Here is a 136225-nt window from a genome sequence, read left to right on the forward strand (position 1 = left end):
TTAACTTCTTGTCCTGTTTCAGTCTGTTTTCTTATGAAGTACGTTAAAGAGGATGTTTACAAAAGTGCTGCAAATAAATTTGATAGAAATTAATCTTCACCTCCTTGTTAAAGACATGCAGCAGTTTCAGACAACAGATAGCAACCCTGCATGTTGCACACAGGATTGTTATTGGTCCCTCACTATCCAAGTGAGTTTTCCTAAGTACTGTGTATTCCAGAGTAACCCTGTGGTACATGTGCACACTACAGCCTGTGCTGTTACTTCACATAAGAGCTTTCAAAATCTAAACATAAGCAAGGTGGACAAATAAACGTGCATTGGGCAACATACTGAGTGCTACTTGATGCTGTTTGGACAACAGAAATTGCCAGAGAGACATGGATTGCTGGCTCACAGCAACATGACGTGAACAGTGGATTTATGTAGGAAGCCCTCAGAATGTGGTGTGTAATATAAGGCCTGTTAAATTCCAAAAATAATAAAGAGGGACAAAAATGTGCAAATGTCCATTTGATTTTTTTTTTTTGTGTGTGTGTGTGTCAGCGCTTTAATTTGGATTTATGTGTGTTGTTATAGTATTTTTTTATTATTATTATTGGAGTTTTGTTTTGTTTAGTGGTTTGGTTCCTGGAAAAATGTAATGATGATCATTTTGGGGTCAAGATGTTGAACCGACTCAACTGACTCACAAGCTCAACTGTTGATGTTGAGTCTGTGGAATTCTGAGGTAACATTTTCACCATAATGAAGGTCAAGGTGTCTGAGAGACAAAATATCAAGCTCAAGGAAGTCTGTTCCACGTCTTTTCCGCAGATGTCCAACTTCCCTCTTTCTGTCAACTGGACAGAGTCTCTAGGTACGTCCATTCATCAATGTCACCTCTAAAACCTCTCCTCTGAAGAATTCCTCACTGCTGTTGGCGCTCCAACGATCCCATCTTCCAGCTTCAGTAAATAAATAACAACAACAAAATGGCAACAAGAGGGTGACACCCGGCAGAACCCGCTGGACCATATGGGACCTGCCAGTCGTTGGCGTTTGGTGAGGCATGGAGGTCACAGATGGCTGCACATCCCCCGAGCTGCCCCACATTTTTCCGAGCTGCTGTCCTTTTAGGTCGACCCCATCACAAAAACACCCTTTTCCAGCTTAATTTTTTTTATTGTTGACACAGGCTCAGATGGGTAAAACACAATAGCAAATAATTAACCAAAGGGGGCTGAATTAAAGGAGGACTTATTACGAGCCGGCTGGTGGATGACTCACTTTGCATTAGGCTTTGAAGGCGGTCCCCTGTGGCCGGCGTTTGTGCGCTCCAGCATTAAAAGCCTGTGCATCTTGGCACCTTGCTCAATAGAAAGGCAGGCGGTTGATCTGTCTGCATTAGTGCTGAGCCTTTGTTCTCCCGAAGGGCTGTCAAATGGAGAGACAGCTCCCTGAGACATTTTATAGATACATCCCCCTCAAAGGCAGCTGAGCACCGGCAGGATGAACCGGGCTCAGGGAGTATTAGAGGAGCTGCAAGTATCCCATTCATCCTTTTATAAGCCTGGATGGATGTGACAAACAACTCAGGGCTCGCATGAGAGGATTTGAAGTTTAATTTCATTCTTCTTGTTATTGTCCTTTCTCACTTTTAAATTCTGTTATCCTCTCCTGGGCTTCCCAGCGTTCTGATTAAAAGCTTTCATGTGTGTCTTACAAGGTTACAGCAGACGAGGAAATTAATTCTGTACAACCCGGCAGAAAGGCTTTTAAATATCTGCAGACTGTCGCGGTGACGTGATTCTTTTTTCTCCTATTTTATGAATTTCACAAGTTCTGTTGTTCTCATCGTCGGTACATACCTCGAGTGACTTAGAAATTTGTATCCACTAGGAGGCAGATATGAGTCATCTGTGTGTAGCTTCCACCTGAAGGCAGAATATCTCCAAAAGTTGGCATTAGATTTTGGTGAAATTTAATTGTCCTTTTTGTCAGGGAAGAGTTGGTTAAATTTTGGTGGTGACATGAATCTGCCACAAAATGACTTTAAAATAATTTGCTTAAGGCCTCAAAAAGATGATCTGTGTGGGTGAAAATATTTCTGTATATAATTTAGCTTTCAGTGTTTGTTTCCACTGACAGATGTAGAAATGAAATGTTCTTTGCCTTTCTGTCAGATTGGCTTCATTTATCCTTGTAGCTCACGACGTTTACGCGAGACATGATGTCGTGCTCTAAAAGTATTAAATGTCCCTCACAAATATTATATATTTGCTATTTCTGGCTTTTGTTACCTCTGAAGTACACCAAACAACCTCAGAAAGGCAGAAAGATCATTTCAGAGCTCTGTAACATTTAATTGGATCATTTCTAACTTATAGTCACGAGGTACTTTGTTCGACCAGTAAAACTGTTTCTGATATTCCTTTTATCATACACATTTCAGGATCCACATATCAGTCAAACATGTATTATTCACTCATATCATGTTTGTATGTGTAGTTTATATTTCAGGCTAAAATGTTTTATTTTAAATGTAGTTATTTAAAAAAATGCTCATAAAATATTTGAAGTATTTTCTTGCACCTTTCTTTCTTAAAGATGCTTTTGTCTTGCATTGAACTGTTGCTGTGACTATGAATAGTTTTTAGGAAATTTGCATGTACTAGAGTTGATGTAGTTTGATTTTTAACCACAAATTGTGTTGGAGTTTTGCACATTTTTATCCCTAAAAATTTGTTTAGTCTTCTCCCATTTTGCTCAGGGTCACCACAACAGTACAAAAATGGATCCATGTGTTGATTTGGGCACAAAGTTTACGCGTATAACTTTTCTGGTGCAACTCCAGGCAAAGAAGAGGTTAAATCTTACACTGAAGAGTGCACAGGGCGCAGCCATTAAATCTCAGGAACAAATGTACGTAATTACTTTCTGCCCTCAGGACTTTTTGAATTTAGATAACATGAGGCAGAAAATGTCAGTTTGTATATGAATGTATGTAAAGACCTCAGAGGCTATCAGCCCTCCAGAACATGGACTCTGTTGTTTCTTGTGTGTGCAATAATCCTGTTGCTGCAGTCCCACACGGGGCTCTTCCTGGCCCCGGGTCCCAGTGGAGCTCAGGCGTTTCAGCTCTGTGGATGGTTACCTGGCAGCCGGCGCAGTGGGGAAGCTCTAAGTCCCTGAACCCAGCACTTAACCTCATAGCACTGATCCTCCTCAATGCTGCAGCTCCATCTGTGGTTGCAGTCACACTCCAACCTTACGTTACAGCCACTGTGGAGCCAAACCCCGAACTGGAACACTGTGCAGAACGTGTTTATCACCGATACCTCGGAAAACTTCACTCATCTCCAAAATCTGCTCTCCAGCTGGGAGGTCCAACCTTCAGGCTCAAAGCTTATAGTAAATCAAATCAGTTGTTATTGATTATTATGATTTACAGCTGTGCTCAAAAGTTTACATACCCTGGCAGAATTTTTTGTTTTTTTTGGCCATTTTTTCAGAGACTATGAATGATAACACAAAAACTTTTTTTCCCCCCTCATGGTTAGTGGCTGTGTGAAGCCATTTATTGTCAAACAACTGTGTTTCCTCTTTTTAAATCATAATGACAAAAGAAATGACCAAATGACCCTGATCAAAAGTTTACATCCCCCTGTTCTTCATACTGTATGTTAACCCCCCTTACAGCTTGGAGTCTTTTGTGGTCGTTTGTGGACGAGACTCTCTGATGATGAAGCTGCCACTGAATACGTCTTGGACTTTATTTACATCAATTACCAAGAAATACAAACAGACTAAAATTCTGCCAGGGTATATAAACAACTGTATAGGTAGTTAGTGCACTTTGCTTCCAAAACAGAAGGTTAATGGTTCAAGACCACCTGTGCCCATTCTGTGTAAAAATCAAACATCAGTACTTTGTAAGTGATTAAAGGGCCATTGCAGTTTGGTTTTCTGTCCTTTAGAGAAGACAAACTGACTGTCAAACCCTCACAAACAGGAAAATGCTGATTTTATTTCATTTATTGGTGTATTTATTTGTTGTGCTCTCTGGAGAATCACTTCATCCTCTTCTTCTAACTGCACATTTGTGTGACTCACAGCCATCTGTGAAAACCTTCCTTGAGTTTTGTTGCACGGTGCCAGTGCCAGCGGTGACATTCTCTGTCTGGTTTGACAACATTTTGCAATCTCTTTTTGAAAATGATTGAATTGGCTCTTTGTCTGGTTTTCCGTGGCTCTTGTTTAGATCTGATCCAGAATGTTGGAGTTGAGAAGAAGCCTAATTCTGTTCTTCATCAGTTGCTTGTTTTTGGATGTTCAGCACCCAAATCCCCGGACAGCTCCCCTCAGAGACAGACCTTTGAGTGGTGTCATGAGAAGCACTTCCAGCTTCTTTTTCCTTTCTTTCATTATGATTTAAGGTGGGGGTCAGGGAGGTTGGGTGGGAGTGTGTGTGTGTGTGTGGGGGGGGTCTGGCTGCTTGCTAGCAGCAACAGCTTTTTTTAATCCTTGCCTTGAGCGCTACTGTGCGCTGAGGGGAGCTATTACATGACAACAATTAAGAGTCTGGAGCTCGGCACCTGGTCCTCCGGCTCGCCGGCCTTCAGCGGCAGCTGACGGTACAGTTCCACCCACCAGGTGCTTCCTCTCCACTCACATTAGCTAGTCACTGCAGGGTTAATAAAGAGCCAGCAAAGCCCAGCTTCCACTGCTGCAGTTTAAAACTCCTTAAAACGGCGCTGAGTAATTAAGGCAGGGGCAGAGCGACGCTCCTTGGAATCCACGCCTGCCCCCCCCAATCTGCCTTGCAGTCCATTTATACAAAGAGCGGAGGATCATAATAGACCTTTTCATGGAGAGACAAAACAGACGGAGGCTGATTGAAATGAGACTGTACATATCTGCCGGGATGCTGTCGATGTGGAAGTATTCACAGAACACAGGCGGGCGAGCCAGCGGCACCTTTTGTTTGTGGCGATTACAATACCAACAGCCTCAGCACCCAAACCTGTAAATAAGAGTTTGTGATAAAAGTGTCAGGCTCCAAATCAATAGTCATTTGTAACCACGACCTGCGCGACTAAAGGAGATGTTTGCAGTGACATTTAATGAATGGCGGCAGTGTTCAGCGGGACACTAATGCTTCGACTCTTAAATCACCTCCCGTTGCTGTTTTGTTGCTGTTGATTTTCTTGTTGGTGCAGATAGTTTGACTCCTTTCAGCTCCATTCTTTTCACCCAGTCGAGGAAGATTCATCTTTGTTTGGAGTGCAGAATTTCTTTGTTTTTCACAGATTAAACATTTTGAACAAAGACGACATGAAAACAGTCATTCATTTATATGTTTTGCACAGCCAGTTAAAAAACATAAAATATACTGATGACACTCTGGTCTTCTGCAGGTGATTGTTGTTGATGTGTTTTGACAATTTTATCTTTCTTTACAGTCTATACTTAAAGTGCATCAGGTGGCAACAGAAGAGTTTTGGTGACATTAGACATTTCAGTATGTTCTGCCAGAAGCCACACCTCGAACTTTCCAGCTCCTCAGTTTGCATTGTCACATGGTCTACTGTGGAGGCCCAGAGGCAAGAAAGGTTCCTGCTTTCTAGCAAATCTGGGAAACTAAGTACTGACTATTTCATCGACATTTTTAATACACAATTGACAAATCTTCTGTTTCTGCACACCGTGGTTCATTAATCAGCCTTTGCTTACACAAGACCTTCCCTGTATTTTATCGCACCTTTGGTCAGTGGCTCAATGAGGTGTGTGTGTGTGTGTGGGGGGGGGGGGGGGGGTGCAACTTCCTCAATACCCCTTCTAGATCCGCCACTGGATAAATTTCATAAAATAAATGCATGAATGAGTGAAAGCTGTTTAATTTGCTCACAAACAAAGAAAAAGTGCAGTAAGAATCTCTGTGCTGCCTGACGCGATGTTTTGAGTCTGTTCTTTGAATGGAACATAATTCGGTTTGTGCCGTCCGGGACACATCAAAGCCCTCGGGCCAGGCTCCAGATTGAAGGAGGGAGGAGGGATGAGGAGACACACGATGCGCACACTTTAATCTTATTTATCCGGTGATGTGAGGACGGACCGTTGCAAATTCCATTTACAAGAGAAATAGTGATGCAAAAAGACTGAGCGTGTCTTCATACCACAGCCAACAAATTGGGATGCAAATTTGCAGCCATTCAACTTTGTAAAGTGGCATAATGGGATAATCCATAAATTATTAATCAATGCTGGAGCTGAAGCTGGCAGACGCCTGACATCAGCCAAAACCTGGTGCACAAACGTTTCTGCTGCTGTCAGTCATTACAGAATGTTTTTATAAAATTCTACAAATGACAGTTTTTTTTTCTCAACCTCAACCAAAAATCTTAGTTAATTATGTATTTGGACAGTGACAAGGTTTTTGTAGTTTTGCATCTGTTTGCCAAATCCTGGCTCAAGTCTCCCATGTGCCTTCTGGTAAACTGTGAGCTGATATGTCACATCTCTCTCTCTTTTTAAAAAAAGTTCTTCTGTGTTCTGCCATGAAGATGTGTGCGACATGCAAAGTTACACTGTGCATTTTCTCCAATCACAGCCATAGAATAGTGCCTTCAGAGTTGTCTGTGTGCCTTGGTGGCTTCCCTCACTTGTCTACTTCTTGTACAGTCACTCCTCCAGACAGTTTTACTGTTCAGTATCATAGTGTTTGTATTTTTTCATGATTGTTGGAAATGAAGTCCTGATTCTATGTTTTCACCTCCACCTCTTGGGTTTTTTTCCCCTGAAAAGAATAGCTGGTTTTTTCTTTTCTTTTATTTTATTTTCTTAAAGCCAAGTTCCACAAAGTGAACTTCTTCACGGTGGAATATTTTTAAAATATGTTTGTACCACGAACAGAAAAGAATCTCCGGGTTTCACTAACTGCTGCTACCTGGGGTCACGACCCCCGCGGCCACATTGTTGAGGAACACAGATTAGCACCGCTTGCAGTGACTCCAGTGGAACTTGAGCTCCGCTGCTTTTCACACCGCACGCTGTGTGAGCCGGCAGCCTTCCAGGTCACGTTGCCAGAAAGGGTTTGATTTTGTTGCTCATTCTGTCTTAGATTGAGGGTTTGAAGTCATTTTGTCCAAATGACCAAATATGACTTTCAGTTGTTTTTGTGATCAGCAAACCACTCGTCTTCCTGCTTCATTTCTTCTTCTTTTTTTTTAACTTTGCTCACAGTCGAGGTGGAATCACTAATGAGACTGAAGGCTGAAAACATCCCTTTGATATATCTTTACATCTTTAGAATCATTTCATTTGGAGTGAAATATCGCTTTAATCAAGACAAATGGTGTGCAGCTGCGGGAGACGCTATAGAATAAGAAATATATATAAAGGGATCTGTCACCACTCGTTGTTCCATCACAATTCCATCATATTTTATTGTAATAACCACTAAGTCATAATTACAGTATGCCACTTTATAATTTTTCAGTGAGGGTATCGAACCTGGAGACATTCAGGCAAAACTATCAGATATTATAGGTTATCAAATCATAATATACAGAATAATTTTACAGTCAGTAGAAGAACAAACAAGTGAACAATTCAACTTAAATTAAAGGTGTCATTTCCTTTGAATCTTGCTTTGTGCAGCTGGAGGGAAGCAGGATTATCCAGACCACAGTCTGACTGATATTTTTTTTGCAGTGGATCTGTAGCGGCCAGAACCGGGAGCAGCTGGTCAGTTAGCAGGCCACGTCAGCGTCAGGCCGCCTCACTGATAACGGGATTAGTTTAAGCTCGGGGTGGGGGGCACTCAATGCTCACTGCCCCTAAACCCAAACTTGAATCATAACTGCACACTGCCGAGGTGGCACAGAGTGTGTACAGCTGCTGCCTTGAAGCTGTAACTGGAGAAGCAACAAGTCTCTCCAGTCACACCCGCTCAAGCTTAAGAGCTGGGCTGAGTGTCTTGGTGGCTTCCCTCACTCAGTGGACATGAGGTCTGACTGGCTCACAGAAGATCTCTTCTTCATGTTGATCTGTCCTGATGACAGACTTCACTGGTTTTTGCTGAAGGAGGCGCTAATTTTTGTATCACCAATAACGGCACTTTTTTTGCTGAGACAGGAAAGCCCTGAAGTGAATGCACTGCTTCCTCCACACATGATTTCAGCCTAAAAGCTGGCGGCCCTCCTGCTGGGGGCTTGGGAGGATTGATCCACCACACGAGATGGACGTGTGGAAACCTGCAGAGTGTTTTATTGATTTCTAGGCGTGGAGGATGAGTTCATGATAACAAAAGGTCACCCATCCTTCATCCAAATCTTTCATAAGAACAGGTTCATCCAGTCGCCTCCTGAAACATAAAATGACAGCATCAAAGCCCATAAAAAAAGGAAAACTTCTCAAAAATCTTACATTCCAAAACCAAATTCTCTGTGGAAAAATGTCATCACACTGCAAAGCTAACGTCACCAATTTTACTTCGCAAAAGTATCTTCACTTCCCAAAGCTCTTTGTAAAACATCCTCACATACAAAAGATTCATGTTCAAAAAGTAAACTTGCTCTGCAGAAATGTCCTCACATTCCAAAGGTTTCACTTAACAAAAACATTCTTGTGTTCCAAAATTAGTATTTATGTCACCAAAATGGTCTCACATTTTTCCTCCTTTAAAAATTAATCTTCAAAGCTCACACTTCGCAAAATGTTCCCACTTGTTCTCACCTTAAAAATGCAGTTCATCCAGAAAGTATTCACAGCGCTTCACTCTTTCCAAATCTTATGTTACAAGCTTATTCCAAAATAAATTATTTTTTCCCTCAAAATTCTACACACAATACCCCATAATGACTATGTGATTTTATTTATTTATTTATTTGTTTATTTATTTTTTTGATTTTTGCAAATTTATTAAAAACTAAGAAAGCACGTGTCCATAAGTATTCACAGCCTTTGCTATGAAGCTCAAAATTGAGCTCAGGTACATCTTGTTTCCACGGATCATCCTTGAGATGTTTCTACAGCTTAATTGGAGTCCAGCTGGCGTAAATTCATTTGATTGGACATGATTTGGAAAGACACACACCTGTCTACATATAAGGTCCCACAGTTGACAGTCAGAGCACAAACCAAGCATGAAGTCAAAGGAACTGTCTGTAGACCTCTGAGACAGGATTGTCTTGAGGCACAAATCTGGGGAAGGGTACAGAAACATTTCTGCAGATTTTATGGTCCCAGTGAGCACAGTGGACTCCATCATCTGTAAATGAAAGAAGTTCAGATCCACCAGGACTCTTCCTAGAGCTGGCTGCCCGTCTAAATTAAGCGATTGGGGAAGAAGGACCTTAGTCAGGGAGGTGACCAAGAACCTGATGGTCACTCTGTCAGAGCTCCAGCATTCCTCTGTGGAGAGAGGAGAACCTTCCAGAAGGACAACTATCTCTGCAGCAATCCACCAATCAGGCCTGTATGGTAGAGTGGCCACATGGAAGCCACTCCTTAGTAAAAGGCACATGGCAGCCCACCTGGAGTTTGACAAAAGACACCTGAAGGACTCTCAGACCAGGAGAAAGAAAAATTCTCTGATTGAACTCTTTAGTATCATGTTTGGAGGAAACCAGGCACCATCCCTACAGTGAAGAATGGTGGTGGCAGCATCATGATGTGGGGATGTTTTTCAGCAGCAGGAACTGGGAGATCTTGATCTCAGACTGGGGCGACAGTTCATCTTTCAGCACAACAATGACCCTAAGCACACAGCCAAGATATCAAAGGAGTGGCTTCAGACAACTCTGTGAATGTCCTTGAGTGGCCCAGCCAGAGCCCAGACCTGAATCTGATTGAACATCTCTGGAGAGATCTGGAAATGTCTGTGCACCGATGCTCCCCATCCAACCTGATGGAGCTTGAGAGGTGCTGCTAAGAGGAATGGGCCAGACTGCCCAAAGATAGGTGCACCAAGCTTGTGGAATCATATTCAAGTAGACTTGAGGCTGGAATTGCTGCCAAAGGTCCATCAACAAAGTATTGTGCAAAGGCTTTGAATACTTATGGACCTGTGATTTATTAGTTGTTTTTCTATTATTATTTTTAATAAATATGCAAAAATAAAAATAAAAACTTTTCATGTTGTCATTATGGGGTGTTGTGAGGATGATTTTGAGGGAAAAAAAAAATCATTTACTCCACTTTGGAATAAGGCTATAACATGACAAAATGTGGAAAAAGTGAAGCGCTGTGAATACTTTCCAGATGCACTGTGTATTGCCCTCAGTTCCCTCAAATGTTGCTGTCCAAATGCTGAATGTGTGAAGAGTGAAACAGCACACACACATTCTGCTGCTAATGACTTCACACAGTCGATTTCCCATGAGTCACCGGACACGTGCAGCGGTGTGTCGCTCTGACATGTTCTTACACGTCATTCCAACATGCTGCTGAGTGGAAACTCAGACACAGATGTCCAAACACACAAATAAGTGAAACCATGCGAGACCACAAGCCTTTAGGAGAACGACTGTAAACATATCTCAGAACCGATACTCGCTCTAATTACAGCCAAATTGTGATTTTCATTCAAAGGAAATGATTTTTTTTAATTAGTTTTGATTGTCATGTAGGTGTGTTATTATGACCTCATGGGACACGTCCCTACACCACCCCACCCCAACCCATGACCTTTAATGTCCCTAAGGGGGCTTGGACCCCAGGTTGAGAACCAGAAATCTAAAATGAATAACTTACACATTTGTACAAAAAACCTAAAAGGTCATCCAAAAGTCTCCCCTCCAACAGGAAAAAAACAAATAAATAAAAATATACAATAAAAAAAACACACAAGTCCTTAGTGAGGTCGGGGTTTATTCAGCGTGCTCGTTAGTGTTTTCAGGCAGAAATTATGGTCCTGCCCGTAGACTCAGCGTGCACTGGAACACTGTGGACTGAAATGAAAATTAAATTTAACAATTCAGTTCAAGATCTGAGATCCAAAGCTTGTACATTCATTACGACCATTTTTACCAAAGTACTTAAGTATGTGCAGTATTAGTACCGTTACCAGTATTCATAGTACAAGCAGAACTATGTTGAGGAGCATTTGTAAGTGACATTAGTAATATTTGTAATATGAACAGTTGTGTTTTTAACAGCAGTAGCAGAAGTATTAGTACCACTGTTGGAGGTATGCCTCATATTTCTAGCAGTACTTATAATACATTAATATGTATTGTATTGTATTACACATACTGGAGTTGTTCGTGCACTTGGGTTCAGTGCAGAAGGTTCCCGGTTCAAACCCCACCCCTGCCACATTTCTTCATGTAATGTGAAGTTGTGTCAGGAAGGGCATCCGGTGTAAAACTTGTGCCAAATCAACTGTGGTGACCCCTGAGTAAAAACAAGGGAGCAGCCAAAGGGATTTACTTTACTTACTTGTAATACATTAGGAATACTAGCAGCTACATTAGTTATTCGATTGTTCATGACATTGACATTAATATTGGTTTTAAACCTAAGACTTTACAAAAAAAAAATTTATAATGGCATAAGTTCCCACTGGTACTTGTTCAAATGTTGTAGTAGCAGTAGTAGTACAAGCTGGAATTGTCATTCAAAGTACCTGCAGCATGATAAACATGGATTTGTTTGTAGTAGTACTAGCAGTAGTGGAAGCATTAGTATACAAGTTATTAGTTGTGCAAAGCGACAGGGATCTGTGGGACTGGAGCTGAGTGCCTCCAGGTGGTTCTGACATTACCCACAATCTCTGCTTTAATTTGGTAGATGGTATCGCCCTTATGAACTGGAAGAAAGGACTTGTCCCTCTTTGAGAAGGAAAGGATGAAAGCCTGGGTTGTAGCAGCTACAGAGGTACTGCAGTGTTCTCCGTGCCGGCAAAGGGGGTCGTTCCTAAAAGGATTCTGTGTCAGCAACCACAGCAGTCTGACTTCACGACCAAAAAAATCAACTGTCAACCGTGTCCTTGCTCTGTGAGTACTCATAAGAGGCACGTGTGAATATCTGATTCTTTGCAGACGACTTTTACATTTTGCAAAGTGTTTGATCCAGTTGATGAGGCTGTTCTCTGGGACATCATGAGACTTTACAGAATTCCCAAGAAGTTGCTGAATGTAGATCTGGGTACGCTTACTGAGCAAGGGCAGAAACTCTGCTTTTCACAGTCAGTACTGGTGTTCATCAGGGATGTGTTCTGGCTCCTACACTGTTCAGTTCTTGCATGGACTGGCTGTTGGGTTGAGGAGACCAGCTTATGTTCTTTTGTTGTCGAGGAAAGGTTAACTGACCTTGCTGTGATCTTTGTAGAATCAGTGGATATGCTGATTGCAATGTGAGTGATGAATCTGTGTGTCTGGGTTTGCAATTGTCCTGCAAAAAGACTTGGATCCAAGTTTTCAATAAGTTCCTGGACTCAGCCATCAGAAGAGTATCTGTAGATGGTGAAAGTGTCAAAGCTGTTGAGAGATTTACTTTTGTTGACGGTGATGTTTATGTCTACAGGGGTTCAGCCTGTGGTGATGACACACATCTGGGAAGATCTTATGGAGTCATGAGGTCAAAGGCCAGAGGTGTTTGGTGATGCTGATACCTTTGTAGGAGAATGAAGGTCCAAGTCTTTCGGGTCCTGGTGCTTCCTGTATTGTTATTAAGTTCTAATGTACCACATGTCAGTCCTGTTATGCAGATGACATAATAATAATGAACAGAACACTTTGTTAGCAGGTTGGATTGTGAGAGCGAGCTGCAGCAGGGGCTGCTGGGAGATTGACAGCTCTGGATGAAGGGGGGCAGTTAAGGTGAAGGGGGGCCACGAGGCAGCGCTGGGAGCTGCTGGTGTCGTGGAACGATGCCTGAGCCGCCAGCAGCGCTCCTTCACTTCACTGTCAGACACATGCTGACCCCTGTGCACGTGCACATGCTTGCTCTTTGTGCAATGTGTCAACATGCATCTGTCATGGACAACGGTGTTGGCGCCGACAGTTGGCTATTGTTGGAAAACAATCTCTGTCAGAAAGTGGCGCAGCCAAGTTAGCGCACAAACACACACCATCGTAAACACTTGTTATTAGCCAAAATACTAATGAAAGGCTCAGTCCCATTAAAGGCAGGTTCCTTAAAATGGCACAGTGTTTTCAAGATCTGCCGACAAGATGGGATAACTTTAAAATGCCCCATTTGTTTTTCTTTTGGCTTCTTTCATTATGGATTTTGGACAAGATTTACGCTGGATGCCCTTTGTGTAGACGAGCGGAACGGAGCACAGGTGGCCTTGAACCAAAGACCTTCTTGTTGAAAAGGTCCTGCATCATTTGCCCAAATGAGACCATATGAGGCCCGACTGAATGTTCAATGCTGTCCTCGCTTGTTTTGAACATACAAACTCAGGATTGGCTAGAAGCAGTCGGTCCTCACAGAAACTATTTTAAAACACAAAGATGCTGAAGGACACGTTTGTAAGGGTTCTCATCCTTGTGTTCCATGTTTAATTGTTGTTTCTTCTGTGCATCTGCAACATGAAATAAAAGTAATAAAGTTCAAGATAGTTTGACATCCATGCGTAAGAACGCTGAGGTAGTTGGATTGTTCATCAATATTTGTGCCTTTTTGAATGAATGAATTTGTCAGTCAAAAAAATTTACATCTTTATTTCAGCAATCCAGTCTGTGTTCTGGAGTCTGAAGGATTTTAATCACATATTTAGAATTTCCTCTGTGTTGTTGGTGTAGTTGCAGTCCTTAAAATCATAAAACAACAAAACCAACAACATGTCTGTCATCAATCTAACAGAATACAAATAAGAAGAAAAAATTTTTTGAAGCCAAACTAATTTCAGAAGTTTTTTCTTAGATAAACAAATAAACAAAATAAACTTGCAAATGTCTTTAAAAGTTGTTGACAAAATTTGTCCTATTACTGTTATTTGTTTTACTTTATAAAGCAAATTTTGTTTTCTTCCAATAAAAAAAAAGTGAAATGTACATAAGTGGACCACACAAGGAGAACTTTTACCAGGTAAAACATCTGAACCAGAGAGGTCATTCAGCCATTCATATGTTCACCTACATCTGTTTGTTCACAGGATTAGAGAAACGTAATAAACCAAATATTTCTAAACTGTGGGTGGGTGGGTGGGGGGGGGGGGGGGGCTTTTGGAATGGCGTAAGAAAAAGTACAACTGTGTGATTTTACATAGAACGTGAATGAGTGATGTTTGAGAAACTGTATCAAACAATTTTAAAACAAACTTTTTTACTGTTAAAACTTGTGAAATTTTTGTCACTATTAAAACTGAGATCAAAGTTGCCGATTGTTTTCAGGCTGAAATCAAAACTTTTCCAAGCTCGACGCCTGAGCACTGAATTTGTATGATTTTGTTTCTTTGTTCAGTGTGTTGTTTTTGTGTGTGTGTTGTCAATCCCTCGGATTCTGATTGATTGTGTGTTAATGAGCAGAATAAATTGGAGTTGTGCAGATACTGTTGGGGCTCCTGGGACCCGGTGAGGTCACGCTCCAGTGATGATGCTGACAGGAAGCTGTTGCGTTTATTCCCAGTGTGAAAGTCCTGATTGTTATCAACTCACAGAATCCACGTCGACTCTGCAGACTGAAAGCAGATTTTTTAAATTTAATTTTTAAGATGAAGTTTCTTTACAGGAGTCTGTCACAGCTCCAGTTGCAGAATTCAAATTGTTTACTCTAAACGCAACTTTTTTGTTTAAAATTTCTATGGTTTTTGTTGTTTGTTTGTTTTGTTTTTGTGGCTGAATTCATATAAAACCCTTTTCTGCAGGCTTGATCACAACCACTGTGACTGTGATCATCACTTTGACTCTCACAGAGCCACGCCCACTTCTAAACTATCAGCAATCCAGCAGGTGCAATAAACAGCAAAACAAAGTTTCTTTTTTTGACTGCTGCAGTGCATCAAAGTCCAACAGATGGGGAAGTGCTTGTCCTCATGATGTTATTTTAATTTGGTGAGTTACATGACAATTATTGTTTTTGAGTTATTGCATTAACCAGCAGCAGGGGATGGACACACAATTCATTCATTTATCTAGTCATTCACTATATTTTAGACCTTTCCAAAAGCTTTAGAAAATGTCAATGTTGAATAAGACACTAAATACACCTTTTTTATTTACAAAAACATTTTTTGGAATTTGGCAAAATTTGTTTGATTTTTCATACTTTCTTGTTACAACGTGAAGGACAATTATTACATTTTGACTTTACTGTTATTTTAAAATATTTTGACTTTACTGTTATTTTAAAATATCCATTGTATCTAAACTGACCACAAAAAGAACAAAGAATTGACAGGAATTTAAAAAGCTCAGTAAATAAACATCATTTTGTCTCGATGTAAAATCCTGATAAACTGAACTCCTCCTTACTTGATGATCACCACCTTTATGCAGGATTTTTTTTTTAGCTATCTTTTTCTGGATTTTAAACATTTTAAATAAATTTATTAATATTAAAAATGAGATCTGTGAAACAGACCCTATATTAAGTCTGTTAAACATTGTTGAGTTGTAGAAAAAAAAACTACTGTAACATGACTGTGCATCTGATTACAAAACAAAACAAAAAACAGCAGCGCTTCAAGGTCCTCCATTTTTCAGACCACAGCGACATCTAGCGGCAAAGACGAAAACACACTTTACAGATGTGGCTGCAATGAAAGTCTCATTTTAAATACTTTAACTGATCAGACCGAGCCGTTTATTAATGTTTTAGTTCAAACATAAAATTACAAAAAGGTTTGAAATAATAAAACTAAAACAAGTCACCACTGTCGGCCTATAAATAAAGAAAATCATATTTATTTATTTTATTAAAAAATACGCATTTATGTATTTAAAAATACTTAAAACATTCTTTAAAATACTGAACTGATCTTTGTGAAAGTTGGCGATAAAGCTTTAGTTTGGGGCAGCTCTGCACAAGGGAGTGCAGGCAAGAAATTAAAAATGACAAGAAAGACCATTTAACTATTTTCATGAAGTTCATTGAAAATGTTGATCTTATCCTAGAACGGAAAGCATTAAAATTCTACCCCCCCCCCCCCCCCAAAAAAAACAAACAAAAAAACAAAAGCCAGGGGACAGAGGTTTTTTTGTTTGTTTTACCTTTTTAACATCCCAAAACTGTGTAATTTGGCCAGTGTGTGTGTGCGTGTGCACGTGTACATAAATGTTCTCAGTTAAAATTCCACATGTATGTTTTTTTTTAAATCTACATTTATTTTTTAAATCTCTTCAGGTTGTTGCAGGTTGTTTTTATTTATGTAGCTAAATCGTTGTTATTATTTTAATATAATTTCTGACACCGTATAGATAATGATTAGGTTTTAATGTGGTTTATCATCTACATTATTGTTCTTTTTATGGAATATATATGTATAGATATGTGCAGTTTTTAGTGTTTTATCACTTACGTTGTAGATTTTATTTATTCAATTTAAAGAGGTTTCTTTTTAATGCGCCATTCTCTTATTATTTTTTTTTATTCTTTATTTATTGTGAATTTAAAGTTTGTTCAAAAGTTTTCAGTTACAACTGCGGACAGTAGTTGACCGCCAGGTGGCAGTATAAGACTAGGAATATCATCAAAGAGGGAAGCTGAGGTGGAACTGGGTACTGCGCATGCGCGGTTTTGTAACCAGAGTCCAAAGTTGTGCAACGAGCTTCCATGGTAAGTTTTTAACTTCGTAGGTTTCATTTGTTTGGGTAAAGAAAAAAAAAAGTTCCAGCCTGACACTTTCAGAGATTAAAGTGTTTTTAAAGAATGTAATTATGGATTTTTAACTATTTTTTCCCCTAAAGTGTCAAAAGTACGTTTTTCTTTCATTTAGTGCAAATATGAATCAAATTATAACATGAGCAAAATTTAAAACTTACATTCAGTTTTATATTTTTATTTCTGGTCTGACAGCTCAGTAAACCTTTGCAACACACAACTAAATACCAAATTTTCAATTTCACTTCTTGGTGCTCAAAATACTGTTAAAGATATCATATTTTTTTATGTTTTAGAATCTCTTTAGGGTCTCTTAAAGGTCCTTTTAAACAAAAGCCATTAAATGGCAACTAGCACCTATTTTGTCTGTAAAGATTTAGCAGCGAGATGGTGTTCTGTGGTCTCTGCTGAAAATTAAACAACACTCCCTCAGGGTGTTTTTAATTACAGACTTTCTGTTCTTTGTTTTTATTTGACAGGGCGGGGCTCACGTGCACTCAGTGTGCATGTGTTGTCCCACCCCCACACTTATAAAGAAAGTTGTGACCGCCCACGTAACCCTGTGCATTCAAGATGGCGAAGAGTCTCCACTTCCCAGAACCCCCACCGCCACCCCACCAAAAAAAAAAAAAAAAAAAAAGCTCAGAAACTTAAAACACCTTCAGATCCTAAAGTGGTCAAAAGGTGTCAACAGGAAGTCATGTGTTTTATTTTGTGACGCTGCAACATTAGTGTGACATCTGGTGTTAGTGAGTCATTGATGGCACCTTTAAAGTCTATATAATTGACATAATCCTTCCTTGGGGCCCATGTCCTTAGCTACATGCAGACTAGTGATGATAGCGGAGTGTCTCTGTCTCGTTATCTTGACTGGGCTCAGCGTGCTAGCTTATTGTGTGCTGCTCCACTGATAAAATTGTGATTATTTGGTGTGTACATGTATGTATCTTGTTTTGCATCTGACTATAAACTGTATGAATGTGATTTTGGAGCAGTTTGCACTCTGAGAGACGCGGTTGATCTGACGCCGTGAACTCGTGTGACGGCCTCTTTAATGTGACCGCTCGGTGAAAGGGGTTATTTTATTTATGTATTGTGGTTCTATGAAGCTCTTTGAAATGAATGAATGAAATGTCTCCAAGTGACTGAGTTCACTCAAATAAAATCACAATGACTGCAGATTAGGTTTTGGTGTCTGGATGCTTCAGAAGACTTGATTTATATTGTTAAACAAAAAGGAAAGGAAACATAATTTACTATTACAAATTCAGATAGTAATTATTAAATGTAATCATGTTAAAAACCTGTAGGTGTTTTCAGTTGAAGATTAAATAAAATGTGAAGAATGTGATTCTGGCTGTTTTGTTTTTTTTATTCTTTTTGTGAACCTCACTGTGGACAGATCCCCCCCCCCCCCCCCCCCCCACACACACACACACGCACGCACACAGTGTGCAGGGTCAAAGGTCAGACTGGTGTTTAGTTAACCATGGTGATCCTGTTAAAGATCTGAATAGACCACACACACACAGATACGCACACACAAAGAATAAAAAGAGTTTTGTTTAATCTGTAATTCATGCATGTTTCTTTTTAGAGCTCAAACACGACAGAATATTTCTAAAAAAAATACAAAAAAACTCAGGGTTTTGAAAGAATCAGAAGGTTTTTTTTTATTATTTAAAAATCTTTTAAAAATGATTAGTATTTTTAAATGACACTCATGTTATCTGTATATACATTATATATCCACAGCATGCAGTAGTAGTTATAATATTGTATATTCATTGTTTTTTTTTGTTTTTTTTATCAGCAGCAGATGTTTTACAATTTTGTATGCAAAACATATATTTATATGATGAAATATTCCAGATGAAATCATCTTACAATAAAATACAGCTACATATGGTGTTTTTTTTTTAAACATCATCTTTTTTAGTTCTGGGATAATTTAATAGTGCTTTAAAAACAGACAGAAGGAAAATCAGCCAGAAGCATAAAAAGAACAACAACAAAAACAATTTATGCAAATGTTTATTAGTATTATTATTGTAACAGTTATCATAATTAAGAAAATAAGAAAATTAAGACAACTTCATAAATAAATAAATTTAACAGATAGAGAAAATGAACAAATGACTTTCACAATGTGGCATTTTTCTTTCCAGAGTTCCGAAGGCTCATCCTTGCAGGTCCATGCGGTCCGGTTTGGCCCGGGTCAGGAGCTGCTGGGACGTCTGCAGGCGTTTGTAGAGGAGAGGCGGCTGCGGGCCCCCTTCATCATCACCTGTGTGGGCAGCGTCACCAAGGCAACGCTCCGTCTGGCCAACGCTACGGCAGAAAACGCAAACAAGGTGCCTGCAGCTGCCCGGCACCATTTGATGATGATGACTGAGACACATGGTTAATTTTTAATTAATAAGCCTCAGAGGGCGGGGCTTACACTGACAGGGATGAGCAGAGGGACGCTCAAGACCATAAATTTGATATTAATGGGTTTTGTTTTGTTTTTTGTTGTTTGTTTGTTTTATAGGTTTCCTTCAGTTTTTCTCATCTCTAATATTTTAATGAACACTTTTAAATTGTGATTTTATTAAATTAAGACTATAAACACTCATTTCTCATTCAGGAAGCACATTTTTATTAAAACTACAGTAAAGTTATTTTGATCAACTACTATCTTGCTTGTGTAGTTTATAATTTAATTGACAATAATTTTACAGGTTTTATAGTCAAAAGAAAAGTCTCCAAAATGTCTGTAAAATGATAATGAAAAAATTTGTATTATTCAGGTGGTTTTTATAAGCAATCAAAGTAATTTTTAAAATTATTTACTGATACTAAATGTCTGCTTCAGAAAACAAGTTAAAACCATTTTAAATGCTGCTGTTTGAAATGAATTAAAATGAGATCAACTTCCCTCCAGAAAAAATAAACTTAAACCAGATGAAATGGCTTCACTGTTGTTTTAACTCAGTTTCGTGCTGCGTCCTCGTGTAGCCACTTTAACAATTAGACAATTAAAGAAATTATGAATTATTCAGTGTGTAAAATAACCATAATATTCTGTGACATTTGATTGAATTCCAGCATTGCACCACCACAAAGTTGTGTGAGGAAGAAACCATAAAAGAAGGCAAAAATAATTTCTGCTCATGGCAGTTTTAAGGGATTCAGTTGTTCCTCCACAGCTGTTATAAGGAATTTATCTCTATTTTGGGGTCATGAGATAAATATGTGTGGATCCAGTAATGTTGACTTTTGTGTCAGGTGATCCACCTCAGCGGGCGCTTTGAGATTGTCTCGCTGGTCGGCACCCTGAACCCGCCTGCTCACCTCCACGCCAGCCTGTCGGACGCAGAGGGCAGGACGGTTGGCGGCCACGTTCTGGGAGACCTGGAGGTGTTCACCACAGCTGAGGTGGTCATCGGCGAGGCGTCGGACCTGCTGTTCACCAGACAGATGGACCAGCAGACAGGTTTCCCTGAGCTGGTGGTTCAGCTGAAGGAGTCCATCTGAAGGGTTTTGTTGAATTTACTCTTTACTTTTTTTTTTTTTATGAGATTAGAGTCCATAATGTGGCCAACGTGCAACAATTCCAACCCTTCCTTCATATCAGTTTTCAAATCAAAGTCTAAACCTGACTGTACTTCATGAGATAACAGTAAAATGTGCCCACAAAAATCTGCTTCTGCAATTACAGAGCTGTGAATAAATTTGCAAATGTTTCAAGTTTTACACATCTTATTTTATAAAAGAATTCCAATTAAAGTTTCTGACATTATGTCCTTTAAATCCACAGGGCAAGTAAGTTCTTACAGCTCCTCCCTCTTTCATTCGGGGCCGCCACAGTAGATCTCATATTGATTTTTGGCACATGTTTTACATCAGATACGTTGAGGCAGCTTCATGGCACAGGAGGTCTTGAACTGGAACCTTCTATTTTGGAAGTAAGCGCACAAACTGCTTGTCCATCACGCTGCCTGAAAACAGCTCTACAATATGACATAAATGAAAATATCAAAGCCAAAATCAGTCATTAGGAAACACAAACACTATGGTGCTGTACGGTGAATCTATCTGGAGTAGGCGCGTCTCTAAAACTGAATGCAAGAAGGAGGCTAGTGAGGGAAGCCACCAAAATGCCCAGACAAATCTGGGCATCTGGGCTTCTGTGAGTGTGGAGAAATTGTGCATCGTGCAACTTTTGTCTGTTGCATCACCAGTCAAAGATTGATGGTGAAACAGAGAAGGATTTAAATAAAACAGAAAAGGAAAGGGGGGGAGGTGGAGGTGGATAAAAGCATTAAATCTCAGCTCAAGCCATCCATGTGCCTTCTGGCAAACCTTAGCTGAAATTTTGCATCTCATTTTAAAGAAAATCTAAGTTCCATTCCACTGTCAATCTGCATAACTGGTGATGCAGTTTCTCCAATCACAGCCACAAAGGCCTGTAACTCATTCAGCATGAGTGTCTTGGTGGCTTTCCTCGCCAGTCTCTTTCTTACACAGTTAACCTAGTTTTTGAGCCCACACTGTTTGTATTTCTTATTTTTTGATGGAAATTAAGTCCAAGAAAGTGCAGATTTGTGTCAATCAAAGACTGACCAGTAGATCGAGAGCCTTTTGGCTCAGCTCCATTATCGTCACAGTACGTTAGAGCAAATACAACACCTTCCCTGCTGCACTGATTCTCCGGCCAATCTCACACTCCATTGTCCCCTCATTGTACAAGACCCCAAGGTACTTGAACTCCTACTTGGGGCAAGACCTCGTTCCCTACCCGGAGTAGGCAATCCATCGGTTTCCTGCTATTATTACGTCTGCCAAGGGCGTAATAAAATCATCAGTGTTTATTTATTCTGTTAGCTAAATTACGTCAAAACTGCTGTATAGATTTTGACAAAATTTTCACCACAGATAGATATTAGGCCACAGAAGACTTCACTGAATTCTGGAGGCGATCTGGATTCTGGATCAATATTTCACTTTATATAGGCTTTGAAGGATTACTTCAAAACTACTTCACGGATTCTCACCAAATTTTCACCACAGATATTAGACCACGGAAGACTTCACTGAATTCTGGAGCTGATCCAGGTCAGTCAGAAATCTCAGATTGCCGTTATTATTATTGTTCTGCTAACGGCGGCACATATAGTTATGAGCGTTGTTGTTTTTGACTTTGATATTTTTATTTATTTCATGTTTCAGAGATTTGTTGTCTCTCTGATTTTAAGGGACATGTTTTTGATATTCTAATAATATATTTATTTGTCTTTAATTGTCATCATTTTTTGTAATAACTCCAGAGTTGACACTTTAACAGCGCTGCACATTATGACATGTACTGTGTTTTCCCTGGAGACATATCTGGACCTGTGAGGGATGATTCTCCGTCTCTGTACCTCTAATGACCTTCTGTAATCAGAGCTGGACGTGTCCTAAACGGGTTGTGGTGCACGTGATGCCTCTGATCAGTGTGAAGGTGTTTGTCATCCCTTCCATTAAAGCTGGTCTTCAAAGCCTCCCCGCTGCATGGGGATGCTTTTGTTTCTCCGCCACCACGCAGCGTGGTGCCTGAAAAGCGTCGGCGGTCAGCCCCAGTGCCTCCTGGGAAGCCGTTTTACACATTTGTTTGTCACAAATTAGAGGCCAAGCGCAGCTGTCTGAAGTGGATGTTCTAGATTTGAAATGGAGCGTTTGATGTAAAAAAAAAAAAAGAAAAAAAAAAAGAGAAAATCCTCCTCTGTTCATTTATCAGCACCATCACACGCTCACTCTTTTATGCTCGTTTTATCTGAAACAAATCTGGTTCATCCTCCTTCCAAACTTGGCCAAAAAGAAGTTGAGGAGTGATGATTATTTCTTGGTGATTGTGGGCAGCGTTTGTGTTCGGCCTCCTGCTGCGAGGCAGCAGTTATATTTTACTACTTTAATTTCTGCACAGCTTCACTTCCATTATTCACACACAAGAGTTTGGCAGAAAGGAAAACTTGATGTTTCTGTTTAAAAAGCTGTCAAACATTTTCTTGAATTTCTTTTTCTGCTCTGAAATAGATCGTCGCCATGTCGAAGCATTAACCCAGAAACTGAAATCTGACAGAGCTACCAAGCGTCAGAACGAACAAACTCTGAAACTGATACCAATCAAACGCGACTGTTTTATTTAACAGACACCGTTCACATTACAGACGTGTGGAATTAATTTATGACCAGTAAGATTATACTCTAAATAAATAATAACCTTGATTGATAGAACTTTTGTTCAAATGCTGAAATGATTTATGACAAAGTTGAGATGGAACCAAATCTTAACATGTAAATAGTGCAGCAGATGATGCACACACAAAATTTGATACAAATACTTATGAGAAGTCCTTTTCTTTAAAAAAAAAAAAAAAAGAAAAAGCCTTTAGCCACATGAATATATATATATATATATATATATTCTCCCTCAGTCTCTCTCACCTAGTTTAGATCACACACCAGCAGTTTACTGGTCATTGTTGTGCACAAGCAACTATTTGGACCCGTAGGTAAACATTCAGTAAGCAGTGAGGACTAGTTTTCATCCAAAAAAAGCCAAAGTACTACATCTACTTCTAAACCCTGACACCCCAAACACTATCACATGTTCTGCAGCGTGCACATTCTCCTACTTATTAAAAACATACAATCCATCTGAAAAGCATGAAAATATTGCCTGAAGTTAATTGTCAAATCCCCCCTAGTGCTCAGTATAGAATATTTAACAGATACAACACTGAAATAAACCAAGACTGAGCAAATATATGATGACAATACATATTCCATCTTGGAAAAAATGGCCACTATCTTGAAAACTGAAGCGGTTGACATCTTTTTGCAAGTAGACCAGGAAGTAACATTATGCCAACTTTGGTGTTTGTATCAGAAAATGAAAGATTTTTATGATAAATGCATTTGTCTGCTGCACTAAAAGATGTTTTTTTTTTTCTTTTAAATGTGATGTTTGAACTTCTGACCCATAGTGTTCACAGTCATGATGGATTTCTGATTGAGATCATCCTGATTTTGACTGCACGTACACATATGAATGATGGAACAAAGTCATCTGACACCTGTTTTCTGCAGGTATCGGAGCTTTGGGCTTTTCCCAGTGGGTTTCGCGGTTTGATGGCGGTCACCTGAAGACGCCTGCTGGTGTTGCTCCTCCTGGCGTTGGGGTAAAACACGCTGACTTTATTCAGAAGTCATCAGAAATAAAACACGTTGATAAATGAGCTGAATCTTCTTTTGCAGCTCCACTGAAAATCTGTGGGCGATTCTCCTGCGTTCAGAGTTTTGCTCCTTTTCATTACTGACTTCTCCTCCCTGACGCCTTTTGTCCGTCTGTGTAATGAGCTGTGTGGACTGATGGCGTCTTAAGCTGCCTCTCTCCTAATGAGGCCAACCCCAATCATTTGGAAGTCAGCTGCTAAACACCCTCCAGTTTGGGGAACAAGAGGCGTCACAGCGGCGGCTGCAGACCTTTGCGCGCCTCCTGTGCAGGCAGCCCCCCCCCGGCAGTTGTATGATGATCTGCCTTTCATGTGTCAGGCTAAAACCTTGCAGGCTAATGATGCGCTGCTCAGATTGTCTCAGCGTGACGCTTCACACTGTAGCAGGAACACAGATCAAAACACTCGCTCAGCCGCTGTCACAAGTTTGCTAAGTTTTTTATTTCTTTTTTTTTGTAATAATGCTTTTTCCGTTGTGACTTGAACACAGAGTCAGTCTGTTCACACAGTAAAAGGCTTTTTAGTGCAAAGCAGTTTGAGTTTGTGGTTTTACTGCTGAAGGAAAAGATGCAAGTTTAAGAAACAAAGAAAGAAGACAAATTTACCAAAAGGTCAAAGGAAAAATGATGGTTGAACTGTGGAACCACTTTACTGGGTGGAGCAAGGACTTATCTGAGGGGAGGTGCCAGAGTTTAATCAGGGTTCACAGTGGAGTCGTGTGCTGGTGTCACCGTGACCGCCACACTACGGAACCACCTAATGTCCTGGATGGAAACCACGCAGACAAGCGCCCGGTCCATCCTCACCTCTCAAGTATAACCATTTGTGTGCAGCCACCAGGTGAAGAGTGGTTGTGTCCTTGGCTTTTTCTCAGCGCTGAGGCAGCTACATTCTGGATTATGTCCAGGGAGACACCCCACATGTCCAAGATGAATAAATGGTAAATGGTAGATCATAAATAAATGGTAAATGGGCTGCATTTATATAACACTTTTCTATCTGCATCAGATGCTCAATGCGCTTTACAATGATGCCTCACATTCACCCCGATGTGAGGGTGCTGCCATACAAGGTGCTCACTACACACGGGGAGCAACTAGAGGATTAAGGACCTTGCCCAAGGGCCCGGTCCTGGTCAGGCTGGGATTTGAACTGAGGATCCTCTGGTCTCAAGCCCAACGCTTTAACCACTAGAACATCACCTCCCCTCATGACTACATAAAGTTGAACAAAGTTGAACAAAGACTAAACAAAGTTGAAACACTCTGTGCTGAAACGATTAATCATCTGTATTGGGTTGTTAATTAACACCAAACCGTTTCACCCGCGGCCTCTGCAGCCAGCTTCTGCATCCACAGCTGGAGGAAACGTCAAAAACCTGCATGTGTGGAAGCCGTACGTGAGAATGCAGTGAGTGCTCTTCCAGTTGAGCACAGCAGAAACGACAAAAATAGAGGAAAAAATGTCCATTTCCACAACAAAAGATCACAAAATGCAGATAAACGCTGAACAAATGAGCAGTAACGGGAGGGATGAAACCTAAAATCCTGCAGACTCGGTTATGAAGAACTGAGTTCACGCTGAGCTATTCATCTTCAGGCTAAAGGGTTTAGCTAATCAAAGCCACAGAGCGCCATTAGCTTCTTTGTTAGCAGAAACACAGGGGACACAAAAACATTCTCAGGTCAAAGAGCCTTTTCGTATCGTGCACCGACCCTGTGGAACAGTCTTCCTGCGACCGTGAGGCCGTCTGAGTCCGTGGACATTTTTAAGTCAAGACTCAAAACCTATTTTTATTCTCTTTCTTATGGATAGTTTTTACTTTTGTTTTATTCTTTTACTTCTGTTTTTATTTATGTATTTGAATTTTTTTTATTCATTTCTAATTATTTATTCAATTTTATGTTGACTTGTTTTATGTAAGGCGCCTTGAGACGGCTTTTGCGATAATTTGGTGCATTTTAAGCTAATTAAATTAAATTTATCCATAATATTAATCTGTCCTTATCCAACTCATAATGAAATATCAGGTGTAACAAAAACCAAAAAAACATGTGTCAAGGCCAGAATGCTGCAGGGGATTGTGGGAAATTTGTCCTCGTGTACAATTTAAAATGATTTGATGTAAATCTGCAATGAGTTACAGACTTATTCAGTTCTGTCTGTGACTATAATGACACCAGTCTGGTATTTCATGATGTCTGTTTTGGTTATAAACGCTCACAAGCTATTTTCATCTGGCTAACGGAAGCAAATTGCTAGCTCGTTATGTCACACAAATGCTGCTGGGGGGGATTGTTCCAAAAACAAATTTGTGACCAGAGTGAAGAGTGAAAATGTTTCCTTCAACTGTTTAACTGTATTACCCAGATAGCAAGCTAAATGTCTTAGCTCAGTCACAACATTCTTGTGTGAAGCTAACTAGCATGGCTAATGTACAAATGTGGCCTTCTGAGCGTAACTTGACAAACACATTAACTGAAAGAGGTTCAGTTTTCTGCTATAACACGTAATAACATTTTATGAAATGAAATTATTAAAAATTATTACAATTTAAATTATTAAAAAATTATTATTAAAAATTAGCATTAAATCAGAGCGTTGACTTTAAAGAGAACTGAAAATAAAACAAGCTGTTTTGAGTGCCTCTTCAAACCACATGAAAGATTCCAGAAACTGAATTATTTTTAAAAACATCTGAATGAATAATAATTCAGGATTAATTGAGAAACCCGTTTTTTTAAACTGAAGAGTGGGGGAATATAAATAATTCAAGGGTTCTGGAGCATAATTATAGACAAACCAGGTTCCTCTTTCAGAGACCAGCAAATGTACAATCTATTATTAGCTAAAATAAGAAGTTTGGAACCAAACAAACTCTCCATCATTGAGGACAGAGGTTCAGACGAGCAGACTTCGTGTTGATGGAGCGTGCTCTTCAAGATGGATCGCCTCACATTTCTAACTGATGCCTTCAGTTCTATTCAGTTCCTTCCATGTGATCCTGATGTTCTGTTGGACTTTTGGGACAAACGTTCATTCATTCCTGCTTGTTCATTTGGGAGGCTTTCCTTAATAATGTAAAGTCTGTGTGATCCTTGTGGTACCATGAACCTTCTATAGGAACTGAAGTTCTGGAGATCCAAAACTGTGTCCCAGATCGTTTGAATTAATTCCTTAGACTTTTTCTTTTTTTCTCCCTTGTTCTTACACAGAAGAAAGTGCAGCTCAGTGTGTAATTTTGGATTTCCAGCTCACTTGTCATTCTGTCAGTTTTTAGAATGTTCTGGAATCTTCCTTGATGTTTCATCTTGGTGTATGTGAGCTCTTGACCTGCTGAAAGTCTGCCACTGTGACTAAAACCATCTTTTGGCTGCTTCTGTTGACTCTGGCTCACTGCAGTAGATCCAATATGGATCTTCATCCTGATTTAACACAAGTTTTACACTAGTTGCCCTTCATGATGCAACGCCATATGCACAAGGACAAGGGGCTTGAACCCAGGACCTTGTGTCTGTGAGGTCAGAGTGCATACAGATGCACGTTTCATGAAACAGGATTTGTGCAGTTGGGGGAACTGAATTAGCTGTGGTGTATGTAAACGTATGTCTGAGAGAAGTCATATTTTGACCAGGGGATGTGTTTGTTATTCAGTGATGTTAATTTCATTAAATCTGGACTTTTTGTGTCTGTGAGCTGTTGAAATCTAAAAGCTGGAAAAATTATTTTCCAGCTGCAGTGAAGCTTCAGTGATTCACCAGATGAGGGCGCTCTGCCTCTATGAGGAAGGCAGTCAGGAGCTCAGAAGACTTCCAAAGTAAAGAAGACAACCAACCTGCAAGTTTGGGTTTGGTGTGTGTGTGTGGGGGGGGGCTTTGGGTTTGGGATTGAACTTCCAGGTTTTCTTATCGTGGTTGTTATGGAGAACTTGAACTGAATTTATTTTTTTGCTGAGAAACCTCTGCAGCCTGAGGCAACAGTCTGCTGTTTGCATCCTGTTTACTCCTTTGGGGTAAATACTTTTATGGAAATGATTTCTTCACACAGGCCAAGTGTTTTCCATCAGCTTCTCTTTACAGTAATAATACTGCATATTGCTTGTAATACTCTGTTTGCAAAAAATCCAATGACACTCGGGCTGTTACAGGCTCCAGTGACCTTGACCTTTGACTTGTTGACCCTAAAATCAATAGGCTTCTTGGGGTCACTATAAATAATACAAACGCCAAGTTTGGTGAAAATGGTACCAGCACGACTGACGTAATCTCATGTAAAATGTTGTGTGACTCTGAGCGACTCCTGACACGCGGTGCTGTTGAGCCCGCTGGCTGCGTCATTACAGGAGGAAGACAGTGGCTGTACAGACTTTTTTTTCTTTTTGGGCCTACAAATATAACATCTGATTTTAAGTTGATGTCAACGTTTATTGCAGACAGTTGCAATGAGTTTTCCTCAACTTTTTTTTTTTCCTGCATTAAAATGTTTTAAAGCTTAAAGATTTTTTTGTTTCATTGATTCTTTCACTTAGCTGTAAACTGGTCTTGTTCTTTCCATTTCCAATTAAAGTGTTAATATCCATACCACACACACACACAATCATCTTCAACCACTTATCCAAGATCAGGTCACGGGGGATTGGAGCCTATCCCAGAAGTCAAACACGGGAGAACATGCAAACTTCATACAGAAAGGCTGCAGGTGGGAATTGATCCCATAACCTTGCTGTGAGACAACTGTGCTAAATATCCATAACTTCATAACTTAAACTGACCATAGGTGAGAGTGAGGATAAGTCTGTCTATGTGTGGCCCTGTGATGGACTGAAGTCCTCTCACCCTTTAACTGCTGGCAGAGGTTTGATTGGAGAGAGCGAGTAGAGAAAATGAATGAATGAATTCAACGAAAAAATGCTTTACGATCGAGGTGCAATTGCCTCAAATTTTCACAGCGAATTTAACACAGGTGGTGCATACACAGACCAAATGTGATGCCATTTGGTCATTCCATTCATGAGTATTTGATTTCATTATACTTTAGCATTGTATAAAACAGATAAAATGTCATGATAATAAAAGGATAAACGCAACCAAGTGTGAACACTTACTTCCATTGTGGTCCTTGACAATGGGGACACGATCAAAACACTAGTATAGAATAGAATAAACAGTGACAACATGAACAATAATTCAATCAATTTATTTCAAAATGAAGAGACATAGAAGTATATACAAATAATCAGCATGAATAATTATATATCTATATCAAAATACACACCAAGAATTGAAAGATCATTAAAAGGAGAGAAATTCTGCTATTTAAAGCAATTTAACCTTTATTTAAGCAGGTTAACCCCACTGAGACCACACCCCTTTTGCAAGGGAGACCTGGGTAATTACAAATTCATCTAACCTGCATGTCAATAAAAAAAATACCACAACAAGAATAACAGGCAAACACTATATTTGTATTTAAAACATTGACCTACAGCATAAATATATAAAATCTTATTCCAGAATTTTCCATAATGAGTATTTTTTTTTTTTTTTTAAAGACACTAAAAATATGATTAAAACTCCTGAGAGCGAACGAGAAAGCTCACAAGTAAAATAAATGGCATCACACGTGGACAAACCTAAAGCCAAGAAACTCAAAGTAAAAAATTTAAAGTTTGGCCACCAATAGTTTTCTTTATTTAATGTTTTGACACCGCTATGGCTTTTCTGCATCAGGAATCAGTTTGTGCTGGTGTTTGTATTTTTTTCCTCGGAAATTCCAAATATATTGTTTTTACCACATCAGCTCAAAACATCTTTTAAATGTATTGCCTCCTTTTCTAGAAGATACGACTGCGAATTTCACGATTTAATGGATCAAATTTAATAGTGTTGGGGTTTTTTGTTGTTTTTTGCTAGACGACACTTCCCAGGATAACACAATAAAGCTTTAAGTTTCGTTTTTTAAAGCTTTAAAAGTTTTTCTATGTTGGACTCACGGATCAAGAAAGTTATTGTTTTCAAAACGTTTTTATTGTTTATAACGCCACCTAGCGTTTTACATCAGCCATTTTGTGTATTGTGAAGGTAGTTTTCAACTCGGTTTAGACATTAAAGCGTTACAAAGATTTTAGAAGCACAGAAAGAGGTTTTGTTTTTTTTTAATTGTCTCTTTACCGTATGACCAGGACTGACCAATCAGAACTCCCCTTTTCTCCCTCCGCCCCCCCCCCCCCCGCTACTCAGAGATTTCGAAAGGGGGCGCTAATGAGTCATAACCGCAGATTCCAAACTCATACACAGCAGAAGAAGCGGGTGCTCTAGTGACGTATAAGTACGTAAAAAGAGCTGTGCTGATCGTTCTTACGTTTTAATTTGGTGTTTTAATATTTCTTACGACGTTACGGTTTTATACGATTTCTCAGAGAAGGTTGAAGTGCCGATATGGGAGTTCCAGCTTTTTTTCGTTGGCTGAGCCGAAAATATCCGTCGATTATCGTGCATTGTGTGGAGGAGAAGGTAAGCTAGCAACGTGTTAGCATAACGAACACGAGTGTTTTTATTTGCTTTGTTTCTTGATCAGTGTGTTTTTATTTGGATTACGGTTTTTTTTAGGTGTGTTTTCCTCGGAAAATATTAATATAATATTTTTATCACATGACTCGGCTCATAAACATGTTTTCAATTTTTTTCCCAAATTTTTTTTCTCAAGTAGTGCCGTCCAGAGCCGTCTAGTGCAGACCAGAGCAGTCCACACAATAATGATTATCAATGTAGTAATAAAAAATGCAATTTTTTTCCATCAGCTACAGTAATCTTTATTTTCAACATCACTTTAATAGGCAGGAAATACAATTATGTTAGCAGGGCCTTGAAGCTCACCTGGTTGAATAAAATATATGGGAGAGTGAAAAAAGATTAAGAAATTTTCAAAACTTTCCCTACAAAGTTAATTCATGTTTACCTAATTTTAGTATGATCCCTTACAGTGTCAGAGAACTCAGTGGATTATCCCCATCAAAGGTGTGAAGTGTTCAGTCTAGAGCAGAGTTCAAGTAACACAAAGGTGTGAATGACTAATATTGATTTTCACCATCAGTTGTAGTAATAAGAAATGCAGACCAGACAAATTTTATTTTCAACAACAGTTACAGTAATATACACAAAAAATGTGCAGACCAGACAAAAAAGTGTTATAGTGTCTGAAAATAAATGACTTAAAAAAAAAATCCAAAATTGGTGGTAAATTATTCTCTGAGAAACATATTCACATCTGTAGGTATATTGGGGTAAATTAGGAGATCAAGAGCAGACCAGAGCCATCCAGTGCAGACCACAGCCGTATATATAAACCAGACAGGAAATATTGCCCTTTGGTCAGCCTCATATGTAGTGTGCTCTGTGCTTCAAATGTTGTGTTATTATTGTATTGTAACCTGATGAGATTTTTACTGCCTGCTTACACTCCAATATTATCCTCTGGTGTGCTCCATGCTCCTAATAGGTCATAGTTGGTGAATTTTGCTCCTCTGGTCGGTCTTTGTACTAATTATCAACCCTAACTGGTGATGATGCTTCTAGACAGCTCTGGTTGGCTCTGGACTGGGGTCAGAAGGCGTTTTATGCAAAATTGTTGATATTATTATAATTTCAGGGCCATATATATAAACCATACAGGAAGGAAAATCATTTTCTGGTAATAATTATATTATACCAATTGTTGTTATTGCTGCCGTGCATATTTGAAGATGTTCTTTAACTGATAATGACTGGGGTCAGAAGGGGTACAGACCAGATGCCAATTTCAACATCACCCTCTTGTATATTATGGATATTGTAACATGTTCTTTAACTGATAATGACTGGGGTCAGAAGGGGTACAGACCAGATGCCAATTTCAACATCATCAAGATGAACTTTTTAAACTCCCTCTGGTCTGTCATTGTATCAAATATTACCCTCTGGTCCGCCTCATTTGTAGTGTGCTCTGTGCTCCAAATGTTGTGAAAAGTAATTATTGTATTGTAACTTGTTATTTTATAATGATAATTTCAACATTATCAAGATGAGATTTTTCTGCCCGCTTACACTCCAATATTATCCTCTGGTCTGCCCCATTTGTAGTGTGCTCCATGCTCCGAATGTGATAATAATAAAATATGTAATGCCCACACTCCAGTTGGTCATAGTTGGTGAATTTTGCTCCACTGGTCGGTCTTTGTACTAATTATCAGCCCTAATTGGTACAATGATGCTTCTGGACGGCTCTGGTCTGTTCTGGACGGCTTTGGTCGGCAATTAGTAGGACCCGTTGACAAATATTTGTCGATTGCTTGAGCCAAAAATCGCTTTGGCTGTAATATGTAGGTGGAGAGATGCTGACTTTGTTTTGCAGTTTATTTAATTTCTGTGCATGTCTTTTTTTCTTTTTTTGAGGACCACAATGTAAATAAGCATCCATATCGGAAAGCTTTCTTGTGTTACTTGGCGGTACTTTTTACGTATTATATGTAATTATATTGCCGAATAAACGCAAATCATATTATCTGCAGATGTAACTCTTCTACATTATAATATTACTTAAATGATGAATTTTCAGTGAAGTATCTTTGACAGCTTTAGTGTTGAGTTCTGTCATTTCTTCACAGGCTTGAAGATGGAGAGGAACACTGCCAATACGATTATTCTAACTTTAGTTCACAAACAAGAAAAAACACATTATTATATTTTTGAGTTTTTGCAACCTACTTGGATGGTTAAGTAAGAAAACTAGCACATACGCAGAAGTGACTTTATGTCTTTGCAGGGAAGAGAATGCAACGGAGTCCGTATTCCTGTTGATACAACAAAACCAAACCCCAATGAGGTGGAATTTGATAATTTGTATTTGGACATGAACGGGATCATTCACCCATGCACACATCCAGAAGACAAGTAAGGACCTTCTTTAGTTTTAGTTGAGGGCTAGTTGTCTTCTCCCCTCTTCTGTTGCACAGTCAGTCATTCTTTAAATCTGCCTAAATTTTTCACCCACAGACCAGCTCCCAAAAATGAAGATGAAATGATGGTCGCCATTTTTGAATACATTGACCGTCTGTTCAATATAGTGCGGCCCAGGAGGGTTCTGTATATGGCTATTGATGGAGTGGTAAGTCACATTTTACTAGGCAGAATTGGTCACCTTGTGCAGCATATGTCCATGTTTTTAGATTACAGCCACATCCACAGCAAAGAAGCTTATAAACCTGCTGCAGGATCTTAAATTTAATGTTGCATTAATATCTCACAGCCTGGTAAATGTGAATGTCACCAGGCCTTTTTTGCACCCTCTGTTGATTTTCACAAGTCATTTGGCTTGGGTAGTTTTGTGGCACCTAGTGAGATTTTGCAATATCCATAGTAAGTTCTTCGACATGGTAAGCCTATACACAGGTACTGTGAGTGATATGCGGCATGGTGGCGAAGTCTCTGTCTTCTTCCCAGTGAATTCTAACATTCATCATGGATATTCGTTTAGTAACTTGGGTGCCTTTGCTGACATGGAAAGGTTTGCTGACCTTCACTTTGTGAATGATGCTGTGATCCTTGTGGGATTGATGATTGCAGAACTTGAGAAGCTGAATTGGGAGTCTGGGTTTGCACTTTTCATAAGTCAAGACAAAGATCCAGGCTTTCAGAGACTCTTGACACAACCACTGTTATATATGTTTGCAGTGAAAATGTCAAACTTGTTGAGAAATTCTCCTTTGGTAGTGAGGTTTATCTGTGGGATCTCTGCCTTTGGGATTGGGATGTTTGGAAATGTTTTATGGAGTGGAGATGTTAGATGATACTGATACTGTTGGCCTACAGAGGATCCTTGGGTACTGCTAGAATGACTGTGTCAAAAGAAGATTTACTTTAGGAGATTGAGATGAAGATTACAAGTTGTGAGGGAATGTTACCTGTGACACTACTGTCATGTGCTGCATTTTCTAGAGTATGATCCAGCACACATTCAACATAGCAGGTGGACTCTGGAATTTTAGCATCTTTGAAAACTTACTGGACCAAAACCTTTACGGTCTGGCCTGGAAAAGGAGTTGTTAAAGTCATCTACCCTGAATTATAATGTCCAAACACCCGATGGCCTGATCATCTACATGTTGCAGAGTGATCACAGGTTGATAGTGTTGTAGTAATTTAATTAAAAAAATCAGGCAAGACGCTACGGGAAGCAACACTCTCCATCGGCAGCAACCAATTCGCCATATTTGAGGTTTCAAATCTCGCAAGATCTCAGAGAGGTGTCTTTCACTGTGAGATGTATATTATATTGTTATGTAGATATTATTATTATTATTATTATTATTATGGTTTAATGGCTCTGTAGCTGTTTGTCAGTTCCTAAAAAAATTAGACTGAGTAAAACTCTGGCTTGATTGTGGTGTTGAGTGGGCACATGAATGTGATTTCATTCACGTTATCATCACTTCTTTGTTTCTCAGACTGGAATAACTCAGCATATTCCTGGTTTTCCTGAGAAGAGATAAATTTGTGTTTGGTCAGAAATGAGTATGTGTTTTGAATGTATGAACTCTGCTCAGGCTCCACGTGCTAAAATGAATCAGCAGCGATCTAGGCGGTTCCGTGCCTCTAAAGAAGGGATGGAGCTGATGGAGGAGAAACAGCAGATACGAGAGGAGATCATCTCCAGAGGTGTGTGAGATGTTTTGGAACTCATCTTACCAAGAAAGTGTGACAATGTCCATGCTGATTAATGTACATAAGCACAAAAAATGTGTTAAAAAAAATAGTGTTAAAATGAATTAAACTGAAGTAAAATGTCATTTAATTCTTGTTGTTTTTCCTGTCCAGGAGGTTATCTTCCACCTGAGGAGATAAAGGAGAGATTTGACAGCAACTGCATCACTCCAGTAAGAAAAAAGCATAGAACACTGAAACACTTAATTTTTTTCTTTACAAATAACTGTTTATTTTTAACAAACTTTTACCGTGACATAAGCCTGGTGGACTGCATGTGCATTTCTGTAGGGAACGGAGTTCATGGACAATCTAGCACATTGCCTTAGATATTATGTTGCAGACAGACTCAGCAAGGATCCAGGCTGGAAGAACATCACGGTGAGTCCAAATCACATCGTGGATCAAACTTTCAAAAGCTGGTGTTTGTCTTCAGATAACTTGAGCCATGTCGATCAGTGTCTCTCATGGAGTCAGGTTCCAAAAACTCTATTTGTAGTTGGTCCAAATGTTCTGCATATAGAAATCCTCCTGCTGTATAGACTGGTTTTAGGCTTGAACTGGTTTGCTCTATAAACCACACCCACTGAGTCAGTCCGGGGGAGGGAAACAAACTGTGTAGCCATTAGGTTGCTCCCACTGCCCCGCCCTTTGGACGTGGTGAGCAGCAGCTCATTTCTGGCACAAAAACAGGTTGTTACTTACAAACCTCAAAATAGAATTATTTTATGTCCCATCGGGGTGTGTGGAGTATTCATTTAGGCTCAAATTAAACCTGATTACCCACATTAGCTCCCTGAAAGAGTTCAAAACATCAGCATGTTATGGTTTCAAACTGTATGACACAGATAATTAAAATACGGAAATATGCTCTCAAACAAACAAGTTATTATGAGGGGTTTTATTTTTGTTGCAGGTCTTCCTGTCTGATGCCAGTGTCCCAGGTGAAGGTGAACACAAAATTATGGACTTCATCAGGAGACAGAGAGGTATGACTGCCTGACACACTCACAAACAATAAGAAAAACATTAAATTTTAGCCACCGTACAGGCGCCTCAAAACCCACTTACCACGTTTGCTTGAACATGCTTTTATTCAGGGGTCGCAAACTGATTTCCAGATAGGGCCGAGAGGGTGCAGGTTGTCTTTGCAGTCACCCACTCCACCAGGTGATTTCACTGCTTAACATCACTCTGAGCAGATGGAATCAGTTAATCAGTGAAAAGACAACCTGCACCCTCTCGACCCTTTCTGGAAATCAGATTGAGACCCCTGTTTTTGTTGTTTTTGTTAATGAGAGGGGAAAACATACTGAGGCATCTTTAAAGACAAATGTAGGTTGTGTCTAATAATCTCACAGTGACAAACCTCTCCAACAAAAAAAGTAAGTCCCTTCGGCTGCTCCCTTGTTTGCACTCTGGGTCGCCACAGCAAATCCGAGATGGATCTGCATGTGGAATTGGCACAAGTTTTACACCGGATGCCCTTCTTGATGCAGTTCCACATTACATGGAGAAATGTGTACAGTTTTGAAAATAGAAGTGCCAATTTGAGTTATTTTTAAAATAGCTGTAACGCTGTATGTGACGTTTTCCTGCTCAAAGCCAATTTCTGTGAGAAGTGCTGCACTGTTTTTTGAACACATTTAAAGTTTCATAGAATGAGAAAATGTGATACAGTAGCATCATAAGAAACTGGAAAAGTGTACAAATTGAAGTGCTGTTTGTTGTCTCACAGCCCAACCCCACCATGACCCCAACACACACCACTGTCTGTGCGGAGCCGATGGTGAGACTTGTAGAATAAACACACGTTGCTTCTCATGTTCAGTCAGATTGAGTGAGGCTGATCTTTGTGCCTGGTTTCCTCCTGTTGATTAGCTGACCTGATCATGCTGGGCCTCGCCACCCACGAGCCGAACTTCACCATAATCAGGGAGGAGTTTAAACCAAACAAACCCAAACCGTGCGCGCTCTGTGGACAGATGGGCCATGAGCTCAAAGAGTGTCAGGGAGCAGCAAGAGAGAAACAGGGCGAGGTGAGATTACAGCTGCTTCTTTTACAGAGTTTCAAGTAAAAGTGGATCATTTATCATATATCAGTATGACTCGTCAGCACTACCTGTGCATTGGTAAGATTTTAAACAGCCTTACTCTTGTTTTTGTTTCTCTTACAGCACGATGAGTTTGCAGACATGATGCCAGTTGCTGAGCAGGAGTTCATCTTCATTAGACTCTGTGTTCTGCGTGAGGTTTGTGTCACTCATGTTTTGAACATCTAGCTCTCAGCACACAAAAACAGCTGGTTTATTTTCATTTAAACAGTGTTTAATTACCTCCGCCACGGAGGTTATGTTTTCGGTCGCGTTTGTTTGTCTGTCTGTTTGTCAGCAGGATAACTCAAAAAGTTTTGAACGGATTTTGATGAAATTTTGTGGAGTGGTTAGAAATGACAAGAGGAACAAGTGATTAAATTTTAGTGGTGATCCGGATCGTGAATTTTTTTAAAGGATTCTTCACCATTGCGGGATAGGGGGAATTTTGACATTCTAGTTTCTAACTCCACAAAAACAAGGCAGAAAGGCTTGAAAAAAATTAGGGTGTAACATAGTCAGATGTTCTATCAAACAACAAAGTTTGGTGATGATCAGATCCGGATTCCGGATCTGGTGATCCAGAATATGCAAAAATATAGGGAAAATAGAAAATGTGTCAGTGTGAGGTGACAAATGAAGCTAGAGATGCACAACTAACACCAAATTGTAGCTGAATCTGTACTGATTCAGTAAGGTGTCATCAGATTTGATGTAGCTTCAAATGTTATGGAGCTAGATCCAGAAGAAAACCGCCATTACCGAAAAATCGTTTTTATGCAATAACTTTTGAACTAATAAAGACATAAAAGTGATTCCAAGTTCTAGTGGTATGTTTTCATGGTCAAGGATGTAACGTATACAGGAAAGAAAAGTGTATGTATCATAGTTTTGGTTGTAACACTGAATTGTTGAATAGATCACTGTGCCAAGGAGGGAATCTCTTTAGGGTCAGTGACCTTATGGGCTTGGCGGAGGTTTGCACTCTCTGAGTGCTTCTAGTTAAAATTGATATTTTCACATCTTCAGATGGTGTGCATATGACACTGACAACTTTTCATTCTTTTACACACAAGGAAATACTCCGCAGCTTTCAGTCACTACAAACAAACAATGGTTTGGGGTGGAATGATTTCTTCAGGTTCCTACAGATGCGAGACTATTTTAACAATCAGTGCAACATTGCAAAACTTACACCAGAAGAGTATGATTTCTACAAAATTATTAAAGCGTCATACAAGGGCTCCCTGAAAAAAAAGCTATCTCCAAGTTATATACTGCGCTCCTAAATGCTAAAAATGACAATACTCTTCACATTAAGAAAAAATGGGAAATGGAAGCGGGAGTGGCTATATCTAATGAGAACTGGGAGAAAATTTGTAGTTTCCAGTGGTGCTCCACTAGTTCACTATCCTGGAGAGAGCACTGCTGGAAAAATCTAATAAGATTTTTTAGAACACCTCTGCAGAGTAAATATAAAAATTTAAATGCAGAATGTTGGAGAAAATGCGGCTCTCTAGAGGCAGACCATTTCCATGTGTTTTGGTCTTGCCCGGTTTTAAATCAGTACTGGTCTGGAATCCATAAGGCTCTGAAAGATGTCTTCAAGGTTCAAATTAATAATGATTTTATAAGCCTATATCTTGGTTTGATTGTGACTGTTGATGGAGGAGGGGATGTGAGGCTGCTCCAGGCTCTTCTAGCAGCCAGTAAAAAAAAATCAATCACTGTTTTAGAAATATTTAAATTGGAAAAATTGACATTTTCCTTAAGAACCCAGAAAGAAAAAAATTATAATATTTGGAGGGGGTGGATCAGGTTCATATCCCCCTATAGAAGTGATTTTTTTATATAATGTTTAAATCCTGGTGGTATTGAAACTCTGTATCAATCTCCAGAAACTGTAATAAGATGACTGGATATAGTTCTTTCTGTATATGTTTAAAAAAAAAGTACCTGTAATTCTTAGTTAAAGCCACAGTGTTGTTTTGTTCATTTATTCAAAAAATGTAGAAGCAAGAAAAGGACTCATCTTGTATGTCTAAACAGATTGTAATGAATGCATCCTTTTCAATAAAAAAGTGAATGGGGAAAAAATTTATATTTTCACATATGTGGAAATAAAGTGGTAGGAAGCGGTGTTTGGATCATTTAATCTCACATGACTTGTGTGTATTTTTATTTTTTTCTTTTAAGTCATTGTGTGGCAGAGCTGCAGTGGCAGTTTTTCATCATTAACTTAAATTGTTGAAGTGTCTTTGAGTGAATGTGGAAAATGAAGCAGCCCAGCTGATGACCTGTATTTATTTTGAGCCGTGTTGTGTTTTCAGTACTTGGCGAGAGAGCTGACCATGGCCAGCCTTCCCTTTGCCTTCGATTTTGAGAGGAGTGTGGACGACTGGGTATTCATGTGTTTCTTTGTTGGAAACGACTTTTTACCCCACTTGCCGTCTTTAGAGATCAGGTGAGCTTTGTTTGTTCACCATAGTGTGAGAATTTCTTCAAACACCTAGTATTTCCTCCACATAGTTCCATACTTTCCTTGATGTTCTAACATCAAACAGGACTTGTATCTGCAGTACATAGCCTAGTCCCCAGCCTGCATACATGTCCCAAATAATTTAAGATATTGTTTATGGCAGAAATTCCCAATTGGCAATTTGTTTTTTACTTCTCGGAGGTGTTCATTTGAGATTTTCTATCTCCAGTCCAGCTCATTGTCCATACCTACATTTTCCCAGAAGTTGGACAAATATAAAAATCAGGTGTCAGTGACAGGATGTTTATTCTTACATGGCATAATTGTTGACTCATCCTGGAATTTGTTCTGACCTTTCAAAGTCTATGTCACCATCATAACCAGGATTTTATGAGTGAAAGAGCATTTACTCCAGAGAAAGAGTTTCAGATTTTGTTTGTTTTCATATTTTCATCATCAGTTTATTTGTTGGTCTCAGAACCTCACACTAGTATCTATTTCTAAACATTTTAGGTATGAACAAAAATAGTTCTGAATTAAAGTTGGTGACTTGCCAGAGTGGGCGGGAAGAAGCCAGATTTCCTGTCAAAGACAAAGCAGCGTTTGATGCCTGATTTGCTGTCTGTGTCGGTCTCATTTGCATGTCTGATGAACGCACTGTTTTTAATTACTCAGCTGTGTTTTTGTGCTTTTTTTTTTTCAGAGAGGGAGCAATTGATCGACTGGTCAGAATCTACAAAGATGTTGTGCACAAAACAGGGGTGAGTGTCATCACTGGGCCCACCAACATGGTCATAGCACGTCTCAGTAGAGTTGGAGAAGACTTTAACTTAACACACCGGGCGGTTGAACGTTAGAGGATTAATCACACGTTACAGCGTTACAGCTGATTTTTATTTTATTTCTCTGTAGGGCTATCTGACACAAAACGGCTTCGTCAACCTGGAGCGCGTAGAATTAATCATGCAGGCTGTCGGAGTGGCCGAGGACAACATATTTAAAAAACGTAAAGAGGATGATGTAAGACTTGTTTCTTTCTCCTCACTTGTTTTTCCACTTCAGCTTTGTGAATCATAAGTATTGTTTATGTCCTTTGCCACATTGTCATGTTTTTTCTTTTAGGAAAACTTTAAGAGGAGAAATAAAGAGAAAAGAAAGCGGCTGAAGGTAAGTAGATGATCCCTTTTAGTTGTTTTTCAGCAGCTGTTGAGTCTTGAGGGAAATAATTCATGTTGATGAAACAGTTTAGACTAAAAAATCAACTTGGACATGTGGTAAACTGCTTTCTACATTAAAAAAAACAAAACAAGAAGTCCAATGACTTTTGACTTGACTTGGCCATCTTCACTTGGATTGCAGATAACATTTACTTGGTCTTTAGGGAAATAACACCAGAATGTGAACTCTTGTCAGCCTGAATTAAATATCTCAGCATATTTTAAGACAAACGGGCCTCTTGGGAAGATTACTTTCTGTGACATTGCCAGTGGTCGGGGATAAAATCACTGCAGATCACCAGGTAGCATTAATTTGTGGCACCAGAAGAACAAATGGCCACCCCCCCCCCCCCCCAAAACTACTTATCTGGAACCAAAAGGGTCACATCCTTCAGCTCCTTCTGGGAATTTGCAGGTCAAAGGGAGCATGTGATAAGACTCTTCTGAGGTCCCTCCAGTGGCATCAAATGGAGGTAATAGAATGCTGCTGATAGGTGGCGCACCTGCTCCACTGCCCTGCTGAGCGGCATTTTGCAGCTTGGTGAGTGGAGAGGGCAGCTGATTCAAGAAGTCCCAAAAAAGTAGTTCTGGTGGGTTACTCTTACACCAGATACATGGTTGCCCTAAGTCTTGGTAAAAACATATCATTTATACCTGCTTTCTTGGAGAATTTTGAACCCCAGAAGCATACCCAGAAAATCCTCTGACGGGAGGCATTCAGAGGAGGATGCAGATCCACTTCAGCCGAGTTCTTTCAGTGCCACCACAGAGAATTATACTGGTGGTGGGGAACCAGTCTTTGGGTACCTCAAAAGAAGTGGAACCTCAAGGCAAAAATAATCTCCGGGTTTTCTTTGTCCTAAAACAGAAGTGAATTTTCACTTTAGCAGGATTGGTATTGAATCAGTTTGGATTTTTGTTTGGGTCATTTGAACTGCTCTGGTGCCTTTGAGCCAGGGGTTCCCAACCTCCCCCCACATCCCCGGATCTGAGGTTTTGATGTCTGATATTTGTCTCCTCGGCTGCTTCATTAATACTGACGTTTCCTTCCTATTTGCTTTGTGTCTTTGGTCCAGATGTGTTAAACTGTGGCTCTGTCGCACCTACATGATTGATTTTGACTGAAACCTTGATTAAATGATCATTACTCAGTGTGGTTGTTCACTTGGTCATGACCGTGCTCTACTTTTTGAGGTCACTGGCAGCTGTTTTTGGGCTGTAGTACCCGGTGCTCTTGTACAGGAGTGGTTTATAGCTGATCACATGACCGATGCATGTGGAGCTACCTGAAGGTTAAGAAATGTTGCTTCGAGCACTTGTTGTGCATTGACACTAAGCACTCTAATGGGTTTATTTCTCACTCAGGCAGAGCAGCTCGGCCCTGCATACATGACGACGGGACAGTTTGCCCCTGTGGCCCTGGGGCGAGGAATGCACCCTCAGACTGTTGAGAATGCACGGCAGCAGGCCTACGGCATGAGGATGCAGGATAACCAGGTGCGTTAGACACTACACGCAGCTGCCAGATTTGAGGATTTAATTTCTAAAAACTAAACTCTCATCTGTTTGAAATGTATCAAATATGAGAACCCTTGTTAAAATTCTGTCAGAACTTTCTTTGTCACTGTGATTGGGGCACGTTTGATTAGGATATAATGTAAAATATACAACCCCTGGCAAAAATTATGGAATCACCGGCCTCAGAGGATGTTCATTCAGTTGTTTAATTTTGTAGAAAAAAAGCAGATCACAGGCATGACACAAAACTAAAGTAATTTCAAATGGCAACTTTCTGGCTTTAAGAAATAAGAAATCAGGAAAAACAATTGTGGCAGTCAGTAACGGTTACTTTTTTAGACCAAGCAGAGGGAAAAAATATGGAATCACTCAGTTCTGAGGAAAAAATTATGGAATCATGAAAAACAAAAGAACGCTCCAACACATCACTAGTATTTTGTTGCACCACCTCTGGCTTTTATCACAGCTTGCAGTCTCTGAGGCATGGACTTAATGAGTGACAAACAGTACTCTTCATCAATCTGGCTCCAACTTTCTCTGATTGCTGTTGCCAGATCAGCTTTGCAGGTTGGAGCCTTGTCATGGACCATTTTCTTCAACTTCCACCAAAGATTTTCAATTGGATTAAGATCCGGACTATTTGCAGGCCATGACATTGACCCTATGTGTGTTTTTGCAAGGAATGTTTTCACAGTTTTTGCTCTACGGCAAGATGCATTATCATCTTGAAAAATGATTTCATCATCCCCAAACATCCTTTCAATTGATGGGATAAGAAAAGTGTCCAAAATATCAACGTAAACTTGTGCATTTATTGATGATGTAATGACAGCCATCTCCCCAGTGCCTTTACCTGACATGCAGCCCCATATCATCAATGACTGTGGAAATTTACATGTTCTCTTCAGGCAGTCATCTTTATAAATCTCATTGGAACGGCACCAAACAAAAGTTCCAGCATCAGCACCTTGCCCAATGCAGATTCAAGATTCATCACTGAATATGACTTTCATCCAGTCATCCACAGTCCACGATTGCTTTTCCTTAGCCCATTGTAACCTTGTTTTTTTTCTGTTTAGGTGTTAATGATGGCTTTCGTTTAGCTTTTCTGTATGTAAATTCCATTTCCTTTAGGCGGTTTCTTACAGTTCGGTCACAGACGTTGACTCCAGTTTCCTCCCATTCGTTCCTCATTTGTTTTGTTGTGCATTTTCTATTTTTGAGACATATTGCTTTAAGCTTTCTGTCTTGACGCTTTGATGTCTTCCTTGATCTACCAGTATGTTTGCCTTTAACAACCTTCCCATGTTGTTTGTATTTGGTCCAGAGTTTAGACACAGCTGACTGTGAACAACCAACATCTTTTGCAACATTGCGTGATGATTTACCCTCTTTTAAGAGTTTCATAATCCTCTCCTTTGTTTCAATTGACATCTCTCGTGTTGGAGCCATGATTCATGTCAGTCCATTTGGTGCAAAGGCTCTCCAAGGTGTGATCACTCCTTTTTAGATGCAGACTAACGAGCAGATCTGATTTGATGCAGGTGTTAGTTTTGGGGATGAAAATTTACAGGGTGATTCCATAATTTATTCCTCAGAATTGAGTGAGTCCATATTTTCTTCCCTCTGCTTGGTCTAAAAATGTAACCGTTACTGACTGCCACAATTTTTTTTCCTGATTTCTTATAGTGTTTCTTAAAGCCAGAAAGTTGCCATTTGAAATGACTTTAGTTTTGTCATGTCTGTGATCTGCTTTTTTTCTACAAAATTAAACAACTGAATGAACATCCTCCGAGGCCGGTAATTCCATAATTTTTGCCAGGGGTTGTATATTAAATGGGGTTTCAATGTTAAATTTAAATGGTCACAAAATCTGGATCAAACTGTCAGTCAATAAAGGATACCGTCCTACATAAGACTTTCAAATATGACAGAAATTTGATCTTTTATGACAGTTATGAAGTTTTGAAAATTTGTTCCATGTTAAAGGATTTTCCTGACTTCATCCATTGACCATAATGACCTTGAATATTGAATCAGTTCTTGCCTATCAGGATAGGAATCTCCAGTAAAAATTTCAGTGATATATGAAAAATTTTGGGTTCCAGGCTGTTCACAAACAGACAAACTAATCTTAACACACACACTTTTGTGGCTTTATCCCAAAATTTGTCTGTTTCAATCTAGGTTTAAGCCTTTTTACCAGGTTTCCTCAAATCATTTGAAATCCTGCTAATGAACTGGTTTCTTCTTGTCTTTTATTTTGCAGAATGCAGCACAGTCACTGAAAGCCATGATGAGGAATGGTGGAAATGTAAGTTTCTCTTGGAAAATCTCCTTTAAAGGGATTTCTGTCCGTCTTCATTTTTCTTGCGGCCTTTAAAAATTAAAATTTCTTAGGTTTTTATGCAATGTGAGAAAATCTTTTCTCACTGCATTTAAAACTGTTTGCATGTGCTCCAAGTCTTACCCAAAATAATGTCAATTTTTAAAGAAGTGTAATGACAATTCTTTAAACATAAACAAATATTTGTTCTGACTGCGAAAGACATCTTTAAGGGAGTAAATGGTGTGGTGTTTTTTTTTTTTTTTTTTTAAGCAAAATTTCTTAAACATTCAAGTCAATTTGAGAATTTTTCTTCAAGGAAAGTTTTTTTTTTTTTTTTTTTTTTGCAATCATAAAAGGAATATTTAAGAACAAATACTGAAAAGCTCCCCCCAAAGAAAATTTTTTTTTCATGAACATATTTCACAATAAAATTATATTTTTTTTCCTTTAAAAAGGGATTTTCATAAAGGAAATTTATTTATATATGCATTATATTTTGTCAAACTATATATATTAGGCATGTGTTAAAAGGGAGTTTTTCCTTCCCACTGTCACCAAGTGCTTGCTCATAGGGGGTCGTTTGACCGTTGAGGTTTTTCTGTAATTATTGTATGGCTTTTGCCTTACAGTATAAAGCGCTTTGGGGCAACTGTTTGTTGTTATTTGGCGCTATATAAATAAAACTGATTTGATTTGATTTTGATTTGAAAGAACGAGATCGCGAGTACAACCGGCCGAGATGAGTTTCCTCCGCAGGGTGGCTGGGTGCTCCTTTAGAGATAGGGTGAGGAGCTCGGAGTCGAGTCGCTGCTCCTCCACATCGAAAGGAGTCAGTTGAGGTGGCTCGGGCATCTTTTCCGGATGCTCCCTGGACGCCTTGCTGGAGAGGTGTTCCGGGCACGTCCCACTGTGAGGAGGCCCCGGGGAAGACCCAGGACACGCTGGAGGGATTACATCTCTCGGCTGGCTTGGGAACGCCTTGGGGTTCCCCCGGAAGAGCTGGAGGAGGTGTGTGTGGATCGGGGGGCCGGGGCGGCTTTGCTTGAGCTGCTGCCCCCGCGACCCGACTCCGGATAAAGCGGAAGAAAATGGATGGATGGATTTGCGTGGTTCTTTGGAGCTGTGCACCGAGTCCCACAAAACAGACGGCCGCTCCGGTGTCCCGAACTGAAGGACCGATAAGGGAATCATTAAGCTTCTGGCTTCCGTCCGTGGTGCATTCATTGTGCATGGGGAAAAAACAAATCGATGCAAGCAGCGAGCGATGCAACATGATTCAACCCATCAATTGAATCGATGCACACTGAATGAATTGATGCACTCGCATCGCACACGTTTGTATCTAGATACCGAATCATATCGATTCATCTCCACATGTCTAATATATATATACATATCTTTCATGGTACACTTCATTAATTTCTTCCTTGCAAAAAATATTTTCAGTTTTCTGAATGGAAAAAAAAATAAATTCAGAAGAAAATGTCTTCAAGGAAAAGCATTTCAAATATATTTAAGAAGAAAAAATGTCACATCAGAAAGATGTTTGTCAAGAAATATTTCATTAAGATGATTAAAATTCAGCACATTGATTTTTGCAGCCTTTCTTCTGGTCAGTATTGTAAAAATTCAGATTCAGCATCAGACTGGGTATCTGGTTTAGTCTTGTTCATTCTTCCTTTCTGTTGTGGGTCTCTGATGCTGGATTGTGGCCATTAGTATTGAACCTACACTCTGTTGTAAACCCTTCTTCTGTGCTTCATGGCCAGCTTCCTTTTTTAACGCGTTTCTTTAGCTGTTGTAAGCGTTCTGCCCACATGCACCTTAAATCGATCAAACAATGACCAACCAAATATTAGCACATGAATAAGACACGCACAAAGGTTTCAGATACAAAGGAAGGAAAAGTAACCAAGGTAGACGTACGTCTCCCTGAACATACAATGCATCCATACAGCCAGCGATTATAGCCAAGAACGCAGCGTGTGTTTCAGCTTCTGTGTGGTTTCCTGTCAACACAGACTTTTATTACATTTTCCTCCGGTGTTTAACTGTGCAACATTTTCAAAAGCCAGCATTACTGAAACACTGCAGCACTTTAACATCTAAAACATGAAAGAAAAGCATTTGTTTCAATGACTCTTAAATTTATTGATGTAAGCTTGATCACAGCTGTGCAGGTGGCTGTGTTACTTCCTATTTCCTTTTATTAAATTTATCTTGTTTTGTTGCAAACAAGGGTTAATGTTTGAGCAGGGGTTAACCAATAATCCAGTTTTAGAAACTTGAAAGGTGATTGTATTCATTAAGGACGTCCATGTGCTGATGCTGCTGTTGCAGCCTGGCACCCAGTGTTTATAAGGTTTTCTGCCAGTCATAAATATCTTATTGCTACAGTGCAGTGCTGAGTGAGGAAGGACAGCAGCAGAGAGTGGCATCATGATTTTTGCTCCCATTTTCATCTTGGTGTCCATGCTGTTAATTTGTAATTGTATGTAAATGTCAGTGTGGTGCAGCGTGTCTGACCTGAGCTCTTTAGACGGTGCAGTGTAGTCACCTCCAAGAACAGATCAAAGTGTCGCCTGATTAGTTTTGTTACTAATTAAAAGCTGTTAATTAACTGTTTGTCCTGTTTCTTTTTTCTTGTTTCAGTCATCTGCAGGATCCAGCAATGTCACAGATGGGAGAGGGATGAAGAGAAAAGCAGAAGACAGTGACAGCGAGCCAGAGCCCGAAGACAACGTTAGGTAAAACCCCCAAACCTGGTTGGTAGAGCTGAGTGGTCTGTGTCCAACAAGATAGAATATTTGGGCAAAAAAGTGTAGGTGATCACACATGCATGTTATTGAAGCTATCTAAGAGGGTGGTTATGGTTCATGAACCCGACATATAGGGAACTGTAGTCTTGTTTGAGGGTGGGAGCTAAAGGGGTTAAATGAAAGAGTATAATTCTATTTCCGAGGACAGCCCTCATCTGTCCCCATCAGAAACATGGCACTTTCTGAGTTTTTGGACAAATTACACAGCAGACAGTGAAAATGCAAAGAAAAAGTGACAATACGGTGGAAAGTGGACATGTGTTGCATTGTGTTTATGACCCAGAGCTCAAACATGTTGATGTGGTGGTGCAGACGAGAGACCACAGCGACTCTGGTTAGCTGTGTAGGCTAACACTTACCGAAATGACCTCTCCCATTTGCCTGGTCTTCCCTTCTCCACTGGGAACCAGGAAAAAACTGCACTTTTCACAAATATTTCAGTGACTGCAGCCAAAAACAAAACAGTACTCCATCTTTCCGTTAGAAGTGAGAGTGTGTTTGTGCAGGCTGTCCACAGAAGTGGTCAAATCCCACGACATCACGCAGGGGTTCAAATGAGAGGTTCCCTATTAACCTGTCAGTGTGGAGATGTTTTCAGCTGCAAAGAAAATGAAGGCCACAATAATAGAATGTCAAACGTTGCTGTTTTTGATTTTAACATTTTACTTATGAAATCACGTGACACATTAGCTGACATTCACACTTTAATTACTTCTGTGCACAGCTTCCTAAATAATTGCGACGTATGATTTGCAGAAGCTGCATGAGCTGTAGCAAAATCAGACACAATTAAATCATCACCTTCACAGTCTGTTGGCTTCACGCAGCAGCACTTTCATTTTGGTTGTTCTGGATGCTGCTATAAGAAAAAACAAAAAAAACAAAAATAAAGTTCAGCCTGGACATATGGCAGGACTACAGACACTGAATCGTTTGTCTAAATGTCTTCCCTCAACTGTGTGAATACTGAAATCTAAATACTTTTCAAGTTCTGGTTGCTTGCAGTCAATGACTGTGCCGTGAACGTGGAGGAAACAATGAAGCGGTGAGATTGATTTATTCATTAATGTTGTGCTGCAGCACAAGATGCTCTCACCTATCTCAGCGTGTGATTAATATGCAGGAATATGCTCATGAATTCCAGTGTGAAGCACTTACCAGAGCTGCTAAATCCTTTGGGCTAACTTGGTATTCATGGCGCTTTTCCTCTGAGTCTGTCGCTCTCTGAGGATCAGCTGCACAGATGCTGGATGGCTTTGATTAATTATTCTGAAATCATTGCTACCCTAAATTTACCAACAAGTCAAAGCCATTAAACGATTCCAGCAGCACTGAGGAAGTTTGTTTCCCTTGACCAAAAAGTGGTTCCGCTCTGAAAAGTGTTTTGTTTTTTTAATGATCAGCTCTGGAATTTACAGCAAGTATATTTTTAGTGTAACTATTGGATTTGCTCTACAATGAGTTATTTGTACTCATGAAGTAAATCGAATAGAAATGAAATTGTAAGGGCTTATTTATTTTCCACTTACATTCTGCACATAAATCTACCCCTGTACTTCAAGTAGTAGTCACGGTCACTGCCCACGTTTCCATACATCTGTTACTTTGCCATGAATGTGAAGCAAACCATCTGCTGGAGCAGTGGTTTTTCCTTTAAAGCCACCTACTTGTATCTAAGAAAGGATGGGCCCCCCTCCCTGCCCCTAAAAAGTGATTCATTTAATTTTTTTTTTTTTTTTTTTTTTTTTTTTTTTAAGTGTGTGGGGGGCATGCTAGGTTTCCCTTTTTTACTTTGGTTCAGCCAAAGAAAATGATCTTTATTAACAAGTTGTGATTGTCAGTTAAGTATGTTATTATGACTTTATTTAATGGGTGACCTTTAATTTTGATAACCTGAGAGCAGACAAAAACGTGGTTCCCAGGTTGGAAACCAGGGGAGTCATGTACAAACACTTACATGGATTTCCTTCTGAAACACGGCTTACAGCAAAACCCAGAAACTGATGTAAGAGCAAAAATATCAAAGTGTGTGCACACATGGATCCAAGCACGTTGCGTTTGTACATCCCACTGAACGTGGAATGACAGCGGTTTAGACGGAGGTCTTCTCTGGGATTGTTTGTAATTGTTGCTTCAAAGTGTTCCGTTATTGATAACAGCCTTCATCATGTCATTTTGTCTTGGGTTGCATCTTGCTTGAACCTTGAATATTCTGCCCTTACATTTTCTGGTGGTACTGCTGAAATGAGTTAAGTGAAACCACGTCCGTGTTTGCTGCAGGTTGTGGGAGGATGGATGGAAGCAGAGATACTACAAGACAAAGTTTGACGTGGATGTTACTGATGATGACTTCAGGCAGAAGGTGGTGAAGTCCTACGTGGAAGGTCTCTGCTGGGTCCTGCGCTACTACTACCAGGTAAGATTGCAGTCCCGTGTGATGATGCCGTCATAATCAAATGATGCTGTTGTCAAGTGCTGCAGATACTTGTCTACATTACAGATATGTCTGGTTTTTGTGTGGGTCATCTACAAATGTCAAGCTTATAATAACAAAAAAGTCCTCATGACAAGGTGTCAGGGGCCTAACTTTGTCCAGTCAAACGTGACACTTGAAATCAGGTTTGACAGATTGATACTATATTTTTGATACTTCCCATCCAAATGTCTTGGTTTTGATAAAATGACTCTTTGGTGGTGGATGTGTGATTATGCTTCTGTGTTTTTGTTAGGTTTTTATAGATTAGTGTTAATTGTAGAATCTTGTGGAAAGTCTAGATGCTAATAGACTGATTTGGAAGGTGCTAGTTGGTCCAAGAGTGTGACAGGCTGGCTGCAGGCGGCACAAGGGAAGACAAATCAGCTTTTCTGGTGTATATATATGATGAGGGATGGTGTTTACTGGTGTCAAGGAGTTTTATGGTTCAGAAAGAGTTTGAAAGAAATGTGCAAGATGCTTCATTTTAGGTTCAAACATCAAATACAGGGGCCCAGTCCCTCAAGCCCCATCCAGATCCAGTACCCATGACTAGAGGTTGGTGACATTGGCCAGTGAACGGAGAGTCATAGGGTAAATTCTCCAATCAGACAGAAAAAAACTCATAATGAAGGTGCCCTTGAGCAAGTTCCTTCACCCTGAATTTATTCCCAGCATACAGCAGAGCACACTGCATGGTGGCATGCTGACTTCAGTGTGTGAATGGGAGGAACAATCATAAAGCGCTCAGTTTGTATCAGATTTAAAAGAGAAACACAATAAATTTAACCAAACTGCTCCAATTCCACATCGCTTATTCAAAAGAAACAGCACTGCCCAAGTATTAGTCTTTCAAGAAAGTGTCTTCATGCTGTCAGTTTCCAGTTTGATGGAAATTCTTTCACTCACAGCTTTTTGTTCAGTTTGGATTATTGCACTATAAATCGAAAGTCACTGACATTGGAACAAATGGAACTGAAATTGATTTTAATAAGGAATGACATTGAGATTAAAACATATGAGCAAAATTAAATTTGGCAGCTTTTATTAATCCCCCAAAATATTTTGGTTCACTTTCACACTGTTATGAGGGGTGGTTGAGTAGTTTTGAACCTGACCCAGAAGAAGTAGGGTGTGGTTCTCTATCTTTTGTATTTTGAGAAACCAAAATTTCTCAACATTACACCCTGTCATTTAGAATGTCTCACATTCTCCACAAATGTTGGTTTCTCAGAATACAAAATATAGATAACCACAGCCTTCTTTATAGACTTAAACCTTCGCAGATGTCCCTCGTGTCACCGCTCAGTCCCACTGAGCAAATAGATTGGAGCGGCAGGTTTTCTCTTTTATTTTGAAATTCAAGGACACTGTGGAGCCCCTCTGCTAAAGTTAAAAAGAAAGAAAAAAAAAACACGCACACACACTGCTTCCACTCAACTGTTTGCAGTTTTTGTTTGGAGTGTGATTATAAGCTAAATCATTTTATTGTTGTTAAATATTGATCTTTATCTTGAAATGAAATAATCAGTCGTCGGCACTCTCAAAAAGAGCCGAGCGGTATCAGCCTGGATCCGCCGGGATTTGTCTGAGCTAATTGTGCACTCTGTGTATGCACGGCCTGCGATGACACCACATGCTCAGCAATCAAAAGCCTGTCTCAGGGGGCCATTCTGAATGAATCAGTGCACGGGGACGTGCCTGTTCTTTACTGCCACACATTCTGCATCCTGAGTTCTGATCACACCCACGTCAGGCGGTAATCAGTGAAGGCAGAGCTGGTTAGATCAGAACACAAAGGCCATATTCTCCATACTTCATGCTTTATCCATTTTCCACTTTCCACGTGTGTCGAGCTTTTACAGGTTTATCCTTGATGATGGCAGGTCATCATCAAACATGAATAAGTCCCACGTGAAGAACACGTTTCCATGAAAGACTCTGATATTTGGGCAGTGCAGTTTCTTTTGAATAAGTGTAACCCTTCTTTGCCTGATGGAGTTACCGGTAACGATATGGTTCAGTATCAGTTTCCAGTTTGGACCAGCTATCAGAATTTCTAGACAGTCACTCACGAAGCCCAAGTGGGATCATCAACATTAAACACACTCACCCAAAACTGATTTTTTTCAAGAAATATATATTCTGGGTCATTAACAGGAACAGTATGACACAGTATTATTCACTGAACAGGAAAAATAAATAAAATGCGCGCAGAAGTGGAACAAAAAAAAAAAACAAATGCGTCCTTTGTTGTGGCTTTTCTTCCTCTCTTTTGGTCTCTGTTTTTTTTTTTTTTTTGAACTCAGTTTATCTGTTCGTTGGGGCCCTTATGGTTGTGTTCAACTCTGTCCTACCACACCACAAGTAGGGAGGTGAATAGAATTGTCCTTCTCCTCAACTCTGGCTCGCCATCCGGTCCCTTGGATCTGGATCTCCAGGCTGGTACCCGATGAGCCGTCTGGTGGCTAACCGCTGGCTGCAAATCTTTTTTTTTTTTTTTTTTTCTGTGAAGCTGACTCCTGGTACACTGATGTCCACTCTCGGCGTCAGTCATAAGAGCTCCCAAAAACCTGACCACCGAGCAGTTAACACCAACCAAAACTCTGTAAGTTCGACCTACAGCAACTTTGAACCAGTTTTTCCTCATTTCTAACTTATGGATAACTTTCAGCAGGGCTGCTCTCACATGCTCGTGCCCAGTCAGTGTGGTCTCTCTTGCTGCCTCTCTCTCTCTCTGTGCGTGCTGCGGTCACCAAAACGCGGTTGACTGTGTCGTCAGGCTGTAACGCCCCCTCTGCTATAAATGCCAGCTATCACTCACACATTCATATAACTGAAAAATTGACTCCCACCCCTCTTTTTAAACTATTTCCCTCTCTCTTTACTACTTTACTATCATTTATGAAGCCTGGGCTACACCCTCCCTCCTTGACCCCATACCTGTCCCGGGGTATGGTAAAGGTTGAGTAGATACTACCCGGGAAGTTAAAGGAAACCCTAATGAACTCTCGCTCATGGCAGTGTCAATAACTGTGGTTAAGCCTCGAAAGAATGACTGCACCATAGCTAACAATGGATTCATTCTCATGTGCATCGGATGTGCCTATTGCTACATATTCATTAACGTCACCTGGAATGTCTTGAGGTCTTTCGCACTGCATGTCAGGACTGTCATCTTCAAACGAAACCATTGGCTCAGCTGTTGTGGCTATGTCAGTGGTCTAGGGTTCAATGTCACTTGAATGACTGTCAGGCTGATCGAATACCAGAGGGATGTCTGTAATACAGTCAGGCCGAACAGGCTGTTTGTCAACTTCAGGTGTGTAATCCACACATTGAACACTTGGAGAACTCTCGACAAAATGATCATGTGGGAACATTGTGCTCTGTATGTCTGGCTCTGGGGACACCCCTGGATCAACTGGAATTGTGCTCCGAAAAGTTGGGATCTGCACACTTGAAGGGCCCCTGAACCAATAGGTCGGAATAATTTCATCTTCCTCCTCATCCGAGGGAATCATTTCATCTGTGGAGGGGTTTGCACGAGTTGGCAGCCTACGTTTCACGAAATGCAGAACAGGATGTCTGTCATCTGTCGGTAAGTAACCACACGGAAGTAGTAAGTCCCTATGCAATGTCCTCAAGGGACCCTCTCTGTTCTCAGGCTTGACCGTGTATACTGGACGTGTTCCAGCTCTACTTACCACAACATGGACAGGTGCTTCCCACTTATCAGAGATTTTGTGCTTCCCCCTCAACCGAACATTTCTGATCAACACTCGATCTCCAACATCCAAATCCGAAATCATCACACGCCTATCATATCTTGTTTTGTTTTTGTTTGCTGTTTTTGCAGCATTTGCTGTTGCCATTTTATAGCTTTCCTGAAGACGAGACTTCAGACTCTGCACATACTGAGAGTGGGTTTTGTGCTGATCACCTTGCACGGGCAGCCCAAAGGCGAGATCGACTGGTAGGCGGGGCTGGCGGCCGAACATGATCTTGTATGGCGTGAACCCTGTCACCTCGTTCCTCGTACAGTTGTACGCATGGACTAAGGGTTTCACAAACTCACGCCATCGAGACTTATCTTGGTTTTCCAAGGTACCTAACATGTTCAACAATGTGCGATTGAATCGCTTGACTGGGTTACCACGAGGGTGGTACGGGGTTGTCCTCACTTTATGTATGCTGGCAACTCGACAGAGCTCTTTGATCAGGCGAGACTCAAAATCGGGTCCCTGGTCACTGTGGAGTTTTTCCAGGAACCCAAATGCACAATGAAATTTTTTCAATGTCTACAGCCATCTTGGGCCAATAGAAACTCATTCTTACAAGATCTAAGGTGCAATCCGCCCCCATGTGTCCCATGTGATCATGCAAACTCGTCAAGACCATGTCACGAAGCTCAGTTGGCAAAACCAGCTGATAAGATGTCTGAGGGCCGACCTGTCGTCTCAGGTACAGCACATTATTGTGGAGCTCAAGACGCTGTAGCCCTCTCAACAAGAGTGGAAGTTCCGGAAGCTCGCTCCGTAGTGTGGGGGGTGGCTTCTCCCCGCGCTCAAGCTGAAGGATGGCGTGCCCTAAACACTGATCTGCCCTTTGCTTGCTTGCCAACTCCGCCTCAGTCAAGTGAGGGATAGCCGGCAACCCTCCAAACTGATCTTCCTTCCCATAGCTATTAGGCACAGCTCTTGTGGAAGTGGTAAGAGTCTCGACCAAGGTAGCACCACCAGGAACACCCTGATTGTCACTAAAAACCAACTGCCTTTCACAAATAGCTTGAACGGCAGCTTGATCAATTGTGTCGATGTTGCCCGGCCCAGAGAGATGGTCGCGGGCGAACTGACAAATTCGCTCCCTCTTTTTTGTGATTTGAAATCGTCCGACAAGTTGCCACGAGGTCTGTGTGACAGCCCGTCAGCATCTGTGTTTTGCTTCCCGGGTCTGTACACAGCTTGAATGAAAGGTAGACAATGTGGCAAGCCATCTGTAACTCGTTGCATCGAGTTTTGCAGTAGTTCAAAAGATACGTCAACGGGCTACTGTCAGTACCACGGTGAAATGATTTCCATATAGGTAGTCACAAAATTTTTCGGTAACTGACCATTTAAGCGCCAAGAATTCCAGCTTATGGGCTGGGTACTGGCTCTCACTCCTCGATAGCCCTCTGCTCACGTAAGCGATGACACGGAGCTGACCTTCCTGTTCTTGATAAAGGACAGCACCCAGACCGCTGGTGTTGGCATCAGTTTGCAGCACATACGGCTTTTGAGGATCGGCGAAACCCAACACAGGAGCAGTGGTAAGTGCTTCGATGACCTGCTCAAATGCCTGCTGACAAGCAGAAGTCCACCGACCTCCAAAGGGTTCTTTTGGGTTGTAGTAAGTCTGTTCAGTTGTCTGCTTCAAATTGGACTTTCTGCATGGAGGTGGGTAACCGGAAGTGAGACTGTGCAGAGGCTTTACGATGTTAGAGTACCCCTTCGCAAACCTCCGGTAGTACCCAGCAAACCCCAAGAAGGATCTCAGTTCTCTCAAGTTCTGTGGGACTGGCCAAGTCTTGAGAGAAGCGATTTTCTCTGGGTCAGTCTCAACCCCATTCCTGGAAATGACATGTCCAAGGTACTTGACAGAGGTCTGGAAAAAAGAACACTTTTCAGGTGAAAGCTTGAGACCAAATTCCTTAAGGCGACCAAGAACCTTCAAGAGGCGGGCCTCGTGCTCCTCCAGGGTCGCAGAGAAAATGATCAGATCGTCCAGGAAAACCAGGACCTCCTTCAAGTGCATGTCGCCCATGCATTTTTCCATTAACCTTTGAAAGGTACTTGGTGCATTTGTCACACCCTGGGGCATCTGGTTAAATTCCCAAAACCCGAGGGGGCATACAAAAGCTGTCTTAGGTTTGTCTGCCTCCTCGACTTCAATCTGGTAATAACCAGATTTTAAATCAAGAACGGAAAACCACTGGGAGCCTGACAGTGCAGAGAAGGTGTCTTCAAGCTTGGGAAGTGCATATGCATCCTTTATCGTCTGCAAGTTCAGCCTGCGATAGTCAATACAAAGTCTGACGGTACCGTTCTTTTTCCTGACCACCACAATCGGGGATGAAAAAGGGGACTCAGATTCCCGAATAACTCCAGTATCCAGGAGCTGTTGGATGTGCCTACAAACAGCTTCAACATCACCTGTGTATATTGGCTGGGGCCGCAGCTTAAAAGGGGTCTCATCTGAAAGCTTAATGTGATGCGCCACTTTGTCTGTTCGCCCAAAATCTAAATCATGTTGTGCAGACACTTCTGACATGCTATGGAGCTGCTGGACAATGCGCTCCTTCCATTCAGGTGGGAGTGGCGATTCCCCAAAGTTGAAGGGCAAATTCACCTTCGAAAGCGAGTCACCATCAGCCAGTTTACTCATGCAATGTTGTTGGGACAAGACGCATTGGTAAGTGCAGATGTCTGCAAGTTTACACCCCGCAGACAGGACAACATTATGTTCAGACACATTGCTAACAATGACAGGCACTTTAAAAGGTTGCTGGCTGGGAAGATCAACCAAGCAAGACTTCACTATTAACCCGCCAGGCAAACAAGATGAAGACGGATGCTCAACCACAACAGTCTTCTCGTTCTGAAAGTTGTTAGCTACAGCAACACTTTCGATAACAATGGTCTCTCCAGCCGGAATGACCTCCTGCCCCTTTCCCTGTAGTCTCACCATGCCATGGCTATCATTAGCTTGTCTGCGTCAAAGTTCAAGGACTTTGATCACCGCTTGATAGCCATAATGGGCTGGATGGTAGTTGGTTGGCTCACTGTCTGAATAAATGTCGTACAAGACATCCATGGTATTGGTACCTATCAGGACAAGGGACTGTGAGTCGGCCCGGACATCAGGTACAACCAAAGCAAGGGTAGGCACTCCTATTGGTACACCAAACAAAGCCTGTGGAAAATCAGTGGGCATTTCTAAGTAACCTAAGTAGGGCACCGATTGCCCGTTTGCGCCTTCTACCTATAAGAGATCGTGCAGAGGTTTGATCTCTTGTTCAGCCAGGTGCTGTTTATAAAACAAATGGGGGACGGTGATAACCTGCGAACCCATATCAAGGAGACAGTTAACTTGCAACTCGCCATTGATGGTCACTTCAGCTGTACTTCGGGTGCCAACCAACCCAGAAGGAAGCTTAAAAGTGCAGCTTCTTTCCAAACGGTTTGAAGTAGTGCACACATACGCCGCGCGGTCGTCTTTCTTCAGCCCCTGCCTGCTCCACGCCAGAGACTGAGTCTAGTTTAAAGGTGAGCTAGGGCGGTTCTGTTGGTCCCACTCACGCTGCCTTTCCTCTAACTATCTTCTCAGTCACCAAAGTTGGGTTTGAGTCATTAGTGCAAAGTGTTGCGATGTGTCCCTCCTCCCCGCAATTAAAGCAGTACCAAGGTCTGGGTCTGTGTACGTAGTTCTTTTAGTTGTTTTGACATGTCTGGCTTTGTACTGTATGATGCCCTTTCCTGTGTATTCCCTGTAGCATCCCCATCACTGAAAGCTTTGGACTTCTTCTGAGTCATTAAGGTGGTTAGTTGACTCTGGAGTTTAGCGACCTGTTTCCTAAGATCATCAATTGCACCGGAATTGGTCTCTGGGTTCTCTGTTGGCTCAAGAATACTGCTGCTCTGCGACTGGAGTTGAGCTCTCTGCTTTGCGGGCCCTACATATTTTCTCATGCGCCTAGCTTTGGTTTCCTGTCTGTCCTCAGTGCGTAGCATTAATAGAAGCTCTGGAAACGGAGGTGGGGAGTTTTTCTTCTGCTCAAGTTGTAAACTAGAAAGCAGGGCAGCATCCCAACACCCCCTACAAAATTGCTTGAGAAGATGTTTACCCGCTTCCTCTGGTGCAACCCCCCCTCTCTTAACAGCCTGGTTAAGTATGAGCTGCAACCGCTGCAGGTAAGCTGACGGCTTCTCGCCCGGATCCTGGAGAGTATTTATGACTTGAGCAAACAGCTTCTCTCCATCTTCGACTGCACTGAAAGCTGAATCTAGAAGTTGCAGATAGGCAGAAGGTAATGAGTTGTAGTGCAACCCTTTAACCACATCTGCTGCGGGTGACAGCAAACTCTCCAGGATCCTTTGAGACACTTGGAGAGGAGACATGCTGGGATCATTCAAAAGGAGTTCAATGTGCGAGTGCCAAGTATCATAATCTGCCTCGTTATTTGGCCTAGGAATTTTCCTTGAGAAAGAACAAAGTCACACAGGGAATGACAAGGAGGAACCATTGTCTTCCCTCCTCACAATGTGCTCAACTACAACTTTCTGAACCTCTGGTGGATTGAAATTGATCACAGAAAAAGGTGGGGCTCGTCTTTCATCAGTGGTTGGTGTGACAGCTACATCATTACCGTTCTGAGGGGCCCCTGACAAAGGACAGGTGGGTGGTGGGGACTCCACAATGGGCTCACTGAATGCTAAAGTTTGCGGTTCATCTACACGTTGAATGCTTTCAACGTCACTGCTGATCTGCGTCATCATTTCTCTTAAGACTAATTCGTAGTCTTTGCCGCTTAGCTTTGCTAGCTCTTTTAGCTCTGTGAGATAGGTTTTAGTAGCATTGCTACCTAGCCGGGAGGTGTATATGCTACTCAGGGTCTGGACGTTATACACAATGTTGGGATCACCTTTTGATGTGTGTCTGTATGGCAGAAGTGACTCCAACCCTTCTACAGCTGAGCCACTGGAGTACTCAACGATCAGGTTTTTGTTAAACTCAGACTCATCGACCGAAATAGTGCGCTGAGTGGCACCGTACTTCTTAAGGAAGTCAATCACTTCTTCATCTTGAACTTATCCAGTTATTCTCTCAACAATGACTGCATTGGTTATCTTGACACTAGACCTCTGGATAAAATCCATGTTGCAATACAGCAATGCTGACATCACCCAGCTGGGCTCCTGGCTGGCTCGCCAAATTTTACTGTAACCCTTCTTTGCCTGATGGAGTTACCGGTAACAAATGGTTCAGTATCAGTTTCCAATTTGGACCATCTATCAGAATTTCTAGACAGTCGCTCACGAAGCCCAAGTGGGATCATCAACATTAAACACACTCACCCAAAACTGATTTTTTTCAAGAAATATATATTCTGGGTCATTAACAGGGACAGTATGACACAGTATTATTTACTGAACAGGAAAAATAAATAAAATGCGCGCAGAAGTGGAACAAAACAAAAAAGCAAATGCATCCTTTGTTGTGGTTTTTCTTCCTCTCTTTTGGTCTCTTTTTTTTTTTATATTGAACTCAGTTTATCTGTTTGTTGGGGCCCTTATGGTTGTATTCAACTCTGTCCTACCACACCACAAGTAGGGAGGTGAATAGAGTTGTACTTCTCCTCAACTCTGGATCTCCAGGCTGGTACCCGATGAGCCGTCTGGTGGCTAACCGCTGGCTGCAAATCTTTTTTTTTTGTCTCTGAAGCTGACTCCTGGTACACTGACGTCCGCTCTCTGCGTCAGTCGTAAGATCTCCCAAAACCTGACCACCGAGCAGTTAACACCAACCAAAACTCTGTAAGTTCGACCTACGGCAACTTTGAACCGGTTTTTCCTCAGTTTTAACTTATGGATGACTTTCAGCAGGGCTGCTCTCACATGCACGTGCCCAGTCAGTGTGGTCTCTCTTGCTGCATCTCTCTCTCCCTCTCTCTCTGCGTGCCGCGCTCACCAAAACGCGGTCGGCTGTGTCGTCAGGCTGCGATGCCCCCTCTGCTTAGGGAAATTGAGTTAACCCTATAAATGCCAGCTATCACTCACACATTCATATAACTGAAAAATTGACTCCCACCCCTCTTTTTAAACTATTTCCCTCTCTCTTTACTACTTTACTGTCATTTATGAAGCCTGGGCTACATAAGCGATGTGGAACTGGAGCAGGTTGGTTATATTTATTGTGTTTGTCTTGCAGTGTGCACACTGGGAATAAATTCAGGGTGAAGAAGCTTGCTCAAGGGCATCTTCATTATGGGTTTTTTTGTTTGTTTTTCCTGTCTTGTTGAAGAATTTAGCCTATGTCTCTCTGGTCACAGGCCAACGTTGCCAACCTCTAGTCTTGGGTACTGGATCTGGAGCTTGATGTTTGAACCTAAAATATTGAAGCATCTTGAACATTTCTTTCAAACACTTTCTGAACCATAAAACTGATTTGTTCTCCCACCTATTTTTTTTTTTTAACCCACATATTCCAATTAAGTGTCATGGGAAGCAAATATTCTAAATATTTCCAAAGATCAGCTTCTCAAATGTCAGGATTAACATTCTTGCTTACTACTGTTATAAATTAAATTTCTAGAGGTGTTTTATTCTTTGTTAAAAAATAAAATTTAAAAATACATTTGAAGACATCATCTTAGAGTTTACAAAATTGTTTCAAAGGAATCATGATAATTTATGATGATTTGATCGATTTGCTGTAGGGGGGTGGTTTGTTGTTGTGCTGTGTGTTTTGTTTTGTTTGTTTTTTTGTTTTTTTTTTTGGCAGTGATTTTGCACCATTTCTCAGTGGTCCCCATGTGAAGGTCAGTTCTTCAACTGTGCAAAACGTCTATTTTTATTTTATTTTCCCCTTTTCTACATGGTTGCATGTAGGACAGAAAGAAGATTTAGTTTGCTTTGCTGCAGGAAGTATATTTTTGGGATCTTTGACCCTGCTGTCTGCAGTGACAGTAGAAAATTGTCATATTACCATAAATTATGTTGATTTAAATGTTGGATCCGGGGCCGCCTCTGCCTTTATATTATGGTAAAACTTCATATTATCATTTGAATAAGCGTCTTTAATTCACAATGCAAGTGTCTGAGGTGTAAGAAGGATTGGGTGCATTTATCAGAGGACCTTGTTCTCTCACTGGAGGATTGTGGAAGCTGAAGGTCGTTCTTTGGTGTGAAATATGTTTGTTCAGGCAGGGTAATGTGTTCCACATATGAGCTCTGCATGGGTGGTGTGTGTGTGTCTGTGGGGAGCTCCAAGCTCCCATTTTTTAATTCCTTCACCTAAAAAATGTATAAAACCACACACCAGAGGAGGAGAAGTGGGTTTAAGGTGTAAGAGCCACTCTGCAGGTGTCGATCCACAGCCCAGTTCTCTCCTTTGTTCTGTCGTTGTTTGATAAAGTACAGTGACGGTGCCAGGCAGCCACTGGAGGCTGCGTGCTTTTGTGTGGAGATAAACAGCCTCCTCATATATTTAAGATCACAATTGCAAGGTTCAGTTAAGTAAAGTGATTAACTGTATGAGTCTAATGTTGACTGATGTGTACACATTTATTAGAGTGCATATATCGTCATCACTGATCTCCAAGTCCTTTGATGGATTCAGGTGGTTGCTTTATGCATGTGAAACTCTGCAGCCAGAATACAAATGTAACCCTAACTTTGGGACACTTTCATCCTCTGGATAGCTGGATGGACAAACGGACACTTTAGAATATTACATCGCTGCTCACCAAGCAAAAGCTTAAACAGAAATAAAAAATGTAGGCTGCTGCTTTGTATATTTCTCAAACTTTAACCTTCCTGACAAAAGTGTTGTCTGTACATTGTGAAACATTGTATGCCGACAGACAGACAGACGTCACATCTGTCATTTAATAGACTGTGTCCAGTGCAGTGCCTCCTTTAAGTTTGAGATCCAGATTTAAGCCAATGAAGCTTTTTAAATATCATCTACAGTCTTAGTGTGAGCAGATTTTAAGCTTTGTGCTGCAGTGAAACTTTGCTCTCCTCAGTTCACTCCTTAATACTGAAATTAGTTTCTTCAGCATGCAGATGTGCTTTATAAATGACAATAATAATCATTTTAATGACCTTGTGACCTTGTTCTAGATACCCAAATTGTTTCTTACATCTTAAGAAAAACTTAAGACGCCAGCCGAGCCCAAAACTAAAATCCTCCCCCACGGAGATGTTTTTGGAATATTTTCATCACGGCCGTCATGTTGGTGGCCATTTGAATTTATTGCATCTTCTACAGTTCAATAGTTTTCCATCTCAGATTAGCGGCAGGAGCACAGATTCCCCTCTGGGCAGCTTGATGTAGTTGACATTTCCTGATTTTACTCAAATGTTTGAACAGTGTGTCCTTGGCCTTTGCTCTTTGTGACTTTCTGGCAATTTATAATCATTCATTCATAAAAAAATGAGTAGTTAATGACTATTTCTTGGTGACTGTGCAGGGCTGTGCCTCCTGGAAATGGTTCTTCCCCTTCCACTACGCTCCATTTGCCTCCGACTTCAAACAGATCAAAGGCATGTTTACGGCGTTTGAAAAGGAAACTAAACCGGTAAGAAGAACACTTCTTATATCCATTTTTTTTTTTTTCAGCCTTTCTTCATTTTGTCTTTATTCATTTTCCATCTTTATCTTAATCTTCTTAATGATTGCAGTTCTGATGTGAGAAAGATTAAATCAAACCGTCATTGAATATTTTCTTCCAGTTCAGTACTGGTGTGTGATGTTGTTGATGTATTTTATCTTCTGTGTTAAACACCTATTGTGTTGTGTTGTGTTGTGTTTCTGTGCAGTTTAAGCCTCTAGAGCAGCTGATGGGCGTGTTCCCTGCTGCTAGCGGAAACTTTCTGCCAGAGACTTGGCGAAATCTCATGATAAGTCTGGTAAGTCTTTGAGGCTGAAACCAGGAACAGCAGGGGTGGGCAATTAATTTTTACAAGGGGCCACATAGGGAACCTGAATTATGTCTGAGGGCCACACCATCGATCACTCGGCTCTCTCCCATTACAAATTTTACAAAAAATTACCTATTTAATAGCTTTTATAGGTAATTTTTATTATTGTAATAATATGTAAATATTTAAATATACCTAAATAAACCTCTCTAATGATTTGCAACACACAAACTTGACATTTTTAATATATGTAATAATAATCACAGACCTCATGAGGGCCAGACAGAGACGTGCAAAGGGCCGCATGTGGCCCCCGGGCTGCAGGTTGCCCAGGTCCATGGCTTTGCTTTGGCAGCTTCAGGTTAGGCCCCGTCACCATGACTGTTTGTTAGATGATGTATTGTCCAAGAAATAATTGTGCCAAATAGTAGTATTGTCCCTTTAAATCCATTTTATGCCACTTGTTTAATAACAGCATAATAATGCAGGTTTGTAGGCTACTTTAAGAGTTCCCATCTTTCTTTTAACCACTTCCTTCTCCACAGGACTCTCCAATTATTGACTTCTACCCCGATGACTTTGCCATTGACCTCAATGGCAAGAAGTACGCCTGGCAAGGTCAGTTACTCACCTTGCATCCACCTAACCCAGATTTCATAAACTGGACTTATTCATTTATTTGTTGGTTTTAACCAGTGCGTCCAGCACAGTGGTTTAAGCGTTACACTTTCATCACCAAACCATTGTGAATGTCAAATTACCACCATTGATGCTGTTGTCTTCTGTGCTTCTTTCTGAAGGTGTGGCCTTGTTGCCTTTTGTGGACGAGCAGCGGCTGAGGGCAGCTCTGGCGAAGGTTTATCCCGACCTCACACCTGAAGAAGGTGAGCAGCAGTCAGAACACAGACTTTCTGGAGTTGTTTGTTTTGAACATAATGTCCTGTAATGAAGATGATCAGTTTGCCACTAGTCTGTGTGTCGCACATGAAAGCGTACAGTGTTGAAACAAGATAAACATGGACCATGTGAGTAAGGAGATGTTATTCAGTTTAAAGTACATTCGAAATGGCTCGGGTCTGGGAACAAATGCTGGTGGTGCATGACGCCACTTCCACTGCACTATTGAACCACCTCGAGTCCATTCACACCTCTGAAAGTATCTACCAGAGCCAGGTGCTCTTTTCTTTGTGGATATAAAGGCCTCAGTCACACGTCATCGATCTGTACCCAGTAAGTGTTGGTGTCTTGTCCCTGACCACGACTGTTCTGTGTTTCATGTTTCAGTGAGAAGAAACAGCCTTGGAAGTGATGTTTTGTTTGTTTCAAAGTCTCACCCACTCTTCGACTTCCTCCACGAACTTTACAGCACAGACACTCAGGAGGTAACAAAACACAACCTTCTGCTGCCTTTAAGTCAGGTTTGAAGGTTAAATCCATGTGATATGGTTCGACTTTTCCAAAGCAGAAAAGGTTTTGCTGAACAAAAGCTGAAATATAAGTTCTTTCAGCATGAAAGCTGCAGCGTTTGGACATTTTTCTCTTCATGCTGCTAGCTTTTACCTGGGCTTCAGTTTCCTTCAGACCAAGTTTTGAATGCAGATTTGGCCATTTGAAGCAGCTCCACTTGTCTTACCTGCAGCTGTCTGTCTTCCAGGCCACTGAAATCCCAGCTGAGCTCTGCCATGGAATCCAAGGTGCATTAAATCTCGATGACGACCCGATTCTACCAGATAAGTAAGGAACTTTTGCTTTCTCACTCACTCTGTGTACATTGTTTGTTTGCTATATGTTGTTGTTAAATTCCACTCTGCTCCGCCTGGCTGTCCAGTGTGGAGACTCTGGGTTTTTAATTCATTCTCATTTGACATTTTGTCTGCAGGACCGTGGTGTCTCCAATCCCAGTGCTAAGGGACATTTCACAAAACAGTGCTATTGGGTAAGAACAGCAAACACTCTGTTTGAGTGACTGCTGATTCATTTAGATTCTAGCTCAAGACAGTCACATGTCCGAGGGGGTGTAACAGCATACCCTCTCTACTTTTAAGATTAGGCTTAAAACTTTCCTTTTTGCTAAAGCTTATAGTTAGGGCTGGATCAGGTGACCCTGAACCATCCCTTAGTTATGCTGCTATAGACTTAGACTGCTGGGGGGTTCCCATAATGCACTGAGTGTTTCTTTCTCTTTTTGCTCTGTATGCACCACTCTGCATTTAATCATTAGTGATTGATCTCTGCTCCCCTCCACAGCATGTCTTTTTCCTGGTTCTCTCCCTCAGCCCCAACCAGTCCCAGCAGAAGACTGCCCCTCCCTGAGCCTGGTTCTGCTGGAGGTTTCTTCCTATTAAAAGGGAGTTTTTCCTTCCCACTGTCGCCAAGTGCTTGCTCACAGGGGGTCGTTTTGACCTTTGGGGTTTTTACAAAATTATTGTATGGCATTGCCTTACAATATAAAGCACTTTGGGGCAACTGTTTGTTGTGATTTGGCGCTATATAAATAAAATTGAATTGAATATCCCAGCTTTAAATTTTTACCTTTGGCAAACTTGATTTTGCCTGGGCAGTTCCAGAACACACATCCATATGTGTGCCACATTTGGTGCAAATCAAAGGAAGTCCCTTCGGCTGCTCCCTTGTTTGCACTTGGGGCTGCCACAGCAAATCCAAGGTGGACGCAACTCCACATTACATGGAGAAATGTGCAATGGGTGGGGTTTGAACTGGGAACCTTCAACACTAAAACCAAGTGTACAAGACACTTGGCCACAGCCCCTGTATTTGGTGCAAAACTTCAATTTGTCCCTTGAACCCAGTAAATGTCCATTGTCTAATTTATGGTCACCTGGGCATTTCCAGGACCCACCTGCATGTGTGCCAGGTTAGCTGCAGATTGGACCGGAAAATCTTAATTTTGACCTTTCACACCAATGATCTTGTCTAAAACAAACCCTTGTCAGGGCGGTTGTGGGATTGACTGTCATCCACATGTCACATTTGGTGGAAATTGGCTAAAGAACCTGAGGGGAGTAGGGAAGGAACTGAAAAATTGACCTTTGACCCCATTGACCTTGATCTTTGCAGAAAAAAGAAGCCCCTTAAGTGCAGTTCTGGGGTCAGCCTACATGCACACAACTCATTTGGTGGAAACTGATCAAAGTACCTCCGAGGAATCAACAAACATTTCTGAAATTATAATATGATTTTGCTGTTAAAATATGTTTGAATGACAATTTTGGTAGATTACTCTGGGATTATTTAAAACTAAGATGATTCTAATGTTTTTTGTTTTTTCCTCTCCAGAGTGAAATTCAAGGATCCTCAGTATGCTGACGGGTTTGTGTTCAAAGCCACACTCCTACCTGGAGCCAAGTGAGAGTTTTTCTTTTATTTAAATTTTATTCATTAAACATCACTAATTTATTTAATTTAATGCACCAAATGGAGCTCGTCTGCCTTGTATTGGACTCCAACCTCGGATTTGTCAAACTTTTTCTGTAAAAGCTGTTTCCAGTGTGATATTTGTTTTGTTTATTTCAGGATGCCCAATAAGGTTTTGAAACCTGAGGACTGGGACAGGGGGAGTAAGGGACCCTGGAAACCCCAGCTGGGCTTCAACCCCAACAGGGAGCAGGCCCACTTAGACCAGTCTGCCTTTAGGGCACTGAAGTGAGTATTTGTGACTCTTCCCTGACAAAACATTCACGCAAACAAGCTTCATAAAGTTTTTCTGCTACCAAAAGATCTGTTGCACAGAGGAAAAGCAAACGTGGAAGAAGATGGAGATTCACTTACACGTGCACAGATGTGTTTTTTTGCCAGAAAACCTCTCACTTCTTTGCCAGTTAAACACCATTGTACCAGCACCCAGTAAAACTGCATCCTAACAGAAAGGACAGATGACACTCTGATTGGTCTCGTTCATATTACACCCAAAACACACCCATGAGTAAATAAGTGACTGAACCACAGCCTTTGTGGCCTTCTCTGTATTTTACATTTTAATTACACATGACATACGTAAATATTAGCATGGAGTTAGACACACCCTTTTTTGTCAAAGTGTTAGATACAGCTGTACCAAACAAGCTGCAGTCAAATCAAATTAAAGGGTAAAAGATAAAAGCAGCTCTAAATGTCAGGGGAGTTAAATGTATGTTTTGTTTAATAAAAAAAACAAAACAAACAAACAAAAAAAAAGACTTCACACCAAGGTGTGCAATGGCAGGTAAAAAGTTCAGCAACACGCCACTGATCAGAGCTTTAGGGCCCTGTCCCACTGGCGTTTAGGAGGATTTGCGGATGGAATGCGCACAAAAGTGGCCCACATCCGCCAAACAACCGCAATAACTGTGTAACATTCCTGTATGAGTCGGCCGCCATCCGAACACATCCGTGATCATCCGCAGAGGCACGCATGTCCACAGCCAGGATTTTTGAGCCGCATCACTGCCTGAACACATACTGAAGACATACGCAGGGCATACACAACCAACGCGCTGCATATCCCCTGTCATCCGCTGATATCCGCAACCGACGGGTTGGCGCGGCTTGGCGGCAGACCGGGACAGCGTGCAAAACAGATATGACGCGTGCTCAGCATGGTCGCAAATGGTATGTCGCACATGCAGACAAAGTGGGCACGGATGAAGCAAGTGCATCTCGGCCGCTGTGCCCCTCATGGGAGCGCCTCTGTTCCCTGTTGTATCCGCTTTTCTCCTCATGTATTCACTGATCCACCCCGGGACATTTGTCATTTCCGCCCACTTTTGTTGCGGACGCTCAGCTTTTGTCTCCTCATTTCATGCACAAATCCTCCTAAACGCCAGTGGGACAGGGCCCTTAAGAAAGTAGATTTTTAAATGGCTCTGTAAGTTGGAAGCCCAGCGTCCGGCTCAGTCGCGGGTTGTGTTTCTGTGATGCTGTAGCTTGATGTTGAGCTGATTGTGCGCTGACTCAGATTTATTCTAATGTGTTTGGATCCCCTCTAACTGTGGGGCCCCATTAGACGCCCCTCCTTGATTATGATCCCAGCTTCATCTCCTCCACACGTTGATATTATCATTAAGGAAATGTGAGTAAATGAACATCTGGGTCTCTCTGACTATAACGTGTTTGAGAATTAATTATGCACAGATTTGAAAAAACTCAATGTATTCTTCTTCTTTTTTTTTCCCCTGCTAAAGCGAGCCTTTAATTCTGTGATTCAGGCAGCCATTTGCCTTTATGGGGCCAAACAGGCAGGTGCTGAGAGGATGGTGATTTTTTTTTTTTTTTTTTTTTTTAAGTTGGGGTTCTTTTTATTCCTTTGATTTTGAATCAACTGGCTGTTGCATGCTGACAAGATTAAGGGTTTAGTCTGAGACACAAAGCTCATACTTTTATTTCTTTTATTTTCAAAACACTTTTCAAATGGTCCTTGATTGATTTTTATTATTAACAAATTTATTCAAGAAAACTGTCAAATGTCGGTACGCTTGCTACAACAGTTCAAGGTTTTGCTGCTTTTCTCAGATTTTGTTTTAAATTGAACATCAGTCTTTCTGTGTTACACTCCTCCATGAAGCAGTTCTGACTCTGGAGTTTTTCCCAGTGCAGAACTGATGTTCCTCAGGGATGTGTTCCGGCTCCTACACTGTTCAATGCTTGTATGGACTGTATGTTGGGTCAGGTTGTGAAAACCTTGATTGCAGCACTTGAGAGGCTGAGTGAACATCGGAGTATAGAGTATGGGTTTGTGATTGTCCTGGATCAAGACTTAAACCCATGTTTTACTAACTTCCTGGACTCGGCAGGACATCATTAAGTCGAGTGTGTAGTTCAGGGGATATGGAGCTGGTTGACCAATATGTAGAACTGGATTTGATTCCTGCTCATATTTGTTGTTGGATAAGACACTTGATCTGCATTGTCTCAGTCCACCCAGCTGTAATGGGAACCAGCTTTGGCTGGGATGTAACCCGTGATGGCCTGGTGTCCCGTCCAGGGTGAGTTATAGACTCTGTCATCTGCTATGGAATCTGAGGGTAAACAGCAGCACCAGGGGATCTCAGGGCCTATGTAGAACTTAGTTCTTACTTCTCGGGATGTTCACCAACTTGCAGATATTATTGCATTTTTCACTTTTTTTCTCACTTATTGTTTGAAGTCTGAAATAATTTTTTTGTAAAACTGTGGTAACTGTAAAACCACGAGCATTCTCACTGTACAAGTTTTGTTTTCCTGTATACTCTGCACGTGTAAATATGACAGACCTTTCAGTCAAAATATTTCATGATGTATTGATGTGGTAAAATTAACAATAGCACTTCCTATCTTCCTTCAGTCGCATTGTAAATAGAAACCATGGTGCTGGCGGAGGACAGTACAGCAACGCACCGCCTCCAAGCAACTACCACCAAGGAAGTTACCGTCCTGCTCACAGCAGCAGCCACCAGCCTTCATACCAACGTAAGAAACACTGTTACACCTCCCAGACGATGTTGTTAACATACACTTAAACGTCTCATTGTTTAGTGTTGACTCTCCTGAGCAAGGACATTGGCAACAGTGGTCAGGAGAAAGTCGCACAGGTGTTTTTTGACTGCAGGAAGAAACCTCAAGCAGGCCAGACTGTTTTGGCCAATAACAATTAAGCCCCAGTCACACGGCACTGACGAAGGACACTGACGCCAAAACGCAACAAGAAATCTGGACTTGCATTGACTTTCGGAGACATCATTTAACTGTCGTCCAGCTTCATTTCTGCAGCTTGCACTTCATCAGATTTTTCAAACTGTTGAAAAATGGATCAGATCCTGACGACAACTTCAAGTTGTCCGTATTCCGTTTTGCTTTCTGTCTTGATGGTTCCTCATCATTTGCATAGTTCCTGTACTGTCAGCGTTCTGTTTGATTGTCGTCCAACTTCGTCCAGTGTCTTTCTCTCTCTCTCTCTCTCTCTCTCTCTCTCTCTCTCTCTCTCTCTCTCTCTCTCTCTCTCTCACATCATCTCTGGCTGCGACATGCGTGTACAAATGATCACACGCTGGCGCTTCATTTTTCATTTGTTGTAAAGCGTCAAGGTCGCTGTTTGCTTTGTTTTTCTTTTGGTTAGTTTCGGTTTCGTTTCAGTCTTTTACGCGCTCTGCACTTGCAGGCTTTTCAGTGATGGGAGAAGTCCAGGTGCGTTCGTCCACTTTTTCTCAACGATTTGGGACTTTTCCCCTTCGTTCAGCAAACACCATGCTGTGTGACCAGGCCATTAGACAAAACAATTCAATTTATTTATTTATATAGCAATGTATGATTGTATTGTTTAATTATGACATTGTTCAAGGCAAATAATTTTAAAGTTTTCTGACTTTTTATAGATTGAATGATTAATTTAAAATGAGGATTGTTTATAGTTCTGTTACTGGAGTTACGTTTTTCTCAGCTTTATGTGATGAACCAATTCTAATAACAACAAAGATTTTAAAACATACACATGATGTAAGCAACCACATGACAAGATTATTTAAACTATTTACTCATTATAAGCAATAGAAAATGTTTTTCTTTGTTTCCCGCTGCACAGTTTAAACCTGCTCTGGAGTCATTGTCTGGAATAGTTGTGGAATCATTGCTTCAGTTTCCTGAAGGATCATGTTCAGTTCCCATGGCAACAACGGCATGTCTCACCAAAGTGCCTTTGAGCAGGAATGTAACATCAAGAGGGACATATATAATGGACTGATAGAAACTGTATTTATTTCCCTTTGTGAAAATTGATATTTTAGACACATAGTAAAGTAGCTCTGTTTGCTTTTTATTTATTTTGGGGGGGGGCTCATCACACGTGGCAAAAACGTTTCTCTTTCCCGGCTCCTCGTGATGTTATCGTCTTTGACCCTGGTGGCAGCCTCACATTTCTCTGCCACCACTTCTCTAGTTTGACTTTCATGTGCCAATTTGCAGACAGATGAATAATTAAATTTGGCCGTTAATAGCTTGTGGGACTGTTGTGGCGATTCTGGTGGCACTTGAAGCAAATGGTGGTTTTTGGCTTTGTGGGGCTGCAGTGTCACCTCTTCTGGTGTCTGCTGCTTCTCCTTAATGGTAAAACCTGATGGTTACTGCTGTTTGAGTTTCAATCTTTCTGTCTTGTTCTTGGGATAATTTGATATTTTAATGAAAGTGAATTTCCATAAATATTTTTTGCATGGATCCTCTGTGGGTCCAGAACATAGTTTTTAAAAGTGAAGTACCTACATGGCAGGTGTGTAGTTGCTGAAGGTGGCAGTTCATTTAGCATCCTGATAGTTTTTAAATTTTGTTTTTCTTCTGTTTGTTGCATCTGTAAAACATATAAAACCTGACGTAACTCAGCAACTGGTTGAACAACTGAAAAACAAAAAAATAGTGACCTTCAACTGAGGTTGCATTTTGAGGGAATTCATTTCTCAATCAAAACCTCAATCTTGACCTGGTGGGGGGTTACTGTCCAGGTGATTGGGAGGGATCTTATTATTCAGGCTCCTCGCTGTTGGAAGGGTCCTTATTCTAGTTTTATGTTTGGTAACAGAAACTCTTTAGATGGCTACAAGCTCATCACACCACTTCATAACTGACTTCATGTCCCATTTAATCACCATGACTGTGTTGATTCACAAACTACCTGTGACAAAGCAGCTGCTCCAAACTCAGTCTGTCCATTATAACGTGTCTTAACAGCTGCGTTTCTCAGAATGTGATTATGGAGACAAGTAGGACTTATTCCTCCACCAGGAGGCCAGACGCTCGCTTTGTCCAGATAAAACTTTCTCAGGACCAGTCTTCTGTCCAACCAGTAATCACCACAGGCTTTGCTCTGCCAGGCTTTTGTGGTCTGGGGGTGCTGCTGATTAGCGTTGTGGGAGACCACAACCGGTAATGAGACTGTCAAGTGGCTCCACTGGATACAGTGGCCTCCTCTGATAAAAGCATCTGGGAGGATCCCATTTGATTTGGTGTGTGATGCAGTCTGAAGAGGGTTGCAACCAAAGTTAACTTCCCTCTTTGACAATGCTGCTACCTCCTGCGGTGATGTATCAACACGTGGCCTATGGAACCAGCCGCAGGGCTTTGTTCCACCTGATCCCAACCAGCTGGTCTTTAATAACTAACCACAGAGTCTCTGCTGGTGGCCATTGTTGGTCTGACACCAAATTTTAACTTGGGCACCAAAGTAACATTTTCGTCTTGTGGCTCTACACAGTAAGGGACGTTATATTGTTTTCACTGAGGATGGAAAATTATGCCACCTCTGACAGTGATCGCAGTAGCCGCACACCCTCACTTGCCATCAAAACAAAAATTTCTATTTTTAGCATCAGCCACAGCAGCACAGACATACTGGATGTTTTATCTTAGAAAATATGGACTGTTTAAATACAGAGACACCTGATCTTAATCAGCTAAATGAGAAGAAATTGTGATATTACAGAGAGAAATTAAGATTTAACCTCACAAAAAGTTGACTTTTTAAGCCACAGAGAGACTTTCCCTGCTCGAACATAAAGCAAAGTGCTCAAACTCTGTCAGTTAAGTAAATTGTCCACCTCGTCAATGCTGAAAAATTATGTCTTCGTCCACAGTGATTCTGTTGTAACGACCAGTATGTGTTTGTTTTTCTACTGTCAACTTGTGAAGGTGGTGTGGGTGTGGCAGATGTATGTCCAATGTGTGCCCATCTAGTTTTCCACGTTTTGTAACAGTTCTGTGTAGGCTTTCAGTTGTCCAGGTGGTTTCCATAGTAGAGAAGCTTGAATCTTCGACTGGACTGGGTTGCTTGACGCGAGGACGTTTCGCTTCAAATCGCAGAAGCTTCCTCAGCTAAAATTCTTGCTCTAGAAGTCTGACTTCTGTCTGACTCTTGTAGAGAAGAATAAAACAGAAGCCAACAAAAGCTGGAGTTTTAAACCTAACCAGACCCCTCCTACTGAGAGGCAGACTGCTATAGGCTAGTGACTAAACAATAGCTCTAATTAGCAACTATTGTGCTCTAGTTAGCACACGAGTCATACAAGAGGTGTGCTAACTAGAGCACAATAGTTGCTAATTAGAGCTATTGTTTAGTCACTAGCCTATAGCAGTCTGGTTAGGTTTAAAACTCCAGCTTTTGTTGGCTTCTGTTTTATTCTTCTCTACAAGAGTCAGACAGAAGTCAGACTTCCAGAGCAAGAATTTTAGCTGAGGAAGCTTCTGCGATTTGAAGCGAAACGTCCTCGCGTCACGCAACCCAGTCCAGTCAAAGATTCAAGCTTCTCTACCACGTCTTGTAACATTTACTGTCATTATCAATGGGACAGATTCACCCGTCTGGTTCAGTCTGTTCAGAAATCATGCACAGTGGACAGAAAGTTACTGTCCTGTGTGGGTTATTAGTTCTGAGCCGGCTTGGCAGACGGTGAGTCCATCTAATTGAAACGCTGCTGAGGGAGAGTTGTTTAGCTCGGTCGTAATCCCTGCATTAATTCCGTGATTGCAGTGTGTTTTAAGGATTTAAAGCGTAATCTTTTGTTGGCTTTTGTGCGGCTCAGGCTGGAGGCCTATACACTTTCAGATCATAGTTAATTAAGGAGATTGACAGGTGTCCACTTGCAATTGTGTCCTTTGAGTCATGTCTGGTGATGAGGGAAAGACGAGCAGAATGTTGTGGAGTTATAATTGGAGCCGACTGGGTGGTCCACTTCAAGTTTGTTGGTTGAAGAGATAATCAAACATGAAAATTGAATAACAAATACAAAAAAATGTGCCAGTACCCGCCTGCTTGCTAATTACGCGGCTGCAACGCTGCCGTGTTCAGCACAAGTCAGACAGAAAGATTTTGCACTTAAAGTGCTGTAAATATTTATTGTTGTTTTAGCTGTTCCATCAAAATAGATATCATTTTATAATTCCATTTTGTGTTTTAATCTGTTTCTCTGTATAGATTGTTGATTAAATATTAAATATCAGCTGATGGCTTCTGTTTACAGCATCAGTGATTTGATGCATCATAAAATACTACATTTTCATCAGAGCTTCATTTTTGAGAATGGAATATTGTTAAAAATTTGTGCTAATTTTTCTGTCAAGTCCATAAATTAAACTGTGCTGAATTTCATAACATTTAATATGTAAAGAAAAAAAAAACAGAAGGAAATCAAACTCATAATTTCTCTGTATTTAAGTTGTCTAAAATCTGTATGGGGTGGGCCGTTTCACGCTGACTCGTTCCCAGGTTCGTGCACCTGAGCTTCATGTTCTCTTATTGGCACCCTTTACCCGCCTTCCACTGAGCCACTCAACAGGCCCCGCCTCCAGTAAACAAACATGTCTGCAGCTGGTCATCGCCTTGACAACAGTGGATCTGGGAGAAGCCATTCGCTCCTCTTTTTTTTTCTTCTTCTTCTTCTTTTTAAGTGGGTCTTTGTGAAGGGTTTGCAGTGATGGAACCAGGGTACTTGAGGCATCCACAGTGCTGCCCGCTGAATGCTTATTTTATTTTCTGAACAAAAAATGCAAATGTAGCTCTCTATTCTCAGAGTCTGCAGCGATACAGCATTTGAAAGAGCTTAATGTATCATGACCACTGATTGATTTGTGCCACAGATACAGAAGCAATGGGCAAATAAAGCTTGTGAGGTGACGCACTCACAGGATTTGGGTTAATTAGTTGCAGGACAGGCTTTCATCAAACTGTTTCCCAGGACTATTTGTCTGAATTTGAAATGTTATAAAACATGAGAAATAATAATTTAGGAGACATTTCGTTTGAGAGCGCTGCTCTCCGCTTTAGACAGAACTCCAAATTTAGCTCAGCAGAACCACTTCTTAGAGTCTTTTGTCCTCCACAGATTCCAGGCACAGCAGTTTGCTGGGGACTCCTCCCACCTTCCACCCCCCTCATTACCCGAGGTGAGTCTGATCGTTTTCTGCTTGGCCGTTGCACGTAAAGATCAAATGTTTACAGTCTCACAGTTAGCGATCCAAAAGCTCAAATCTGTTTTCCAAATGGAAGAAACTCAACAGTCCTGGAATTTTAGCTTGGAACTGCAGATTTTGTCCTCTGTAACAGATCCAGATTCTAGTCCAGATCTGCACAAACTTGCACACAGATGAACTAACCCACAGGAGGCTGAGCCGTAACCTCCTCCTCTGAGGTTTTAGAGGTTTTCTTTGGTCCCTGGCCGTCTGGTTGCACTCTTGTTTTATCCTGGTGTTTGTGTTCTTGGTCCCTGCAGTGATCAGGTGGAAGCTGGTGTGAATTAAACCGTCTGAATCCCTGCAGCTTTCCCGCCATTGAGGGACTTTGCTGCTGAATTAAGATTTCACTCAAACAAATTTCTCTTGAGGAGGTTTGTGCTACTTAATGAGGCATCAATAATGCAGTTGGAGTCGTTTGTGTAGCGCGGCCACAGAGTCCGCACAGAGCGCCTTTTGATTCTGGCTGCAGACCTCTCCATGTACTAATCAGGTTCAACTTTTCAGGCCTTGCCGGCCCATTGTGGCTCTGTGTCACCTCAGGTCACTAGTTATTAGCATGGACTGAAAACAGTTTCTTAAACTACTCAAGAAAGAACTAAATGAAATTCAGGAGGAACTTTGCTGAGCTGGAGACGCCACAATCCTTCTCTCCAGGACCAGTGCAGTGCAGAATGTGACGTGGTTCAGTATTGAGGGACGCCACACCTCTTAATCATTTCATCTCTTGTGATTGTTGCCAGTAGGAAGAGACTTTAATAATGACACGCCAGCGTGGCGATCTGAGCCATATGTGAATAGTGTTTGCGTCGCTGTGCTGCTTCCTGTGCGCCGTTAATGAGTCGCTCCTCTCGTTAAGCGCCTGATCCCTCAGCTAACGTGAAGTCAGTTTGATTTTAGTGAGGTCACTTCAAAGCTGCTCGCTGTCTTTGAAGTCCTCAAACACCAACTTCACACCAGCTTTTCCAACAAATGCAAGATTTGTTGTCAGAATTAAAAATGAACTTATAACCCGTTCATCTAGTGCACAGCGTGTTCCCGCTTTATCATCGGAAATTTTAAAAATATTCTAAATCCAGAAATACTGATTATAAAGTTTGCAAGATTTTTCCGCAACCATCAGTTAATTTTCTAATTAACTCTGAAATATGAATAATTTTCAACTATTAAGTAATTGTTAATTTCAGAAATCACAGCTTGTCGGAGTCCAAAATACCTTCAGATGTTGACTGATCAGCTGTGACTGTTTTGATATTCTGATCTGTGAAGTCACTTAATTATCTTTATAAACTGTCAGTTTTCTCTTGGTCAGCGACATTTGTTGAATTGAGGATTGTGTGGTTAGAGTTTGGTTGTTTTTAAATGGAGTGTTAAATTTTTCAGTTTAAATGCAGTTAACTTTATTCTGAAAGCAGGACTGACCAATCACAGGCCAGGAAGAGTGCTAAGGGTGCGGGTCTTAAAGTTTGACTTTAAGGTGCGCGATATCCAAGTGTTTTACCTTCTTGGCCAAATTAGCATCCGGGCAGTTCTACGGTAACGGAATTACAATCGAAACACATTTGTAATGGCGAGCTGAAATACGGACAGATTTTACTGTCGCTGTAATTCTGTTGCCATCTATTTTTTTTTTTTTTTTGCTGGTGCACAAACATTCATAAAATTTCACTTCACTGTATAATGTCACTGACAGAATTTTATTCATCTCCTTGGAGCGATTCTGCTGCAGAATTAAAAAAAAAAAAAAAGTAAATCATTAAAAATCTATGTATTGAGTGATTATGTGTAACCACTCAGTAAATCGAGCTTCGACTTCGCGAATTATCATCAGTGCCGACGACACACTTCCTTTTCACAATAAAACACATAGACTGCCTCAAAGGGTAGTCATCCCTTTTCTGGATTTTATTTTGAAATCTCACAAGCATTGAGTGTCAACATTATCTGAATTTACCAATAGTTAAATAACTCAGACTAGGATTAGAATTGGAAAGAAAACTACTTTCTGTAGTCTAATACTTTTTACTGTTCCCGTCACTTGTTGTTTTTCCACTTCAGGCCTTTGTTTAACCCTGCTTTTATTTCCGCCACACTCCTGTTATTACAGACGGTTATTTTAAGTCCGTCTCTTGTTTTAGTGTTTAATCTGTTACGCTGGTTGTTGTTGTTGTAGTTCGGGGCAGCAGTACAGCAGAGGAGCTCACGGTTGGGATCGAGCCATGCAGTCACAGCACAATGCCTACCAGCAAAACGTGAACCGCGGTCAAGAAGGCCGGGCCACAGGCGGCTACCAGCAACGTTTTGAGCACCGTCGCAATGACTGGCAAGATCGCAGAAACGACCGAGGACAGCAGCAGCAGGTAAAAGTCCTTCAGTTTGACACAATATGTTTTAATAGAGTATTTTACCATCAGTTGTAGGAAACCGTGGTTTGATGGAAAACCGATGTATTGAATGAAGTCAGATTTATTTTGGTTCAACTTCGTGGTGAGGTGAGTTTTTTTTTTTTTTTTTAGGTGAGTTGCGCAAACACTTTTCAGACTAAATTCACAAAACAGTCTGTTAAACTGTCCAGCCTGAAGACTGAATTTATTCTTGTTGCCATGGTTACTGAGTGGCTTACTTGGCATTGACTGTTCATCTTATGAAGCGCTCTGGTGGACAAGGACTTTTGCTTTTTGTTCTCCCTAAAACCGAACCCGGTCACTTTAAAAGTTGGATTTATGTCTACTTAATGGGCGGGTCTGCAGCTTAGCAAAGTGTGGACTTTTTATGGTTTTAAGCTCCACTATGCAGTTAGCATGTAGATAATCATCATACAGAAATATTCAACTACATAACTATGAAGTGACATATTTTTAATAAAAAATAGTCTGTCAGCTTGACAAAAACTCATCAGCAGACGATATCTACTGATTGCGAGATTGACAGGCGTGTTTTCAAGTAAAGCTAGCTGGCATGAACTGCTGTGGACTAGGCTAGGCTAGTTAGCTTGCTAGCTAACTCAGTCACTTCCTGGGTAATACATTAATTCTTCACTGATCCTGTTCGTATAATCTGTCTTGTCCACTGACTGGCTGTAAACTTTATCTGCTTTTTGGAACTGAGTTTTTACAAAACGCCTACTAGACATGGCTCGCTTATATGACACCAGCTTCATTTTGGCAAATGTTTGCATCTCAGATATTTAAATATCTAGATTTTACATCACTCAGCAAATTTGCAAACATTTTGTGTGGTCACGGTACAGACGTTCGAGAGCTGTAGGTGAATTAATGACCGAGCGTCCATCAACCAAACATTCCCAATTTTTATTTTTGAATTCTTACAAACCAGAGACAAAGGGGAAAAATAACAGTGAATCCCCCCGTAGATCCTGAGCATCAGAATTAAAATATGAAGGTAACAAACAGTTTTCAGCTGCCACAATATTTACATCGAAGTGTGAAACTCAAAAAAAAAAAAAAAAAAAAAAAAAAAAAAAAACATGGACTCATTGACCACCTCCTTAATATTTTTTGAGGTTGTCATGGTCATCAAACAGCTGATTTATTTTCCTCTGAACCTTGCAGCCTTTGTTCTTCATTGTGATGATTTAAAAAAAAAAAAAAAAAAAAAACTACAAACTGGTACCTTTTTATCAGGAGGATTTTATTCTCTACTAAAATAACAGACTGTATCGACAGATTCTGTTGGACCTTTATTTAAAGTCCTGTTTGTCAAATCCTGGCAAATTAACCTTAAAAAAAAAAAAAGAGTAAAATCTAAATATCAAACCAATGGGGCAAACCTTCAGTGACCTGACAGCGGAGGGACGTCACAACTTGGACTGTATGTTAGCTCGAGCTGGACACCTTGTGATGTCATAAGATGACTTCAAAAGTGATAAAAGAAAACATGTAGTGACAAATCCAGATGACCTTTCATATTTCATATTTTATCTTATATTTTATCTTATTTTTGCACATATTTTATCTTAGCATTTTATATTGCTCTCTGTTTAATGTTGCACCATTGTACCAAAGCAAATTCCTAGTCTGTGAATCCTGTTCACTGGCAATGGCAATAGACTTCTTCTGAGTTCTGAGTTCAAATTCTAAACCAGAGACAGTCAGCTTGTCTGTCTGTATCCAGACAGATGGGGTGACGACCTTCACCCTCAAGTTGCACAAAAAGTCAGATATGCTTTCAGTGAAAATTCTGAAAAATAAAGAATTTGGACTTTATCTTCCATTTGTCTTACCAAAGAGGGATTTTTCAGCTGTTTGTCCATTTGTAATTTATTTTTATTTTTTTTCATGAACATTGTATTTCAAAAGGTTCTTCGTGGATTTCAGGAGTATTTGTTGCAGGGTTGACCTTTGACCTTTGGGCAGGATATACTTTGTCTTTTAAAGAAGTTCCAGAATTGAAAGAACAGACCCCATTATAGTTTACGAGATCCAACAGATTGAACATGATCAGCATTTGTTAGCAGGATTTCTCAAAATGTTTTCAATCAATTTCCATGAAGCTGAGCATCATCAGAGGTCATTGTCATTAAGAGGAACAACCCAGTAATTTTTATTGATTGATTGATTTGACCGGTCAGGCTGAGTGGAATAATATGTCCCCCAGGATCCATAAAACTGCTTAGTAAAGCCGTGACTTTTTTTTAAATCTTTGGATTCTGGGTAAAAGATGAGTAAAATTTTAATTAAAATTAGAGAAAACAGTCCATCTCTGTGTTTTCTGTGTTTTAGGGTTACCAAAGTTACCCCCCTCCTCCTCCTTCCAGAAGATACCAGTGAAACTGAAGGCCACGTTTCACCTTGGAGCAGCAGATAATTTTAGATGAGACATTTTTTTTTTCTTTTCTTTTCATTGTCTGTTTTGTAAACAGTTATTTTTCTTATATTCCATTTGGGGGAAAAAAAGTAGAAATGTTAACCTTAAAAAAAAAAAAAGATGATGAAAATACAATCATTATTAAGCATTGTGTTCATTTATTTTTGAGAGATTTCTCCAATGTTTATTTTAAAAAAATAAAAATGAATTTTTTTTCAGTTATTTCTCATCGATGTGGTTTCACTGGAAAGTCTCAAACTTCAAGAAATATGTTTTGAATCACTCTCAAACAGTCTGGATTGTTTCTTGTCTTGTGATTTATGGATTGTATCTGCTGCATTCATGTAAACATTTCTGTGATTTACAAACCTATAGTTAGACTGCCATTGGCTGTAACTGATAGAGTTCATTTTTAAAACAGAAATAAACAATATTACCAAAACAAAATGGAAATGCCAAACTGAAAAAGGTTATTCGGTTTAAAATCAGCTGTGATAAGATTTTTTTTGTTTTTGTTTTTTTTTTTTTGCTGATTCTTCTCCAGACATTTAAAAATTTTACCCTGGTTTTTGATTGGTTTAAATTCCAGGTGAGTGTTGCCCCAAGTGAGATTTTTTTATTTTTTGAAATCTTCAATTTCTTCAACAAACACCCTTCAACTGCTGTATAAACCTGCAAGATTTTAATTTGTTGCAGAAATTCTGCAAATATGAACTCAGTGGTGATCACTTCCACACAAAGTATCAAAAATTATATGAAAAATCACACTGGAAATGGACTATTTGACAATCATTATGCGTCCACTCTGCGGGTTTTGGCGCCTGCTCTCAGCCGTGATTTGGGGTCTGTTCGTGCGTAAAACCAGATTTTTACGCACGGAATGTTACGCCAGTTATTGTACTCCGCGCGCGCTTACCCCTCGAACTACCAAGTCCTTCCATAGAGCAAATTGGATCCGATCACGGTGTTTGTGTACTCGATGAGCGCGGCGTCCGTCTGCGTCATGTTGATGTGACCGTGCAGTGCCAACGGCGGACTGGGAGACAAATCGCCCAGCTCCTCCGCGGAGGACAACCGCTGGTTCAGCTGCTGGTTCACCCCCATGGTCTCCTCCGAGCTGCTCTGCCGTGTGCCAATCTGGTTGGACCCGCTGGAGTTGCTCCGACAGTCCTTATTGCCGTTTTTGGGCAGAACCGGGGACATGGAGGAGGACCGGCGCGTGTTTGCGCTGCCCTCCTGCTGCTGCGCGGCCCTGTCTTTAGCCTGCCGCTTCAGCTTGTAGCGGTGGTTCTGGAACCAGATCTTGACCTGGTTCGGAGTGAGGTGGATCAGGCCGGCCAGGTGCTCGCGCTCCGGCGCCGACAGGTACTTCTGCTGCTTGAAGCGCCGCTCCAGCTCGTAGACCTGCGCCTGCGAGAAGAGAACTCTGCGCTTCCGGCGCGGCGCCGCGTGCAGCGTCACCACCGACTTGGCGGCGGAATCCATCCCTGCCAGAGAGTTCACCATCCCGGGCACGTTCATCCCGCCGGAGGGGCCCATCAGTCTGGAAACTGACACAAAAAGAAATCAACAAAACGCGCGCAGGCTTTTTTTTTTTTTTTTTTTTTTTTTTTTTTTTTTTAATTTCGACAAAACATTCACACTCGAAACCATAAAACTAAATCTGCTCTGATAATCTGGAAACTATCAAGTTAAAGCATTTAATCATTACTACTTTTGTTTGACTTCTCACAAACTACAGAAATATTTTAAACCAGACTTTGACCGTCAGAAAAAAAGGGGAAAAAATAATTTGATCTAAAACCGAAAATCAAATTGATTAACTTATTTTAACTTTTTTTTTAAAGACATCATCTATAGATGTTGGTTTTAATCAAAGCAACAGCTTCAAAACGTTTCGCTTTAAAGTAGTTTGAGATTTTATATTTCACCGAATTAATCGACTGTAAATGTCTACATTTTTTTAGTTTAAACCGGTTTTAGAACTGAATGGTTTAAACAGCATGAAACCAAAAGTTGCATTTTTAAACACGTGAAACACCAGTAAAATGTGAGTCTGTTTATTTTCGAGACAATCTGTTTTACAAACTGGGTTGAAAAGTTTGAAACTTGAGTGCTCCAATTGTATTTCCTGCACAAAGGCTGCTGTTCTATAAACTCTTCAAAGATGTTTATTTTTAAGTAGTAAAACTGTCTAGTAGTTAAATTCGAGTTGATATATTTTTACTGGTTATAAATTATTTCAACATTTAAAGTATTTGAAATCTTCTGTTTTCTGTTCAGATGCACTTTCTTCAACTAAACCCGTTTAAAATGAACAAAATTTGAGCAAAATCAGTGAAAGCGTTTTTGTGTTGTGCTCAGGTGATGTTTGGCTGTGAGACAAAGACTTTTTAAAACTAATTAATAATAATTCAGCTCTGAATACGTCATTTGACTTTGGGGAAATAATCTGTCATTTGAGGACTAAATGATACTAAATAATAATAAGTTCTAGTTTAAGGTGGTAAAAATTGAGCCCTGATTTGTTAGATGCTCTTCTGGAACATTTAAATGTCAAAAAAGTAGATTTTAAATGGTCTGACTGGTGCTTCTAGAAGCCGGACGGTCCGGATCATTTAGTTCTGTTAAACTTTCACTCTGATGAAGGTTTGGCTCGAAGCCCTCTTACTGGTCGGGTATCTGGGTTCGGGGTTGCTGTACCAGGCCGCCGGTCCTCCGCCCCGCACGGTCTCCTGGTAGGACGGCAGGTCCCCGCCGGCGCAGAACCCCCCGGAGAACTGCGGCACCCCGTGGGAGACGTGGTAGGGGCCCGCGGGCCCCAGAGCGGCGGCTGCTGTGGCTGAGGATGAGGAAGGTGATGATGAGGAGGAAGAGGACAGGTGGTGGTGGTGATGGTGATGGTGGTGATGGAGCAGGTGCTGCTGCTGCTGCTGATGATGATGATGCTGCATCCCGGCCTGGGACACCTGCGGCTGGCGGTACGCGCCCAGCGGGGGCCCCACGCTGCCCGCCGCGGGCTCCGCGGCTCCGAACCTGCGGTAGCTGTCCTCCATCGGGCTCAAGATATCGCTGACTGAGAAGGGGGTGGACTGCTTTGGGCTCAGGGACATGATGCGGCCCTCTGCCCGCTGTGTCCGCCGCTGGCTGCCTGCTGGCCCTTCCCTGATCTCCGGCTGTTGCGCGCGGAGGCTCGGTTCTGTTCCCTGGATGAAGTCCAGCTGCCGGGCTGCACGTGGAGCACAGCTGTCCTTATCCCGGACTGGACTCACGCAGCGGCACATGGAGGGGGCGGAGCCACCAGCCGCGGTGACTGACGTGACGTGAAGTGGAGAAAATATTTCAGAGTCCAAATAGGACCCGCTGCAAAGTTTAGCGCACTTTTAAACAAAAGTCCAAATAAATGCTGTTTGCATCCAACGTTAACCGTCTTTGGATTCTAAACACAGATTTAAATATGTTTGATAATATATTTCAAAATTAAGTTTAAAAAAAACTAATTTGGGCATTATATATATATATATATATATATATATATATATATAATGTATGAAGGTGTTCACGTGTTTGGTAATAAAGTCGAAAATTTAAATCTGTGTAGAAATCTCGTTTGTCATGATGTGTCTGTGCGCGGGCGCGCGCTCGCTGCTTGATTGTCTCCATTTCATTTCCAGTTGCGCACGAAACGATCTGATCGGTTCCTCGACGCACAGCAGCTCCAACACAAACACGGATTTATTTCTTTATTTTCACTCACAAAACGGAGCGATTTTTAAAACGTTTTTGAAACTAAAAATGTGGATTCGAATTTGGATTCTTGCATTACAGGTTTAAAAGGTTTAAATCTTCCAAAGCTGCAGTTCGAAGTGAATGTGCGCGTAGTCCGCGTGCACATGTAGTTTTTATTTACTGTCATCCTAAAAGTAGAATACACAGATTTATTATTATCGTTATTGTACTCATACTTTTTCATTGTTGTTTCTGAATAATTTATTGAGGTCGGTTACTTCTTTAACCTTTATAACTTTGGTGATTTATTGAGATTAAATGTAGACAAATTGCTCAATAGACACTTTAAATTTAAACTGTTCATACAGGTTTTCTTTGCAGGTGTTTCTTAACGATTTATTCTAATATCTCAACAACCAATAATATATTTTTCTACAAAACTTTTTTGCATTAAATACTTACAAAATCACAATTTAAATTATTTCCTATTATTTCCTATTTATAATTTCTATTTAATATATATAATTCAAAATTTCTACTGAATTAAATAAATACTTTCACAAAACATTCGAAAGTTGATTATCACTTTATTGCAGAGTTCTGATTTAATTTCTTTTTTTTTCCCCTTAAAATTCAAGATTATTTTTATTTGCATGAAGCATTTTTTTTAGTCCTTATTCAAACTTTTTAATGGAAATAAAAACTTTTATCAGCACGTGACTGTGATGTGATCTGAACCTTTTTCCAGATTTAATCTGATTAACCTTCACTGACGTGCATTGATTTTGAATTACTGGCAGAATGATTAAGATCAGATACTTTTTAATGTTTAACTCTTTAAACGCAGTAATTGATTCTGAATATGTCATCAAGATGATGTGCTGAAACCTTCTTACAGGCAGCATTTAGAAAGTCTGATTCAAAATGAGGTGAAAACTTTCACATACTCCTGATGCCTTTAAACTGCACCCAGACCAGCCAATCACCTGCTGACCTGTTGTGACGTCACAGTTATGTCGGGTTCAAATGAGGCGCTGCTTTCTGTCTGGAGTTTGGTCCAGCTGCAGGAGGGAAGGATCACTTCGGTACCAGAACCAGGATCAGAATTCAGGAATCTGAAGGTAGCACCCAGAAGGACTCGGACTCAGTGATCCCGTATGACCTTTAGTCACATTCTACAGGTGCAGAAGAAGTCTTTAAATGTTCGAGTCTCTTGGTAACTTAAAAACTCTTCTTTGTTTGTTTGTTGGACTACTGTCAGCAGCACCCGACCTCCACAACACTTAGTGGAAGAATCAGAACCATCAACCTGCCGAATCCAGATGTGGACTCTGAAGGGCTTTTGTTCAGATAAAGACTTCTTGTTTGCTTTTATTTATTTAATTTCATTTTTTTTTTAAGTTACTCAAACGTTTTGTCTTGTCAAGACAACGAACCCGTTAATTTTCAGTGTTCATCAGGATCTGGACTTGAATTCTACATTTAAAAAATGTATTAATGTCTATATTTACTTTTTTAAACGGTGAGATGGGACACGACTTACTTAAAAAAAAAATCCTGTCTTGCACCTGTTGACAAAATCAGTTATTTACATCAGGATCCGGTTCTGTTACTGTCAAAACTTCTTTCAGACTCGTGATATTACTGTTTCTCTTTTGTTGACTTTCTGTGTTTCTTATTTGGTCATTTCTAAATTAAAATCTTCAGTTCAAGCTCTTCTTAACCTGTTTTTGGTGTAAACACTGGGGGCCTGGACCTCCGTTGATCCCTTTGGATCCAGGTGAGGTCAGAGTCAGGCTGCTTTGTCTGAGTGAAGTCTGAATTTATTAAAAATCGTCAAATATTGACATTGAAATGAAAGGATTTAAAGTAGATGAGAAGCTTTCGCATTTCTTTCTAAACATGAATATATTCTCTCATTAAAAAAAATAAAACTTCCATCCTGCAAACCTGCAGAAAATCTTCCTCAACAGCATGCAGCATAACTTTGACAGAAATGTTTTTTTCCCACTATGTTCAGTTAATTTACAGTTCAGTGTAAAAAAAAAAAAAAAAAAAAAAAATCAGCATGAAACTGCTGAAATGCTTCAAAAATGTGACAGTTTAGTATTTTAAATCCACTCTGCAACTTTATAATATCCAAAGGAGGAAACGTTTCCTTGTAATTTAGAATTATGTATAATCCTAATTCATTGTTTATGAATATGAACAACGTTTTATCATTTTTGTCTCTGTTTAGTGTTTGTGATTTCCTTAATTTTGCATAAATGCTGCATTGTGTTTGATGATTTGGTGAAACATGTTTCAGCAGATTTCTCATCACGTTTTTTAAATTCTCTCCATTAATGTTGATTAACTTGATTTATCACTCTTCAAATTTTATGGTAAACTCTAAATTACTGTGTACATTTCAAAGAGTGCAGATCAGAAACTTATAAAATTGAGTAACAAGATGAAAGTGTGTGTGTGAGTGAGAATGAGAGAGAGAATGAACACTCATTTTATTTTAATCCTAATTTTCACTATTTAAGTCAGAACATTTGAGATTAGAAGCCACACTCGACTTTTAGCAGAACTTTGTAATGGTCAGTCATTTACATTTATGATGAACATTGAACGCTCATTAAAATTTCACAATAAAATTTGCAAAGTGTGAAACTGTTATCAATAAAATATGAAAAATGTTGCTTTAAAATGCCTTCTTAGAAACATTACAGTTTTACGCAGAGTCCTCTGCGTAAAACTGTGCAGTTATAGAGCGTAAATATTCAATAATGTGAAGGTTTGAACATTTAGAACTAAACTTCTGACTTAAAAGAAAGACAAACTATGGGACCCTCATTAAACCTCCAAAACACAACCATATGAACCCTCAACCTTTGACCTCTAAATAATATGAACATCTGTGTGATATTTTGTGAGAAACTGACTAAAATGAACAAAATGGTTGGATCTTGCAACATAAAAATAAAAATATTGTTGGATCTGCCCTTAATTGTGGAGGTTGGTGTTTATGTCATCAGTGATCAAAAAGCAGTTGACAGACAACACTAAAATTTTGTCAGGAGATATTGTTTGATTGAGGGAAGAGTTGAACAGATTTTGATCTGGATCGATCTGGATCAGCTTAATCTGTCCAATTTCTTTTCATTCTAAGGCAACTTTTCTCCTCCTCCTCCATAGATTTTGTAACCTTATGACATCATAAAGACCTGTGTGGGTTATAAGTGGTAACTTTGGTCTCCTGGTTTATTAGTTGACAGTTTTATGTTGTGTGACGCTCTGAGTGCTAAACTAGAAGTGTACTCAGAAAGCGCATACTTCTGCCAATCTGTTCAGACAAAAAATAAAATAAGAAAAAAATAAGTTTGTATTTTTTGTTTGTTACAAGACAACAGCTTCTTATATATATATAAACATTCCTCCTGTCTGAATGTGGACTTGATGGTTTAAGATCCAGATTCTTTCCAACATTTAAATCTGTAATAGTTTTTTTTTTTGTTTGTTTGTTTTTAAGAATCTGATTCCTGATCCAGATCACATTCTTGTGTGTGTGCAAATTCTGGACACTTATGTTTCTAATCAAAATCTATTTATCTTTTATTGCATATTCAAACATATGTTTTAAAAATAATCATTTGAATTTAATTTATGCTGTTTTATGTTTGTGAAGCACTTTTTGCTTTTTAGTGTGAAACGAGCTGTTGAATTGTTTTTAGGCTAAATTATGTTCAGAAATTTGAATGTAAGTGAGTCTTGACAGATGTTCAGCTTTTATTTTGGATCTCTGTCTGCTTTGATGTGGAAATAAACTAATATATTTTTTGGGGGGGGGGGGCTTATTTCCAACAAACACCAGAGGAGGCTGGAGATCATGTGATCTTCACTGTTTTTCTGTTTGTTTACAATGCTGAACTTTCTAAAAAGTAGTTTTGGGTTTTAATGACTTCTTCTGGTTCAATGATGAATTTTTGTTGATGATCTGAATCAAAATGCTGCCTTTCTTTAATGTTCTCACCTTATGACATCACAAAGTTGTTGTGACTGCCCCCTGCTGGTTAGCAGTGGCAATAGTTTGTCTCAGTCGCGTCCACAGCTGGTCACATGTTTCATTTGGCCCCTCCCCTCAGTTCAAAGGTCAAATTCTGGACTTTGTTTGCAGCGTTTTATTTTAACCCTCAGAACTCCTTTTTTTCCCCCTTCAGTTTTTTGATGATGGCGGTTCTCTGCTGTTGCCTGAATGAAGCTGACAGAGGAGGAGATGGTGATGGTTGGGGGGGGGGGGTTAACCACTTACAACCACGTCCATTTGGGCCCCCCCTTTACCTTTCCTGCTTTGCTGCTTCCTTTCATTTTTTTTTTTTTTTTGGCTCACTTCATTTAATCCTGCACTCTGGAGGAACATGAGGCCAAGCAGCTGGGACCCTGAACGCCTCTCAAAGAGGAGGCCCACTCCAGCCAGGAGGCCTGAAGGGGGTCGTCCAGACCACCTGGCCCCTCCATCGTACAAATCCTGCTCGCCGACAGAGGACCAATCAGGGTGCTGCTTCCACATGGTCGGCGGCCATGCTGGAGGCCGGTCCAGTTTGTGTGCAGGCTAAAAACACAGCTGTGTTCATGGTCACTGTGGATCACAGACGTCTCTGATATTATCCAATGATGCATTGCATAAGGGTGCAGGCATCATTAAAACACTTCCATGTTTTATGAGAGGAAAAGCAAAGTTTTGGGAATCTGGAGAATGTTTTTCGTTCTCTTTTTTTTGTCTTGGTGACTTACTGCTCCTGATTGGTTCGACTGATTGTGTTAAACACACAGAACTGATTCTCTGTCGCGTTGTTTAGTCGCTGCCGCATGTTTTTCACAGTTTAAGTTGCAGTTTGTTGTTTGCACCAGAGACAGCAACAAACCCAAAGGAGGAGGTGTTTAGTGGATGCACAAAAAATAAATAAAAAACTGCAAAAAATTGGTTACATTTGTATGTAATCTGATGTAAAATAGTAGGTAATAGTAAGAACTCGAAAATTACATATGAAATTTGGCCACGATTTTAAAACATCTGCCTTGATTTCCTCAATTTTCAAATCGGGAGCAAAAATCAGTAATGCAAGTTGATCCTTCATCAAAAGGATCTAAGGATCAATTCACATGAAAAGAAAAGAAAATTCAGTAAAAGTGATTAAAGTCCTTTGTGTCAGCAAATTTAGCAAGGCATTGTGGGAGGACCTGAGGGTGGCGTGGGTGAGTGGTTTGTGGGCTTGTTTCTAGACCAGAAGGTTCCTTGTTCAAGACCACCCCTGTCCATTCTCCATGTAATGTGGAGCTGTTTCAGGAAGCACATCTGGTGTAAAAGTGGCGCCAAACCAACCTGCAGATGTTGGATCTGCTGTGGAGACCCCAATGGAAACAGGAACAAACCCAGAGAACTAACGATCAGGAGGATCAGAGTCATCATGAAGACACGTAAAAGATACAAGAGCATCTGATGATCCTCAACCACTGAGAACTTTGTGCACCAGTAACCTTAAAATTTGTTGTGAGTTTGGTTGAAATTAAGTTGTAGTCTGTTAGTTGTCTTTTTGGGACATCAGAGAAAAAGTGTGTCCCAGTGGTCTCACCTGCTCTTGAGATGAAGACATGGACAAGCTTTTCTGCATCTTGCTGATTGAGAAAAGAATGGAAGTATAATTGTAAGGTGGAGGAAGGACAATTGGTATTTTGTGTGTACAAATTAAAATTTAAATCTGAGTTAAACATAAAAGCTGGTTTTGGCTGTTGTCTCTTTTGGGCCATTGGTCCAAGCAGAAGAGCCTCATTACACTGATGTTCTTTGGTTTCATGATTCCATGCAGGATGTGAGTCATCTGATCATCAGGACCTATGGTGATGAATAACTCTGTGTCATTAGCATAATGAGCATAATGACAGAAGTGTTGTTTCTGATTAATTAACATGTAGCTGGTTCGGACACATGCAGCGGACGGATGAAGGCTACGTCTAGAGAAGGATGCTGAGGATGGAGCCCCCAGGCAGCAGGTTGTTGGATGTGCTGAAGGAGGACCTGCAGGTGGCTGGTGAGATGGAAGAAGATGCAGAATACAGGGTGAGGTGGAGACGCATTCTTTGAACCTTCATCAGGAGTTCGTCTCACTTTTCATCTGACAGAACTGAGTCCAACAGCAGAACCAAACTATTTCTGCCGCTCAGCGTCACAGCACAAATAATCACAGATTGACTGATTTTTTTTTTCTTTTTTACTCCTCTTCTTTTTTTTAAAGTCTTCTTTAATTTGTGCACCCTTGTGGTCATTCCAGTCCTCAGGGTGGAACGAAAAACTATAATATATCCATTTAAAAGAGGTTTTTTTTCTGTCCCAGTTTTTGCTGAAGAGCTTCAAATAACAGCCGAGTGTTAATTTGCTGCTCACCTTTGCCCCGCCTCCTTTCATGTGTTTCTTTGGACCGTTTTGCTTAATGTATTTAACTGTTGGTCTCTCTTTGCGCCAAGGTTGTGATGCGTTTAAACTTTTGCCCTCTGCCTCAGAAACAGCTCCATCATCATCTGGATACAGTGTGCAGGAGGTCAGAGGTCACAAAGCCAGAAGTGGTGTTCAGAAATCATTCAGTGTGAGGGGCGCGGGGTCAAGGCAGCAGGTCGACACCACTTAGAGCCGCATGAAGGAAACATGGATGCTGGTCTGCACCCTCCATCAGAGCTCAACAGCGCCACCATGAGGTCAGTCCACGTTGAGTTCAGGAGGTCACATTTTGACCTTCATTTCTGCAGCTGTGAAACTAATCAGCTGATCAGTTTGTGATTTGTTGACAGGTTGGTGATTATCTGGTTGTGGATCCACAATTATTATTTTATTGATCTTTTTAAAAGAAAATCAGTAACTTAAGAGCTGCAGTGTGTTAAAATAAACCAGGCAGTGATGTGACGTCTGTCTGTTTATCCCCATCTCACACATTGGTGACACTATGACATTAAAAACTACAGCAGCTCTCTGTGAGTGCAGTCTTCTGCCAAACACAAACAGCTCTGACCCTCAGATGTTGTGTGAAGGTGTTTTTGGTGACAGTCTGTTGAGGCCCGTCTTCACCGTGGACCAGCTGTAGTTGTACCTCCTGATGGACACACGTAGACGCTGATGTTTTTCTAATGGCATTTTGGACCTGCACCTCCAGAGCTTCCAGAGGGATTGGAAAGCCGTGTTTTCCAGACTGCAGCGTGACTGTACGTCTGCAGGGAACTGAACCTAATGTTCTGCTTTTCATTGCCACGGCTGGGAAGACCGTCAGCCTGCCTGTCTGACTTCTCAGCGAGGGACAGGCAGGTCATTTGTGTTTCTGGTTGGTGGACTGATCGTGTCTTATGTCTGCAGCGTGTGAACAGCACTGGTTATGGACCGTCACCTTGACGGGTCCAGTGGAGGTTTGACGCTCTGCAGATTGTTCATCACTGACACAGTCTTGGAGTCTGCTCTCTGATAGGAGGGAATGAACCTGCCTGGTTCATCCTGCTGGCAGTAGAATGTCCAGGATCTTTCCCATCCTGTGGGAGTCCCACGTCTTTGTCATCGTCACTGAAATAAGAATACGTTGTCCCCACACCATTTTTGACAAATTGATCAAAATATTTGCAAATATTTATGAATGCCTCATTTTGCTACATTAGAAAGCAAATAAAGTAATAAAGATTTCAATGAGCATCATCATCATTATATTGTTATTATTATTATTATAAGACAAGGAAATAGTTTGTTAATGAACATCAGTATAAAACATAAAATAGAAATCAGGATGATTTATATTAGTCGTCGGACACATAAGAAACAGTAGAAATATCAAATACAGATATACAAATAATAAGAGATTGTGTTTAGTAAATCATTTGCTGCCACCTGCTGGATGCAGTTCGAACAGTACGTCTGACGTCATCTGGCTGAAAATATATAACAAACAAAATATTATCTTTAAAAAATTGCAGCTCATCATGTTTTTCACAATAAATTTGTTCATGGTATCTTTGTGAATCTGCTGTGATGTTTATTTTTCCTGCTGTTTTGTGCCAGCAGCTGTTTGAATAAAGTTCTTTTCAGCATTTTCATTGTGCTCGTTAGAAAACAGAATGCCGTCAAAATAATTTTAAAGCGCACGGCATCACTCCTTCAAAGTTCGCTTCCTGGTTGTCCTTTTTCTTTGTCCAGGTCTCCTCTTCTTACTCTTCTTCTTTATCAACAACAGGTGACACATTCCGTCACTCTATGGATGGAGTTGACCTTTGACCCCTTTGAATACAGCTGACCCCTCCTTTCTTTACTTTGTCACGACGCAGTAGACTGGTGCAGGCAGCTCGTGCACCTACCCACCCCAACACAAGGTTGTTGGTTTAAGGACCCGTTCTCCGCGTGTATCGGACATGTGTATCTAAATGTCAGAACCATCATTGTGTGGAACTCTGGACCAGAACCTGCTGTCAAACAAGAGTTTGAAAGTCAAAAATCAGCAGTCTGTGGATAGAGCCTTGTGGAACCCCCACTCACAGTTTCACTTCACCTCCCTTAAAACTGCCAGCAGAATTGTGTAGTTTTGTTGTTTAAGAAAACCATCTGACAGCTGGATCAGAGACGGAGAACTGCTCTCTGTTTGAACAGCACTAAAGTGCTTTACTTTGATGCTTTACACTCACACTGTGAGGTCGCGGTGCTCACATGCAGGGGTTAATGGCACACCAGAACCTGCTAAAAGGCACTTTAGTGATGATGATGTCCACTGTCACAAGGTTCAATTCTCAAACCTTAAGTCCACCACTTTCTGTACATTTATATATTTCTTGTATATTTTGGTTCCAGATGATCATCTTAAATTTAAGTGCTGTTAATGACTGGAACAAAAACCCACAGCGCGATGGTACTGCGTGGCTTCTGAGCAAATGATCTATTAACCAGGTTGAACAACTTAAAATTCTACGGCATGACAACATGAAAAAACATTTTGTGAAATTGTTGTGGCTTTATTAAAAATGAAAAACTAATAAATCACAAATACGTAAGTAATCACACCCTTTGATCAATACTTTGTTGATGCACCTTTGGCAGCAATTCCAGCCTCAAGTCTTCTTAAATATGATGTCACAAGCTTGGTGCACCTATCTTTGGGCAGTTTGGTCCATTCCTCTTTGCAGCACCTCTCAAGCTCCATCAGGTTGGATGGGGAGCGTCGGTGCACAGACATTTTCAGATCTCTTGAGATGTTCAGTCAGATTCAGGTCTGGGCTCTGGCTGGGCCACTCAAGGACATTCACAGAGTTGCCCTGAAGACACTCCTTTGATATCTTGGCTGTGTGCTTAGGGTCATTGTCCTGCTGAAAGATGAACCGTCGCCCCAGTCTGAGGTCAAGAGCGCTCTGGAGCAGGTTTTCATCCAGGATGTCTCTGTACATTGCTGCATTCATCTTTCCCTCAATCCTAACTAGTCTCCCAGTTCCTGCTGCTGAAAAACATCCCCACAGCATGATGCTGCCACCACCATGCTTCACTGTAGGGATGGTGCCTGGTTTCCTCCAAACATGACGCCAAAGAGTTCAATCTTTGTTTCATCAGACCAGAGAATTTTGTTTCTCCTGGTCTGAGAGTCCTTCAGGTGCCTTTTGACAAACTCCATGTGGGCTGCCATGTGCCTTTTACTAAGGAGTGGCTTCTGTCTGGACACTCTACCATACAGGCCTGATTGGTGGATTGCTGCAGAGATGGTTGCCCTTCTGGAAGGTTCTCCTCTCTCCACAGAAGAATGCTAGAGCTCAGACAGGAAGAGTCCTGGTGGATCTGAACTTCTTCCATTTACAGATGATGGTCACTGTGCTCGATGGGACCTTCAAAGCAGCAGAAATGTTTCTGTTTCCTTCTCCAGATTTGTGCCTCGAGACAATCCTGTCTCTGAGGTCTACAGACAATTACTTTGACTTCATGCTTGGTTTGTGCTCCGACTGTCAACTGTGGGACCTTATATGTAGACAGGTGTGTGTTTTCCAAATCATGTCCAATCAACTGAATTGACCCCAGGTGGACTCTAATTAAGCTGTAGAAACATCTCAAGGATGATCAGTGGAAACAGGAGGCACCTGAGCTCAGTTATGAGCTTCATGGCAAAGACTGTGAATACTTGACCTTGAATACAAAATGAATATCATCCATTTTGAACAAGGCTGTAACATAAAATGTGGAAAAAGTGAAGTGCTGTGAATACTTTCAGGGTGCACCGTCTGCAAATAATAAGAAAACTGCAAACTCAGTTTTTGAATCCCTTCAAAATACCACATGATGTATTTACAGGATGTTACACGAAAACTTCAAATCAAAAGCAGAAACAAAAATGCATTTAAAGATCCATCCGAACAGAAGAGAAGAAATTAAGACCTTTTTGTCTGATTGTATGATGAAACGTAAAAACATTTGAGACGTTCTTATTAGTTTAATTTGTATTTAAACGGAGATATGTCGAATGAATATTTTCTCTGTGTCGTGACAAAGAACAATTTATTATCTGCCAGAGTTCTAAAGTCAAACCACGCGGCCACTTTGCTCAAACTTTTATTCACGTCATAAATAGTCACTTTGATCCAAAACGGTACATTATAAATACTGTATTGTAGAACAACAATTAACAACAAAAACAATATCAGAAACCACTCAGAAGTCCCCAAAATCAAACCAGAACATTTAGTTTGATCCGCCCGAGGAACATTTTAAATTTTGGTGAATTAAAGACGATTTTACACGTCTGATTTGCGAAGAATTTCATATCTACAAAAACAAACAAAAAGTTAATTTATGGTAATTCGAAGTTTCTTTACAATGAATGTCAAAACAGAGAATTCACAAAAATAGTAAAAATCACATTGGAAATAGAAATATTTTGTAACGAGGTGTGGAGTTTTGACTGTCGTCATAATTTTCTGATTCACTTGATTCTGTTTGGAGGATTAATCCTGAAACGAGACAAATGCACAAAGTTTTCTACGTGATTTAAGGCCGATAACCAGTTTTGTGGACTACCTGTCCCCTCAGAACCGTTTCACCAGCTTCACCACCTCCAGCGGTACATGCGCAGCAGCTGCGGTACTCCACGGTCCTCCGGGCCACACGCAGGGTGTAGCAGCTGGTCCACACAGAGGGAAACCCAAAATGGACCTGAGCAAGACCTCCAGGTCCTCCAGGACTGGTTTCCCGCCCCGCCCCATGGCCGGGATGGCGATCCTGTGAGCCTGCAACAGCTGCAGCACTTCCATGCTGCGCTCCGTTCGAGCACGTTTCATCTTGTAGCGGTGGTTCTGGAACCAGATCTTCACCTGGGTCGGGGTGAGGCGGATCAGGCCGGCGAGGTGCTCTCTCTCTGTTGCGGATAGGTACCGCTGCTGCCGGAAGCGGCGCTCCAACTCAAAGGTCTGCGCTTTGGAGAAAAGAACGCGCCGCTTACCGCGTTTCTTGTGCGCACCGGCAGCAGAACCATCCCGGTCTGGGTCCGGAGACTCGTCCGTGGACAGCTCAGGAGTTTTGGTCTTTAGGGACAGTCCATGTACTGCAGGGCGAGAAGACAGATCCGTTAATCTGACACAGCAGAAACAAACAGAAAATACCGATTTTCACGTTTTTCTTTGTAGGATTATTCAAAAATTGAGATTTTTTCAACTGTTCGCACATGAAACGCATCATGACTCATGATAATACTGATGATTTTAAATCCGAGTAATTTGGTTTGGATGAAAATACAGGTCCCTGCGAATTAGAATAATGTGTTGGGATCAGAAGTCGGTGTAAACATTTGTCCTGTATTTCTTGATAAAAACACGATTGTGATCTCAGTTCGCAGGACTGGCAGCTCTCCAACACAAGAAGTAAAATGGTTTATCATTTACTTAAATTTGGCAAATGAGAGGCTTTAGAAAACGACAGAGTCTGACGCTGAAAAACTAAGATCTCAGACAGGAGGAAAAAGTGATTGGAGAGCGTGCGTAAAGGCGCCATTACGCACGGCTGTGACAGGCTCGTTTCGGGAGAGACTAACAATAAATAATATTGTGGTGTCATTTTTATGATCAAACTGAACAGCGCGTTTCAAAGGTACATGCAAATTTCAACATTTTGGGCAGATTCATACATTTTTAAGTCAAACTTTAAAATAACGCACGAAAATGGATTTACCAGCTTTTAGAGATAGAGCATGGCCAAATATGAGCTGGAAATCTTGTGAAGCTTTGTAAATTTAATGGTGTTTGAACTTTTAAATCTCCTCACGTGAAAAGTGCAGGTTGGCGGATCCGTAGATCCATTTGGCGCAACTCCCTCCACCGCGCTCGGATACATTGTGCCCGTTATATCGAAGTTTCTGTGCGCTTCCCGACCCTGGAACGTCCGACGAGGCTTCGTCGGTGTTTCCCTTCTCTTTCCCTTTTGTTCCGGATCGACGTGTCCCGGTTCCTGTCCTAGTCAGGTCGGGGAGATCCAGGATGTCCCGTACCGAGAATCCGGTTTTTATGTTTGTGCCAAAGGACATGCCGGAGAAAAAAAGGAGACTTAAAAAAAAAGAAAAATAAAAAAAAAGTACAGGTTTGTTCCCGTGCTGTTCGCTTGATTCAGCCCGTTAAAGAGAAACAGACAGCGGAGCGTATGGGGCCATGAATGCTGTTAAACGGCGCGGGGGCCCGGTGCCGGTGCTCCGTGCCGAGGATTTAACGAGAGAGAGAGAGAGAGAGAGAGAGAGAGAGAGAGAGAGAGAGAGAGAGAGAGAGAGAGAGAGAGAGAGAGAGAGAGAGATATTTTCATGATGGGAGGATTGAAGGAAAAGAGAGTCGTAAACGTATGAGGAGGAAAAAAATCGCTATATTCACATTATAACTTCCTTCTAAAATAAAATAATTATTTGATTCATATACACATTCTAATATTCAGAAACACGAAGTAACTTTATTCGTTTTAGTAACTATAATACTATAATTGTTTCTCTCTCTCTGTCATGTCTCTCTCTCTCTCTCTCTCTGTCATCTCTCTCTCTCTCTCTCTCTCTCTCTGTCATCTCTCTCTCTCTCTCTCTCTCTCTCTCTCTCTCTCTCTCTCTCTCTCTCTGTCATGTCTCTCTCTCTCTCTCTCTCTGTCATCTCTCTCTCTCTCTCTCTCTCTCTCTCTCTCTCTCTCTCTATATATATATATATATATATATATATATAAAATAAAGCATAACATAAATAAGGAAAAGGAAATGTCCTTTTGCCAAGGAATTAATGCAGTGATTTATTAAATAATAAATAACAAAATATTAACAGGAAGGGAAATTAAAACTAAAATGTTAAAATGCATAACTTTATATATTTATTTAATGTAATTATTATCATTATTTTTTTTACTTATTCACTTAAATGACTGAAATTAAACTGTATGAGTTTTTCCACAGGTCCCAAGCATTACATTTTACACACCACCACCACCACCAATAATAATAATAATAATAATAATAATAATAATAAAGAGAAGACAAAGACATTTTCACTTTGAAGTTCGGACTGTTTGGCCAAAACGAGTAAGTTGACACTTTGTGTTCTGACACACTGTGTTGGACATTTCATTTTTCTTTTGTGTTTTTCACAAACGGATTAATTGATAATGCATGAAACTAAGAAAGCAGTGATTGATGACGTCATGCTCTGTAGCCGCTCTGACAAACTAGGAATTCTGAAAAATGACACTTTGTATCAGTGCTTTGAATGCGCCACAGATGTGTGGTTGTGTGTCGTTGCTGGTGGTCTCGATCACACTGATCCTGTTTGTTCCTCCTGAACACTTTCAAATAGCTGGACACAAACATGTTGTCATGGTGATTCAAAGGCTTTATGACCACACACAAACACAGCACTTGGACACGAACACCGCCAGATTATTATAAATGACATTCATTTCTTTTCATCAAAAGACATTCTAATCATAAATAAATTAATTTAGAAAATGTTTTATTAAAATTTAAAGAAACTTAAAATAGGGTGTAAAATAATAATAATAATAATAATAATCTGTGAGAAATAAGAGGGAAAAATAGAAACAGAAACAACCACACCAAATTAAATGAACATTTTTATTACACTTGCTTTTTTAGACACAAAAATATGAAACCCCCCCCCCCAAAAAACAAACACAACAAAGAAAAATAAAAGTTGCCCTGAAGCCATAAATCGAAGTGACGTCAGTGTGGCTTCAGTGAAAGAAATAACACTTAGTGATGTAATATCACAATGTTTCAAAGTCTACAAGATTTACAAGAACACATCACATTATAACCTAAACTCTGCTTTTTAAAGATCTAGGGCCAAAAAAAAAAAAGAAAGAAAAAAAGAACAACAATTCTAGATTAAGTGGTTTCAGATGTTCATCTTTCCAGTTTCAGTAAAACCTGAAAAACAGACTTTCCGTTAGAAAGCCTTTTTCTATCCGGATTCTGACCTTTCTTGACTGAGAGGATGGAGCCACACTCTTTCAGATGTTAACATCATCAGTAAATCAAACATTTTTCTAAATGGAGCATCTTTTTAATATTCCAAAGTCTGAGTTCAGATCCAGGAGATCCGAGCCCCGTGACACCTTAAGTGTAGACATCGACATGCTGGAAATGTAGCCATCTGTCAAAGGATGAAATAAACACACACACACACACACACACACACACACACACACACACACACACACACACACACACACACAACACACACACACACACACACACACACACACACACACACACACACACACACACACACACACACACACACACACACACACAGAGCACTGTACTGAGAATCATGGGCGTTGTCTGCCACACAGCGGCCACTCTGTGTACTACACCAACGTTTTTTATTTAGAGAGATAGCAGGGGCTCTAAAATTAATTTTTACGTATGACAGTGTTCGTGATGAATCGTTATTTCTTCCATATTGATCAGATCTGGTTTTAGGTTTATTTTGAAGTAATTATTGCTATTTGGGGATTTGTACTCGTCGAACTTTTTTCAGCCTCTATTATCTCTGATAATAAGTCTAAATGAATTGAAATGCTCATACAAGGTAAAGTGTCACAGTGACTCAGTCCCCACGCAGGATTATCTGGATCCAAATAAGATTTTGGATTACTAGAAGAACAGTTTCACTCCTTCTCCTTTGTTTCAAAGGAATGTGTCAGGATTTTATTTAAACATAATTTACTGGTGGAAGATTTGCGACAATTTCCTTTGCATCTCTATGGATCTTTTTTAATTTTTTTGGGGCTGCTAAAATTTTGTTTTTACGTATAATTGTTAATTTGAAGTAGTTTCGCGACTCGTGTGTTTGGTGCCAGCGGAGCTTCCGTACATTAGGAGGAAGTGCTAACTGCGTTAGCTGCCTTTAGCTCGAGCAGGTCACAGGAGACTTTATACTTGTAAAAGTGCAGTGTATTTCGACACTTTTTTTGGCCTTTATTTTATTTTAAATGTGATATTGTCTTGGTCTATGTTGCCAACGTAAAGGTAAGTAATTAAAGGGAAGAAAAAAACCCTCAGAAATTGTGAAAAGGTTCATTGACGCCTTTGATTTAGTGCCACCTACTGGTCTTGAGTCGGTATTACAATCAGGCGCCAAACTTAATCATCACATGTTGGATAATCAACGTTTTTATAACGTTTACAGGGGAAATAGTTTGTGTTTGCAGCTGGGTTTTGTTAAAGCTAAGCTAATGTCAGTGCCCTGCCCGTCCTGTAGATGGCGCCCAAACCTCTGCAGCCTGTGGCTGTGAAGTTGATGAAGGCTGTGATCTTCGCTGAGGTCATTGGTGTCTTCTGTGCCTACGGACTCTTTCAGAAGATGGACTCAAGTCGAGGTATCGACATATGAGTCTAACATGCGTGAAATGACTTTTTTGTTCTTCAACGGTTCTTTTATTCTCTGCAGATTTCAGGAAAATGATGAACTGCAGATTTCCCAGCATCCTGGAAGGTAAGTCGACTGATTTTTGATGGACTCAGGCAGGTTTGAAGGTTTATCACCAAATATTAAAGGGAGAAAGTTTAGCTGATGGTGGGGATCATAAGACGTTTAATTGCTGTCGGGTTTGTTTCAAAATCAAGTCGGTGAGAAGCTGATGGGACACAAATAGTCGTAACACCAAAGATTCAAGAAGTCTCTCTGGCACTAACTTTCTTTTGAAGCTGCAGCCAATAAAATAGAAATTTTAAAGTAAATCCATGATTTGCTTAAAAATATAAATTAATAGTTCTCCAAGTAACTGATGATTTGAGTTTTGTTGAGAAAACACAAAAACTTACATTTAGTACAAGTCAAGATGTTTCAACTTAAACATCACAAGAATTTAAAGGTGAAACTCAGTTGTTTTTAAAAAGGATTTACAGAGACTTTAACACTCACTCATCTTAAATCTTTAAAATTAACTTTTATTTAACCAATCTTGAGATCAAGTTCTGTTTTATAAGGGGGACTACAATTTTAAAGTTTCTAATTCACCTAACCTGCATGTCTTTGGATGTGGGAGGAAACTGGAGCTCCTGGAGGGAACCCACACAAACATGGGGAGAACATGCAAACTCCACACAGGTGGGAATCAATCCCATGACCACCTTGCTGTGAGGCAACAGTCCTAACCACTGAGCCACCGTGCTGCCTTTATTTTTCCCCAATATAGTTAATATTTTAATATATAGTGTCAGCATCTATAGAAACAAGAGGTATACATCTAATTTTGATGAAATGACGACGTAGCTGTAGGTGCTCTGAGCAAGTCCTCATCTTCTCCCCCAAATTACCCGCCATCACGTGCATATTTAGACTCGAGCGTTTTCCCAAGAATTTATGTGAATTCTCATAAAATTTCATCAGCATGGTCATATTTTTGAGTTCAGCGGTGATATATTTGTAATAAAAAAAAAAAAAAAAGAGAAAATCCCAGATCCAGTACATGTTCAGGATCGACTCAGAAATGACCATTATTTCTGAGGACACTGTGCATCTCAAAATGTTTTTGTAATTAAATGTTTTTGAATGCTTAAAATGTCTTCTGGATCCATATCAAATACATTTTCTTGAAGGTTATCATCTGCTCACATTTAATCAACATTCTCTTGCAACTTTTTGAATTAAATGCTTAATAAAATTTGGCTAAATGCCAAACATTTTTCTGGATCTCAGTTCCAGATTAACTCCAAAACTGAATCACTTATTTCCTGGAACGCTGTCTATCTGCTCACCAAATTACATTGATCCCATTCATTCCTTGTTGAGTTATCCTGCTGACAGACAAATACTCTTGGTGGGGGTAATGACAGTGCAGCACTGGAGCAGCTAAGATCTGCACACAGATTGGCGAGCATGACGTTATTCAGGTGGAAGTGTGTTCATTTCAGAACTTGAGGTGTTTTAGAATATAGACCCTGTGCTGGTCCAGCTCTGGTACGTCAGCAGCAAGCAGTGTCTGGTGAGTCACGTTTTCACAACTGAATGCTGTGCTTCATAAACTTAGCAAGTTATTTTGTTCTATCGTTGTCATCTTCTGGTTTCTTGTGCTGGAGGCAGTCAGTGAAATTTAGAAATACTGCATGTCTGAAATAAATTGTCAGACACAAGCAGGATGTTAAAGGGGAGGGGCTTAAATGATGACAGCTTTTGGAGGAAAACGTTGCTCATTTATCAAAGAAAAAATCAACACATCCTGAGACAGTTTGTTTCCACACTTTAGAACACGTTTTGTCAGTGTTAAAGTTGAATAACGTTCTCTGCAGATTTTGTCACACCAAAAATAAAATTAAAATAACTGATTTTAAAGTTGAACTTTATTAACTTCAGTTTTAAGTTTTTATAAAACGCATGTCGTGCATGTTTTAAAAATGTCTCTTAAAGAGGAAAACCCCAAACTGTTTATTTATTTATTGGGTGATGTTGAGACATAAGCAGGTAAATTTTATTATCACATATCTTCATATTAACCATAATATGAAATCTGTATCTCTGTACTTTTTTGATCTGTTAATGGTTTAAAGAAAAACTTTATTAAAGCAAAATCATCCAATAATCTCTGAGAACAAACGTAACCATGACAAGTGTCCCACGTTGGTTCCTCAGACGTTGACACCAGTTCATTCCGGTCTTCAGCGTAAAGGTCAAACTCCAGCTGATCTAGAAGCTGTCTGTCTTTCTTTCTTTCTCTGTCTTCCCAGTTTACTACAAATCCAACGAGTGGGCGGGGATTTATGGCATTCGAGAAACAGACCGGAAAGCCTGGACCGCTAAACAGGTATAAAGGTAAGCCGTAGCAGTTACTACTTCTTCTTCCTGAATGTCCTGCTGCCTGTCTTTGCTCGGCCAAACGTCTTCCTCTTATTGAAAACGGCTTTTCTCCTACGCAGCGTCTTGGCGTCTCGCCCGTGGATCCAGTCGTCTCGTTGAGCCTCCCACTTCAGCTGCTTCAGACCTGCAGTGAAGAACAAGGAACAGACGTCTGCGTCAGCTGCTTTCTGTTAGTGCACTGACAAAAAAAATCATTTCAGGTACTGTGAAGTCTGAAATAGTGGGTGGAGCCGTGCACTGACAAAAAAAATCATTTCAGGTACTGTGAAGTCTGAAATAGTGGGTGGAGCCTTTATTTGTACATATAAATTTATAAACGCTGAGTTGTAACACGACCACGAACATGACGGCTGCTTCACGTCTGAAGTGAGAATATGAAATTTGTGTAGACGGTACATTTGGTTTAATCTGTAATCAGTTACACTGAAAACCATTTTTACTTCAGTGAAGGTGTAGATCAAATTAAAGGTGCGTTCATGTGCGGTGGGAAAAAATTGTCACCAGCTTCACTTTCAGCTACAGTGTTTATTCTGTGTTGAGCTGCTGCCAAAGTGAAAACTACATTTAAAGAAGTGACATTAAACTGGAACCAGAAACATGTCTTGAACAATGGTTCCATTATCAATACTTTTATGTGTGAATACTATGTGACAAGCTTCACAATAAAAGTGTCAAAATAGTGGAGGCTACACACAGGAAATGAGCTTTATTTTGAAATGCAGCACTGAGCAGATGTAACTGTATGAGAACAGTTCACGTTTTCTTCTAAACAGGATTTGTGATCAAGTTGTGTCATTGATTTTTGGACATAGTGTTTAATAAAAGTTTGTTTTTGTGTAGGTCTCATTTGTTGGTTTTATGACATACGATTATTTTTTAAAGTTTGTCAATAAGCATTTAAAAAATACATGATTCATTTGAAAGAGTGTGAAGTAACGGCAGGGCTGGTTAGCGCAGAAGGTACCAAATTACACAAATACAGTAACTCGTGATTCTTGAAATGAAGCAATATCTCCACCTGGTGGACACTTACCATTAATGCAGGTTCAATACAGTTTTGCCAAGAACTCAAGAGGATCAATAACAGTCCAGTTCTTGTAACAATGGCCCCAAAGCTGACTGTGTCAAACAGTGTTCATGTTATTTAGCTCTGTGTTGGCAGTTACTTGAAGTTCTTAATATCCAAACTTTGATTTGAGAAGTTGTCGTGTGAATAACAGCAGCGAGTTAAAGCTGGCTAGTATCCGGCCGACTGAATAAATAAACCTTCCTGATTGGATTTCCTGTCTCAGCTTTCTGGTTTTCGATGCATAACCTAAAAACAAAAAGTTCTGTTGAAGAAACATAAATCCAGAGATTAGCATGTTGTGATAAAGATGATCGCTCACATTCTGCTAATCAATATATTAAATGACCCAGTGGAAATAGAAACAGTCACGCATGTAGAATTTACGTTCCTATGAGACGAAGTGATGAATCCCCCAAAATCAGAGATGGAAGTAGTAATTCCAAACCCGGTCCGAGTGTCCCGGGGTGTTACCTGCTCTGTCCATGTTGGCCATGGCGCTCAGCCCAATGTTGTCGAACTTGGAGCCGGCGTTCTCATCCAACATGGAGCCAAACTGAAAGACAAAAGGTTTTTAGCTCAAAACCATTTTGGAGTTTGACGTACAAACCAAATTCTCTGACTTTTAACTAATTAATTGCAGCTTTTAACAGAGTGTCGCGGTCAACGTGAGGACACAAATGGGGGCAATAAATTCTTCATTTACTGTTTGCCTTCTCACCTCTTCAGCAGATGCAAACACAGCTGAATCTTTCTTTGTCTTCTTCTGTTTGGAGCCTGGAAAAATCAAAACATGATCAATAAACTAAAATCAATAAGCTGTATTTATTCACTGAGGGAGGCAGCAGATGGAAAACATGAAAACAATCTCAGACTAAAAGAGTAAACAGAGGAATATGTGGAGGAAGATTGAAGTTGGTCCTGACCTAAAGATCCAGAGAAATCCGGTTCATTTGAGGATTTTCTCTTCTTGACACGAGGACCGACATGTGACATGCCCGCCTCAGTCTGCGAGTCTGCAGAGAAAATATTCTTATCGTCTATTCTGAGAAAAACAAACACTGCTCCTGCTGTTTGACATCTCAGGCTCAAAACAGGCTGAAAGTTTGACTTTTATGCTTCAGTGTGGCTGACTGGAGGACATAAACCGGTATTGGTCCATGATGACTCCAACCACATCCAGGACCAGCTGGTGTGGCTGGAGTCACCATGGACCAGGTTCGTTGTACGTCATCTTGTTTTTCTGGGCACGTATCAGAAAAGGTGCTGAATGTGTCCATGAAACAAACATTTTGCTTGTTTGGACTTTTCTTACCTGCTTCTCCATCAGGATCCATGAACATCCCCCCTTCCTCCTCCACTTCATCTCCAAAGTCCTCTTCCTCCATGCTGCCCAGAGAAAGCTCCTCATCGTCCAGGTTGTCCACCTCAGAGTCGTCCACGTCAGAGTCCGAGGCCTCAACGCCTTTAGAGTCTTTTTTACTCTTCATATTACTGAAACCGATCAAAGGAAATCGGTGAAAACAGTCCATCAGTTCGAGCTGAAACGGTCATCAGCGGCTTTTTAGACTTTAGATGATCCATGTGGTTAGTGTCATTTTTGTTCAGAAACACTCAGGAAGATCCTGATACACAAGAACTAACAAATCGTTTATGCTTCTCAAACATGTCTGACATACTGAGTGCCACTCAGTGCTTGAAGCTCTGCCCCTGCCGTCCCTTTGACCATCATTAAGGACTACAGTCAACTCTGTGACACCAAAATTTACTCCTGGTTTGTCCAGTGGAAACGTTTATTTTAATAACTATGTCAGGTAGGAGTGTCTGAGCTTCATGAAACATTTGGACTTTTAGTTTTTTCGTTAAATTAAAATTTATCAATGAAACAAAAGAAGTGATGTCTAGAGGCAAAGGCAGGGGGCGCTGCTGTGCAATTAAAAAATATAAAATCCACAAATAAATAAATAAAAAAGGAGAGGTGGATCATACCCTGCAAAGTCCAGATCTTTCTCCAGCTGGGTGAAATAAGAGTCTCCCTCATAGGAATCTGTCAAAAATATGACAAAACCGCTTCATACTGGATCAGTTTATTAATGCAGAAGTTGAACAAAAAAAGGAAACTCAGGGTTAATGTAAAAAACAAACATTAAAATCCTTTAGAGTTTTAAGTAAAATCCTTAACAGGACAATGACGGTGTTCCAACAGGGGGTCTAGTTTTTGTTGTAGTTATTTGCTGTGGAAAGCTGAGAGTCAAACACTCACTAACACACGTGTCACGGTGCATGTTGTCTGACCGCAGAGAAAAACATGTCCAAATCAGACTCCACCTGAACCCCTCGTCCACAGCGGTAACTTCATCAAATGAACAGTTCAGCTCTGACACCTCAGTGGCAGCATGTGATCTGTTAAAACTATGACTGATTCACAGATCAAAGCTTAATCTGAAAAATCACTTATTTTTTTAAAATAATTTGAATATTTTTCCTTTTTTCCTCCTGTTTTCTTTCTCTGTATTTCTTGTCCATGTTCAGGGGTGCAGGGTGGTCATGTGGCAGCAACCTGCCCTTACATTGAGCAGTTTGCCGGTTCAGTGCCTTGCTTAGAGGCACGTTGACACTCAGCCCAAACCAGGGATCAAATCCACAGATTTGTGCTTCAGTGTCGTGACTCCTTAGTGCCGATGTTTGGAGCAGTGACATCCTAAAATCAGTCTCTTTGCTAAACTCACCGAGTATCTTCTCAAACTCCTCATCGTCCACATCCTCCACGCTCTCGTCATCACCGTCTCCTTGTGGACGCCGAAACTGTTTCTCCTGCTGCCGTTTTTTAAAGTACCTGGTGAGGAAGTTTAATAAACCTAAAAACTCCACAGATGTTTAAAACTTCAGAATCAAAACATTTGTGAAGCAGATTCGTCAGATTTTAAACTTTTGAGTGTTCTGTGGCTGTACATTTGTCCACATTTCAGCACAAAATCCTGTCTGTTGAAAAAGCTTAAATTGATCAGCGATCAGACTCTTACTGATCAATTTAACTCACCGATAGAAGAAGATTTCATCCACAGGAACCTGACTTTCTTCTTTTGACAGAAACTCATCAGTATTGACTGAAAGTGGCAAAGGAAGATAAAAAAGACAAGTGTCAAAGAAGAGTCATCTGTTTAACAGGTGTCACAAGCTAACGTGTTTAAACTGACCGTGCACGACCGCCAGCCTCGGTTGGGACTGCAGCGCCCCCTGTTCTGTGGAGAGAAGAAGAAAACCATATCTGTAGTTTTACCATATTTCAAATCACAAATCGATCAAGTAATCTGAATTTAAAAAAATATCAATATTCTAAATTTTATATTTGGAAACACATTAAGACATCTTAACGCTGATATTTTCCAAAAACATCTCTGACTGGCTGCAGTGTAACACGTGGGAAATCACCGTGATGACTTCACATGACCGCCTGTCTGAAAAAAGATGCACACTCAAACGATGCTTTTAGCTCATAATAAAACAGAAATTCCTGCATGATTACGTTTTCCTTTGTGCTGCTTGGGGTTTCTGAAGACGAAGCGGTCCAGGAACCTGATGAGGGTGAAGTCCTGCAGAGGGTCTCCAGAGTACTGGATGAATCCTCCCTGTGGAGACACGAGGTAACACCCCGATAAACAAACAAACAGAGCAGACACACAAACAACAAGATTTATTCTAATTATCATCTCTAAACTATTTTCTCCTTTATCTTTAGTGTTTGTCCCTGTTTTCGTTTTCTCAGCTGTCATTGGGTGGTTATGTGCGTGGGGGCGGGGCCTGTCTGAAGGTGTCACACCTGTTATTAATTAGACTAGTAAGTATTCAGTGTGTGAGCTGATCACTGAGGAGTGACTGCAGCATCCTGTTTGTTTTTTCTTAAACACCGCCGTCATTTATATAGACTGAAAGCTGAAACTTTTATCCTGAACAAGCTTCAGACGGATGGAGGAGGATCACATGTCAGGCTCAGCTGAAGGTAAGCCCCACTTTCAGTTTATCCGCTTATCTTCTGTGGTTTCGGTTCATCTGGCAGTGTTCAGAGTTGACACCTGCCTGGTCACATGATCACAGCGGAGCCGCAGTGTTGGATTATGTTTTTGATTTTACAACATTTGGTAAACACATGAAAAATCATTTCACTCACAGCCCTGAAAAAAATTAATCTTTTTACTGCTCAGTATTTTAAGCAACTCATGTAAAGAGGAATATTTTATTTACAGTTTCACATGTGGCCACATTCCTCGTAATATCTGAAGAAAAATTCTGGAATTTGATTTAGATCATATTGGATTTATGCTAAAGCACAGGACGTCCGACAGTGTGTAACACCATTGTCCACATACAGAAGTATTAAAATATCCGACCCTTATCCTAAGCCATGAAAAATGAAGTAAACTGCAAGGTTGCCTGGTGTCGCCTACTTTTCTTTCCACTGTATTTTTCTTTCCCCTACATGCATTTTGCTAATGTGCGGAAGTTGGGAAACTCAATATCTCCCCCCGTGTAAGGGTGATTCTTAGACTACGGGCACTTATGTCCTTTGATCATACTGTATGAAAAACAGAAAAAAGGGGAAATTTCACACTTTTATAGTTATCTTTACAATGAAAGTGTGTTAAGAAATTTGTTCTAGTAGTCTATGATGACTTTTTCACCTTTTTTCAGCATCATTATATGCAAATATTGCCGTTTTGTGCTTGTCCCACACCCAGACTTATGATCTTCAATGATAAAAATGAATGGTAAAGAAACGTTTTTTTCTAATGTTTTAAAATATCTCTGAATATAATATCAGTAAAATAATCAAAACATAATTGGGGTATTCAATGTCATACAACTGTTGTGATTTTTTTTAAACCAAATTTAGTTGTCCCACACTGTTGCCGTAATTTCCACCACAACACTGTAATGTCCCTTTAAACAGTTTGTATGAAAGATTGTTTGGGTAGTTTCTATGGAGATAAACAGTGACATCACAGCACATGTATATAGCGCCAAATCACAACAAACAGTTGCCCCAAGGCGCTTTATATTGTAAGGCAATGGTGTGGTGGAAATTACATTTACAAGGCCAATAGTGCCCGTAGTTAAAGAATCACCCGTAAATATTTCCCCCTCTCAAAACATATTTGTGTATATAATTGTTTATGCTTCTTTGAGCTGCTGGAAAAAATACGGAAAGAACTGTATGCCACACCGGCAGCCGAGACATCGGGTTTGAAGTTCATTCTGAAAGCGGACTCTCATCCGCTTCATACTGGGGACTACAGAGGACTTAGTTATTTTCTGTTTGACTTTAAACTTATCGATGCCTGCACATTAAAGTTAAAATGTTATCGTGGCGTGCAGCCACAAAAACTACCAGCAAGAGTCTTACAGATTTAGCTTTCACTGTACGCAGCAGAGTAAAGTGCGGTGCTTTGATGCTTTCTGTTAATAACTGGATGTTTTCTTCTGACTGATTAGAACGCGTCACCTGCCGACGCTACTGGAAAACAAAATAAGCTAAAATTTGATTACAACTGAGACACTATAGTGCAGCGGATAACTGAAAAAATGCTTCAAATGGTGACGCACGCACCAAATTTGCCACTTAGACATTACTCTTTTAAAAATGCCGAGTAGCCACATGAACTTTCAATAGGTGGCCAAGTAGGGGGTCAGTTGAAGAATTACACGGGGTCAAAATTAAAAGATGCTCCAATCATATTGAAAGGTATTCCATATTATTTGTCTGATCATAAAGATTACAAAAAGGTATAGTTTGGATCATCTGTGAATGAATGTTCTGGAGTTATGGGGTAAAAACAGCAAGAATGGTGAAAGGTCAATGTACAAACTGAAAATGATCTTTCTCAGTGTTTCTGCTGTTTTTACCCCATAACTCCATAACATTCATTCACAGATGGTCCAAACTATACCTTTTTGGAATCTTTATGATCAGACAAATAATATGGAATACCTTTCAATATGATTGGAGCATCTTTTAATTTTGACCCCGTGTAATTCTCAACTGACCCCCTACTTGGCCACCTATTGAAAGTTCATGTGGCCACTCGGCATTTTTAAAAGAGTAATGTTTAAGAAGTACGTGTGCCAAATTTGGTGCTTGCATCACCATTTGAAGGATCCCTCAGTAAATATTCACTGCTGCACTAGTAGGTCGCTGTTACAAACTTTAATGAATGTAGAAGTTCTGGTTCACATTTTAAATAGTGCTTTACCTGCAGGACTGTTTTGGCAAACAGAGACACAGACGGGTGGAAATGCAGAGAAAGCTGCACAAAAAAAAAAAAGAAAAGAAACAACCAATCAGACACATTAAAAAAGCCACTTTAAATAATTTATTCCTCTCCTAATAATTCTAAATGATCACATTCAGTTTTGAGCCCTAAACAATATTCAGTTCTCACAAAACTTTGGTTTATCCAATTTAAAGATTTTAAGATTTAAAGAGTGTGTGTGTGTGTGTGTGTGTGTGTGTGTGTATGTATATATATGTATGTGTGTGTGTGCAGTTGTTTGTAGCCCCTCCCTGACATAAAATCAATAACTGCTCCATTGATGAGTTTGTTGTTGCTCACCCGCTGTAGCTCCCATAAGGTGGAACAGTCTGCACCACAGTATAGCGGGTTTCTGTGCAGCGGGTCGTAGCTCTTAATGTTTTTCCCACCTGATTGCATCAATGATATTTAAGGAACTCAAATTCATACAGAAAATAATCATTTAAGAAGTCAGAATTGTTCTCAAGCTAAACCTGATTTCTTTTTGTCAACAGCCTAATATGCAGAATTCATTGAGACAAAATAAATAAACTTGATGCTGGAACTGCAGAATGTTTGGCTTTTCCATAAATCTTCATCAGAATACTTCTGATTTCACTCTCAAAACGGTTCACACACACCTTCCAGATTCAGGTGATGTACCCATGATGCAGCTGGTTTGATCTCTGCAGCTCCTGAACTCCCTTCTTCCTCCATCTTGTCAGCATCCACAAAATGCTCTTCATCGTCGTCATCATCTTCAGCGAGGTCCGTGAACTTCTCTTCACCGTCCTGTGTGAAAATGTTCACATTAGGACCAAACTTGACGTTGGACGACTACAGAGGCGCACAAATCCTCTACGAGATAACTGAAATTATGAAACAAATCAAATGATGAGGACTAAACCCGCTCTAACGTTCTCACCCAATCTTCTTTCAGCAGGATCTTGAGGCCCGGTTTAGTCTTCATGACCTCTGACACCAGGAAAAGTGCCCCGCAGGCGAAGCTGGGATTCTGCATGATGCTGACCTGCAGCAGCCGCTTTACAAACGCTTTGACTCGCCGCGGCACAACATCGACCTTCATGGATTTGTAGAGCAGGTTGAGGAACATGTTCTGCCTGGAGGATGAGAACAAGCCTGGGTCCAGCAGCATTCTGAGGAGAGAACAGCATTTCAAAGTGAAAATAGGAATTATTTTCACAAATTAATTATTAATTGATCATCTCCTTAGTCTCAAAGTAAGAATAAATATACAATTTAATTAACCAATTATCTGAGAGCGGTTTAAAATTATCTTTAACCAAAGATTTCAAAGACACTATATAAAGGTGGTTTCTGTTCCAGAGTACAATTCTGGTGACCCACAAATTACTGATGAGCAAAATATTGACAAAAATTCATCAGAGGAAAAATGAATTTCCCCACAAGATTTATTTTTGTTCCTCACCTGTAGAGGGCGACGTAGTAGCGATCAGAGACACTCTGCTGAGAGTCCATCACCTGAAACAGCAGCATGAGCGCCTGTACCGCCGTGTTGAACTTGGCCAGATGAACCACTTTGAACAAGGTGTCCAGCTGCTCCTTCACCTTCTCGTCTCCCGCGCTGGCGTAGGGATACGCTTTGTTCACGCCCGACAGCAGCCCGCTCAGCATCTTGGACTCAATGTCCTTCTTCTTGATGCAGACTCGGAAAAACGAGAAGTAGATGGCGATGAGTCTGCTGGCAAGCTCAGCCTCAGAGTGGCTCAGCACCACCTGGTTGAGGAAACACACGCTGTAGTACTGCGCCTTAGCGCTGACGTTGGCACGAAACATCAGCCGCTCCACCTCACTGCACACCACCACCTTCATGTTAGGGTGTTTGTGTAAGAGTGTCTCCAGCAGGTACGAGGCTTTGGCTGCGGTCTTGTATTCAGGGTCGCCGAGCTTGTCGACGACCTGGACGAGCAGCGCCCTCTCCTGTTCGGGCCGGCTGCACAGCAGCTCGTGGGCGGTGGCTAACGCTTTTGCCTTGGTAGCGGTCACAGAGTCATGAGCAACCTCGTGTAAAGCTGTCACAAACTCGGCTACGTGGTGTTTCAGCAGATGCTCGAAGTACCAGAGGATGAGGCGACGGTCGCGGGCGTCACAGTTCCCGCTGGCCTTCTCCTCCAGCTGATCAAACGGGTGCTGCTCAAAAGTACGCAGCTTCCTGTCCTCGGGCAGCAGGTTGGACAGCAGCAGCTCTCGTAGCGTGTCCAATGCCATCAGACCCATCCGCCGGCTACCCTTCTTTTTCACCATGGACACAAGGACTTCCACGTGCTCCAGGGCATGCACGGGAGCATCCTGGATCAGAACAGTCATGGCTGCCATTCTATCAGCCAGCACACCAGTGCTGACCACAGTCTTCATCCAGGCTGAGTTGGCGCCTTTCTGCAGGTTCTTCTTGGTCTTGTAGAGCTCAACGTCGGCCTCAAACAGCCGCTGGGCCAGCACCTTGTACTGGGACACCAGGGCAGCCTCCTGCGGTGTAGACGTCCACTCTGTGGTGTATTCCAGCTCGTACCATTTCCCTCCAGGTTTAATCAGCAGCACCTGTCTGGGCTGGAACTCAAACACGCTGCTGTTCTGTTTTGCCTTCTTCTTCTGGTCTTTCCTGGCTTTCTTTTTCTCTTCCGCTGGCTTTGTCACGGAAGCTTTTGGCTGCTGTTCAGCTGACGTTTTCTTGGCTTCGCTCTTTGTACTTTCTTTAACGCCCGAGTCTGCAGCGTGCACGTCAGAGACGACATGCTGTCCAGCAAACGCTCGGATGCCCAGTTTGGTGATGAAGTTTTCCAGCTCTCCCTCCTCCAGGTCGTCGATGGCTCCTTTCTTCCCACCATCGACAAGCTCGTTTGAGTCGGTCAGGTTGGCCAGCAGAAAGTAATCTGCCTGAAAATAAACAAGAATGCACAGCAGATGAGTTATTTCATCCACCATCTGAAGCCACACAGTCATGATAACTTACAGATATTCATGTTTCAGCACCCCAGCCTGTCGATATGACCAATCTTAGGATACATGGATGTGACCTGCGACTTGTTTACACATGATTTAAGTAAGTCTTTACACTAAAATAAAAGCATAATTTTCACCATCATGGTAGAGTGTCTGAGTGCCCCTGCCCCCCCCACCACCTCTCAGCCAAATTGACAGAAAACTTAGATTTCTATCTTTTGCTGTTGACTCACTGCTACCGGTGTCATCTTGTTCTGCTGTGGGTGGAGCTCAGGCTCAGGCCACATGCACACAGAGCAACAGTGAAGCAGGTGAAGTGCAGGTAACATATTAATCAACACTAATGGGTGTTAACACACAATTATAACAGCACAATTATAACCAGAACATTTGCATGAAGCAGCTCCACCACTGTGGGAACATTTTGGGGTTAAACTGAATCAGAGAGGAGAGTACAGTAACGTGAACAAGCTGGTATTTTGACAGTTTCAAGTCAATGAAACTGTTACCACAGCCTGAGGCTCTTAATATTTTATAGATTTGGGAGATAAACTAAAGTGTTATTATGCTTCTAAGGGATGCATTATTAGCTGTCAAAATGACTTCTGTTTGTTACTTCAAGATTCACAGGATGAGTTAGCACAGATGGAATAAAATTCACTTTGTCTCCATGATCAATTAAAGTACTTAAGATGTTTTGTTTACTCCTAAATTAGTATAGAGCAGGGGTGGCCAAGTTCAGTCCTCGAGAGCCACATTCCTGACACTCTTAGTTGTCTCCCTGCTCCAACACACCTGAATCCAATGAAAGGCTCATTAAAAGTCTGCTAACGAGTCTCATTGGATTCAGGTGTGTTGGAGCAGGGAGACAACTAAGTGTCAGGAAGGTGGCTTTTGAGGACCGAACTTGGCCACCCCTGGTATAGAGGGTTTTCATGTGACGTATCGGTCACGTCATTTTATGTCCCGTGGCCATTCTGGATTACAACGCGGTGGCCGCTGTGTTACACTACGTGCATTTGGCGAACAATTGCAGAAGTTTAACGTCAGTGTGAAGAAGCCTCACGGCACCGTGGCGGTGAGAGAGATCCGCCGCTACCAGAAATCCACTGCTCCCAGAATTTTATTTTATTCGGCAATAAAATTATATAAGAATACATAAAAATACTGCAGAGGATAACACAAGAACGCTTCCAATACGGATGCTTATTTACATTGTGGTCCTCGAGCACCGAGCTGCTGATCCACAAGCTGCCCTTCCAGCGCCTGGTGAGAGAAATCGCTCAGGACTTCAAGACGACCTCCGCTTTCAGAGCTCCGCTGTGATGCTCTGCAGGAGGCCGGCGAGGCTGATCTGGTCGGCAGCTTCCTAGTTCACAATATCGCAGTGTGACACGGTCGGCCAGTTTGTTACATCACCACTAAATTCACTATCTGGTACAAGATACGGATCCACTGAACCAACTGCTACACATCGATCACGATAAATAGCTTTTTCTCAGATTTAAAGCATCGTAATAACCGGACAATCTCTCCATTTTTCTATCACGTGCAGCCTCCTTGTAATCCAGAATGGAGACGGCACCTGTCCTGCAGCAAATCGGTCACGTGATTGAAAACCCTCTATAATCTGGAAAACCTAACGCTGAAGCCAGTTTAGAGAAATGTTTACATGTTCATCACAAATGTTCCTCGATCTGTAAACAGAAGTGGTCACGTGATCGCACCTGTCTTCCTTTCACTGCCTTATGACATCACAAAGACCTGAAACCCAGACGGCGACCACGTGGAAACTGCAGGGGTTTTGTGTGTGAGTGTTTACATGGATTTTTGAAGACTGGTGTTAAAAATAATCTTTACGATTTGTCAACACCGCCTAAAAACAACCGTAAATGTTTTAAACAGGTAAATAAATAATCGTGGCTACACACATCTCAAAGGGTGTAAAGCACAAACTTCCGACAGTTTAGTAATAATTGTTTAAAGTGACCTGAGTTCCTCCGAGTCGTAAAACCTCCTCCAGCCTGAACTCTTCATCTTCTTCTACCGCGTTTTCGTCTTCTTCTGTTTCCGCGTCGCCGTTTTCGGCCTGAAATGTTTCTTTTGTAGCTTTTAATTTTTGACGTTTGTTTTTAGCGGCCATTTTGGGACACATGGAAGAAGATTCACCCGGAAGTAGTTCTGCTCGCTCTCTCTCGCTCTCTCTCTATATATATCTATATACCCCCACTCTTCTTTATGCTGGTCAGAGGTTTGAAAGGAAACTTGTTTTACCGCCACCAACTGGTCAGGAGTATGTATCGACACACGCCTCCGATTTGGTTTAAAAACGTTGTAATAACATAATAATTATAATAACGTTTCTGTGTATTTTCTGTATACTGTAATTAAATTATAAGCATTCATGTTGTATATTTCCAGCCTGAACAGATCAGACTGTAAATAAGAATAAAGTTCATAATGCAGCAAATGAATAAATCGTGTGACGACCCTTCATTCAGATCTAACCTGCAACATAAGATGCTTTTATGTCAGACCAAAACTTTCATCAAGCTTAAATTAGTTTCATGATAAATGATGATGGCATGATTATCAGCGATTGGTTTTTTTTCACCTCAGGGTGGCGCTAGAGATCGTTCAGTGTGTGACTTATTGTCTCTGGAGACTCATCCCTCCACTTTTACTGTGCTGATTAAAAACAAAAACAAAAAAACACCAACATACAGTAAATGTGAAACAAAAGTGGATCAGGTCCAGTCCGTTCCCGTCGTGACCTCTTTGACCTCTCAACCCTTTGAGTTTGTTCTCAATATCTGACAAACTGCATTTTATTGGAGACTCTGACCTTCAACTTCATGCAAATCTCATTTGACTTTCTCTAAAGTTTTAAGGTCAAATATATTTTTGTGCCATGTATTCAAGTTATTAATTTATTCTGAATGCATTATTATTATGAGACAAAAACTAGTGGGATTACTTCTCCAAAATGAATGACCCCAAACTTGAACTGGCCTGTCCCTGTCTCAATCTGAACCCTGGATGCTCCAGTAAGAACCAACATGTGGAATTTTTTTTTTTTCCGGAACATTATAAAGGACGAGGTTGAGCTGAACAGCAGACTTCTATTTTGTTCTGATGAAAGGTCAAAGGTCATATGCAACTTCGGGCTAGAGGGGGTGCCGGGGGTACCGGAGAGGGTGGTCTGGGGGTCTGCGAGTCGCCTCGTTTCACACAGACCTCAGTTGTATGTCCAGACACACGTTTGCGTAAGCGCTGAGTGTGATGCATTGACACGTCTCCAGCAGAGACGGAAACACAACCACATGTAACAGGAGGACGAGTGCAGTCAAAAACTATAAATGTCTGAGAACGCTCGATTCAACCCAGAACAGAGAAATAAAATCAGCCACCTGATACTAAGTCATAATTATTCCTCCTTCAGAGTCGTTATTTTGACCTTCTAACAACTGTCACAACTGTTGGATTCCAAGTTGTTGTTATGAAATTCTAAATCTGAAACGTTTAGATACTAAATCATATTTCAGAACCTTTGACATAATTGAGGTACTAAGTAACAATTATTAGAATTTAACAGACATGACCCAGTTACTAAACACGATTATTACATTCAAATCATGTTTGATGTACTTTGCTATAATTGTGAGATATTTTATATTTTGGGGCAAATCTTTTTTAAAATGTTGAATTGTGAGAGACCAGATCATTTGAGATCATCTAAAATTTTAAGATATTTATTCATGGTAAGCCAAATCATACAAGTTACAATCTCATGACTCATGATAAAGCATTAAATGAATGTAGTTCTCTATAATAAAGTAAGTCCCTTCAGCTGCCACAGGTCGCCACAGCAAATCCAAGGTGGATCTGCATGTTGAATTGGCACAAGTTTTCCACCGGATGTAGCTTCCTGACGCAACTCCACATTACATGGAGAAATGTGGCAGTGGTGGGATTTGAACCGGGAACCTTCTACACTGAAACCAAGTGCATTAACCACTTGTCCACAAACTCTGCGATGTAGTTCTCTTTATAATAAGTGAGATTATTTTTCTAAAATTTTGACTTGCTAAAAGTGAGATTGTATAAAATTACATCAGGATTTTGTAATTATGAAACACACGATGTTATATTTTAGAGACAACAGGTTATTTATTCCCACCAGAGAAAAAAGGGACCCACACTATTCCAAATAGTGTTTTGGATTCAGATTATTTACTCTGAAACATTCCACACAGATTTCCACTGGAGGTTTTTTTTTTTTTTTTTTTTTTTTTTTTAACCAGACGTGTCCATGAATGAGAATAAAAGCATCATTAGGAACACAAATGGGCTAAGCCCCCCCACCCCCCACATGTTGTCTGACTGTGACCCAGTTTAAATGTCCAATCATGGTGTAGAGAACCTCTCCTGAGCCAATAGGCTGCTTGGCCACACCCACATGTGTACATAGTAATCAGTGCGGGATAAGAGCTCGGGGGGCCGCGGTCCTGAGGCTGCAGCGTGCTCCTGGTGCTCTGGTCTTAGTTTGGCTCCCTGCAAACCGTCACCATGGTCGACGCCTTCTGTGCCACTTGGAAACTGGTCGAGAGCGAGAACTTTGATGAGTACATGAAAGCACTCGGTGAGTACGACTTTTCTCCATCGACACTTTAGTAAAGAATCAAAGCACCTGTAATGAGCCTGCTGGTGTAACACCTTCAGGCGTTGGCTTCGCCACCCGGCAGGTTGGGAACGTGACCAAACCGACCGTGATCATCAGCCAAGATGGTGACAAGGTGACGATCCGCACCCAGAGCACCTTCAAAAACACCGAGATCTGCTTCCACCTGGGAGAGGAGTTTGACGAAACCACCGCCGACGACAGGAACTGCAAAGTAAGACGTGAAGGGTTGAAGGTCGAGAACGCTGTGGGGTTTGATGTGGAATGTCCTGGTCATCCTGCAGGGAACTCATGACAAATCTGAGTTAATGCTGGAGCGACTGTGTAACGAGGTCCTTCTGTGTTTCAGTCCACTGTGAGTCTGGACGGAGACAAGCTGGTCCACGTCCAGAAGTGGGATGGCAAAGAGACCAAGTTTGTCCGAGAAATCAAGGATGGAAAGATGGTGATGGTAAGAGATGAACAGACCCCAATCCAATGTCCCACGTCTGATTTCTACATAAATAGTACTTTACTACCACACTGCTCTGGTTTTCTGTCCCAACACATCAAAATTGAGTCCTCCACCAGTCAAACTCATCTAATACTGTCATAAACAAAAAGCAATCCTGGGTCCAGACTCGGAGCGCCCCCAAAACCCATCAACACAGACTTTTCCAGAGGGGAGGGGGATTAAACTGCTTTTTGAATGATCAAAAAATAAAAAGTCAACTTTTTGAGAGACTTTAATAGTTTTGCATAAACCTTGTTAGTCTTAGTTCGCTCTTAATCTTCATCAATATTAAGTGTTATTCGAAAACTTGACAAATATTTAAATTTGTGTTTGGAATAAATGATAATGACACTTTACTTTTTCTAGGATTTATCAGGAAATTGGAATATAAAAGCAGCATTAAAGACTCACTCAGATGTTTTTTCTTTTTTTTTTTTTCATCAATCAGATGCGGGGGCGTGTCTCTGTTGCTCTCCATCAGATGCGGGGGCGTGTCTCTGTTGCTCTCCATCAGATGCGGGGGCGTGTCTCCGTCGCTCTCCATCAGATGCGGGGCGTGTCTCCGTCGCTCTCCATCAGATGCGGGGGCGTGTCTCCGTCGCTCTCCATCAGATGCGGGGGCGTGTCTCCGTCGCTCTCCATCAGATGCGGGGGCGTGTCTCCGTCGCTCTCTATCAGATGCGGGGGCGTGTCTCCGTCGCTCTCCATCAGATGCGGGGGCGTGTGTGTTGACCCAAATATGGCAGGGGACAGATTTGGCACCACACCATGTCTCTTTGTCTCTTGGCATGGGCGTGTCTCTGTCTGTCTCCATTGGATGCCCGGGTGTGTCTCCATCTGTTCCTGTCAGATGTGTGGGCGTGTCACACTGCACATCCTGGTTTGTTGGTATGATGATGAGTTGAGCTACAAACTTCTGTGACATATGTCACAACAAAATGTTTCAGGTGTAAATTATTCTCTTAGCAGGACTTTCTATGTGTGCAGACAAAACTGTGGAACTTTGGATGTTTTAACATTACGTCTTAATATTTCAATGTAAAGGATGGCTGAAATAAACTTGAATTGTTTGATAATGTGACCCCTTTAATCTTTCAGAGAATTGTGTAAAATTGGAGCACAAAGAACAGAAGCAGCAGAGAAACACTTGTTCTATAAATTTATGCTTTTCTTTACATAATGTTAACAGTTTAACTGTCTAATGGATGTGACATTTCTTTGTCTTGTGCAGAATTTGACTTTTGAAGACATCCACTCCGTTCGTACCTATGAGAAGGCATGAGTGGGCTGACAGCGCCTCCATCTGGTCAACAAGTGTTGAATTTCTAATAATTATTGACTGTATGCTTGTCTTTGCACTTCATGGACGCAGCCTGTGACTGTGCATGTTTTGTAACATTTTTTTTATATGATAAAGACATTCCTGTTGTTGAAGGATTGTTATTGGAACTCTGTATGAAACATGGAATAAAACAGAGAATAAATGTCTCGTTTCTGTTATTGTAGTTTGGACGTGAAGAGAATAAATACCAAGGTTTAACCAGTGGTCTCAAACTGGCAGCCCCGGGGCCTCCAGAGGCCCACAGGGTCCTTTTTATTCTGATCTTTAAAACAGACGCAGGGTGTCCATTCAACTGTCATCTTCCTGTTAAATCCTGATGGGTATTTTGTGAAATTACTGTGGAGTCTTTTATTAAAATTTGATTAAAAGCCAAAACATTGATCTGCCGTGATCATGATGCTGCATTTGATTAAGTGGGAAGTCAGAACTCCGAATTAGAGTTTTCAAAATCTGAGCGTTCATGACATGAAGTGTGTGTGTGGGGGGGGCTGCCTGCCTGTGAACCCCCTCCACCCCCCCACCCCATTAACAATAGACAACAGACATGTACTTCACTCACATGAGGAAAAAGCAGTGAAAAAGCTGCAACTATGTAATTTGTTATATTAAATCAAGAATAACGCAGGTTTTTTAAGTTTTGGCACCAATGTGCTGGATCATGTATTGGTGTGTTTTCTAAAAATATTAGCCCACAATTAACAAATCAGAAATCCTGAATTCCCAGTTGCCTTTGAATGCAGCAGCCTTTGATACCAGTTGCTCTGATCCTTTAATAGTGCAGCAAATAACTGAAACAATAATTCACATGGTGATACAAGCACCAAATCCAGCACAAATTCTCCTTAGACGTTGCTCTTTTGAAAAAACCGACAGGCCACTTGAATTTTCAATAGGTGGCCACGTAGGGGTCAACTGAAGAATTACACAGGGGTTAAAATATAAAAATGCTCCAATCATATTGAAAACTATACCACATTTGTCTGATCATAAAGATTCCAAAAAGGTATAGTTTGGACTATCTGACTGAATGTTATGGGATAAAAACCTTAAGAATGGTGACAAAGGTCAGTTTCAGTTTGTACAGGGGTCAAGTTAAAGTTGCTCCAATTTTAGTAAAAAATGGTGCAAATTGTTGATCGAGCTACTTTAATTAATGGAATAGTTTTGACTGTGTTGAATGCTTGGTCTCTAAAGTAAAGGTCAAATAATGTTGACGTCCTTTGAATTCTATGACATGTGACATATGTTACCCTGTAACGTGATAACTAAGCATGATACATGATGCAAACTATTCCTTTTTGAAACCTTATTACCTCAACCAATAATTTGCATCACCTTTGAACAAAATTGGAGCAACTCTAACTTTTGACCCCTGTACAAACTGAAACTGAACTTTGTCACCATTCTTGTTGTCTTTACCCCATAACTCTATAAAATTCAGTCAGATTGTCCAAACTATAACTTTTTGGAATCTTTACAATCAGACAAATAATGTGGTATAATTTTCAACATGACTGGAGCATTTTTATATTTTGACCCCTCCGTGGCCGTCTATTGAAAATTCAAGCGGCCCGTCGTTTTTTTCAAAAGAGTAATATTTAATGTGTTCTTTTGCCAGATTTGGTGCTTGTGTCACCATTTGAAGGATTCCTGTGTAAACATTCTGTTATCTGCTGCACAACAGTTCTTTTTCAGTTTTTGGCTGCAGGGAAACAAACCTTCAGACGTCATTGTGAACTATTTTTAGATCTTCCGGGGGGAGGGGCTTAAACGTTTCTTGTTTTGATGGGTCCGCCCACAGGGAGTGACGTGGCCAGCTGACCAGTGGAGTAGTTCCTGTTTGTTTAGCCGCCGGTGTTGATCGGTTAAAGCTAAAATTATTATTTTGGTTAAAAATGTTCTTCTTGTGGTGTTTTGTGCTTCTCTGTGGCGCCGCTCTGGTGGCAGCAGCTCCTGCCGGAAGCGCTCACCTGGCGGCTACAGGTGAGGCCACACATCCCCAGAAACAACATTCCTAAACATTTTAGAAAATAGAATTTAATTACTCTTATGGCACTGTCTACGACACGACACATGTTAAACTATAAACAGAGCGGTCGATTTAATCTCCAGACTCCCCTTACAAAACGCGGGTTTTTGTTACATTAAACCGGCGGATTGGAACCCGGTGTTTCAACATGAATGTCGCTGTTTGACATTAAAGTTTTTACAACTTTGCGGATATAATGCGACCGAATGTGTCCAAACATCTTTTACATTCGAATAAAGTTTTAACATTCACAGAAATCGTTGTTTGTTGTTAAAGAATGAGTTAAAACTTTATTGCGTGTATTTTTAAAGGGAGATTTGCCAAATCCTTCTGTCAAGGCCTGACTCCACCACATAAAGGCTGTACATATTTCTGTTTAGTTTTTATTTGTAAAATACTTGAGTTAAATCTTAAAAAACTACTTATGAATGAAGCAATTAATTATAAGAAAATAAGTTTAGGATTTGGAACATATCTTTTTTTTCATCACCATTCTGAGGCATTTGGTGACGAGGAAGAGGAATAGTTTTAGTTTTTTCTCCATTTTTTTAAATTTATTTTTCAAATATTTTAATGTTTCTAACATAGAAGCATAATTATCTGAACGTATCCTTGCAGAAGCCGGAGGGAACATTGCTTCAAAAGTGTAGTTAAATTGATAAAAAAAAACCTTCTCGGTGGCTGCAGATATTTTTGGGGGAATTTCTATATTTCGTAATCTCTCTGTCTAGGCAGGTTCTGGCACATCACAGATCTCCACCTGGACCCCACCTACCACCTGACCTCAGATCCCACCAAGGTGTGCTACTCGTCTAAAGGGGCCCCTGCCACCCACGCTGGCGTGTACGGCGACTATTTGTGCGATTCACCGTATGGCCTCATAGAGTCGGCTTTCAGACACATGGCACCGCTGACCCAACCAGCAGACTTCATCATATGGACTGGGTATGGATGCAGAACCTCAGCCTCTGATTCCATATAGGCTCTGCACAGTGTTGCATATATTTATTTTTCATTTAATTTTCAAAATTTGAGACATGAGCTTGGTTGAACTTCAGTTCTATAATCAACCCTTAGAGTCCGAATGATGTTCTCCAGGATCTTGGTCCACTTTTCATCGCATTTCTACTAATAGATTATATCTTTGCACAGTGTTCTAGAGAAATATGTGTCTCACATGCAGAATTTGATTGTTCTGAATATTTTTATATGCAACACATGTCCATTCTACTCCAGGAAAGTATTTTGAAGTTAGAATTTCTTAATTAGATTCCAGAAAATACCCTTTGGGCTTGAAGGGCAGTTTTTTTTTAAATCAGCTGGAAGACTTTGTCTTTGTCCAAATGTAATTCAATATGAAATATAAGTCTCGGCCCCCAACATTCATCCAGGTCTTCCATGACAGTCTCCAGTGTTAAACCTAAAATAATGAGATATTTATTGCTTTGATTTTTCTTGTTCACATCACCTCTTGTGGATAACAGTCAGATTAAATCTGATGGACTTTGTTCAAATATATCAGGACCTCATTGATTTCTGTACAATTCTAATGTGCATTTTCATAAAATGTTTTCAGAAATGTTAACTATTTCTGCATTTAGTTTTAATAGTGTGAATAATTTTGCATGTGCTGCAGCGACAGTCCTCCTCACGTCCCCGTCAGTGAGCTTTCCACAGACACGGTGATCCAAGTGATCCACAACATGACCCTGACCATCAGAAAGAACTTTCCGAACCTGACTGTGTATCCAGCTCTGGGCAACCACGACTACTGGCCTCAGGTACGTCCCTCTTATTGGGCAGGAAGTGACATCATTAAAGCTGTACTGAAGACGCAGCTTGTTGTGGTGGCACAGTGGGCGGAGTTATCTCATTATTTTTACCTTACGGTTTGGAATGTGCTCCTGTGGATCTTTGTTTTAAACTGTATATACACAATCCCAAAGTTTGCTGATCATATGCAGAAGAAATTCTTTCTAAATTTAATGCTGTGATAATTTCGATGTTACTTTCGGAAATGGCTCCGCAAATTTAATTAATATATCAAACAGCTGCAGACTTATTTACTTTGTATTTACTGATTTTATCTGATATTTTCTCACAAACAAAATAACTTTATTTTCTAGCTAGCAGCATTCTCACTAGATAAGCTGCCGTAGTTGTCTTGGCACACCATTGTGCTCGGCTAGGTGCAGTGAGGTGAGGCAATATAGATCAGGTACTGTCCAAAAAACCAAATCAGTCACTTAAAACCAGAATGTTTGTACCATTCAGTAAGACTGAGTAGTACACAGTAGTTTTGGGAACAGTTTATCCATGATGTGTCCGACTAACCGGGTTTACGGGTTTGGAAGCTCTTTGTGCTTTCGAGTGTCAGATTGAGCATCAACAGAAATTAATCAAAATATTTCAAGTAATTTGCATGAATTACCCCAGCTGTGAATTTGGACAAATCTCCAGCTCGTGGCTCTGAAATGAAATTTGCATGGAAATTTTGATTGCAAAATGTGACTGTGACTGACTGTAGCATCGGGCGCGGTGTCGGTGGACTCAGCACGGGTTTAAATGGACTTTAGATTTTGTGTATGTCATTGTACGTGTTTTCATCATCAGGACCAGATGCCGACTTCAACGAACGCCATCTACCAGGCTGCTGCGAAGCTTTGGGAACCCTGGCTGCATGCTGACGCTCTGCGCACACTGGCACAAGGTAACGTGTTGGCATCAATGCTAATGGCATTGGGAGGGAGCAGCTTTAAAGAAATACAATCTGTGGTTGGTTTAAAGCTGTGAATCATAATGTTAAATAAATCCTAAAGCTTATCTCCACATTCATGTTTTGAGGAAATATTTAACTTATACACAGGAAATGACGCATTTGCAAACTTGATGTTGATTGTCTGAAAATGTTGGCACATTTTTTGCAGTAACATTCAGTGTCACTGCTTCTGCATTTTTATATATATAATGAAGAATACTGTGCAAAAATTTGAGGCATCCCAGAATTCTGATAATAGCGTTTGATCCCCCCCCCACCCTCTTTTTTTTTTTATTGGCATTTCAACATGAAATCAGTTTAGACAAAAGTGAATATGTGAGCTATCTATCTATCTATACAGGGTGAACACAAAACACTCCTTGGTTTCAAATATGTATAATATCAAAAGTCACATGAATAATTTTACAATTTTGAAGAAGAAGAATCTGCAACAGTGAAAAAACGTGAGTTTCTGTAACTGTTGATACAAAAATTGTAAAATTATTCTTGACTTTTGATATTATACATATCTGAAACCAAGGAGTGTTTTTGTGTTCACCCTGTGTGTGTGTGTGTGTGTGTGTGTGTGTGTATATATATATATATATATATATATATATATATATATATAAATGGTTTTTATTCCATGATGATTTCTTCGTAAGTGTACTGACCAGTAGAAAATGATCACGCAATATTAAAATTATAAAATACAATTACTCATATTTTGAGTTTAAATCTCTTAAAATAGTTTTCAGGTCCTAACTTATACTCTGGAGTGACTTAAATACTGAAAAGAAAATCACAAATAGAAGCCAATTATCTTTTAATCAAAGTTGAAATTCATCACACATTTAGTTTATTTATGAATATTTCATGTCTTCATAATTTTTAATGCTTTTATGATGCATTAAATGTACCTAAAACTTTTGCACAGTACTGTGTGTGTGTGTATATACACATACACTGTATGCCGATGATGGTCTTGAAACAGACAGTTGGAACCATGTGACACATAGAATCTCTCTACTTCTGCAAACTAAACTTGCCTGCATGAAGAAATCAGGAAGGTTGTAAATCCCCGACGTGTTCTGCAAAGTTCTCAAAAGAATTTGAATTCAGGCAAAAATTAGAATTGAATTGGGTATTTCTTCATTTTATTTATTTTAAGAAATACTTGGAATTGACTGTGTTTTTAATGAATTAAGAAATATAAAGTTTGTTAATCTGCTAAACTACCTCCAGACTAGCTGGATTAGCCCGCCGTTGTTTGGATTGGGCAAAAATAAGATCATTAGCATTGAATGAGATGTTTAGTCCGTAAAGCTGAGGTGTTTGTAGGATCCAGCCTGATGTTCTAACAGACGGCGAACACTCCTGGTCCATTTGTGTCGTGTTTTATTTGAGTAAAGAGGGATGATACAAAGTACAGTTATGTTTCTGTTAAATGGTCTCTTAGTTTGCGCCCCTCCAGTCTGCAGACTTTGTGATATTTTGTGATATCTGAAGTCAGCGTGAGCTTTATTTAATTCCATATTCTGTCTGCAGGTGGGTTCTACTCCCAGCTCATCATGCCGGGTCTGCGGCTCATCAGTCTCAACACCATCCTCTACTACGGTCCCAATAAAGTCACCGTGAACATGACAGACCCCGCCGGACAGTTTGATTGGCTGCAGGAAACACTGCAGAGAGCCGAGAAGAGCCTGGAGAAGGTCTGATGCCTGACCTTTGACCTCCTCGTATTAAACTGAGCCATGCGGCTGAGGGTGACCTGTGTGTGTGTGTGTGTGTGTGTGTGTGTGTGTGTGTGTGTGTGTGTGTGTGTGTGTGTGTGTGTGTGTGTGTGTGTGTGTGTGTGTGTGTGTGTGTGTGTGTGTGTGTGTGTGTGTGTGTGTGTGTGTGTGTGTGCGCGCGCTGCTGTAGGTGTTCATCATCGCTCACGTACCGGTGGGATATCTGCCTTTTGCCAGATACATCCCGGCGATAAAAAGCAGCCACAACGAGAGGCTCGTTGCCATTTTCAGGACGTACAGTCACATCATTGCGGGACACTTTTATGGCCACACCCATCGAGACAGCATCATGGTGCTCCAGGACACAAATGGTAAAAATGATCAAAATGGAAGAGTTTACAGTTCTGCAAAGTCTTCTTGGTGCTGGCTGAGAGAGGACACACACACACACGCAGGTTGTAAATGCACCTCAGGCAACAATTTAACTTGATAATGTGACTGTTCCAAGTGCACACAGCACAAAAAAAAAAAAAACACATTTGCATAAAATAGACTTCTTGTCTATTTTGATAGCTGTTTGCTTTTCCTCTGTCTCTTGTAGTTACGTAATGTGACCAAGGGGTGATGGGGTCCTGGCCATGCGTGACACCACACCACACAGAATAAAACGACAACAACAAAAAACAGTCTGCGCACCCACTGTTGGACACAATACATAATTACACCATTTTCCACAGTTAAAACATTTCTCTCTGTTGTTTATTCAGTAAAATGAAAGTTTTCATATCAGTAAAAATAAAGCAGAAACAGATATGTTCATGAACGGCTCATATCAGCCAATATTACTGGCAAACTGATTTATCGTTTGGGTTTTAATTCTTACATATGAAAGCAAACCTGTATAAGCACAGACTCTGTTCACACCTAACAGTTTCCTCTTTCTTTGTTCTGAAGGTAAACCGGTCAATTTGCTGTTTGTTTCACCGGCTGTTACACCAATCAAAAATGTTGAGGATCCCTTCTCCAATAACCCCGCCTTCCGCATGTATCTGTACGATGCCAACAACTACACCCTGCTGGTAAGACACAACGCAAGAAACCAGAGTCTTTAACTTTGTTCCTGACTCCTCCCACATCCTTTGGCAAAATTCCACCAAACTGGGCACATGGATGAAGGTTGACCCCAGAATTGCCCTAAGGTCAAATTCTAATAGCTTCCCCCGACAGGCTGGGTCAAGTTTACCAAAGTTCAATCATTGGGCTTTTGTGCCAGACGTGGCACAAAACATTTCTTGGGAATATGTGAAGTTTTGACTCAGTGGGTGAAATGTTGGTTTCTCAGAATGCAGAAGATGGAGAACCAGGCCCTATTTTTTGTGGGTCAGGCTCAGAACTTCTAAATAGTCCCTTGTAGTTTTTAACTTGATTTGGACCACATGTAGCACATAATTTCCCTGGCAAGTTCAGCCAGAGGTCAATCATTTGAGTTAAGGTCATTGAGGTCAAATGTCAGCTTGCTGAACCCCTAACTGTCTTCCTGGTCAGGATGATGCCATGTGGAGCCAGTCAGAGATTATTTGGAAGCGTCCACGGTGCAGCATTATTACATATTCATGGTGCAGATCAGTGAACAGTGGGGCTTGGTAAGGTTCGACCTTACTTGTGTGAAGCGCCTTGTTGTGATTTGGTGCTATATGAATTGAAATTGAATCTGTAGATTGGAGTTATACTGTTGTTATAAACCAGTAAAACATTAAACAGAGTTCCTGATATTTTTTACGAACAAACAGAACTTCCTGAACCTGCGTTTGATCTTTATTTATTGAGCTCAGTGATCTTTGATCAGGTTCTTTCGGGGGAGGGGGGGTCCCCTCTTGATGATTAATCACACTGTCCATCAAGACACAAAACCAGTTTGTGTCTTTGAAAAAGGACTTGAAGGCTTTTCTCTTTTTTCTCTTCCCTGAAGGATCTCTGGCAGTACTATCTGAATCTGACAGAAGCCAACGAGAAACAAAGAGCCGACTGGAGGCTTGAATACATCATGACAAAGGCCTTTGGGCTGAAGGACCTCCAGCCACAAAGTCTGTTCCAGCTGGGCGTGAGCTTCCTGCAGCCACAGTGCGACGCCTTCGACCGGTACTTCAGGCACTTCATGGTCAGCTACAACAGCAGCATCAGGTGTGAGGGTCCATGTAAGGTCAGCCAGGTGTGCGCCGTGCTCTTCCTGGACCAGCCGTCCTACTCCACATGTGTGGAACGTGGCACAGCTTAGAGTTCTTCAGCCTTCTTTGTCTGCTCTCACGCTGTTTTATTGTTTTAAATGCTGGAATAATGAAGAGAACAACACAGCACACTGAAATATTTAATTTGTTACATTATTTTCCTCCATCATGAAGTTTTTATTTTGTCTGTTGGTGTACAGCAGACGTCACCGACCCTGCTCCTGGACTTCACCTGTTCTTCATCTTTTGCTGCTCCACCCACTTGTGCTCAGCCAGTCCAGACTGAGGAATCACCACATCTGACCAATCAGCTGTGGCTGTAGCAGCTAAGTGTGGGAACGTGGGGTCAGGTGACTTCTGGTTTATAGATGAGTCAAGTCTGGGAGGACCAAACCACAAAACCTCCCTCTGTTCTGGACGGCAACCACCCAGCCAGACATCCGGTCCATTCCCACCTCTTCAAAATAACCATCCACCTGCTGCAGCCAGGTGAATTGTGGGCGTGTTCTCGACCTTCTTCAGCTGCTGGGGTCCTCAAACTGAGGCACCTGTGTGCTGGATCATGTCCAGAGAAATGCACCACGCGGACAAAATGTTGTAGCTGATGTTCCCGCTCAGTGATCCTGAGAGGGAACATCAAGGATCCTCCAGAGAGACCTGGTACCAAAGAAATCCAAGCCAGTCTGAAAAACCACACAAGCCACACCAGGACTTCTGGTCTCCTGTTCTGTTGGATTCCTCTTAAACTAAAGGATTCCATTTCTACAGAATTTTACATCGAGCAGACACTCAAAGCACTTTACTACATTGTCTCATGTTTAACTTCCCCAGTCGAGGCCTGTACCCTTTTTTTTTTTTTACAGCTGGGTGGACTGAGATGATACAGATTGTCCTGTCCAAGGACACGGTAGCATGAACGGGATTTGAACCCAGGTCTACATATGGGCAGGTCGGCTCCTCATCCACTCAGCTGCCTGCTGTAATAAAGCAGCTGTTTCCACTAAACCTGCTGAAAAAGTCAGTTCTACAGTTCTGGAACAGAAACTTTAAAATTTTGGAGTGGGTCTTGTAATTTCTCCCGGTTCTTTATGTAATTTACTGCCCCTTACAAAGAACAAATCGATATATTCCTCAGTTTGAATTTATTGAAGGTCACGTTGAAAATCAGGCCTGGGTCTTCACAGACTGAGTCCATCTTGTGAAAGACTACAAAGACGGCTGGCGCAACACTTTTATACAATGTGGGCGTTACAGTGGGTGTGGTTTAGTCTATATGTTACTGGCTCTCACAGATAGGGGGAGCCCTCCCTGCATCTGAAACTTGCAGATTTGTGATAGAAGTGAAACTTAACTCTTAAACCAGATCTCAGAGACTTCCAAACAGATATCAAAGACAAATACTTGATCACTAACATAAAATAAGGACTCACCACAGATATTATCTAACAGTCTTCCAAAAAAAATAAATAAAAATCCTGTCATGATCCCCCTCTAAGGTTTAGTTAGAATTCATCCTGCCCTCAAACCAGCAGCACTGTTTGACTGGGTGGAGTTTTCACTGTAGGAGGTAAATTTTCACATCACAGCCACAGCATCAGATTATTCAGTAAACCTGTAGGCGGGGCCATGCTAATGAGCTAGCATGTAGCAATATTGCTAGCCAGTGTGGTGGTGTCCAACATGAAGTCAATAGTTACATGAAGGTGACGCAGGAAGAAAACAGATTTCCAGCTTCTGTAATGATGAATGTTAATGAGCACATTCATGAAACTTGGTGAAAAATTTGTGTTTGACCTCTCAGATGTTTGTGGATCTGAAAAAGGGCACAACAGCTGTTTTAAAAATGTAATTTTACTTTGTTTCTAACTGTAAATATTGACAGGATACATTTTGGATTCGGTCCATAAGAAGTAGAGCTGGAACATCAAATCACGTTAAATGATTTTTCTTGTTTTGGTTTTCTTTCATTCCTTTTTTTTTTTTGTTTTTAAGAAACAGAAACTAGTCTGAAAATGTGGAAAAAAACCCCAGATGGTTTAGCCTCAGTTAAATATGGTTTCAAAGCTGCTTTTTCTTTTTGCAAAATCAGGTTTGTGTTCATTCTGACTCGCATTTAATTCAGGTGCAATCAAAAGTTTCAGTTTATTGTTGAATTTTGTGAATTCTTGTATTTTTCTGGGATATAAGTCACACCAGGGTTTAAGTCGTACATGTTCAAAAAAGTGTCAGCACCTCTTGAACCATTAAAAAAAAAACTGCTTGTACTCCAGAAAATACAGCAGATTGATCATGAAGGAAGATATATATATATATATATATATATATATATATATATATATATATATTTTTTTTTTTTTTTTTTTCTGAAATGAGCATGAGTCGACTCTCCCGCACAGATCAGAGTTGGTTTTAAATGAAGATGTTTCAGATGAATGTTTGTGTTGTGCTGCTGCTCTGAATTAAAGTTATTTTATTTTAAGGCTGTGTTTTACAGTCGTGTCTTAAACCTGAACTGCAGTAAAGAGGACATTAGGTCTCTGGAGGAACCCTCTGACCCGCTCGCTGCCTCCCGCTGTCGGGCCCCTCAGCTTATTCTTCTTCTGTCCAAACTTTGGTTTCTCAGCCACCACCTCAAACATTCCCCCCTCGGCCCCTCACCACCCCTTTTCACTGCTTCGCTGCTTCTTTCAACTTTACTTTAAAACTCTCCTGAAACACTTCTTTCAGATGCAAATTTTAAAAAAGCCAAAATCATAAGTCTGTAAAGTATAAGTACACATTCAGGTTTTAAGCGGTTTCAAACATTTTAATAAAATCTGGTTTTTACGAGGTTTAAATGCTCCAAACCAGTGGCAGAAAATGTTCATGCGGTTTTAATCACTTCTGCATGGGTGAAATATTGCTTTAAACAGTAAAGTTGCTATCTTTTTTAATAACGTCTTTAATGGCAAACTCGCTCTCTGATGACAGTCCATTGAAACTGGTTTAATGTTGTATGTTAATCACGGAAAAATGACTTTAAATGGTCAAAAATGTCTTCTAAACATTTAAATCAATGTATCTACTTGCTTAATTAAATTTTAAAACTGGTTCGATGTGCTAAACTGGATTTCACTAAGTTAAATTGGATAATCTCATTTTAATTGCTATTAAACTGAAACACACACATGCCAGAAGGGTTTAAAGTCTCTAACATTTTTAAACAAGACCTTTACATCTCAAAAATGCTTTGAAGGTTCATTAATTAATTTTCTACACCAATCAAGGGTCACTGGCTGGGGTTGGGGGGTCAACTGCAGCTGGGGTGAAATGTGGGAACTTTTAAATGGGAGATAATCTAGTTTAAACAATTGTTGACTGATGATACACTGGTTTAAAGTGTTGGGTGATCACATGATGTCCATGGTGAAAATGTGAAATGTGTTAAACCCCCTTTAAATGGGATATAAGCTTTTTTGTACAGTTCTACACCAGTGAATAACTGATTTACATGTTTAAATGGTTTTAAACCGGAAATGTGCAGCATTGAAAAGCATATTTTTTAAAAAGTAGTAAAATAGATCATTTGCTTTACATTAATCTGATTTCCACCAATGATGTGCTTTTATAGGATGATCTTAAGATGAAAATGGGTCTTATACAAGAAATTGAATGTCTTAATTTAATGTCTTAAAGTGGTTAAAAGTGTTTAACATACTTTAAAATTGGACATAACGTGTTTCATAAAATAGTATACTAGTTTAAAGATTTTTTAAAATGGAATTTTACTCTTAAAATGAGTTTAAAACAGTAATAAAATGTTTAACTTTCTTTAAAAAACCTGGAAGTCTACCTGCTTTCATAAAATTATTCACTGGTTTAAAGTGTTTAAGTTGCTTTAAACAGGTTTTAAACCTGAAACTTTAAAAAGATTGTTGAACCATTGTTTAAAGTGGCTTAAAATGTGTGAAATACCGACATTTTCTCTGGTCCGGTCCAAAGCTGAATTGCTATGAAAATGTTAAGAGAAACCTAAAAATGTCGTCTTCTTTTTTTTCCCAGATGTTAAGACCCTTGAAAAGATCAGACTTTACCATGAAGCTGTTTGTTGATGATAAATGGATGTTTGTGTCTTTTTGAGTGTCAGCGTTGTTCCAGAAGGCGAGTTGGTGCAGAAACATCCGGCGCTGAAGTCTGAATATGTTCTTTGTAAAGTTTCTCCCTTCATGTGGCCCAGTTTTCATCGTTATTCTCCACAAAGCTCGACCTCTCTGCCCTCGGTGCCTGACCGTAACCATGGAGACGGAGCTGGTGGGGAGCATGGCGGTGCAAATGACACCATTGCCATGGTAACAGCATTTAAGTTCCCAGTCTTCTGAATTAGGTAGCTGATCCCCTATTTAAGTTCTGACAGGGAGGGAAAAGATCTGGATGCAAAATACTAACCCCAAAAAAGGATTTTAAAATTTTGCAATACAGTAAGCTAAATAATGTAGTAATGGAGATGTCATAGAGCTTTGTGATGTCATAAGGTGGGTGCTTCTGGGGAATAAGGAAACAAACATTTATACATCTCCAAAATATGATAAATTTCCTGACTCCCCAGAACATCTGACAAAGATAAATTCAAAACTTGAGTGAATTTGTTTCCTGGACACAAGGAAAGAAAGAGCAGTTGCATTGTGCTGCAGATCACAATCATATATACAAGGTCTGTTAGAAAAGTATCCGACCTTATTATTTTTTTCAAAAATCATATGGATTTGAATCACGTGTGATTGCGTCAGACAAGCTTGAACCCTCGTGCGCATGCGTGAGTTTTTTCATGCCTGTCGGTTGCTTCATTCACCTGTGAGCAGGCTTTGAGTGAGGTGTGGTCCACCCCTCTCGTCTATTTTTTATTGCGAATAAATGTCTGAACGATTTGGATCTTTGCTGCATCAATTTTTTTCCAGAAACTGTAAGAGACCTCCAGGTGGACACCGTTCGAAAAATTAATATGGCTTTCAGAGACGATTTTATGGGGATTAAACAGATTAAGGAGTGTTACTGCCCCTTTAAGGACGGCCCACGACTGCTGAGAGCGCAGCGCACTCCCAGCGCCGATGGACAGGCTGACACCCCGCACAAACAACCAGATCATTTCCAACGTGAAAGCTTTGTTGATCCGGGACCTCGTCTGACTTTCACAAAAAGGCAGAAGATGTGGACATCAGCACTTTTTCCAGCACATTCCACTGTTACAGGAGTTTTTTTTTTTTTTCATGGAAAAAGAAGCCGAAGGATGTGCCACGGAGCCGTTCATTACGTGGGACAAAACCACCTCGGTGTTGGTCTCACAGGACGGCTTAAAGGTGGATTTCAGACGTATTCCGGTTGCTTTCCAGTCATGTGAATATCCGATTGTGATTGTGCATGAGCTGGACATGCCAGAACATGTCCTGTGAGGCTTCATCACGGCGTTTCTTTTCGCCATGCAGCTCCGCCGCGATGCGCGGAATTCCTCCACCTTTGTTCCTCTTTCCATGACAAAAACTCCTGTAACAGTGAAATGTGCCATTCATTTCTAAACTGGACGCTGTCTTGATCCGGTTTGTCCTCTGGTTGTTTGTGCGGGGTGTCAGCCTGTCCATCGGCGCTGGGAGTGCGCTGCGCTCTCACCAGTTGTGGGCCGTCCTTAAAGGGGCAGTAACACTCCTTAATCTGTTTAATCCCCATAAAATCGTCCCTGAAAGCCATATTAATTTTTTGAACGGTGTCCACCTGGAGGTCTCTTACAGTTTCTGGAAAAAAATTGATGCAGCAAAGATCCAAATCGTTCAGACATTTATTCGCAATAAAAAATAGACGGGAGGGGTGGACCACACCTCACTCAAAGCCTGCTCACAGGCGAATGAAGCAACCGACAGGCATGAAAAAACTCACGCATGAGCACGAGGGTTCAAGCTTGGCTGACGCAATCACACGTGATTCAAATCCATATGGTTTTTGAAAAAAATAATAAGGTCGGATACTTTTCTAACAGACCTGGTATATACCCACATTAGAGTTTGAACCATAAAACTTTTTATTTCATATTTTCATAGAGTTGGTTCTTTATTGATCTATTCTTGTGATGGACTCTGGGTTTTGTTTTCTTTGGTCCCACTATGATGAGACGGGCTTGGAGGTGTTCTGCTGTTGGAACAGAAAGCCTCATTCATGGCTGCAGTCTCACGTTTTCTCTCACAGGCTCCATAATGGACGCGGAGACGCGCGGACAGGGGGTCTCATGCTTCAGCAGTAATTTGTCAGCGACATGAATGGACTCCATCACTGGTGGAGACAGAAATGTGCAATCTGAGGCTCGTAGATCTGGAGTGGGGGCCCCACATGGCGCCTTTGTCTGAGCCCACTACAGACAGCCAATCAGATTTCACACAGACCCCCCCCCCCCAACTCAGTCCAAAAAATAGGACAAGTACTTGTACTACTACTCTATAGTAATACTCTATCAGTTACTCTTAAAAAATAGTCTGCAACAATAAATAACAATTTCAGCAATAGTGCAGCAGATAATATTTACAGAGGAATCCTTCAAATCTGGAAACAAGCACCAAATTGGCACAAATACTCCTTAGACATTACTCTTTTGAAAAAACTGAGTATCCACTTGAATTTTCAGTAGGCGGCCAGGTAGGGGTCAATTGAAGAATTACACAGGGGTCAAAATTTAAAAATGTTTCAATCATATTGAAAGCTATACCACATTATTTGTCTGATCACAACAATACCAAAAAGGTATAGTTTGGACTATCTATGACTGAATGTTATGGAGTAAAAACAGCAAGAATGGTGACAAAGGTCAGCATTAGTTTGTACAGGGGTCAGATGTTAAAGTTGCTCTAAATATTGTAAAATGTGATGCAAATTATTGGTTGAGTTAATAGGGTTTTTAAAAGGAATAGTTTGCACTATGTGTCATGCTTAGTTATGTTACAGGGTAACATATGTCACATGTTACAGAATCCAATGGACGTCGACATTGCTCTACCTTTACCTTGCAGACCAAGCATTCAACACAGTCAAAACTATTTCATTTATTAATCCTATTAGTTCAACCAATAATTTGCACCACCTTTTACCAAAATTGGAGCAACTTTAACTTCTAACCCCTGAACAATTGACCTATGTTACCATTCTTGTTGTTTTTACTCCATAACATTCAGTCATAGATAGTCCAAACTATACCTTTTTGGTATCATTGTGATCAGACAAATAATGTGGTATAGCTTTCAATATGACTGGAGCATTTTTAAATTTTGACTCCTGTGTAATTCTTCAATTGACCCCTACCTGGCCGCCTACTGAAAATTCAAGTGGATACTCAGTTTTTTCAAAAGAGTAACATCTCAGGAGTATTTGTACCAGCTTTGGTGCTTCTTTCCAGAAATGAACAATTGTTACAGTTATCTGCTCCGCTACAACCAAAAGCTCCTGCGAGGCCTTAAACACCTACACACACACACACACACCCACCATGGGGAGTTTACTGACGTTGACAAAATTTTCAAAGCTGACAAGACTGATGCTGGTGAAACCTGTCAAACGTTTTGTCATGTGACTTATCACCTCAGTGTTTTGGTTTTTTTTTCGCAGTGATTCCAAATTTATTTCAAAGCATTTTAAAAAAGACTGAAAGTTGAAATAATTTCACTCAGACTGATTCTCAGGCTGTCTTCAGAAGAACTCTGATACTGTATTTATTTATTAAAGCTCTGAATGGGTTTGGAGGGAGACCAGTGTCCACATTCTGTCCCCACTTTCAATTAAAACTCTGAGCCAGAAGTGAGACCAGTTTTCCTCTGGAGTCTAAACCGGGATTACTGTGCCGCTCACTGGAAACAAACGTGCCGCTGTGCACCAGAGTCCTGGAACTCTGCAGAAACAACATTTGAATTGTATTTTGGTGACGTTCTCTGAATACAGCTGTTAAAACTAGAAGGGCACTCGGAGTGCACGTTCTACCACCAAAGGTCAAACCAGCTACAAGATGATGTCACCTTTATTCTCAAATACAGCAACCTGATGGACTTCAGCACTGTGTGAGCATGAGATCCAGATCCTGGTTTGAAGGTTTACAGGATTCCACAACATCAGCTGATTAGTTTTGTGAAACTGATCAAATAATTTAATAATGAGGGAATTTATTTTTTCACCAGATTTGATAAAGCGGTTTCCAGTATGAGTCTGGTTCTGTGTTCTTTTCCTATCAGTTCTTGCTCTTGTCCTCTGATCCAGAACCCAGCAGTGACCTCTTGTCTCGGACCGGCCTGCAGGATCCCAGAGGACTGTGTGCAGCATGTGGACCAAAGCTCTTAATCAGGTATAAACCGCCTTAATCCCCCTGGTCATCAGAGTCCTGTCACACTTCTTATTGGTTGACACAGTTTAGTTTTGTACATTATTCATGCAGGTTTAAAAGACTTTTCTGAGCCACTTCTCTATTTTCAAGCAAAAAAATAAAATAACCTTTTTATTGCATGTAAAAGTTCTTATCTTTCACGTAGTCAGGCAACATTTGCTCATAAAATTCAACAATAAAAAAAAATCTCACTTGAAAATGAAATTCATTGTGACACTAACTTTGCATATTTAAAATGATCGACCTTTTTGAAGTTTTATTCTCTCCATTTTCAAGGAAAGTATTTAAAGTCATTTAATTTCCTGTTTGCAAAGTGAAGATGGAGAAACGTTTGACGAGTTTCAGGTTTTAAAAATCTCATATCAGAGGAGCAGTTTTTCAGTTCAGATCGATACTGCCCTCTGCTGGTGGTCCAGCATCACTACCTGGAATATGTTCAGTTTTAAGTGGTTAAAAAAAAAAAAAACCTTAAAAAGGGGAGCACACTAATTAAAATCAGTTCAACAGAGTCGCTCACTTTTTAAAGAAGGTTTCATTGAGCATTTAGAGCATTTTAACACGCCGCACTTTGCTGTTGCAAACATGAAAAAATGCCGTTAAATGAACGTATTGTTTCTTTCTGAAACTTGGTTCATTGGATGCTCTGAGCAATTTGAAACATGAATCATTTTCTGAAACAACCAGTTCACTTGATTCAAAGTTTCAAAGTCTTGTTTGAGTCGTTATGTGACAGACTGAGGGACTTTTTAAAATCCTCCCACTGTCTCTGTGGACGTGTCCATCACGTCACCAGAACTGACTGCTTCTCCTCTATTGGTGGAACTCTGGGCAGCCATGTTGTTTTCTGGACACCCAATCAGGCATCAGAAAGGTTATGCAAGGTTACTGGGGTGACTGTGATGGACAGACTGACTACATTCTGCTGGTGATCCAAATCTGTTTCCTTTGATCACTTTCTTTATCCTTCCTACCTTATGACATCATAAAGAA

The 136225-nt window shown here is 40.7% G+C and overlaps 8 protein-coding genes across 12 annotated transcripts; 5 read left to right on the top strand and 3 right to left on the bottom strand.

The window, feature by feature from the left end:
• The first annotated feature begins 16590 nt into the window (after window positions 1-16590).
• LOC117502980 (bifunctional protein GlmU-like) lies at window positions 16591-21535 on the top strand. The gene is made up of 3 exons (XM_034162129.1): window positions 16591-16710; window positions 18924-19109; window positions 20026-21535. The coding sequence occupies exons 1-3, from the start codon at window positions 16708-16710 to the stop codon at window positions 20272-20274; spliced, it is 438 nt and encodes a 145-aa protein (XP_034018020.1). The 5' UTR covers window positions 16591-16707; the 3' UTR covers window positions 20275-21535.
• Window positions 21536-30334: 8799 nt separating this feature from the next.
• xrn2 (5'-3' exoribonuclease 2) lies at window positions 30335-79274 on the top strand. The gene is made up of 31 exons (XM_034161941.1): window positions 30335-30529; window positions 32817-32944; window positions 33047-33158; window positions 34597-34708; window positions 34868-34926; window positions 35045-35134; window positions 35670-35742; window positions 36492-36542; window positions 36635-36792; window positions 36931-37005; window positions 39177-39310; window positions 40029-40086; window positions 40238-40345; window positions 40448-40492; window positions 41908-42039; window positions 44330-44374; window positions 47042-47136; window positions 49489-49624; window positions 61917-62024; window positions 62266-62355; window positions 62913-62985; window positions 63168-63251; window positions 63652-63749; window positions 64022-64101; window positions 64247-64303; window positions 65665-65733; window positions 65902-66030; window positions 68687-68811; window positions 74202-74262; window positions 76502-76688; window positions 79071-79274. Exons 1-31 carry the CDS (start codon window positions 30455-30457, stop codon window positions 79116-79118), a joined length of 2895 nt encoding a protein of 964 aa, XP_034017832.1. The 5' UTR covers window positions 30335-30454; the 3' UTR covers window positions 79119-79274.
• Window positions 79275-79791: 517 nt separating this feature from the next.
• Window positions 79792-82543, bottom strand: nkx2.4b (NK2 homeobox 4b). The gene is made up of 2 exons (XM_034162088.1): window positions 81827-82543; window positions 79792-80705 (listed from the first exon to the last, which is right to left on the bottom strand). The coding sequence occupies exons 1-2, from the start codon at window positions 82437-82439 to the stop codon at window positions 80080-80082; spliced, it is 1239 nt and encodes a 412-aa protein (XP_034017979.1). The 5' UTR covers window positions 82440-82543; the 3' UTR covers window positions 79792-80079.
• A 6893-nt stretch (window positions 82544-89436) lies between these two features.
• Window positions 89437-101734, top strand: LOC117502604 (protein CEBPZOS-like). 4 transcript variants are annotated; one of them, XM_034161657.1, is made up of 5 exons: window positions 89437-89619; window positions 98662-98779; window positions 98851-98895; window positions 101127-101211; window positions 101316-101734. In XM_034161657.1, the coding sequence occupies exons 2-4, from the start codon at window positions 98662-98664 to the stop codon at window positions 101207-101209; spliced, it is 246 nt and encodes an 81-aa protein (XP_034017548.1). In that variant the 5' UTR covers window positions 89437-89619; the 3' UTR covers window positions 101210-101211; window positions 101316-101734. The 4 variants fall into 4 exon arrangements, with proteins under 4 accessions (XP_034017548.1, XP_034017547.1, XP_034017545.1 ...); XM_034161656.1 differs by lacking the exon at window positions 89437-89619 and adding an exon at window positions 98272-98433; XM_034161654.1 differs by lacking the exon at window positions 89437-89619 and adding an exon at window positions 98272-98429.
• nkx2.2b (NK2 homeobox 2b) lies at window positions 90343-95439 on the bottom strand. Its single transcript, XM_034161916.1, has 3 exons — window positions 95180-95439; window positions 93956-94463; window positions 90343-90469 (listed from the first exon to the last, which is right to left on the bottom strand). The coding sequence occupies exons 1-3, from the start codon at window positions 95436-95438 to the stop codon at window positions 90343-90345; spliced, it is 894 nt and encodes a 297-aa protein (XP_034017807.1). The 5' UTR covers window position 95439.
• On the bottom strand, window positions 100904-113769 carry cebpz (CCAAT enhancer binding protein zeta). 2 transcript variants are annotated; one of them, XM_034161651.1, is made up of 16 exons: window positions 113582-113769; window positions 110060-111525; window positions 109535-109766; window positions 109251-109401; window positions 108931-109019; window positions 108571-108624; window positions 105849-105951; window positions 105520-105564; window positions 105363-105429; window positions 105052-105158; window positions 104312-104369; window positions 103638-103816; window positions 103249-103338; window positions 103044-103099; window positions 102797-102878; window positions 100904-101380 (listed from the first exon to the last, which is right to left on the bottom strand). In XM_034161651.1, the coding sequence occupies exons 1-16, from the start codon at window positions 113744-113746 to the stop codon at window positions 101229-101231; spliced, it is 3096 nt and encodes a 1031-aa protein (XP_034017542.1). In that variant the 5' UTR covers window positions 113747-113769; the 3' UTR covers window positions 100904-101228. The 2 variants fall into 2 exon arrangements, with proteins under 2 accessions (XP_034017542.1, XP_034017541.1); XM_034161650.1 differs by having other exon boundaries at window positions 105363-105435.
• A 2305-nt stretch (window positions 113770-116074) lies between these two features.
• Window positions 116075-118253, top strand: LOC117502603 (fatty acid-binding protein, brain). The gene is made up of 4 exons (XM_034161653.1): window positions 116075-116233; window positions 116314-116486; window positions 116622-116723; window positions 117997-118253. The coding sequence occupies exons 1-4, from the start codon at window positions 116161-116163 to the stop codon at window positions 118045-118047; spliced, it is 399 nt and encodes a 132-aa protein (XP_034017544.1). The 5' UTR covers window positions 116075-116160; the 3' UTR covers window positions 118048-118253.
• Window positions 118254-119898: 1645 nt separating this feature from the next.
• Window positions 119899-127577, top strand: smpdl3a (sphingomyelin phosphodiesterase acid like 3A). Its single transcript, XM_034161652.1, has 8 exons — window positions 119899-120090; window positions 120868-121081; window positions 121773-121917; window positions 122750-122846; window positions 124443-124606; window positions 124818-124998; window positions 125582-125706; window positions 126597-127577. Exons 1-8 carry the CDS (start codon window positions 120003-120005, stop codon window positions 126900-126902), a joined length of 1320 nt encoding a protein of 439 aa, XP_034017543.1. The 5' UTR covers window positions 119899-120002; the 3' UTR covers window positions 126903-127577.
• The last annotated feature ends 8648 nt before the right edge of the window (window positions 127578-136225 follow it).

Source organism: Thalassophryne amazonica, chromosome 21, assembly GCF_902500255.1.
Source record: "Thalassophryne amazonica chromosome 21, fThaAma1.1, whole genome shotgun sequence".
Taxonomy (NCBI): Eukaryota; Metazoa; Chordata; class Actinopteri; order Batrachoidiformes; family Batrachoididae; genus Thalassophryne; species Thalassophryne amazonica.

Excerpts from the sequence above, each read along its gene's own strand:
- xrn2 (XM_034161941.1), top strand. The coding sequence starts at position 30,455 with ATGGGAGTTCCAGCTTTTTTTCGTTGGCTGAGCCGAAAATATCCGTCG. Across the intron at positions 47,137-49,488 it reads GAGCCCGAAGACAACGTTAG|GTTGTGGGAGGATGGATGGA; the intron begins GTAAAACCCCCA and ends TGTTTGCTGCAG. Across the intron at positions 49,625-61,916 it reads TCCTGCGCTACTACTACCAG|GGCTGTGCCTCCTGGAAATG; the intron begins GTAAGATTGCAG and ends GTGACTGTGCAG.
- LOC117502603 (XM_034161653.1), top strand. The coding sequence starts at position 116,161 with ATGGTCGACGCCTTCTGTGCCACTTGGAAACTGGTCGAGAGCGAGAAC. Across the intron at positions 116,234-116,313 it reads TGAGTACATGAAAGCACTCG|GCGTTGGCTTCGCCACCCGG; the intron begins GTGAGTACGACT and ends TAACACCTTCAG. Across the intron at positions 116,724-117,996 it reads AGGATGGAAAGATGGTGATG|AATTTGACTTTTGAAGACAT; the intron begins GTAAGAGATGAA and ends TGTCTTGTGCAG.
- nkx2.2b (XM_034161916.1), bottom strand. The coding sequence starts at position 95,438 with ATGTCCTTTGGCACAAACATAAAAACCGGATTCTCGGTACGGGACATC. Across the intron at positions 94,464-95,179 it reads CGCCAACCTGCACTTTTCAC|TACATGGACTGTCCCTAAAG; the intron begins GTGAGGAGATTT and ends CTCGCCCTGCAG. Across the intron at positions 90,470-93,955 it reads GTGGTGAAGCTGGTGAAACG|TGACGATGACAAAGACGTGG; the intron begins GTTCTGAGGGGA and ends TTCTTATTTCAG.
- smpdl3a (XM_034161652.1), top strand. The coding sequence starts at position 120,003 with ATGTTCTTCTTGTGGTGTTTTGTGCTTCTCTGTGGCGCCGCTCTGGTG. Across the intron at positions 124,999-125,581 it reads GGTGCTCCAGGACACAAATG|GTAAACCGGTCAATTTGCTG; the intron begins GTAAAAATGATC and ends TTTGTTCTGAAG. Across the intron at positions 125,707-126,596 it reads CCAACAACTACACCCTGCTG|GATCTCTGGCAGTACTATCT; the intron begins GTAAGACACAAC and ends TCTTCCCTGAAG.
- LOC117502604 (XM_034161657.1), top strand. The coding sequence starts at position 98,662 with ATGGCGCCCAAACCTCTGCAGCCTGTGGCTGTGAAGTTGATGAAGGCT. Across the intron at positions 98,780-98,850 it reads GAAGATGGACTCAAGTCGAG|ATTTCAGGAAAATGATGAAC; the intron begins GTATCGACATAT and ends TATTCTCTGCAG. Across the intron at positions 98,896-101,126 it reads ATTTCCCAGCATCCTGGAAG|TTTACTACAAATCCAACGAG; the intron begins GTAAGTCGACTG and ends CTGTCTTCCCAG.
- cebpz (XM_034161650.1), bottom strand. The coding sequence starts at position 113,746 with ATGTGTCCCAAAATGGCCGCTAAAAACAAACGTCAAAAATTAAAAGCT. Across the intron at positions 104,370-105,051 it reads GGAGTTTGAGAAGATACTCG|ATTCCTATGAGGGAGACTCT; the intron begins GTGAGTTTAGCA and ends TATTTTTGACAG. Across the intron at positions 102,879-103,043 it reads TGTTTGCATCTGCTGAAGAG|TTTGGCTCCATGTTGGATGA; the intron begins GTGAGAAGGCAA and ends TTTGTCTTTCAG.
- nkx2.4b (XM_034162088.1), bottom strand. The coding sequence starts at position 82,439 with ATGTGCCGCTGCGTGAGTCCAGTCCGGGATAAGGACAGCTGTGCTCCA. Across the intron at positions 80,706-81,826 it reads CGAACCCAGATACCCGACCA|TTTCCAGACTGATGGGCCCC; the intron begins GTAAGAGGGCTT and ends TTTTTGTGTCAG.
- LOC117502980 (XM_034162129.1), top strand. Across the intron at positions 19,110-20,025 it reads CGGCAGAAAACGCAAACAAG|GTGATCCACCTCAGCGGGCG; the intron begins GTGCCTGCAGCT and ends CTTTTGTGTCAG.